Genomic DNA, 144,179 nt, shown 5'->3' on the forward strand with positions numbered 1-144,179 from the left:
AGTGGACAGGTGTAGCACTACAGCCCCTTTCTGAGCCATTCCTTGTCGCTCCCCCTCTTCGTGGAGGAACGACACTAGACCCTGCGCTATTCTTTTGTCTGCTCGGCCCTTCCCGGGTTTGCTGCTGGTCCTTCCCGGGTTGGCTGCCGATCCTTCCACCTCCGTGGAAGGGCGGCTCCCCCTGCCACTTTCCCCACTTCCGCGGGGGAGCGGCACACCGCCGGCCGGTCTCTCGGGGGCTGCTCAGATGTTATCCGGATGTTCCCCTTAGATGTTCCTGGTGCATGTTGTCTCTCTCCTCCTTTATAGTCCTCTTCCACCAATCCCAACTCTGCTACCCACACGCCGAGTACGCTGCTCTCCTCCAATCAGGAGCAGGATCAGCTCCTGCAGGTTATTGGTTGAACTGGAGGCAGCTGTGTAAAAGTTGTTTACTCCTCTCCCAGCGCCATATTGTGGGAGAGCAGATGCATAGAATAAGTCTTAATTCCAGTAACTTAGTCTAGTCCGAGTTGCTCCCCATATTCCTGAAGGACAGTGGTAAAAGTAGATCATTCTACTGATCATAGCCTTGAATAGTGTATCTGGTTGTTCATTTTACTTGTAAGGACAAAAGGCCACATACATAATTGTCTACAGATTAATGGGCTATGGCTACTGGTTTGGTTAGATTATCAGGGACAAGGGAAAACATGATTGGAAAACTGGTGACCAGGCAATCTGGGGAAGAGGTACGTGGAAAGACTTCTGAATGAGCCAAATTGTGAAGGTTTGTTTATTCCATTCTAATGCTTATTGAAGGGTGATCTCAGCAGAGGGGGATTTTAATAATCAAGTGGATTGGTTGATCTGTTCTGGGATACCTCCTCTGTCATTGCTCAATGGGCCCATGAATAAAGCAACCATTGGAGGGGATGGCAGGATGGAGGATGTACAGGGACTCAGCAATATGGACTTTGACTTACCAAGCCTGACCTGTCTACAACCACTACTTTAGTGCCCAACCTGCCAGAAGCAGAGGCCGAGAGTGAATCCACCATTTTCCAGGGTGATCAGCCAGTAACTTGGTGGCAGGTTGATTATCTTGGACTGTTCCTATCATGGAAGGGGCAATTACTTTTCTTAATGGAATTGACACTCTGGATACAGAGTTGTTTTCCCTCATGCAATTAACCATGCAGTTAACCAACACTACTATCCACGGACTTAAAGAATGTCTTATGCAGAGTTACAGTATTCAACACAGCATTGCTTCTGATCAAAGAACCCACTTCATAGCAAAAGAAGTGTGGCAATGGGCCCATGGTTATGGATTTTACTGGTCTTACTGTGTTCTTCACTCTCCTAAAGCAATGCTCCTTTGAATACTTATTTATAGCACCTATTAGGTGGCTATACCTTGCAGGGCTGGGGGAAGTTTCCTTAGAAGGCTATATTTGCTCTGAATCAGTGTAAGGCAAAATCAGTGAAAGGCAAAGAGACAAATAGAGACAGAGGGAGGAAATTTTTCAAATAAATAAATAAATATTTAAAAAAGATTATAATGGAGCTGAAGATTTCCTATTACCTAGTGATGTCATAGCCATTGTAATGTAATAGCACAACCCCTCCTCACACCTGTGACACAGGTGTAACAAACTGTGAACAAGTTACACAAACATATCACAAATGCAATTAGGTATTAATACATCATACTTGACGGTGATAATAAGTAACTAGGTCACTGATTTATGTGTCTATTATGAACGTACTTTTATATTCCTTCTACCCATAGTAGACTACACCATGTTAGATCTGCAGCAGCTTCCTACACATTATGTTTATCTTGTCTGTTGAATACACCCAGGGGCCATGTCAAATGATTGGCTAGTCTCATCCAAGTTTGTGTAAATACCTCTGGAACGTTCACACAACAAAGAAATCACCTAATGACCCACTTCTCAGATTGTATCTCCCGTCACTGCAGTGCATGACTGTATTTACAGGGATAAACAGCCATCACCACATCTAACTCTAGAATATTTTAGTCCTGCCTGAAAGAAACCCAGTACCCATTAGCAGCCACCCTCCATGTCTCATCCCCTTTCCCCATTCCTAAGCAACTAAATATCCACTTCCACCCTATACAGATTTTCTATTTTGTACATTTAATACCTATTAAATCACCCAACCTGTGACCTTTCAGATGGGCTTCTTTCATTTAGCATGTGTTCTAGATTCATCCATCTTGTAGCATATATCAGCGCTTCATTCTATTTTATTAATGAATAAATTGTATGGAAATACTGCAATTTCTTTTTTAAAGATTTATTTATTTATTTGAAAGTCAGAGTTACAGAGAGAAGGAGAAGCAGAGAGAGAGAGAGAGAGAGAGGTCTTCCACCCGCTGGCTCACTCCTCAATTGGCCAAAATGGCTGGAGCTGCAGCAGTCTGAAGCCAGGAGCCAGGAGCTTCTTCTGGGTCTCCCACATAGGTGCCCAAGGATTTGGGCCATCTTCTACTGCTTTCCCAGGACATAGCAGAGAGCTGTATGGGAAGTGGAACAGCCGGGACTAGAACTGGTGCCCACGTGGGATGCTGGCACTGCAGGCGGCAGCTTTACCTGCTACACCACAGAGCAGGCCCCTGAATTTTCTTTCCTGTCTATCAGTTGAGTAGTCTCCACTTTCTTGGCTATTGTGAGTAAACCTGCTATGACTATTGTGTATAATTTTTGTATTTTTGTTTATTGTCTGGTGTGTGAACTGTGTCTCAGTAAATAAATATTTGCATGTAGATATCCAGTTGTGGATATCAGGCACTATTTGTTGAAAGAAATTATTCTTTTCTCATTGTGCCTTGGCACATTTGTCAAAACTCAATTGATCGCAAATGTAAAGGGCTTATTTTTGAAATTGCAATTTATTCTACCATTCTATATGTTTATTCTTATGTCAGCGCGTTACAGAATTGATTACTATAACTTTGTAGTAAGTTTGAGATCAGGTATTACTTGAGCCATCACAGCTGACTCCCAGGGTATGCATTAGCAGGAAACTGGAGTCAGGAGCCAGAGCCAGGTATCAATCCCAGGCACTGTGATGTGGGACCTTAACCACTAGATGAAGATATGCATGTCTTAACCACGCGGCCAAATGCCTGCGCAGATCATGTGGTTTCTGTCCTTTTTTCTATTATATGGAGTGTTACATTGATGATATTTATATATCATCCATATGTTAAACTACCCTTTCAATTCTGAGATAAATCTCTTTTGGTCACAATTCAATACTCTTTTTATATGTTGCTGGATTTAGTAAGCTGATATCTTGTTGAGGAATTTTCCATCTACGTTCCTGAGGGATATTGGTCTGTAGTTTTGTTGTGTTTTGTTTTGTTGTAATATGTTTGGTTTTGGTGTCAGAGTAATTCTGACATCAAAAAATGGACTAGAGATTATTTTATCTTTTAAAAGAGTTTGTAAAAAATGATATTAATTCTCTTTTCAATGTTCAGCATACTATACCAGTAAAGCCATGTGGACATGGTCTTTTATTTGTGGGAAAATTTAAAACTACTAATTTGACCTCTTTACTTCTTATAGACCTACTCAGATACTTGTATTTTTTTAAAAAAAGATTTTATTTATTTATTTGAGAGGTAAAGTTATAGACAGTGAGAGGGAGAGACAGAGAGAAAGGTCTTCTGTCTGTTAGTTCACTCTCCAAATGGCCACAACAGCCGGAGCTGTGCTGATCCGAAGCCAGGAGCCAGAAGCTTCTTCTGGGTCTCCCACGTGGGTGCAGGGGCCCAAGGACTTGGGCCATCTTCTACTGCTTTCCCAGACCATAGCAGAGAGCTAGATTGGAAGAGGGGCATCCGGAACTAGAACCGGCACCCATATGGGATGCTAGCACCGCAGGCGGAGGATTAACCTACTGAGCCACTGCACCGGCCCCAGATGCTTGTATTTCTTCTTGAGTTAGGTTTGGCAGTTTGTGTCTTTCTAGGAATTTTCCCATTTCCCATGCAGTTTTCTTTATAACCCTTTTACTTTCTCTAAAGTTTGTAGTAATGCATTATATTTTATGATTTTTAACAATTTGTATTTTTTTTTGTCAGTCCTGCTAAAGGCTTGCCAACTTTGTTTATCTTTTCAAAGAATTAATTTTTGACTTCATTGTTTTTTACAGTCTATATTTAATTGTTTTGTGCTAGAACCTTTTTTGTCTTTTTTCTGCTAGCTTTGGGTTTGGTTTGTTCTTTTTTGTTTTTTTTTTTTGTTTCTTTGAGGACTATTTTTTGTTTGTTTCTTTGAAGTCTTCTTATTCTAATTCCTTAAGTTATAATGTAAGGTTTGATTTGAATTCTTTTAAAATATTGGCATTTGCAGCTGTAAACTTAGGAGGAATGGAGACTATTTTGACCCAAAGGTTTAATAGTTTGTTTGAAACCTATTAGTAAGTCTGAATTACATACAAGTCTACATGGGTGCTTTGCTGGGCCTCTGATTTTGTGGTAGGGTAGCACCAAACATGCAGAAGTTAAATACCAAAGCCCCAGGAGAACTTTTGTGTTAGCAGCCATGATTACTCAAAGTCATTTTTAATTTTGAAGAATGAACTATTTGGTGACAAATGTGGAGCACTCTCAGACTTGTCACGTGTAGCAGTTCCTAAGTCTGAGAAATCGTTTCTGGCATCCGCAAGCACGGCAGAAATTTCATAAACTGTCGCCAAACCACTTGCTTGTTTGAATGCCAAGGTTTCCTTCCCCGCATCACATGCAAAGTCCTGCTGCCAACAGTTATCAAAATACTCCCACAGTTGTCACAGAGAGAACTGTTTGGGGAGTTACTGTTTCTTTATTTTTGCTGTCCTTAGATTTCATGGCTTTATCACTTCTACTTGAAGATTTACTTGAATAACTCTAATGAAGTAGTTTACTATTAATTAACTGAAAATATAATACTTGAGCTATAACTATAGGCAGTGCAACAAGATTGAGAGGATGACTTTTGCTTTATTTTCTATGTATTCTAAGGTATGGAGTTTTATAGAATCACGATGTTGTTTGTCCAATGTAAAATAACAATAAAAATGCAAAAGCAGTGGAGAGGGAACCAAGAGGAAAAATATTAAGAACTGGCCTAGCTAGACCAACTCATTCTGATCAAAGGTATGCAGTTGTGTGATTTATAAGACAATAACAGGATTTAGAGATAAAATCCAGCCCTTTTAACAAGAGTTTGACAAGAAGCTGAAATTACTGGCTCTGAGTTTGTCTTCTTTAATGAACCCAATAGATAAGTTCCAGGTGAGATTTAAGAAGTTCATGTATGTGAAACAGGAAATGGATTAGTAGTGTGATCCTGGACCTCACTCTTCAATTCAAAGATGGATGGCAGTGTAGCCTTTTACCACTAGGATCTTAGCACAGCTATCATGTGAAATAAACATTTTCTTGCCTTGTATTGTAATGGCTTTGATGGATCTATCAACATTTCGAATGCATGTACTATTGAACCAGCAGTCCCACTACCAGGAACTTCTAAGGAAAAACACCAGGAGTGTGCGTTGTGCCACAGTGGGTTAAACCGAGGCTGGCACATCCCACGGCAGAGTGCCTGGCTTGATTTTGGACCACTTTGTACTTTTAATTGAGTTCCCTGCTAATGCACCTAGAGGGCAGAAGGATATGACCCAAATATTTGAGTTCCTGCCAACCGTATGGGAGACCCAGATGGAGATCTGTCTCTTGGCTTTGGCCTGACCTAGCCCTGGCTGTTATGGGCATTTGAGGAGTGAATCAGTGGATGGAAGATCTCTTATATATATTATCTATATTCTATATATAGATAATGTACATATATTCTTTTCATGTCTTGTGTAGCCTTGTGCAAAGTCTATTATATGTCTATCTATCTAGATATCTATCTATGAGAGGTACAGAGAGAGGAGGGAGAGAGAGAGAGAGAGAGAGAGAGAGAGAGAGAGAGAGAATCTTCTAACTACTGGTTTACTCCCTAAATAGCCACAACGGCCAGGGCTGGGCCAGATGGAAGCCAGGACCCAGGAGCTACATCCAGGTCTCCCATGTGGGTGCAGGAGCCCAAGCACTTCAGCCATCTTCAACTGCCCTCCCAGTTGCATTAGCAGGGAGCATGGAGCAGCCGGGTCTCAAACCAGCACCCATATGGGATGCTGGCATCATGGGCAGAGGCTTAACCTGCTATGCCACAATGTTGGCCCTTAGAAGTGATCTCTCTCTCTCTCCTCTCTCTCTCTCTTTTCCTTTTAAATCAGTCAATCTTTAAAATAAAAAATAAAAGAGAGAAACAAATTAGTGTATAGATATGGCAGACAGATGCTCACTCTAGCCAAATACTTCAAATACTGTAAGTGTACATCAGAGGGAGAGAGTTTGTCCCCCTTTCCCAAGGTCGTGGGGCTATGAAGTGGAGAGTTAGGCTTTAACCTAGGTTTTTCCCACTTCACGAGTTAGTAACTTTTGGCGGATCAGGACTCCTCTGTGTTCTCTTCCTAGGGTAGGCTAAGGTTGGAAAATGAGGGTGAGGGGCAGGTGTCATAGCCAAGGGATTAGGAGTAAGGCAGGGTAGGTCAGGAATTTACAACAACAATGAACACTGGGAAATAAGTTCTATATAATTAAGAGAAAGAGATTTTGGAAGAGAAGCAGTTTGTTTTTCCAAAAAAGTAACACCAGCCGGCGCCATGGCTCACTAGGCTAATCCTCCACCTTACGGCGCCGGCACACCGGGTTCTAGTCCCGGTCGGGGCGCCGGATTCTGTCCCAGTTGCCCCTCTTCCAGGCCAGCTCTCTGCTATGGCCAGGGAGTGCAGTGGAGGATGGCCCAGGTCCTTGGGCCCTGCACCCCATGGGAGACCAGGATAAGTACCTGGCTCCTGCCATTGGATTGGCACGGTGCGCCGGCCGCAGCGGCCATTGGAGGGTGAACCAACGGCAAAAGGAAGACCTTTCTCTCTGTCTCTCTCTCTCACTGTCCTCTCTGCCTGTCAAAAAAAAAAAAAAAAAAAGGCAAAAAAGTAACACCTGAACCAATTCTCACCTTGTCTCCCCAAGAGTTGTGAATTCCCACCCTGAAGAACCCTAAATGAGTTTAGAGTTAGTCTGACAGGCTCTCACTCTGAAATAGAATGGGGCGAGGGGAGTGGTCTGGAGGATGAGCTTACATTTGGGGAATGTATTTGTCCCTTTTCATCAAAGAAAATCCATATTAACATGTGCTGGAGGGATTAGCCCATCTTTGAAATGGGAGGAGGATTGTTGTGTTCACAGAACTGTGAAGTGCAGGGTTTGGTGCGGCTGCTGCCCGAGTGGGATGATTCCGTGCATTGTAAGGTGGCATGCCAGCTTCCGGAGACCTGGCATGGTCTGCATGCCCTGGTGTTCCCAGCGACCGCAGATGCCACACGACCATGACCTTGAGCCAAACACTAGTTCTTCTGTGACTCATCCTCTCTATCTACTAAAGAAGAGGCCAGGGCAGGGGGCAGGTAGAAGGAGTGATCTGCACTATCCCTCCAACTTGTGATTTTTGATGCTCGATATTCAGTAACAGAAAATAAGCATTATTTTGTATTTATTAATGGGGGTTAGAAACATAAAAATCACTTTCTTAGCACAATTCATGCACACACTTTTTTTTATAAAGTAAAATACAAAGTATCATCTACAAAATTTTTTTATCATTTGGTTATCTGTAAACTTAGTTCTCTATTATTAGGAAAGAACAGATCGGATTTTTGGGGGGTGTAAGAAAGAAAGGGATGATTTAAGGAGGAATGGTAGCTGAAGCAGTACAGTGTATGTACAACTTTATATCCTACTTCCTTTTGTTTGTCTAGACTCTCTTTATCTCTCTCTCTCTCTCTCTCTCTCTCTCTCTCTCTCTCTCTCCTGCCACCTTAGCCCACAAAGGAGTTGCTAAGGAATGCTGTTGAGGGAAGGGCACCATTCAGCTCTGGGGAATCACATACCGACAGCAAGGCAAGCCATGCATCACCCCTGCTTTTTCCTCTCTTGCTTTTTTTTTTTTTTTTTAGCAATGTGCACGTCCATCCTCACAGGTCAGGCCAGGGTTCTAAGTCCTGATACGAGATAATCGATAATTAGGTGTGTGTTTATTATGCAGGCATGTACACTATATATCAGGTGCTCCTTTAATGATTTGATTCTGGAAATACGGCTGATTCCATGTGCTGCAGACTTCCAGTTACAGGGAGTGTAATTGTCCAGCCCCTCCAGTCGTTGAGCTCTGCGATCCATTGCTTTTTGCTCTGTAGAACATTTTCTGCCTCCCCCAGCTTGCTCCCAGCCAGACTAAACACACTGAGGATACTTGAAGTGGGCTCTTTCCTGGGCAACTGGGAACCCTCTCATGGTGGACTTTGCTTCAAGATCCCATGCTGGCCTTGACCCCATGGGTGGTTGTTTGTCCACTCTTCCTTCCTTTTTCAGTTCATATGGGGTCAGCTGTAGGTGGCTGCCACTTCATAAGTTAGTAACTTTTGGGGGATCAGGACTCCTCTGTGTGCTCTTCCTCACAGTGTGGGTGAGGGGCAGGTGTCGTAGCCGAGGGATTAGGAGTAAGGCAGGGTAGGACTTTCTCCCTCACAGGCATTTCCCCTAATAAAATCCTGTGTGCTGAGCTCTGTGTGGGTACCTGTTCCTCAGGGGAGGGAGATTAACATAAACAGAATAAAAGCACAAAATTGTGTGTTTTGTATGTCGTATTGCGTCAAAAAGGGTGAAGTCAGAGTGCATATTTGGGTTAGCTGACAGGGACTGAAAACTTTCAAGGATAGTCAATAAATCGGAAACAGTGCTGTTGTGTGAGGTTTTGATAGGAACTTGTGAATGGGGAAAATAACTGGGGAAGAAACTTCACTGTACCTCTTTTACTACTTTTTGACTTTGCAAAACAAGCAAAATCTATCATACTTTGAAAGTATAAAATCAAGTATTTGGATTAAGAGATGTGAATTTGAAATAAAAGAAAAGTATAGGTGTTGGAGACAGACAGATCTGAGCTTGAATCCCAACTCATCTTTGTGGGCTCAGAAAGCATTCTGTGTTATTGGGTACTTGATTTTGATGATTTGCTTTCCTGCTTCAAGGACACTTCTATAGCCTCATCCACTGTTTTTTTTTTTTTTTTTTTTTTTTTCCCGACAGGCAGAGTGGACAGTGAGAGAGAGAGAGACAGAGAGAAAGGTCTTCTTTTGCCGTTGGTTCACCCCCGCAATGTCTGCTGCAGCCGGCGCACTGCGCTGATCCGAAGCCAGGAGCCAGGTGCTTCTCCTGGTCTCCCATGGGGTGCAGGGCCCAAGCACTTGGGCCATCTTCCACTGCACTCCCTGGCCACAGCAGAGAGCTGGCCTGGAAGAGGGGCAACTGGGACAGAATCCGGTGCCCCAACCGGGACTAGAACCCGGTGTGCCAGCACCACTAGGTGGAGGATTAGCCTATTGAGCCGAGGCGCCGGCCTCATCCACTGCCTTTCCCTCCCTCCCTCCCTCCCTCCCTCCCTCCCTCTCTCTTTCTTTGTTTCTTTCTTTCTGAGGCTGTTACAGAGAGAGGAAGAGACAGAGAGAAAGGTTTCCCACCTGCTGGTTTACTCCCCAAATGGCCACAATGGCCCAACTTGGGCTGATCTGATGCCAGGAGCCAGGAGCCAGGAGCCAGGAGCTTCTTCTGAGTCTCCCACATGGGAGCAGGGACCCAGACATTTGGGCCGTCTTCCACTGCTTTCCCAGGCCATCAGCAGAGAGCTGGATTGGAAGAGGGGGCAGCCGGGACATGAATCAGAGCCCACATGAGATGCTGGCGCCCCAGAGGCTTAACCCACTACATCATAGTGCCAGCCCCCATCCACTGGCTTTCTGCAGGTAGTACATACCCCTTGTTTGATTGGCTCTGGTCTTGGTCCCAGGACTTGCTGGGACAGGGGGCTGTAAGTGGTGAATATTTTTATTGTATCCAAGGTAATACAGCACTGATAGAATATTATTTATTATACAGCTCCTATTCAGATTTCCACGTCGATCATATCTTTTGAACTTTCTTCTTTGGTCTAAGATGCAAGGGAGGAACATGCGTGATCTCAGGTGTGTGTTTCTTTGGTCTCCTTTGATTTAGAACAGTTCTTTGAACTTTCTTGGTCCATCTTTCATGAAATTGATATTTTTTGAAGAATTCAGGATGTTCACTTTCTGATTTCTTTTCCTCATAATTCTGGTTAAATATTTTGGTAGGAATGCTGCATAGGTGACATTGTTTCTCTCACAGGACATTGTTTCTATCACTCCTGATTCCAGGCATTCGGATATGGGATGCAGGTGTCCAAGTGACAGCTTGCTTTGCCAAATGCCCACTCCTCATAGATTCTTAATGAATGAGATATGTTATAATACTCACCATTATTCCTTGTTGTATTAAAGCTGTTGCAGTGGGAACCCCTCAGGCTGGATCCTGTGTCCTCTGAACATGTTTCTGTCTGTCTGTCTGTCTGTCTGTCTGTCTGTCTTGGAGTGGCCCCTTACTTTCTGGGACAAGAATGTTTCAGGCTCAACTTCGATATTCATCAACAAGGCCTGGATTCTTTATATTTGGGAGAGAGGTTGACAAAGGGAAACATTTTTGGCAGAAGGTTGATTAAAAAAAAAAAAAAGCAAGAAAGGGGATCTACAATAAGGAAATACATTGGAAGATTCTTGGCTAAAGGTCTATGTCCAGTAAAGTCTCTCAAGCTCTCCAAACCTGAATTTCTCCTGCTGGATAAAGAGGATTATTATGTTTAGTGCTTTGGCTGGTTGGAGCCCTATGTTCAATATTTGGTGTCCATTATCATTAGTGATAGTCTCACAACTAGCACTTCTGTGCTGCTAGAGAGTTCCAGTTACCTGTCTCCAAGGTTTTTTTTTTTTTTATTTTTTTTTATTTTTATTTTTGAAAGTCAAAGTTTCAGAGAGAGAGAGAATCTTCCATCTGCTGGTTCACTCCCCACCAGCAACAGCCAGGGCTGGTCCAGGCCAAAGCCAGGAGCCAGGAGCTTCGTCTCATGAGCAGCAGGGGCACAAACACTTGGGCTGTCTTCTGCTGCTTTTCCCAGGCTGTTAGTAGGGAGCTGGATGGGAAGTGGAGCAGCAGGGATAGGTGCCAGCACCCAGATCCAGTGTCACAGGTGCAGGTTTACCGGCTAGGCCACAATGCTGGCCCCTCCAACGTATTGATGATCAAACTTGTTTCAGTTTGAGTTCAGAAGCTTAGTTTAAACGTTGCTCTAAACTGTTCCAAGGGCAACTCTGTTGTTTCTGGATGGGGTCAATGAACAGTCTCTATAATAGGCTAGTGAGACACAAAGCTTTCCAGGGAATCATTGAATGTAAATTCAAGGAGGAAGCAACACACCACACACACACACACACACCACCACACACACCACACCACACTTATTTGTACATAGGTACATTTTGTAGTTCCAATTGGGATCTCAAAATGAGAAGCCATCTGGGAAACTGAAGACTAGATTTAAACCAAGCTCGGCCATATCCTTACATTTCTCATTCTAAATAAAAAAATTAAAAAACAAAAGAATCTTCTGAAGGTGTCATGAATTGCAATATTTCAAATGAAGGACCTGGGAGATAGTAAGTGAAGATTCTCGCACTTGCGAGGGGCAGCGGGGCTCTAGCGTGGAGCGACCCAGGATCTGCCGCTGAGTCGGCACTTCCACCTGGCGGCGGTTTAATCCGATTGCAAGTCAAAGGGGGGAGGCTGCCGCAGGTTCAGTCAACTCCCAGCCTCCAGTAAAGCCCCAGCGTTAAACACAAAAACATTCCCGTATTCCCGTGTTTAACCACTGGGAAGCCTCCTACAACAATGGGACGAAGCCCTGTGTTGGAACTTTGCTTTTTTTTTTTTTTTTTTTTTGGTAAGGGCATTCATCCATTCAACATATAGGATTGTAACGAAATTAAAAGATACGTTTATTGGGGTGTTAAAAAAAAAAACCAGTCAATCCATGCGTAGTTTCTTCATAATAGGCATTTTACACGAAGCTTTTGAAGATTCCTCGTAGGCACGAATTTCAAAAATGTTTCGCACCCAGAGAAGCTTCCCTTTAATTTCTCCTACAGACCATTTTAAGTGCCTTGTATTTGAGTTTGGGGCTCTTGGGCGCCCACCTCATGGCCGAGAAAGTTCCGCCTCAGGGTGCCATTCCCTACGCTAACAAGATGGGACCCACGCTAACCTGGGAAACTTGCCCTGGGCGCCACGGATCACACAGCGGCCCCAGTATCCACACGACCCGTTTGCAGGCCCATGCTGACAGGGCAAATGGACGCGACAGCCCAGGCGCCAGCCCGGCCGAGCCGAGGAGCCCTCCCGGCACAACTGAGAGGGAAGCCAGAGCTGGAGGAGGCCATGGGCCGCCGGGAACCTGGGGACAGCGGAGGGTGCGGCGCGCGTGGCACCCAGCCCCTGCCAGGGAGACGCCCTGTTTCCCTCACAGCCCACGAAGTTCTGGGTCACCCGTCGCGCCCTTGGAACACGCAGGGACGCGGGGCTTGCGATAGCGAGGCGCAAAGGCGCCCTCTCATGGCCGCGCGCAGCCCGGAACGCCCGGAACGGAACTGTCGGGCGGAACCTCGGTGCGCGTTCAGAGTTTCTGGGGGGAGGAAGGCGGGAGAGGACCGGCGCGCGGCGGTTCCCACGGCCGCTGTGAAGGCCATGGCCGTGGGTGTCCGGATGCTGCGGCTCTGTCGGGTCGTCCCCGGCTGCGGGGCTGGCTGGAGTGAGTTTCAGCGGCCGTGGGGATGGGGAGCGAGGCCTGGAGAATGGTGGCAGCCGCGATGGAGCTTTAGGCGGGTCGTGGGAGAGCGGGAGGAGGAGGATTTTTCAGTCCCCTGCTTTGGCTGCCGCCTGCTTCCAACCTTGGGAGGACAAATCTGGGGTCGCGGGGGTCACCAGGGGGCGGGGCCGCGACGGGACTTGGGGCGCTTTTGGGAACAGCTCGCGTCTGGTATAAACCTATCGTTACCTCGCGTAGGAATGGAGTTTGCCTCGCGAAATCTCTTGATTGGGGGTTTCAGTATTAAGCTCGGCATTCCTCGCCCCTGGCCGTGGGCGCGTTGGCACGGGACGTCCAGTGTGCTAGGGGCCTGCTGCTCCCCGCCCAGGCCCCGTCTTCGCCCCCCCACCCCGCTGCCCAGTGGCTCTGGTCTCTGACCCGCGTCCTGGTTCCTCGTTGCCCCGGCCTGTGAGTGCAGGTGGGAACACGACCCTGGAAACTGGTGGGAAACAGACGTGAGCTCTTCCTTCCCTTGCATCTTTTGGGATCGATGTTAGGAAGTGGGTTAACGTGACCTCTGAGTGCGTTTTCGGCAAATGGCTGTTTAAAATTCTGTTGCCTCCTGTTGTTAGAACTGTTTAGTGGTTGTGGAGTGGGGTGTGCTGTCCGAAATATATTATTCCCTTTCCAGGCTTCTTGCTTATTGTAACTTCCCCACAGGATGGATAGCAACAGCAGCTGCTCAGCTGACTCCCCCCGAACTGACAGAAATGCGGAATGATCTCTTTAATAAAGAGAAAAAAAGGCAGTTGTCGCTAACTCCCCGAACAGAGAAGATCGAAGTTAAGCATGTTGGGAAAACCGACCCTGGCGCTGTCTTCGTGATGAATAAAAACGTTTCAACGCCTTATAGTTGTGCCATGCGTAAGTAGCCTGATCAGGATGCTACGTGAGCGGTGTGGAAGGACTGCAGAGGAGGCCTGATGCTGTATTTGCTCCCTTGAACTTGCCGATGGCCTGTTGGCTGTCTCCTTAGCTCCACAGGGTACCATGGGCATTTCAAGGTGTTGCACAGGTTATCCTGAGGCTTACTTGAAGCTGGCTGTATTTAGGCTACTAAACTTGTTTTCTGGCAGAAGAGGATCAGAGCTGAATATATGAACTATTTTCTTCATTTAGTCGGTACTCAGATGTATTAGAAGCAGTCACTGTGCAGGTCTCATTGAAGGATTTCGATGTAAAGAACTTGCTGTGGCCTCAGATGATCAACTTTCTGGGCCTTTTCCTTGGCAACTCTTTATAGCCGAACTTCTGTTGTTGCTTGCCACTTGCCTGCTGTGTGCTGTGTTTTTGTTTACGTGTCAGTACACGTGTGGTATGTGTGTGAGTGAAAATGTGTATGGGGTGCATGTGATTGTGGTAAACATACTTGTTTATATTTTAGGAGAAATAATTGTGCCCTGTGTGTGATTTGGTGTTGAAGGAAACAGAGCCTTTATATTATCATTATTTTAATTTTTACTTATTTGAGAAACAGAGAAAGAGAGCTCCCATCTGCTGGTTCTCTCCTAATATCCACAGTGGCTTGAGGCCAGTCCTTTGCTGGAGCCAGGAGCCGGGAACTCAGTTGCAATCTCCCACATGGGTGGTGGTAATCCAGTAACTCTAGCCATCCCTGCTGTCTCCCAGGATCTACACTGGCAGGAAGCTGGAGTCAGGGGCCAAAGCTGGGAATTGGACAAAGGCTCTCTGATGTGGAAAGTGGGCATCATAACTGCTAGGCTAAATGCCTGCTCCTATATGTTATTTTTGATCAAAATGTTTGGATAGCAACTTTGGTAGACTGGTAATATTTAAATTTAGAAAACAAAATAAAAATGTGACTAGCTGCATTGTTTAAACTTTTGGAAAACTCAGCAGTGATTCCATTGAAGTAATTAATAACTTTAGATAGCAACTCATGCTGGTTTAAAGAGTATACACTCAAAATCTTCCTTTACCCTGGCCCTTGAATTAATACTTAGATAATTATTTATTTTTCAAAAATTTAAAATTATTTTTATTTATTTGTGAGAGAGAGGAAGAGAGAGAGCAACTCCCAACCACTGGCCTGGCCCATTCGCAAATGTCTGTAACAGACAGCTGTGGGCCAGGCCAAAGACAAGAGCTGGGAACTCATTCCTGGTTTTCTACAGGGGTAGGAGGATCACTTGGGCCCTCAGTAGGTTCTCATTACAGCCTCCCAGGATCTGCACCAGCTGGAAGTGGAGCCAGGCATTGAACCAAGGCACTCTTAACAGGTGTCCCAACTGATATGTTATCTGTGGGGCCAATTGCCCACCCTTCAACTGTTTCTTAAAGCTTTGCTCTATGATAGATGCTGTGATTAAAACAAGGCTCAGGCACTTCCATAGCATTATATACATCACGTGTGGTGATGGAGATACTGATCTACACTCAGTATGACCACTAAGACTTATTGTCATTCATACCACCAGTCATTCAGTAAACTTTCATTGAGAATCTGCTGTGTCCCAGGCCTATTGTCAGATGCTGAACATCATTTTGAGTGAGCGAAAATAGACATCATCTTATCTTTGTGGTCATTGTAATTTAGTTGGATCATTTAATTTAGACCCTGTAGTTTGACTACTTTTATGATAGATGTGTACTTGCAAAGCATTTAATCAGGGTTAGAGTTGCATTCTGAATTAATTGGCTTATATGTGAATTTGTGTTAATCATTAAAAATTGGTAACAGCAGTATTTAACTTGTAGAGTCATTTCTTGGAAGTAAGAAGTGGTTTGGGGGTACGACAGAAAACCAATCTGGGTTGGGCATTCAGCAAAGGGGTTTAGTTGCCGCTTGGGACACTTGCATCCCATATTGAAATGCCTGGTTTGAGTTCTAATTCCATTAATGATTCCAGCATCCTGCTGATGGGTACCCTGGGGGCAGTAGGTAATGGTTAAGTAGTTAGGTTCCTCCCACCCATGTAGAACAGTCAAGTGGAATTCCAGGTTCCTGTGTTGGGCCTAGTACAGCCTTGGCTGCTGTGGGCAGTTGGGGAGTAAAGTCTCTCTGCCTTTCAAATAAAATAAAATTAATTAATGGAAAAAAACTAATCTGGAACAAATTTATGTTTGCATATATTACTGTATTTTCCATTTTCTTCTAAGTTGTGTGTATGTCTAAACTATATCCATTATGCTCCTCTATTTTTTTTTTTATAAAGATTTATTGATGAGGACTGGCTTTGTGGCAGTGCTGGAATCCCACATGGGTGCTGGCTCAAGTCCTGGCTGTTCCACTTCCAATCCAGTTCCCTGCATATGTGCCTGCAAAAGCAGAAAAGAAGATGGCCCAAATGCCTGGGCCCCTGTGTTGAAGTTGATTTCTTCTGAGAGGAGGAGTGTGGTGGGGGCAAGAGGCATGGAGTCACCACACAGACCCCGGGAATCTGGTGAAAGCAGGCCTGAGGCGAGCAGGCACATTAGGCACATCAGTTGCTACAGCTGCTTATATAGCCAAGGCAGCCAATCCGGTCAAGGGGCGGTCTCTGCCCTAACCAATCATAGTCTGTTGCCAGGCCATTTCCAAAGCCATCCAATCACAGCCTGTTGCCAGTCAGGCTCTGTTGCCAGGCAGTTTCTGGCCTGCTGTCAGTCAGGCTCTGTTGTCCTGTGGTTTCCGGAGCCATCCAATCATGGCCTGTTGCCAGGCAGTTTCTGTTGTCAGCGGCCATCTTGGCATGACCTTCTCACCTCAGCAGCCATCTTGGCATGACCTTTTCACCTCAGTGGCCATCTTGGCATGACCTTTTCACCTTCTCATTCCACCATACCCGTGAACCCATCTGGGAGATCTGGATGAAGCTCCTGGTTCCTGGCTTCGGATCTGCCCAGATCTGCCCAGCTCTAGCTGTTGTGGCCATTTGGGAAATGAAAGAGCTACAGAGGGAGGGAGAGACAGAGAGAAACATCTTCTATCCATTGGGTTATTCCCTAGCTAGCTGTTAATTGCCAGAGCTGGGCCAGTCTGTAGCCAGAAGCTAAGAGCTTCATCTGGGTCTCCCAAGTGGGTGGCAGGGGCCCAAATACTTGGGCCGTCTTTTGCTGGGAACTAGATGGAAAGTGGAGCATCCAGGACACAAACTGGTGCCCATATAGTGATGGCTTTACCTGCTACTTTACCCTCTGGCCTCCATGATGCTGCTGTATTTAAGTGTAACTCTTAGAAAATTGTGTAATTAATAATTGATAAATTAATGTAAAACTATTTAGCCTTAATGATTTTAGTAAATGGTTTCAGTAATTTTATTAGTAATCAATACTTTGATTTTTTGTTTTGAAGATTTGATTTATTTGTTTGAGAGGCAGAGCCACAGAGAGAGGGAAAGACAGAGAGAGAGGTCTTCCATCTGCTGGTTCATTCCCCAAATGGCCGCGATGGCCAGAACTGGCCTAATCCAAAGCCAGGAGCTTATTCAGGGTCTCCCACCTGGGTTCAGGGGCCCAAGTGCTTGGGACACCTTCCACTGCCTTCCCAGGCCACAGCAGAGAACTGAATTGGAAGAGGAGTAGCCAAGACTCAAACAGGCAGAGACTTAGCCTACTACGGCGGCCCCATTTTTTTTTTGTTATTGGTTGTAGATGTAATATGGAATACTCTTTTCTCTCAGAAGGTAATCTGTAGAATCTTGCCCTAACAGTTTTATTTCTTAAGATAGCACTTAAACATGTAGCTTTTCACTTAGAGTTTTGGTAGATTGAGATAATTAATCTATTTTAAATTCCTAGATTTGAGTGAGTGGTACTGCAGGAAGTCCATTCTGGCTCTTGTGGATGGACAGCCTTGGGACATGTATAAGCCTTTGACCAAGTCCTGTGAAATTGAATTTCTTACTTTCAAAGACCGTGACCCAGGAGAAGTGAATAAGGTATTTCTGCTTCTACATACTCATTGCACTCCGCCCCCCATTCTTTCCTTTTTCTTTTTATTAAAACCTATCTTCTCTGAAGTGAAAGGTAGCCCAAAGTAAAGTGTTATACCGTACCAGTCAATGTTTTACTTGTTAGATTAGGCATTTTCATAGTCTAAAAAAGTACCAGTGGCATCCGTTTTTCTGTGTTTTGAATTGAGAAAATTATTTAACATGTCTTTTACTTTCCTATCTTTGTTCAGCTTGCGTATGTTGATAATTTTCTGTATTGTACATGATTCAATTCCCAGTGCTGTTCAAATTCAGCTTTTGACCATCTTTTCTAGATGATTTCAATAATCTTTTCTTGAATTAAAACAATTATTTATGTATTTCACTTGAGAGGCAAGGAATGAGAGATAAGAGACCTCCTATCTGTTGCTTCACTTCCCAAATACTGAGAGCCCAAGTTCTCAGTCTAGCTCTCTGTCTTGGGTTACAGGGACCTGTGTGAGCCATCACCTACTGTTTCCCCTGGTGCTCATTAGCAGGAAACTAGAATCAGGAGTGGAGCTGAGACTCCAACTCAGGCTCTCTGATCCAGGATGCTGTTATCCCAAATGGCACCTTAATCGCTGCCTCAAGTGCCCGGAATCCTGTTTGTCTTTTGTGATTCAGTTGTAATGGCGTCTGCTCTGTGGAACCTTTTTGTCAGAATGAGTCCCTCTTTCAGGTCTTGCAACATGTGCCTAGTATCTTTAGACATTTGTAACAGAAACTGTTACAGATTTTCAGCTGTGTGAAATAAAGACCATGCCTTTTTTTTTGGGGTCTGGTCTTTGAATTATATACAGCAAGTGTTTGGCAAATATTTGTTGAAAGTGAAAAATAAGAAAATGATAGCCATGACAATAGTAATAGCTAACATTGAGTATTTGTTATGTATCAGGCATAGTTCTAGGCATTTTCTGGTGTTGACTCTGTTAGTCCTTATAAAACCCCCACAAGTTAAGTGCTGCTTTCCTCATTGCCGGAAGAATAAACTGAGGCAAGGGAAGGTTCAGTGCTTGACCAAGTTTATTGCCTTACGAAGTGGTGGGGCCCAGGTTTGAACCTCTGTGTTCAGCAGCCATTTAAGACCATTTAAGTAGGGTAGGTGCCGAAGTGCATTTTGCTATTTGCCTCCAAAACTTGCGTCTGCACTTATTTTTACTGTATGTTTTATGGTTGCATAGAATATATTCTGAATCAGTCTCCACCATACATGACCACATGTCCCAGTGTTGTAGTCTTAAGATGTGGAGAACATATGGAAGTCAAGAGTAATTTTTAAAAGTTGAGTTTCTGTCTGATTTTTAAATTATGTAAACAAGTATATTTTAATGTTTATTGCACTTCATCAGAAGTTTATTAGTGAGTTAACATTATCCTGGGTAAACAATAAAGTTACTATCAGATCTTAATACTGTCTCATTGGTAACCATTAAAGTGCTTGATGTCTCACACGGAAACATTGGTCACAGCTGAGGCTTCATTCTTCCCTGGGTTTTTGCTTGGTAAAGGTAACATCATGGCCTAATGGTAACTCTTGTCACGTCCTGAAGATGGACAGATATTTGACAGAGATTTCCAGGTCAAATGTTGAATGACATTTTAACACCCTAGAACCTTTTCTGTCTCTCAGTACGCATTGTGTTTGTGTGCTCATTTCCCTAGGCTTATTGGCGATCTTGTGCCATGATGATGGGCTGCGTAATAGAGAGGGCATTCAAAGATGAGTATGTGGTCAGCCTGGTGGGAGCTCCGGAAGTTCCTGGTAATGTTCACATCTGAATGTTAACGCTTTTGTGATCCTTGGATATTTGGTACCTGTTTTTGATGATGTACAGAGGTTCATCTAACAAAAACCACTGTCATTTATTGTGGGTAACAATCTGTTTTATTGTGATGAAGTACAAATTAGTCTTTGGAGGTCAGTAATTAATGTAATAGGATTTTTGGAAAGTTTCTCTTGAATACGGACTTCACAGAGTTACACTGTCTCAGTGTTTATTTCGTACTACTTTAAACCTTTATTCCCAAATTAAATGTGTGGAGGAGAAGGAAGTGGGAATATAAATAAGTTCACTGCTGGAGACAGCTGTGTGGAGGTGGTGGGATTTCGCCGGAAATGACCATGATTCTGGAAAGTGACACAGTTTTGGGTAGGTGGAAGGATGTCGATGATTTGTAAGTTTGTGGAAACTAGGATTTTGAAGCAAACACTATTTATAGCAGGATTGTGTATGATTTTCTTTCTTTTTTTTCTTTTACAAAAAGAAGTATATGCACCAAAAATAATTGAAAGAAGCTCAAGAGATGATTCTAAGAACAAAACACAAAAATGAAGATATTTAGGAGATACTATAAAAAAGTTCAACATTTCATGTCCTTTTAGTCATTCTTCTACTTAATAAATATCTTGTTTTAGAATTCTTATATCTAGTAACTATTTGAAATCTCTGTAGTGATAGTATTGCTAAAGAAAACTTGAATGTTTGTAAAATATTGGTGATTTCAAGTTAACAAAACATATGTTAGTTTTTTGAGTGGGAAACTTTGATAGAATTGGAACAGGCAGCTGGGATAGTGGCAGGAGTTTCATAATTTGTAGAGATGGGAGAGCTGGCTAACCCTCTGTTTGATGGTGTAAATATCTAATTGTTGAATATTAGTAACTTTCTGTCCCAATTGATTTGACTTTGCTTTTTACTGTGGTTGGATTTCAGTGATCGCGGGAGCCTTCTGCTATGATGTCGTCTTGGATAAGAAACTTGATGAGTGGATGCCAACAAAAGTGAGTATACTCTCTGGAGTAGTGATGTCAGTGTCTGTTGGTCTCTGTTGGAGTGATCCTTGCGTTAGTGCTGTGGAAGGGCATTGCACATTAAAATCATTTCCCAGAATCTCAGTCTCTCCTCCTCCCCCCGTTCTCCTCTCTCTCAACCTCTCTGGTTGTTTTTTCCGTATATTCAAGACATAGCCTTATGAATGAGGGTATTCACGGTAGAATGATTTGTTATCTTAAAGCTTTATGTCCTGCCTGAGTATGCTTGAAGTGCTATGTCTTCTTTATGATAGTGGTTTTCAAGAGTACAGAATTTAAAATGTAGAACCTTTAGTTATCTTTGTTGTGGGGAGGCAGAGTGCCATACTTGTTTGGATCTCCAGAGTACAATTTGAAAACCACCATCCTAAGCCATTTTAGATTGTTGCTTATTGTGAGATCCCTGTGTACACATGGTCACATTGCAAACAGGAGTGAATTAAAGAATCAGGCTTTGACAAACCTAGCCCAAGTAGCAGCAAACTGAACAGTAACAAACTAAGCTCTGTGTGACTCGTTGGCTTCATAATAAGGGAGGGACTTGGTTAGTAAGAGGGCCCAGCTAATAAGTGTGCTCTAGAACAGGTGCTCAGTCAGTGGGGGTCCTAGTATTTACTAAAGCTCAAGCCTGGAGACTTAGTTATGGGAACGGGCAAATGTCTAATTCTTAATTAAACAAAACTATATGTAATATAGTTTGAGAGTCTGGAGATTAGCCAAGGGAGGCATACCATTTTATCAGTTCCACTATGTACAATTTTTTATATCTTAGTAGCTCTGAAAATAGATGTAGCTTAGAATAGATGGCATCTAACAGTTGTAGTGTTTTTTACTTAGTGATTGAAATTGTTTTTTTGTGATCTGTGTGTTCTTGTCAGTGTAGCTACTTTTTTGGGAATGTGCCCAAGTTTAATCAGTCTTCATTGGAGAAAGTTAAATAAAAACTAATGGATCAAGATTTAAGTCTGTCATTGAAACTTGCTGCCTTTTGTTTTCATTTTTAAATGAAATTAATATTTCATTTAAATTTCTTAAAAAAAACAAATGTACTGGCTGATTACAGGCTCAGGGGTTTTGGTGGATAGTTTAGAGGAACTAGGGAAGAGTGAGGGGTTTAAGGAATGGTTATTTTTAACCATTAACATAAATTATTTTATATAATAAATCAGGCCTTTAAGAATGGAGAGAAGTCGTTTCATGAAAAACACCCTGATAGGAAGTCTATGGAAAGAATTTTATTGTAGAATTATTTTGTATAGTCATGCTTGATCTTTTCCATATTAGTAGTGATTCATGATATGAGAGTTCAAATACAGTTTTTATTAAAAAGCTTGTAAACTTAGTTAATGTGTTGTTAATCAGTCATTTTAATTGTGTAAAATTGACATTTTAATTAAAAATTTAAAATACTGGTCATATACCGTATTTCATACAGGGCCAGTGATGACATTTTTAGTGAAGTTTTCTGCAGTATGAAAACAGTATTTTTACCCATGCATGTAAGAAACAAATTTGATTCATAGCATTAACATTTTTATGTATTGCTATTTATTAGCATTTCTACTTACTGCATCAGAGCTTTAAAAAACATTTATTTGGCCATATTATCTAGATGAAATATTTGCTAAAATTTCTTTATATTAATACAGGCTAATCGCCTGTTTTATAATTTGTAGAGTTGGAAGAATGTTTATCGTCTAAATAATTATTGAAAATTGATAATTTCTGTAACATTTGGTTTTGCTTTTTGTTTCACTTGGGATTCATCATTCTAAGTGTACAGTTTTATCTACCGATGGAGAGATGCTTTTGAGTAAATTATTATTAAAGGTTAACATTTTAATTTTTAAGGAGAACCTACGTTCCTTCACAAAAGATGTTCATGCTTTAATTTATAAAGACCTTCCATTTGAAACTCTAGAAGTTGAAGCAAAAGTTGCATTAGAAATATTTCAACATAACAAGTAAGTATTGGATTTCTTCAGAGTAAAGATCCTCAAGTTGTTGTTAATGATAATTCAACTCATAGGAAAAGCAGATTATTTATGTTTTTGATTAGCATGTATTTTAACATATATATGGAGTGAACTGACCAAATCAGGGAATTAGCATTTCCATTTTCTTATCTTTTCTTTGGAGGCTACCAGCTCCTCCCTTCCTGTTCCTCATGTAATATGTTGTTCATTATTGTGAACTAGAGTCACAGTGAACTTACTACTTCTCTCTGTGTTCTGTTACCCATGATCCAGCCTTTCTCTGTGATCTGTCCCTCAACTTTTCCCAACCTCTGATAATTGCTATTCTAAATTCAGACATGTGTTTGTCTTTCTGTTTCTAGCTTGTTTCACTGAGCACAATGACCCCAGTTCCATCCATTTTGCCGAAAATATTGGGATTTCATTGTTTTTGTTGTTGAATTTTACTGTTCTTTAAAATATTTTTATTTATTTGAAAGGCAGAGTTATAGAGAGAGGAGGAGAGAGAGAGAGAGAATGAGAGGGAGAGAGCTATCTGAGAGTCATCTGCTGGTTCATTCCCCAAATAGCTGAAATTGCCAGAGCTGGGCCAGGCCGAAGCCGGGAGCCTGGCTTCCAATCTCCCACGTGGGTGCAGGGGCCCAAGCACTTGAGCCATCCTCTTCTGCTTTCCCAGGTGCATTAACAGGGAGCTGGATTGGAAGTGGAGCAATGGGGTCTTGAACTGATGCCCATTTGGGATGCTGACATTATAGGTAGAGGCTTAGCCTGCTGTGCCACGATGCTGGCCCCTGGATTTTGCTTTGAATGTACATGTGACAGCACTTCAATTTCTACTCTACGATCTCATTTTCTGCCCCCCATTGACTTTTGTTCCTCTCATTGTTAATTTCATGGAGGAAAGTGTTCCTTGCTCCCCTTGGTAATTTTCTCACTTTGGTTTCTTTCTTTCTTTAGCCAACCCTTTTCTTTCTGTCAGCGTAGTGATACATTTCCCTTTTCTTTCCACTGTGGAGTGATGACATTTGTTAAACAACTGAATTATTTTGTGTACTTGGCAGCCTTCCCCGGCCGTCCCTTCAGTCTTTACATGAAAAGGATAAGATTGAGAATGCTAGCTGAAAAGGATAAGATGAGAAAGTAAGCCATTTGGAAGGGTGCAGACAGCTGAACTATAATGTTTACACAGCAGGGCTTCATCTTCTGCGTGTGAATTAGCCATTTGATGGGTTTTCTTTGTCACATTTTAAATCCTGCCTGGCCTCTCAATTCCCTTGCTCTCTGAGAGATCTTCCAGTTTGCATTTTTCTACTACTTATGAGAAGATAAAGTCAGTGCTAATATTAATCCAATAGAAAATGGAATTAATTAGGAAAATCTGTGCTGCCAAAAAATAACATGGGTACTGTGGACGGATGTAAGAATCTGCACCTGCACGTTGTTAAGGATTTTTAGGTCTATAGGAATGGAATCACAAACTAATATGAGTGGTTTATCATAGATATATTCTTGGATTAGTTCATGAGTGTCTCCTCAACCCATGTTCTTGCTTGACATTTCTCAGAGTGATATCTCGTAATATTCTAGAAGACTAATTAATATGCTGACAAGCTGTGTTCAGTTGAGTTTGGAGAACAGTGGCATAGGACATTTACTAGTTATACTCTAGGATCTCTAAAGTGGATATAGAAAACAGTATTTTTCCAATGTGTTGATTCATGGAAACCTTTTCTTGACGCATTCTTATCATATCCTGGAATGAATGTACTTAGAAATGAGTAGTAATATCCAGTTTTAATTAGAGTACAAATGGTACTGTAGAACCAAGCTAGTGTTATAGCATTGATTCTATATGAAAATTCCTTAGATTATTTTTGCTGAACAACACCCCAAACTAGTTGGAGGTGTTGCTATAGAACCCCCAAACCTGGGTCCACTTGCCCGACATGCAGAAAGCCAATCACTGACACTGGAGTGGTGGAAGAAAATAGATATTTATTGCAAAGCACAGAGCAAGGAGCCAGGCAGCTGTAGCCGAATTCCCGGGCTCCCTGAGGAGTTAGGGGTGAAGGTTCTTTTTTTTTCTTTTAGGTTTATTTATTTATTTGAAAGAGTTAGAAAAAGTGAGTGCTTCCATCTGCTGGCCCACTCCCCAGGTGGCAGCAATGGCCAAGGCTGGGCCAGGAGCTAGGACCTTCATCCAAGTCTCCCATGTGGGTGGCAGGAGCCCAAGAGCTTGGGCCATCTCCCACTGCTCTTTTCAGGCCATTAACTGGGAGTTGGATTGCAAATGGACCGTCCAGGACTCAAGCTGGTGCCCATGTGGGATGCTGGTGTTGCAGGCAGCAGCTTTACCCACTGTGCCACAACACAGGTCCTGAGGTGAAGCTTCTTAGAGATTGGAATTGTGGCTGAGAGGGGCGAGTTCAGCTTGTGTCTGGATTTCTGGTTGATCAGTGGTACTTGTGATCTTCCTTTGGTTGGTTGATGATATTAGTTCTTTAAGGAATTTGCGATGACCAGATGGACTTCAGTTCATCTTGGGGATGGAGATGGGGATTACATATAGGTGGTAGTTACTTTCAGACCTGGAATTTCCCTGCCAGGACCTGGAATTCCTCTAAACAAACCCCTTCAGACAGTACTGGCCAGCAGGGTTTTACCTATTAGAGAAACTGCTTCATGAGTCTGGTGATTAGAACTTTTTGGGGGGCAGGGAGCATTGTGGCGTAGTGGGTAAGTCCACCACTGGCATCTTGCATGGACTACAGTCCAATTACTAGCTGTTCCACTACCAACCCAGCGCCCTGCTAATGTGTCTGGGAAAGTAGCTGAGAATGGTCCAAGTGCTTGGGCCCCTGCACCCACGTGAACACCCAGAAGAAGCTCCTGACTTGTGGCTTTGGCCTGTCCCAGCTCTGATCCTTGCGACCATTTGGGGAGTGAACCAATGGATGGAAGATTTCTTTTTCTTTTTGACTGTCTCTCTAACTCTCTAAGTGTTTCAAAAAAGAAAAAAAATACATGAAACCTTGGGCTAGCTATGTCTCTCCCTCAATTCAGTGAATTTGTTTTGATAAAGGACAGACAAGGACACCTTGGGCTAAGGGAGACAGACAAGAAGCTGGGTCCTGCTGTTATATTATAGGGGTTTGGACTCCTTATCAGAATATATCAGATCAACTCTGTGCCAAAGATCTGTTGCATCTGCTGTCCAATAAAAATGTAATAGGAACCATCTGTATAATGTTAAATTTTTTGGTAGCTGCATTAAAAAGTAACATTTCAGGGCTTGTGCCGTGGTGCACTAGGTTAATCTTCCGCCTGTGGCACCGGCATCCTATGTGGGCACTGGTTCGAGTCCTGGCTGGTCCTCTTCCAATCCAGCTCTCTGCTATGGCGTTGGAAAGCAGTGGAGGATGGCCCAAGTGCATGGGAGACTGGGAAGAAGCACCTGGCTCCTGGGTTTGGATTGGCACCATTGTGCCATTTGGGGAGTGAACCAATGGAAGGAAGACCTTTCTCTCTGTCTCTCCCTCTCACTGTCTGTAATTCTACCTCTCAAATAAATAAAATCTTTTTAAAAGTAACATTTCAAGTTAATTTTAATAATTTTTAAACAATATATCTAAAATGGGCCGGCGCCGTGGCTCACTAGGCTAATCGTCCGCCTTGCGGCGCCGGCACACCGGGTTCTAGTCCCGGTCGGGGCGCCGGATTCTGTCCCGGTTGCCCCTCTTCCAGGCCAGCTCTCTGCTGTGGCCAGGGAGTGCAGTGGAGGATGGCCCAAGTGCTTGGGCCCTGCATCCCATGGGAGACCAGGATAAGCACCTGGCTCCTGCCTTCGGATTAGCACGGTGCACTGGCTGCAGTGCGCCGGCCGCGGCGGCCATTGGAGGGTGAACCAACGGCAAAAGGAAGACCTTTCTCTCTGTCTCTCTCTCACTGTCCACTCTGCCTGTAAAAAATATATATATATATATATATATATATATATATAAAATGTTATTTCAACATAGGATGAATATTAGAATGTATAAATATAATATTTTATATTTTTCTTCATACTAAGCTTTCCAAATCTGGTATTTATTCATATGCTCCATAGCTATGTTACTGGGCAGTAATCTTCCATTCCATGTATTTTGAGATTTCCCTTTCCCCCACTTACCTGTCAAAGTCTGAGAAGGGCTTCAGGGACCTTGGTAACTTGGTTGAGTGTATGTGATGGGGAAGGAAAGATAGCCTGGGGGCAAGGTTGAGAAGAGTTGAGTCTTTGAAAGTGGTTTAGTGAGGCCTGCAATGTGGCATGGTGGGCTAAGCCTCTGCCTGTGGTGGTAGCATCCCATATGGGCACTGGTTCGAGTCCCAGCTGCTCTTCTCCCGACCCAGCTCTCTGCTGTGGCCTGAGAAAGCAGTGGAGGATGGCCCAAGTGCTTGGACCCCTGTACCCATGTTGGGGACCTGGAGGAAGCTCCTGGCTCTTGGCTTCAGATGGGCTCAGCTCTGGCTGTGGTGGCCATTTGGGGAGTGAGCCAGTGGATGGAGGACCTCCCTCTGTCTCTCCTTCTACCTCTCTATATAACTCTACCTCTCAAGTAAATAAATAAAATCTTAAAAGAAACAAAGTAGTTTAGTGATTGGGCTTTTCTGCAGATGGAATGTAGGAACTTTTAATGTCTTTGCCCATTGCAGGGACAGAAGTATCTCTTAGAGGTTAGGAGGTACAGGTATTCAAGGGAATTGACTCCCTCAGTATGGGTTAAGGGACACTGGCAGAAAGCATATGACGGTGGATGGTTTTGTATAAACCAGTGGTTCCCAACCTTGCTAAATCATTAATTGTGCACACTTAATATTTGCTTAGCACAAATCTGTTTAGACAAAGCTCTTAATAGTAAGTGCTAAAGTCCTGATTAGAAGCCAGGTGGTACAATTCCTTCTGTGCTTTTAGCTCTTCTGACAGACTTGGGTAGAAATGAGAGAGCTTTAGCTAGGAGACTTGACAATGAATTGGTTGTAAGGGATATGGTGGTAGGAGGAGGAATCAGGGAAATCTTCCAGGTTTCTCATTCAGATACATGGATGAATGGTGATCTCATACTAAGATAGGAAATTCAGGAGGAAGAACAAGTCTGGGTGGGAAAAAGAGTAACTTGTTCAGTTTGGAAAACTGGGGGTTTAACGTGCATGTGGAATATCTTGGTGGGTGTCCTAACGGGTCTTGGGTATATAGTTTTGGGGCTCAGAAGAGGTAGGTGGGTTAGAAGCAGAGATGTGGAAGATATAGTTGCGTACATGGTAACTAAGCTTGCAAATCAAGGAGCTAGTCTAGGTAGGGGGCTTAGAGTGACAAGAGAGTCTGAGACAGAATGCTTGAAGGGCAGAGAAAGGCAAGAATAGTTAGAGAGCAGTAGGGACTGCCACTGTAGCCATGGAAAGAGTACTTTAGAAGAGGAAGCGAAGGAGCACAGAAAAGTGTCCTTAGGTTGGCACCCAGCAGGTAGGAACCTGTGGCTTTGGAGAGACCAATTTGGTGGATTCATGGGGGCTGTGACCTGATTGAAAATGAGGCTGAAAGTATAAACCACACTCAATATATGGCTGATGAGGGAGAGAAAAAGTATCTTCAGACATCTTTATGCATATTTGGAATTTAAAATTTTTTCTTTGCTGCTTTTCAGGTACAAAATAGATTTCATAGAAGAGAAGGCATCTCAGAACCCTGAGAGAATAGTCAAGCTACACAGGTAAGTGAAAATATAAAAATTTGCTGCTATGCTGATTTTGAGTAAGCTTAGCTTTATCGTTACATGAAGTGTGCATGGTTGAAATAGATTAATGTATACCTCATTTTGTTATTCTTATTACCTTGTTTTTTATTGTTTATTATTTTGATATGGTGAATGGAAGCTTGTGTGGTTTCTCTCTCTCATTTTGTTTATTTTAAGAGTCAAACCATTTTTTAAAAAAGATTTACTTATGGGGCTGGCATAGTAAGTAAAGCCACTCCTGTGATGTGGGCATCCCATATGGGCACAGAATCGAGTCCCAGCTGTGTTACTTCTGATCTATCTCCCTGCTAATGACTTGAGAAAAGCAGCAGAAGATGGCCCAAGTGTTTGGGCCCCTGCCACCCACATAGGAGACATGGAACCTGCTATACCACAATGCTGGCCCCCAAAACAATTTTTTAAAAATGTAATATATAGGGCAGGAACTGTGGTGTAGCAGGTAAAGCTGCCATCTGCAGCACCAGCATCCAATATGGGCATTGGTTCAAGTCCCAGCTGCTTCATTTCCAATACAGGTGCCTGCTAATGCACCTCGGAAAGCAGCAAATGACCCTAGTCCTTGGGCCCCTGCACCTGCGTGGGAGACCCAGATGAAGCTCCTGGCTCCTGGCTTTGGTCTGGCCCAGCCCTGACCATTGCATTGAGGCCATTTGGGGAGTGACCAGCGGATAGAAAATTGATCTTTTCTCTCTTTTTCTTTTTCTCTTCCTCTCCTTCTCTGTAACTCTGCCTTTCAAATAAATAAATAAATCTTTTAAAAAACATAATATATACATATCTCTTAAAGATTTTTTAAATTTTATTTGAAAGGCAGAGTTAGAGAGAGAGAGAGAGACAGAGATCTTACATCTGCTAGTTTAATCCCCAGATGGCTGCAATGGCCAGGGCTGGGCTCCATGGGTGGCAGGGGCCCTAACTCTTGGGGCCACCTTCCATTGGTTTCCCAGGCACCTTAGCAGGGAGCTGGATCAGAAGTGGAGCAGCTGGGACTTGAACTGGTGATCATAAGGGATGCCAGCACAGATGTCAGTGGCTTTAACCACTGTGCCACAATGCTGGCCCCTAAAAATGCAGTTTTCAAGAGTTCATTTTGAAATTGAGTAAGATGACAGTTATATGGGTACAGAAACAGGGATGCTAACTAGTTACACCTTATCAACTGCAGTGTGCTTTATGGTATGTGAATGAGAAAGGTACACTGCTTGTGTTGACATTCTTCCCTGGAGAGTAGTCCCAAGAAAGTGCGTTGTGTAGAAGACACCACATTGGCCTGGGTTGCTTTTCTGACCCCCATTTCCTTGATTTGGAATTGACTTTTTTAGCAATTGTTCTGTTTCTGGACACAATGTTTAATTCTAAATTCTATTGCAATTGGTTATTGTAAAGTTGTAGGTTATCAGTTTCTGAATCTGCCTGATAACATGATGTGTTTTGTGACTCTTAAAATCCTTTCAATTTATATCAGTGCTAAATAAGAAAAAGATTCATTTTATTTCTTTTTGTGTGTGTGTGTAGCATCTTACTTGAGAATGCTCTGGCCAGGGTTATTTGAGCCTGAATTCAGCCATATAGAATGTTTTGGTTGGAGATGTGGCAGCAAAGAGAATGAATAGATTTTTTTCAAACTCTTTTAATCACTTGATGTTGAGGTTTCCTTTTTTATTTTTAAAACCATATCAGAATAGGTGACTTCATTGATGTGAGTGAGGGTCCTCTTATTCCACGAACTGGCATTTGTTTCCAGTATGAAGTGTCAGCGGTTCACAACCTTCACCCCACCCAGCCAAGTCTTGTGCGAAGATTCCAGGGTCTCTCTTTACCTGTTCACTTACGAGTAAGTAAAGTATAAAGTTCCAGGACTTTCAGTTTGGGTCTGACTGTGATTCTGGGCTTGATTTTATACCAGTTTGAAGGCCATCATGTTTATTTTCCTTATGTTGTTATGATACTAATAGTTTTAAAACTTTGAGTTTATGATTGAAAACAGATTTTCCTGGGGTGCTGAACAGATAATTTACAGAAGAAGCATTAGTTGAAATAATGCAATTGAATTGAGATGGTAGTTACAATTTTTTCAAAGTATCCTAAGTGAGGGTGCAGTGAGCAAGTATTGGAGAGCATGTTGGCAAACCCCTTCTGGAATGCTTTTTGGACTAGCACTTGGCAGGCTCTTCCCCCTCATTTTAATGATCTCTTTATGACATAGAACCCAAGTGCTCTCATCCGTTGCTAATCCTTTTTTCATTTAAACTTTGATTTTGAGATAATTACAGTTTTAAGAAGTATTACAGTCCCCCTGGACCTTTACCCAGTTTCCCCGATGGTAACATCTTGCAAAATTAAAACACAGTATTGCAGCCAGGGGTGGACGCTGACACAGTGAGACTGAGAACAATGCTTTCGCTGCAGGGATCCCTCATGTTAGCCTTTTGTAGCCACACTCACTTACTGCACTGCCCTCTGCTGCGCACTGCCCTCCCACCTCTTTACACGTGGCAAACACTCAGTTTCCCTCTATTTCTGTAATTTTGTCATTTTGAGAATGATAGATGAATGGGATCAAACAGTGTGTCGTTTTTGGGACTGGCGTTTTTTGCTCAGGATAGTTTTCTGGGGATTCAGGTTGTTGCATACATCAGTGTTTCATTCCTTTTTATTGCTGAGTCGTATTCCTTAATATGACTTTACCACAATTCATTTACCCATCACCGGATCAAGGACATCTGGGTTGTTTCAGTTCTTAGCTATTGAGAGTAAATTTGCTATGAATTTGAGTACAGGTTTTTGTGAATATACATTTTTTTTTTCATTTTTCTGGGTTAAATGCCCAGGATTGTGATTGCTGGGTTATAAGTTAAGTGTATGTTTAGGTTTTAAAGAGGCTTCCAAACTGGGTTCTAGATTGTACCATTATATAATTCTGTCAGTAATGCATGAGGAATCAGTTCTTCACATCTTCGTTAACATTAGATGCTGTCCTTACTTTACATTTTAGCCATTTGGACAGGATTGTCGTGATTTCTCATTGTAGCTTTAATTTGCATTTCCCTTGTGGCCAGTGGTGCTGAACATCTTTTCATATACCGAAATGTCTTTCAAGTCTTTTTGCTCGTGTTATAATTAGATTATTTACTTTTTTTGCATTTGTTCTTGTAGAGTTCTTACATGTTGCAAAAACCTTTGTTACATATGTGGTTTGCATATGTAGTTGTGGTTTCTCTGTAGCTTGTCTTTCCATCCTTTTAACGGCCCTTTGAGAGTAGAAGTTTTTAATTTTGTGAAGTCTAGTTTATGTTTTTCTTTAAAAAAATTTTTTTTAAGATTTATTTATTTGGGGCTGGTGTTTTGTAGCAGGTAAAGCTGCCACCTGCAATGCTGGCATCCCATATGGGTACTGCTTTGAGTTGTGGCTGCCCAACTTCCAATCCAACTCCTTGCTTATTGTCTGGGAAAGGCAGCATTAGATAGCCCAGGCTTTGGGCTACTGGTACCCACATGGGAGACCCAGTTGAAGCTGTTGGCTCCTGACTTCAGCCTTATTTATTTGAAAGGTAGTTACAGATGGGCTAGGGAGAGAGAGAGAGGGAAAGAGAAAGAGAGAGAGATATTTACTGGTTCACTTCCCAAATGGCCACAGTGGCTGGGGCTGGGCTTGGTCAAAGCTTGGAGCCTGGAGCTCCATCTGTGTCTCCCATGTGGGTGGCAGGGTCCAAGTACTTGGACCATCTTCTTAGCAGGGAACTGGATTGGAAGTGGAGTAGGCAAAGCTTGAAACAGTGCGCATATGGGATGCCAGCATCGTAGGCAGTAACTTAACCCTCTCTACCACAATGCTGGATCCCCAACTTTTATAGATCATATTGTTTGTGTCTAGTTAGAACTCTTTACCTAGTCCTAGAACCCAAAGTCTTTTCTTTCTTTCTTTTTTTTTTTAACATATAGTTTGGCATATAAATCTGTGGTCCACCTTGAGTTAATTTTTGTATAAAATGTGAGATTTATACATTTTTCTTTGTCTATAGATATAAAATTGCTCTAGCATCAGTTGTTGGAGATACCTACCACTTCATTCCAGTTTGAATGGTTATTAATTATTACAAAGACGAAACAGCAAATGCTTGCTGGGCTGTAGAGAAAGAGAAACTTTTATATACTGTTGGAGCAAATGTAAATTAGTACAGCCTTTATGGAAAATACTGTAGATACTCCTCAAAAAACTAAAATCAAACTACCTTATGATCCAACAATCCCACTACTGGGTATATATCCAAAGGAAATGAAATCAGTATGTCAAAGAGATAGCTGCATTCCTATATTTATTACAGCACTGTTCATAATAGTCAGGATATGACATCAACCTGTGTCCATCAACAGATGAATGAATAAAGAAAATGCAGTTATATATATATATAGTGGAAAACCTTTTAGCCATAAAAAGGCATGAAACCATGTCATTTTTAACAATATGAATGGATCTGGAGGACATCATTATAGTGAAATAAGTCATGCACAGAAAGACAAGTACTTTATGATCTCACTCATAAGTGAAGTCTAAGCAAATTGATCTCATTGAAGTTGAGGGTAGAATAGTGGTTACTAGACCCTGCAGAGAGTAGGAGGAAGGGGCTGGAAAGAGGTTGATCTGGAGGAATTAGTTCTGGTGTTCTAGGGCACAGCAGGGTGAATTTAATTAACAATTATCCATTATATATCTGAAAATACTTAGAAGAGAGAATTTGGTTTTTTTTTTTTTTTTTGGACAGGCAGAGTGGATAGTGAGAGAGAAAGGTCTTCCTTTGCCGTTGGTTCACCCTCCAATGGCCGCCGTGGCTGGCGCACTGTAGCTGGCGCACTGCAGCTGGCGCACTGCACTGATCCGATGGCAGGAGCCAGGTACTTATCCTGGTCTCCCATGGGGTGCAGGGCCCAAGCACTTGGGCCATCCTCCACTGCACTCCCTGGCCACAGCAGAGAGCTGTCCTGGAAGAGGGGCAACCGGGACAGAATCCGGCACCCCGACCGGGACTAGAACCCGGTGTGCCGGTGCCGCTAGGTGGAGGATTAGCCTATTGAGCCGTGGCGCCGGCCAGAAGAGAGAATTTTGAATGTACTCACCTTAAAGAAATGACGGAAGTTGAAGGAGATGGAGATACTAATTGCCCTAAATTGATCTTGAAGGTAGACATGAGTAAAAACATCACACTGGACCTCATAAATATGTATAAATATTATGTGTACATTAAAAAATTTTGAAAAACCTAATGCGATCATATGCATTTTGCACATTTTTCCATAATGCATTCTGATAATCCTCTGCTCTGTAAGATTATTAAGGAAATTAGTTCTATAAATTTATTGTTGTCTTGATTAGTTTCTACTTATTTTTTAGGGTAAGTGTGTTAATCCTCTGAGTCTGCCATTTTGTTGTGAAGATGTCACAGTTAGTTCCTGATGACTCTCTCCTTGTGGTTGCTTGTGATTTGAACAATCACCTCTAGGTCGTCGAAATTGGCTATTTTAGGAAATATCTAATCACAATCTATGGGAAAATGGGCAGAATTTTACTTACCATTAAAGAATGCTTTCTATAGCTGGTGCCACGGCTCACTAGGCTAATCCTCCGCCTTGCGGCGCCGGCACACCGGGTCCTAGTCCCGGTCGGGGCGCCGGATTCTGTCCCGGTTGCCCCTCTTCCAGGCCAGCTCTCTGCTGTGGCCAGGGAGTGCAGTGGAGGATGGCCCAAGTGCTTGGGCCCTGCACCCCATGGGAGACCAGGATAAGTACCTGGCTCCTGGCTTCGGATCAGCACGGTGCGCCGCCTGCAGCGCGCTGGCCGTGGCGGCAATTGGAGGGTGAACCAACGGCAAAGGAAGACCTTTCTCTCTGTCTCTCTCTCACTATCTACTCTGCCTGTCAAAAAAAAAAAAAAAATGCTTTCTATGATACAAATGATTAAGAGGAACAACAAGAAGGACTGCTTGACGTCTTTTTTTTCTTAAAAGCCAAACAGAAGAGCTGCTTTATAGACTGCCATTTTCCCCTGCTTTGTTCATTTTTGCAACTACTTAGACATATTGGTACTGTGAAGATTTTTATTAATTGGTTTTATTTTTATTTCCTAAAAATGATATATAAAGACCTAGTTCCTTTTATTTTGACTTTACCACTTGAATTCATAGCAAGTCTTTTTTTTTCAGGCACATTTTACAATATGGGATAAGTTATTGGAACGATCTCGGAAATTGGTAAGTGTTTTTGACAACTTATGAGTATTTTGTAAAGAAATTTTCTTTGAAATTAAGCAACAACAACCAAAGGAAAAAAAATAAGGAAACAAAGAAATAAAAGTAGTAAGTTGTCTTCATAGCCAAAGTAGTATTGCTATTGTTCACTCCAGTGGTATTTTGGCAAGAGTAAAGTTGTAATTTGGCAATTCTGTTTTGATTTTATTTGTTAATATAATGGAATATAGAACTTGAAGAATATTACTATAATATAATAGTTCCTAATAGTTGTAATTTGTTAGGTCTTAATGATCATTTTTTGTAAACTTAATGAATACTTAAAGGTCTAAGACCTGTCAAATCTATTTTTTAAGATATATTTATTTGAAAGATAGTGACAGAGGAAGGGAGGGAGGGAGGGAGGGAGGGAGAGAGAGATTGATTGATTGATTTTCCGATTGTTGATTCATTGTCCAAGTTAACCTGAGAGGGGCAGGCTGAAGCCAGGAGCCTGGGATTCCATTCAGCTTTCCCAGGCACATTAGTAGAGAACTGGATTGGAAACAGGCAGCCAAGATTTGAACTGGTGCTCTGATATGGGGTGCCAGAGTCCCAAGCAGCGGTTTAACCTATTGTGCCACAGCATCGGCCTGTCAGATATATTTTAAAGCTCTCTTACCTGTTAACATTAAATGTGCAAATGTCCTGAAAAATCAGATTGCAATATATATGTGTCTGTTTATTTTCTGTCATTAGGATTAAGAATTTACAAGTAGGAGTGATTATATTTCTCAGCTACAATTATCTGCACTTTTCTTTTTTTTTTTTTTTGAATTTATTTATTTGAAAGGTAGAGTTACAAAGAGAGAGAGGTCTAGAGACAGTACATCTTCCATCTGCTGGTTCATTCCCCAAATGGCCACAATGGCTAAGGCTGGACCAGGCCAAAGCCAAGAGCCAGGAGCTTCTTCCAGGTCTTCCATGTGAGTGTAGGGCGCCAGGGTCTTGGACCATCTTCCCAGGCACATTAGTAGAGAGAAGGATGGAAGTGGAGCCATCGGGACTTGAACTGGCGCCTAGATGGGATGCCAGCACTGCAGGCCTTGGCTTAACCTACTGTGCCACAGTGAAAGCCCCTTCCATCTGTTTTTTATAGATGAAGTGTTCCTCTTCTGTTATGTTATCTTGCAGCTGTTCTGTGCAGTCTGGCTTCATGAACCCTCCCTACTTACCCTGGTATCCCATTACACTATACTACACACACATTCTAGTTACACTTACAAGCTCTCTGAGCAGCACACTTCACCCTTATTTTCCAGTTTGCCTATTTTTTCATGATAGTTTTTTGTCTGTACGGTTTCCCATTCTTCCTGTCTATTTACCTCTTGCTCATTCTTCAGCACTTGTTCACTTTCTTTAGGAAACATTCCTAGAGTAACTCCCTAACAGTGATCTCCCAGTATAATTTCTTGCTTCGCTATATTCTCTCCACCCTGTTATGTGACTGTTTTCTTTGCTAGTACATTTACCTGCAATCTGCTAACCCATTCAGGGTTTGTTACATTTGTATAAGCCCACATTGTGGACACAACATTATCACTGGAGGAGAGGGGATTCTCAAGAAATATTTATTGATAATTTTTATAATTATATTTAAGGGAAGTTTTTATTAGTACATTTATAGGTTGAATATTGTTTAGGGATTTAACAATATGTTCTTATATAAAGGATATGCTATTTGCTTTTTCCCAGGAGAAGAAAGTGTATTTGAATGTGTGGAATAACTTTGTCTTTTTGGTTGGTCACAATGATCATTTTAGATTAAGAAACTCACCAAGAAACAACTAAGAAATGGCTTAGGAGCCTCAAAAGCAATAACTGAACTTTTGAAGGCAAATACACAAAAATGGTAGACACAGTAATCGAATATCTACTGCAGTCAATCAGTAGATGTTTTTGAAACATTTATCCTGGTTGAGTTGCTTTCGTATGTCTTTTTTGCTTATCCAAAAGGAATAAACACGATTCAATGATTAAACTATAGTTATTAGAGAATATTATGTGCCATGTGCTGTTATATTCTAGAGATACAAAAATGAACAAAACATACCTACTGCTTCAAGAAATTAATGGGGTAACTGTACTTCTAAGCAGACTGTCCAGGTATACATGTGGATCTCTGGCACACAGAAGAAAAAGACTCAAGTCAAGCTAGGAGAGTTGGTTAAGAAAGATATCCAGGGGATTGATATGGTGGCAAAATGAGTAAAAGCTACTACCTGTGACACCAGCATCCCATATAGGCATCAGTCTGAGCCCCGACTGCTCTGCTATAGATCCTACTAAGGGCCTGGGAAAAGCAGTGGAAGATGGCCTAAGTGTTTGGGATCCTGCCACTCACTTGGGTGACCTAGATGAAGTTCCTGGCTCCTGGCTTCGACCTGGCCCAGTGCTGACCAGTGTGGCCACCTGGGGAGTGAACCAGTAGATTGAAGATCGATCCCCCCCTCTCCCCAGTGCCTGCTCACACTCTGTAACTCTGGCATTTCAAATGCATAAATAAATCTTTAACGAAAAAGAAAACAAGGATATCCAGGAATTAAGAGTCTCTTACTCAGATTTTAAAGGATTGTTGAAATAGGGCTGGACTCTGACCTCAGAATCAGCCCTTAGGGTATTCTGGTCTGGCTGAAAAGCCTATGAGAGTATTTCAGGCATGGAAAGCCAAGGCACTGAAAAAGAAAAATGTCCTACTTGAAGGATCTCTGTGAGAGAGACCTCAATGGAAAGAAGTGGCCAACAAAGAAGGATGTACTTTTCTCTTAAGGGAGAAGAGAACTTCCACTTTGCTTATGGCTTTGTCTAAATACTGACAGAGATTGTGGATTCAAAAGGCTTCCATAGCCTTGTAAGCTCATGTCAAGAGCCTTGGATGATTACTGATGTTATACATAAGCGTGTTAATTGTTAAATTAACAACAGGAGTCACAGTGCATTTACTTCCCATGTAAGACTTCTGTCCTCAGTGAATTGTACTATGAGAATTAACTGTAAAACTAGTTCTCAAACAGTTTGTGTGTGTGTGTTCATGTGTGTGCAAATCGTTGAAATCTTTACTTAGTATAGAGTTGGTCTTCTGTGTACAAAGTTAATTGAAAATGAAGATGGAGAATGGGACTGGGAATGGGAGAGGGAGGAAGAGGTTGGGTGGGAGTATGGGTGGGAGGGTGGGTATAATGGGAAGAATCACTATATTCCTAAAGTTGTACTTATGAAGTTTGTATTCATTAAGTAAAATATTCCTTTGGTGAAAAAAAAAAAAGAAAGTTGGCTGGGCTAATGCTTTTCTGAAGGATGGGTTAGGGCTCATTTCGTAAGACATAGAGGCATAGAGAACATGGTGAATCTAAGATGAATTTGAACGTGTAGGTCACATGTAGTATGGCTGATGAGTCAGTCCAGAGAAGTTGGTTGGAAATAGAATATGAGGGGCTTGCTTTCCATGATGTGGAACTTGCTTTCTGGACTCCACCTCACCCACCTTTAAAGATGGTGGGGATAATGAGATTTCTGAGTAGGGAAGTGATCAGCTGGTTAAGCTCATTCTGGGCAGCATGGAAGAAAAACTGGAACTTGGGCCAAGAGTTATATTAGAGATAAGAAAGGATATGAACTCCTACTAAAATTAATCCACAGTAGGGAAAACTCAATGTGGGAATTCCGGAGGTTGAATTAATAGAACCGTGCCTAGATTATGTGGGGAAAAGGCATGTAGAATTGTTAGGTGCTGGGTTTAGGCAGCAAGGAAGGGCCTTTTGACAAGGTTGCTAATACGGGGGCCAGCACTGTGGCATAGCAGGTTAAGCTGCTGTCAGCAGCACCGGTATCCCATAAGGATGCCAGTTCTAGTCCTGGTTGCTCCACTTCTGATCCAGCTCTCTGCTCTCTCTGCTAATGGCCTGGGAAAAGACGTGGAGGATGGCCCAGGTGCTTGGGCCCCTGCACCCACATGGGAGACCTGGATGAAGCTCCTGGCTTTGGCCTGGCCCATCTCTGCTGTTGTGGCTACTTGGAGAATGAATCAGTGGATGGAAGAGCTCTGTCTCTCTCTCTCCCTCTCTTTCTGTAATTCTGACTTTCAAATAAAAGAAAAGATTGCTAATACAGGAGGCCAAGCATGTTTCAAAAGTATTGTAGAATTCAGGTAAAGCCCACTTTGTTGATGAGTCTGTGTGACAAAGAATACAAATGTGGACAAATAGACATATATATTTGAACTAAACTTCTAATATGCTTTAAGCAAAATAGAATTATACTTCACAATAAAATAAGTTGATTTAAAATACCACTTGTTGTAGCACTTCTAGTAATTTTTTCTGGTATGAATGATTTTGTTTTAGAGTTAACACTTGAGAAGTGTAGCTATAAGGCAGATTATTGTTTAGAGTGGAATTGCTGTACTTTACTTGATAAGTTATATTGGTAACTTGCCCTTTAAGTCTGTCGTCTTTTTCTACGTAAGTTTTTACAGTAGTTACTGGGAAAAGACAAAGTGTCATGCTAATAAGAACTGTGGAAGGATTTAAAATGGTGGGTGAAGGATGAAACTGAAAGTGTTTATTAGAAAAGTAAAACCGTTCATGTTTTTACAGGTAACTGCAAATCAGTCTAAACGGACAGAGGAAAATGTGACTACCCAGTAACTTCCTGAAGTTTAAATATGTACAGCAAGTGAAAATAAAAGTTTTTTAATATAATGTTTGTGTGTGCTTATAAGGATTAACACTTTTTCTCCTCAAACATTGATAATGATCTTTCCTTTTTCTTTGTCTAATGAATAAAACCACTTATGTTGCCCACAGTAAAAATTTCATAGAAAAACACCCCCCCCCCATCTGTCCACAGATGCTGCAGTACTGTGGCAGGTTTCCTCTGATCTTTCTTATGTATAAACATACATGTACGAATAAAAATTAAAATGTAATTTTTTAAAAAACATAAATAGGATCTTACTATACTTGTTTGCATTTTTTACCATTTTAAGCAGTGGTGCAGTAAACATTCCTTATGCAAAAGAGCAAGTGTTTGTAGATAGAATGATATTAACTGAGTATTTATTTGCTGTGTGCTGGACATTGTGCTAAGCCTTTTGTGTGGAATCTTATCTAAACCTTTCAACGGCCTATTGAGAAGGTGTTTTTATTTTATAAATGAGGAAACTGAAGAGAGCCTACGTGACTGAAATTTGAGCCCAGGCAATTTCACTAACATGCTCTAGTGTCCCTACTCTACCCTGTCTCATATGTAAATAATTTTGGAATAGATTTTTGACAATCGAATTATTGACTGGTGTTACTGAATCTGGCCTCCAAAATGTTTTGCCAAATGACGCTCGCTTCCAACCACAATGACTGAATGCTTGTTTCCCCGCATCTTGAACAAATTTTGATTATTGGTCTTTTAAAAGTTTTTGCTGGGGGCCAACATTAGGGCTTAGTGGGTGAAGCCACCACCCACGACACTGGCATCCCAAATGGGTGCTGGTTCATGTCTTGACTGCTCCACTTCCAATCCAGCTCCCTGCTAATGACCTGTGAAAGCAGCGAAAGATGGCCTAAGTGCTTTGCCTCCTGGGAGACTTGGAAGAACCTCCTGCTGGCTCCTGGTTTCAGGCCGGCTCAGGCCCTAGCCATTGCAGCCATCTGGAGAATGAACCAGCAGATGCAAAGTCGCTCTCATTATCTGTGTAGCTGACTTTCAAATAAGTAAGTAATTTTTTAAAAGTATTTTGCTGGGGCTGACATTGTGATACAGCGGGTTCACCAGCATCCCTTATTAGACTGCCAGTTCACGTCCCAGCTGCTCTGTTTTTGATCCAGCTCCTTGCTGATGTGCCTGGGAAGGTGGTATAAGATGGTTGGCCCAAAATAGAAACCCTGATAGGGTTTCTGGTTCCTGGCCCAGGTCTGGCTATTGTAACCACTTAGAGGAGTGAACCAGGAAATGGAAGATATCTCTCCTTCACTCTCTCCCTCTTTCTCTTCATCTCTGTAGCTCTGCCTTTTAAATAAATCTGAAAAAAAAAAAAAAAGTTTTCCTAAGAAATGTCTTGTTCCAGATGGACTAGGCTTTCTGGAACCAGGGGCACAAGCTTCCTGTGAAGGCCTTATTTATAGTTTTCCTGGATAGAATTATTTTTTTCTGTAGAGTCCGTATTTTCCTATATCTGGATTGACTTTCTCATTTTTCTAGAGTTCATCTTTAAGATCCTTCCTAAGGAAGAAAGAGAGTTGAGTACTTGTATGTCTATAATGTCTTTGTTTTGCAAATAGTTTAGATTAACTGAGGAGATAAATTCTGTATTGAAAGAATTTTCTATGAAAACTTTGAAAGCAAGTCAGTTTTATTCTAGCATCTGATAAGGCTAACAAAAGGTGTGGTCCAGTCTGCTGTGATCTGGGAAAACAATGGAAGATGGCCCACATATTTGGACCCCTGCACCTGTGTGGGAGACCTGGAAGAACCTCCTGACTCCTGACTTCAGATTGGCTTAGCTCCAGCTGTAGCGGCCATTTGGGGAGTGAACCAGCAGATGGAAGACCTTTCTCTCTGTCTCTATCTCTCTATCTGTAAACTCTTCTGTTGCCTTTTTTTTTTTTTTTTTTTTTTTTTTACAGGCAGAGTGGACAGTGAGAGAGAGAGAGACAGGGAGAAAGGCCTTCCTTTGCCGTTGGCTCACCCTCCAATGGCCGCCGCGGTCGGCGCACTGCGCTGATCCGAAGCCAGGAGCCAGGTGCCTCTCCTGGTCTCCCATGGGGTGCAGGGCCCAAGCACTTGGGCCATCCTCCACTGCACTCCCTGGCCACAGCAGAGAGCTGGCCCGGAAGAGGGGCAACTGGGACAGAACCCGGCGCCCCGAACGGGACTAGAACCCGGTGTGCCGGCGCCGCTAGGCGGAGGACCAGCCCATTGAGCCGCAGCGCCGGCCCCTTCTGTTGCTTTTCAAATGTGCTATACCTAGCTGAATCTCTTTGAAAATACATAGTTACTCATTCGGTCACTTATTTTCTGGACTCTGAATTAGCCTCTTCTATGGTGATAAATTTGTTTCTTAGTCTTTGCTTTTCATGTTGCAGATTTTTTCACATGTCTAGGATTTTGCTGTTACTTTATGGTTAAAAGTGTGGATGTTGGGAGGTTGAGTAGCAGCTCTGGGGTGGGCAAAGTTAGGCTTCTGGTAGGCATCACTACCGATGATTAGGTAAAATTTGCTATCATTATAGGAGTTTGCTAAATACTAGAATTGGCTACAAATTTCTATGACTATCCAAGTTCCCCTTAGACAGTTCTTTCACTTACTTTATAAAAGATCCAATGTTTTGCCAGGGGTCAATGAGAATTCATGCTCCCATGTATCTGGATATGGAGTAGAGGTCAACTGGTTTATATGCAGATCTCCAATTAATCTAATTCTTATAAGTCCCTCTGTTTTCCACCTCTGAACTTTTCTTGCCCAGCCTCTGATGGAACTCCACATGTGTTCTAGGGGGTGACATCATCCTCTACTGTTTCATTAGTAAGCTTCACTGTCCATCTTTTAGAAATTGATCAAAATTTCTTGCTTGGTGCTGATTTTCTTGCATTCTCTTGTGAATTTTAACATTTTTAAAAAAACTGTAAAGTAGTTTGAGCACACAGAAAAGTACAGAGAATGATTTAACAGCCCCCTAATTTAGTGGACATTTTTCTTTTAAAGATTTATTTATTTATTCAAAAGGCAGAGTTAGACAGAGAGGAGACAGAAAGACCTTCCATCTTCTCACTCACTCCACAAATGACTGCAACAGCCAGGGCTGGGCCAGGCTGGAGCCAGGAGCGTCATCCAGGTCTCCCAAGTGGGTGCAGGGGCCCAAGTACTCAGGTCATCCTCTGCTGCTTTCCCAGGCACATTAGCAGGGAGCTGGATTAGAAGTGGAGCAGCTGTGGGACTAGTGTGGTGTGGCAGGTTAAGCATCCACCTGCAATGCTGGCATCCCATATAGGTGCCTCTTCACCTGGAAGAAGATGAGCTGTAGGCTCCTGGCTTTGGCCTGGCCCAGCCTGGCCTTTGTGGCCTTTTGGGAAGTGAACCAGCAGATGGTTGATCTCTTTCTCTCTCTTTTTCTCTCCTCTCTTTGTAACTGTGCCTTTCAAATAAATAGAAAATCTTTAAAAAAAAAAAAAAAAAAAAAAAAAAGGTGGGGCAGCTGGAACTTGAACTGGTGCCTGTATGGGATGCTGGTGTTGCTGGCAGAGGCTTAACCTGCTATTCCATGTTGGCTGTGAGTGGACATTTTTCATGTTTCTTTTGGGTGCCTAACAGTGTTTGGTGATCTCCCACCTTACGTATTTTATCTCACTAGGTAGAAGAGTGAAACAATTTCCTACCCTTCCTTGAAGCTGGAGTTCAGATAACCTGATCTCACCAATAGACACCCCCATATCAAATTTGGAACGAGGCACAGTAGAGGCAGAGTGGTACATGATATCTGTTTTGTTGAGGGGAACAATGACCTGGTAGAGGTCCCACGTGGTGGTGCAGGGCACAGGGGCTGAGATCAGCAAATTTTCCTCTGTAGCTACTTGGGGTGTATTATGGGCATTTTTCAGAGCCCTATAACCTGACCTTCCAGCCTGAGAATTGGAACCATTGCTTTTTGCTAGAACTAGCTAGTGTAGATCCTGTTGTTTGCAGCCAGCAATGTTGACACATGACCATTGTTAACTTTTTTCCTTGTTGACCTCAGATTGTTTTTACACATCCTTGAAGGCCTTCCTCATGTCATTGCCACCTTCTCCAAAAGGACCATCCTGTTTGTACCCATCCTTACCCTTCATGAGTTTATGTTTTTACTACAAAGTATCTAATACCCTCTGTGTTTTAAAACTAAACATAATTGGTTTCATGATATAGTCTTTTTTCAATGTGCTTTTATTTTTCACATTGTTTTTATTTATGTATGGCATGTTGATAAATGTAAATAGAGCTAGTACATTCATTTTACCTGCTATATAGTATTCCATTGTATGATTAGGCTCATCATTAATCCACTCTCTTACTGATGAACATTGAGAGTGTTATTGCCAAAAATATCCTGTGCATGTCTCTTCATGTACACAGCAGGGTCTCTAGGATATGTACAGAAGTGGATCATTTATTATAAACATTACTGAATATTATTAGTTGGCCACCACAATGGTGGTAGCCTTCAAATAATTAAATCTTTTAAAAAATTGCCTTGTTGGCACTATGTATTTTGGTTTGGTATTTTTATAACTTGAGAGTAAACTGTTTCTTTGAATCTTTTTAAATAATGATCCTAAAAAAATAATCCTCTCAATCACCAGTGATCTTTCCCCTGATTCTAGTTTCCTTAATCTAAAGATTTTTTTATTTATTTGAAAGGCAGAGTTACAGAGAGAGAGAAAGAGAGAAAGATCTTCCATTCACTGGTTCACTCCCCAAATAGCCACCAGGTCTGGGCCAGACTGAAGCCAGGAGCTTCTTCTGGGTCTCCCATGTGGGTGCAGCCACCCAAGCAGTTGGGCCATCCTCTGCTGCTTTCCCAAGTACATTAGCAGGGAGCTGGATTGGACGTGTAGCAGCCGGGACTTGAACCTGTGCCCATATGGAATGCCAGTGTTGCAGGCAGAAGTTACACATTGTTTCTGTTTCTTCAATATATAATCTATTTATAGGTGTGCCATTATTTTATTCACTCTCTTGATGGCTGATTTAGTACATGTAGGATTCCACACATGTGTTAGATCTGTACAATAAATTCTTATAGATGACTTCAGGCCAAAGAGGATATGTATTGTAAATTTTGAGAAAATCAGATAACATCCTTTTAAAGATACATTTACCCAATAATTAGATATTTATATTTCATATGTGGTTAAATATATGGAAAGAAAGGGAAAATACTGTTTTAGGGAAGCTACTTTGCAATGTCATTTCCGAGGAATGTTAAAGTTAGGTGTTCTTATGTCATGATTGCCTACAGACTTGAAAAATACTGAGGAGAAATTTTCATACATATTTTTAAGTGATATTTTCCTAAAATGAACATGGAGACTACCTTCCTGATCTGGAGAATTTAGGGAGAAGCAAACTGATGATTGAGGTATCTGCCATGAATCTGTCAAGTCAGCCTGAAAACCAGTTCCTCGAATTGGGCCAAACAAATGCCAGGTACAGTCTCCAACATCAGGACAAATGGAATTTCCGATGTCAGTGGAGAGTTGGATAGTCCTGTGCAATTTAAGCAGCTGCCAGCAAGAGCCTGAGCCGGGAGGAATACAGCGAAGTTTAAAGCACCCCTTTCCTCCAAGAGCTCGCTCTTGAAGATAGGATAACATGCACAGAGGTAAACCAGAGGTGGGGCACAACATGAAGGCTTTTAGGGAAGCTACAGTGTGCTTTGGGGAGGGAGGAGAAAGATGTTCTGGGGGTGACCATTTTGAGTTCTTTTGTGTTTTCATGGGTTAAGGGATCAGGAATTCCTGAGCTGCCAGCAGTTGGAGAAGGCCAGGGTTTCCCTGCCTAGAGGCTGCTTATAATGACTGCCTGTCAGTGGCAGCACAGGTGACGCAGTGAGATGGGATGGCAGTTGACATTGGGACTGTCCCATCAATCAAACCACTCTGCAGTGCAGAAACTGGCACCCGATCCCTTGTTGAGCTTCCCAATCTGGCACTCTGAACAGCAACGGATAGCTCGGGGCTACATAGTACCAGGTCATTGGTTGTTTGCAGCTGGTGGTAGAACACAGGGCAGCTGGTTTCTGTGGGGGACTTTCAAGTCCAGTGGATTTTGCTGAAGTGAGACTTGGTACTTAATTGCTGCTTATCTCCAAAGAGCTTAACTACAAGACATCTCATCACTCAGCCCATGTTGCAGAATCTCTCATTACACAGAGTGAACAATGTGTAAACAGACATCAGAGCTATGAGTTGCAAATTTTCTGCTGGGCACCCTTCCTAGCTACCACATCAACAATAGCGCTGTGTCTGAGCCACCTACATCTGGGACGCCCAGTCAGCCTGGGAATGGAGTCCATTCCATTACAGATTCAGACTCTGGGGGTTTTGAGCCTTGGGAGCCTGCACCTTGACAAGCTTCCAAAGTGACAAACACTGCTCTAGCTCTTCAGTTATTCAGGGCAAGTTGTATATAGAACTTTTCAGTTAATTGCTTGCTATAATGAATGTTTATTTACCAAAAATCACCTCCTAGCAGTATAAAGTAAAATCTTCACTGTATTTAAATGCACATCTGTTTTTAGTATTGGATTTGGAGTAATAACAGTGTGACCACAGTCAGTACCCATTTGAGTGGCATATGAGTACGTGAGATGGTAGTTCAGCTCTCAATGGTATTGCTTCCTGTAAAATGGTCATTCACACCAAAGCAAATTTTGATACAGTGAGTTAAATGCTAGTGAACTGGATAATCCATGAACATTACAAAGAAGGGAAGGAGTGACTGAAGACTTTATTTTGATGACAGCTGAGGACTCCACCTTGAAAACCCAGTAGTTAGGTGGTTAGGAATACATGTGCCTGACCAAAGACTAAGATGGAAACACTTAAAATTGTTAAAAAACAACTAACACAAAAGAAAAAGAGAACCCCTAAATGAACATTATTTTCCTTACCCGAATTGCTGAGGGAGAAACTGAATCTGAAAATGGAAAGCTGAACTTTTTTTTTTTTTTTTTACATATTTACTTATTTATTTGAAAGGCAGAGTTACAGGGAGGCAGAGAGAGGAGAGGGAGAGGGAAGGAGGGAAGGAGGGGAGGAGGGAGGGAGAGGGAGATGGGGAGAGGCCTTCCATCCACTGGTTCACACCCCAAATAGCTACAACAACCAGAGCTGGGCTGATCCAAAGCCAGGAGCCAGGAGCTTCTTCCAGGTCTCTCACATGGGTGCAGGGGCCCAAGGACTTGGGCCATCTTCTGCTTTCCCAGGCCATAACAGAGAGCTGGATCGGAAATGGAGCAGCTGGACCTTGAACTGGCACCTATATGGGATGCTGGCACTGCAGGTGGTGGCTTTACCTGCTATACCACAGTGCTGGCCCCGAAAGCTAAATTCTTTCATGCAAGTTTGATCCATTGGTTTCATTGCTTTCCAGTCATTATCAATAGAGAACCACATATTGGGTCAGATTTTTTTTTTTTTTGGATGCTTCCATTTATGGACACTTTTTTCTTTTCAGGCTCCTTTTTTTAAGTTTCCCCATTTTGTTTGAAGTACTGGCCAACCATTTTCAGAGAATTACGAATATTTCAATTTTTGTTTAACATATTGTTGAATTGTCTGAATATACTTTTCTTCCCTCCTTATTTTTCAGTTAAAACAACTCATTTTGGGGGCCAAAATGTGGTGTAATGGGTTAAGCTGCCCCCTTGTATGTGCACCAGTTCAAGTCCTGGCTGTTCTACTTCTGATCCAGTTCACTGATAATGCACCTGGGAAAGCAGCAGAGGATGGCCCATTGGGCCCCTGCACCCACTTAGAAGACTCAGAAGAAGCTGTGGGCTCATGGTTCAGTCCCAGCTGAGCCAGTTTGGGAGTGAACCAGTAGATGGAAGATCTCTTTTTCTCCCTCTCTCTCTCTGACTCAGCCTTTCAAAAAAATAAGTTAAAAAAAATTCTAAGAGTCTAGCTAATGCCGACAGTGAATAGGAAAGGTATGGTCTCTGATTCAGCAAATTTCTGGCTAAGTGGTTCAGATCCTATACAATCTTCTTGATTTTCTGCAATTCGTGCTTCAATCAGCTCAATCTTCCGTGTACAAGTTTGGGTTGTTATTTATAACCTTCCTCTACCCCCAGAGAATCCCTTTCAGTTATGCTACACTGAGGTTGTCACTTTTAGACACACACACACACACTTGCTACTTACCCTTCCTCCAACCCAAAGACACTCAAGAGTTTTGGGGATGGCTGGGTATATTGTTCAGGAGAAATCCATCTAGGACCAGGGGGTCAGCAACCAGAAGCCGAGGAGAGCCGGGTGGCAGAGAAAACTCAGCGGGCCTGGTGGTATGCAGGTTATCTAGGGGATACTAGCGGATTAAGTGATTGGAGCTAGAGTGTCCTTGGGGAGAGCTGCTAAGGCAGATCATTCAATTTAGATGACTGAAATGTAGAAGTTCCACAGCTTGCAGTTATTTAACGCTTAATGCAGGATGGACAATGTGCCCTTTACATGCATTCAATTAAGCCTACAGTCCTCATGCAAACCATTCATGGCCGGCGCTGTGGCTCAGTAGGCTAATCCTCCGCCTTGCGGCGCCGGCACACCGGGTTCTAGTCCCGGTCGGGGCACCGGATTCTGTCCCGATTGCCCCTCTTCCAGGCCAGCTCTCTGCTGTGGCCAGGGAGTGCAGTGGAGGATGGCCCAAGTGCTTGGGCCCTGCACCCCATGGGAAACCAGGAGAAGCACCTGGCTCCTGGCTTCAGATCAGCGCGGTGTGCTGGCTGCAGCGCACCGGCTGCGGCGGCCATTGGAGGGTGAACCAACAGCAAAGGAAGACCTTTCTCTCTGTCTCTCTCTCACTGTCCACTCTGCCTGTCAAAAAAAAAAAAAAAAAAAGAAAAGAAAACCATTCATTATTTTATTGATGAGGAAACTGATGTAAAGATACATTAGTAACTTGCCTAAGCATCATGTCGTGCTCTTTAAATAAGGCATTTCCTCGCACAGCTTTCTTAAAGTGCATTTATTCCGTTCCTCTGTGCCTGTAGGCAGCAAGCAGGATTTTGATGAAGTGAGACTCAAAGCAAGGACTCCTCTTGAAGCTATGCAGTGGCAGATAACGGCAACTGTCCAAAGAAACACCTGTGAATGCAATGCACCTACAGGTGAAGCTCCAATAGTACACGTTGATTCCAAGGGCTAAGAGGAGTAATTTATCTTGGTAGCACACACAACTTCAACAGCAAGGGGGGCAAAGTACCCTTACACAAGAATACTGTGTCTTGGGGCTGGCACTGTGGCACACGCAGTAGGTTAAGCTGCCGTCTGCAATGCTGGCATCCCATACGGGTACCAGTTCCAGTACCAGCTGCTCTACTTCCAATCCAGCTCCCTGCTAATGTGCCTAGGAAAGCAGAGGATGATGGCCCAAGAGCTTAGGCCCCTGCACGTACGTGGGAGACCCAGATGAAGCTTCTGGCTCCTGGCTTTGGCCTGGCCCAGCCCTAGTCATTGCGGCCATTTGTGGAGTAAGCCAGCAGATGGAAAATCTCTTTTTCTCTCTATCACTGTAACTGTAACTTTCAAATACGTAAATAAGTATTTTTTTTCTCCAGATATATCAGACCATAGATACATCTCTTCAGAATGCAATCTGATGAACTATGCAACCATCATAGTATGTAAATAAGTCTTAAAAAAAGAAAAAAGACTACTGTGTCCCGACAGGACATTCCTCTTAGCATCCACACAGTTTCTTTTTTTTCCATTGTCTTTTTCTGTATAAATACCTGCTGAAATTACAATTTGTACTTTGCAGAAGAAAAAGGGCCACAGCAAATATAAAATTACTCTAAACCCACCAGAGATTCATGAGATTTATTTGGTTACAGTGAATAGTTGTTTGACACATGTTGGAAAGAGTTCTTCAATTTGGCTATATATTTTGTAAGTGGTATTGTTATGGAGAAAAGTTGCATGGAAATCCAAATCTTTACAGTTCTGCAGATCTAATCATCAGTTTTTCTCTAACAATGTAGGGGGCCTGTTCTTGGACTAATTTTGTTATAACATTTATGTAGCACCTTAGTATCTTACAAAATATTTCTCTACTGAATTTAAGCCTCACATCAACCTTATAGCATTTTATCCCTATTCTGTGGATGAAGAACTGTGCCTGGAAAGGAAAGTGGATTCTCTGACTCCACAATATGCCGTGGCTCAGCTGTTTAATCTGAACCTTAGATTTGGATTTCATTTCAGATATGAAGTTTTTAAGTTTTTAAGCTCTCCAATGTCATTTACCATGCTAATCATTAACAGTATTTCATTTTTAAAAATACAAATTCAGTATTACAGCCTTTTAGTATCCCCTTAAGATTCAACTAAGAGTATTAACTTAAAACTAAAGATGTTTAATTAGAAAACATTACATGGCGAGGAGGAAATACCAGTTCCCAAATGTCTTAAAAAATGTTAGACAATCTGTGATGTAACTAGAGTAGTTCCTATAACTTTAAACTCTGAAGTTAATATAGGAATTTGCTTTAGAATAGTTAGTCTAAATTTCTTCCCGTTGAATCGTTGAAAGTCCTTATGAACAAATCATAACTTTGAATTAAACGTGATACAAATGCATTTTTCTATTAAAGATAAAAACTTGAAGATCCACAAAAAAAGATTCAGGGTACTGCTGATAAATCTTTTAAATGAACTTATTGTTAAAACTTAACGTATACCATCTCAGTGACCAGTTTCTGATGAACAAATTAAAAAACGGTTAAGTTTATCCAGCAGAGTGACTCATGCTTCTGTGTCATCCTCCCACGGCGGCACTGTGTTCCACGTGAAAGCTAGTAAGAGGCGTCATACCCTGTTAATGCTAACATGTAGGAGTCAGTTGGAGGTAAAAACCCCTATCACGATTAGCATTAACAGCATACAGCCTACAGCAGACTTCCAGTGTTCAAAGGATGAGGCATGAAAGAATTTCAACGGTAGATTTCCCCGTCCTGGTCCGTGCCACCTGCAGGAGAGAAAGAAATGGCTGTGATGCACATGTACTTTAGGAGCTGGAGTAGAAGAACACAAATCTGAAAGCCAGTCTCATTTTCTTTAAAGGAAAGAGCTCATTCCATCCTAGGAAGTAATTTGTTCCAAGAGGCAGAGAAATTGGAAATTAAAAGATGATTCCTTTAAACATACTTGGAGACTATTAAAAAGTGTTTCAAGATTGATTCTATAGCTCTGCATATATGTATCATCTTTTTAGAAGAAAGAAACAAAACCACTCTTTAAAGTCCCCAAACACTCAAATCCAAAGTCTTCTCAGATTGGTATCTCATCTATGCGCTAGATCATTTAAGTAAAAACCCAACTATTCAAAATAGTATCTTATGACCTATTCAAATTAAAACTGAATTATCCTGTTTTACAAAGGTAGAATTTGGGTTAGATTTTCATTCGGCAACAGTCGGGGTTTTACGTCTATTCTTTCAGGAACTATGATACAGGCAGGGAGGTCTCGACCACAAATTAATCCATCTGAAAATGTCCCCATTGCTATTTAGAGATTCCTTTGGGGGAAAGCACTGCTCAGTGGCTTTTGCTTTGATCGACATAAAGGAAGTATGACTTAGAGTGCCCTGCATCTCAAAACTGCTTGTCTTCAGCAAAGAGTTGATGAAAAAAGAGAAAAAAGATGAATTTGCTACTTCCTGTTAGAGTCTGATTTTACTCTCTCAGATGAAGTGACATTTCTCCCACAAGTTTCTGGTTTCGGTGTTACTAGAGCAGAACCTAGAAGTTGTTGGAGTATCATTCTTCAAGTGTGTGGTCTTCACTACAAGAGGGGAATCACCTTTGCTTTTATTTAATAATGAAACCAGCTAGATGTACAAATGTGACTAAGTTCAAAAGAAATGCATCAAGCTAAAAATTCCCCCAAATGAATATATTTTGACAGGGCAGAATATCGTGGTTTGGAAATTCCCAAACCAAGGAAATATATCATTTTTACTGATAGTATTTTTTTAAACTCTGCTATTTTCTGATATGAATTAGTTTCATGATGAAAACTTGAATTACATGGTATCGATTCAGGATGTTAGTTTTTTACACAATTTCAATGAAGTAAAGATTTGTAAAAATATAAAATGAGGACTTTCCCATCCTGCGTAGTGCTTTGGACACAGTAAGTGGTCAATAAACACATATGAATACACTAGTGTCAGTTTGCCCCCATCCAATAATAATTCACCATTTTATTAGAGATACATGTGATTTGTATTTCAGGTAATACTATTCTAACCATAAATTTTACTCTTATTTACAAGGGATATCCAGAGCACAAGTATTAAAATAAATACATTTAGTGCAAAAAATTGAATTATCTCAGAAAATGATGTGTATTTTTGATGGTGTTTTAGAGTACATTGAAAATTCTACCAGGTTTTATGTTCTTATTAGTTAAAACTCTCAAGGCTGTTGACACAGAGTCACAGACATCTGCTTTTGTTTTTAATGCTCAAACATGAGCTTTGTGATACAGGCCTGATGAAATCCCAAAACTAAGAGAACTGAGCAGTTTGACTAAATATACAATATACTCTAAGTCTCATCTAAAGCACAATGATAGATGAAAACATGAACTCCAATACACAGAATAATGGGGCACATTTCCACAGTCGTCTCAGTACAATCCATTCAGTAGGCCTGCAGCCATTTGAATGACCAGGCCATTCATCCATCAATATGGAAGCTGTGCTCACTTTCAGTGCTCTTGCCTGGACTCATCAACAACAAAACTGCTACGTGCTAGTCTGGGAATCAGCCATCGCAGACAACAAAGGCCAGTACATTTGCAAGGCACTGGGCAGATGATGGTGTCATGAGGTGATAAGAAGTGAAGTGGCTCCTTCTGGAATCAGTATCGTACCCAGCTGCTAGAGTGGTAGAGGAAGAATTATACACAATTACAGACCTAGCAATCAATAGTGACAGTGCCAACCAAGTGATGAGACTCTAACCAGGGTAATTTGCACTCCATGGCAGTACGAGAGTAATTTATATAGATTCTACAATATAAATTAAGTTGGGCTCTTGCTTAGGTAGGTCTGCGGATTTTCTTCAAAAATCCCTCACTCCACGATACAGTTAAAGCCTGCTCATGAAATACTCAGCAAACATCCACTTTACTATCCCACAGTTCTTTTCGGAAGCTGAGGAAAGGTCCCATGTTAAAACTTGTTCTTGAAAGTAAAACTAGTCCTTGTCATTTGGACAGAAATCTTCCAGTAAGAAGCACTGTGCATGCAGGATTAATAATGACACCAAACGCCTTTCGTTAGGTAGCACGTTATTCCTCTGAAAGTCAGCTGGACTGAACACAGCACTCTGGGACATTTCTCCTCAAATGCTTTTCTGAGGGATGATTATTTTTTGAGAGAGGGAGGGAGGCACAGAATTTCAGAATATACTCTTATTCTTACCTTGTTAATTTAGGAAAAACTCTCAGAGAACGTATCCTAAACTGATCTTTTTTCCAAAAACTTTTATTGAGGTGAAATACATACAACATAAAATTCATCATCCAAGCATTTTTAAGTTTACCCAATATCTTCAAAATGTTCTGCAGCCATCACCACCATCCACCTCTATAAAGATTTTGTCTTATAAGGATCATTTTTATATATGAATCATGATAAATTATATCCTCCCACAATTTATGTCTATACTTTCTATTTTGATGCTTATTCTTAGAACCAACCATTTGATATCTGCATACCAAAGGAACTACATGCTACAAAGTGTTCTTTAAACAGAGCTTCAGGGGCCAGCACTGTGGCACAGGTTAAAGCCCCAGCCTGCAGCGCTGGCATCCCATATGTGCTCTGGTTTGATTCCCAGCTGCTCCGCTTCAGATCCAGCTCCCTGCTAATGCGCCTGGGAACAAAGTGGAGGACAGCTCAAGTCTTTGGGCCCCTGCACCCATGTGGGAGACCTGGAGGAAGCTCCTGGCTCCAGACAGGCCTAGTCCTGGCTATTGTGGCCATTTGGGGAGTCAACCAGCAGATGGAAGACCCCTCTCTCACTCTGTCTCTACCTCTCTCTGTAACTTTCAACTAAATAAAAAAATCTTAAAAAAAAAAAAAAGCTGCAATAGTTGAATTTCACAATTGAGGTCATTATGGGACAGCCCTAACTATCCACTCTGATAGACAAATATTTGGAAACTATTATTCTGTTGTTACAAAGTGAATGCACATCTAGTTCTACTGACAGGGATGATCCTATATTGATGTAGCAGTCCCAGTTACAGCTCCAAAGCCATCTGATAGCTGAAGGGGAATGTAATCCTGATTTTGAAAATTAAAATGATTTAGTTCAGATAATTTCTTTTAAATATTTGCAACATTAATCTTTTTGTGTACCAGTCAAAAACATAATCATTAAATGGAATTCAATGTTGATTCCTATTTGGAGCCAGTCGCTAAAGGCAATTAGCATATAATTGCATGTGTGGAAGCAGTATCTGATTTTCCACCAGAAATTATTCTGATTCTCCATAGTATGCAGCTGCTGTTTTGGCTTTGGTTATGGAAGGAATCAGTGAAGCTTAATGCAGGTATGTAAAAATCAAGTTTCTCAGAAATGTCGGGCTTGTCTTAGTTAATCTTTGGAGAAGTAGCAGCTGCTTTGCTTACCTTTGGGGCTAGGGTCAAAAGATGAAGGTGGCTGCAAACATGATGTCCCAAGGCCCTCCCCTCTAAAACTTCTGCCTCTGTCCCGGTGCTTCCCCTCCGGTCTACTGTGTCAGAATTTCTTACCATTGCAGCCATCTCCTGGGAGTGGGAGAATTAAAGTGGCAGGTAAGGTCTCAGGTAAGCTCTTCACGCAATGCAAGTAACTTATCTGAGGATGGAGCAGAAGGGTGGGGTGGCAGTTGACACATCAACTTAGACTGGCTTATTAGGCTGGTTAGCTGGTCATCTTTGAAAGAAGAAACCAAGGACAGAGAAGACCCAGTGCAGGCAGGTTTTAAGGGAATAGTGATTAAAAGGAAAGATTAGGGCATACCCAAAAGAGTTCAAGAGCTCCTACATTTCATATGTAGCATAAATAAGTGCATATTAAGTATTTAGACAGTATCATATGAGCTGTAGCTGTTTTCTGTTTCTACCTCTCTACAGAATAAAAAGCATCATATAAAAATGTTTAACTTCTCAGTAATTTTAAACAGAGACCGAAATGTTAGTTCACAAAAGAAAATTCAAATGACTGGCTTTTTAAAGTACATTTATTTGTGTAGAGTCTATCAAATTTTCTGTAGAATATGATTATTTTGTTAACATCTCAGTAACTGACTTTAAAGATAAATCTACTTTTCTGTGATCAGGAAATGGGGCAAAGAGTACTGTGTTTCCTCTTGAATTCACAGGAGGTCCACCATGAAACAGGAATTGAAGAGTGAGTGCTGCAGCAGTTAAGATGCCCCTTACGACACCCACATTACATACTGGGGTGTCTGGGTTCAAGTCCCTGCTCCACTTCTGATTCCAGCTTCCTTCTAATGTACTCTGGGAAGCAGGTGATGGTCCAACTATTTGGGTCCCTGTCACCCATGTGGGAGACCTATATTGGGTTCTGGGCTTCTGGCTCCAGCCTGACCCAATCCTGGCTATTGTGGGCATTTGGGGAGTGAACAAGAGGATAGAAGATATCTGTCTCCTCCTTTCAAATAAAATTAAAATAAATAAATAAATAGATAGATAGGATAAATGGCCTGAACTGCTACTGAGCTGGTTGCCAACTCATTATCTAAAACACATAAATGTGTTTTGCAGAGGTAAAATGATTGTTCTATAGGAGTAACCTATATCCTGAACTGCTTTTCATATCATTAACTTTACATTTCAGAAAAACTGTCTGTATATTTTATTTAATTTACTTCCATAAACTCTGATATTTTCTTTCATTGACTTCCATAAAGACTTAACATCCTTCCTCCCGACTTCTAATTAAGAACTCTTTATTGAAAAAAAGGAGTTTGCCCATGAAACAGCTTGCATACAACACACCTTTCTGTATCCTGAGAATTTAGAAAAATATGTTCCTAATGATTATGCTAATAACAATATTAAGACACAACCCCCGAAATCTGACCTCCTTTTGAGCTGTCTCATAAGAAAGGCTGAAGGATTACTGGAAACATTACATTGAATGGATGCTTAATGATGAATGTACTGCAGACAATGTTGGCCCTAGGGGATGATTCTACTTCCCCCAATTTTAAACCAAGAAGTTTGTACTGAAGTGACTTCTGGAACTTATTTTTGTGCTAAGTAGCCTTCCCAATACTTTTATGATACACAGTGGGTTAATCCCTTCACTTTTCAGATAAGGGTGTGGAACAAAAACAGGTTAGGAATTTTTTCCCTATAGAAAGTATTGAGAGAAAGCAGAAGTAGTACTTAGGCCAACCTGAGTCTGGCTCCACTTCCTGGACCAGTGTGTTCCAGGGAGGGACTTCTTCAACAGCCTGCCCTCACACTGGCTAAGTGGTTGTAAACAAGTGTGGCTAAACACAAGGGGTGGATAGAGGAGAGCTGAGGGGAGAGACGAGTGGTCTTGCTTTCAATGAGGGTCATTCTTTCTCAGGAATAAGTGTTTTCCATGTGCATAACAACTTACATACTTCCATAAAGGACTTTAACAATAATTTTCTTTTTTTATCTATAATTTACTTTAGTTATCCTTTCATTTTCCCCTGCTGGAGAAAGCAAATATGATGGTAGTTATCAGCTCCAAGTGTTTTATCACACTTTAAGAGTTGCCTTTTGTGAAGCTTCCCCTAAGCACTTCAGTTCAGTGATTATTTTCAACACTGAATTTGCATAAAATGCCCCCAGCCTCCAGAACTTATTATATGTTATATCCATCTGTCTGAGTCATAGGAAAAATTCACTTTTTTGGTTCTGCAAGTGACAGTTCATATTTCTCTACTTTCACACATCATTAAGGTTCCAAACAAGAAAGAATTTGTACACTAAGAACTCTGTTGGACAAACTGAGCAAGTTCTTGGAACAAAGGTTTGGTTTTGCCTTGTTAAAAATTAGTTGTGTGATGCTGCTGCTGCATGTAGGGGATACCCTGAGTTACAAGGCAGAGACCACAGCACTTGATTCTTATACTCATGGCATTTTGCCCACTGCCTTAACAAATCAAATGAAGGTAGTGTTTGGTGCTGCCTGAGATATCATCTCAAGACATTACACATTTACGCACTAGCTACAGCTACTTCTAACTGCTCCTCAAGTATGGACTTGCCCACTTGCCTTATTCCTCTTCCTGAGCTCTCTTCATCTCCTGGTGTGCCTCTCTTGTCACTCTTGAGGTGGCTGGTCCTCTCTCTGACTTCACATCATACCATCACACACACATCACACCACACAGTGATTACTTTGTGTCTCTTCTTTGTATTTGAGGGCAAAGACTCCAAAGGGCCTTTTATTTGCACACCAGGCTTAGATTTGACATTGGAGCATTTCAGTAGGATTTAACTAGTAACAGGTTCTTGGTGAATTAGTGTAGTAGAACCTTGTAGATACAAAAATATATTAGTAAGATATGTTGGTATTTCAGATTAGCAGTGAACCCTTTTAGAGGATTCCATGCTTGGACTGCAATCCACAAAGCATAATCATCATAAGGAAAAGCAGGAAAATACAAGTAGAAATAACGACCTGGGCTTATGGGCAAAAACTAGTTTTTATCCGTGCTTTTTCAAAACACATTTGGATGTCATAATCATGCATGTCCATTTTGTAGGACCATGTTATTATTCTATGCAGATATGTGCGGAAGCCATTTAGAGGTGAAATGCCAGGTCTGCACAAAGCTTTAGGTAAAGAGAGGCATGGATAAGGATAGGTAGAAATAAAGCAAGTGTGGCAAATGGTAAGAAGTGAATCTAACTGAAAGAAACAAGTAAATCTAGTGTTTACCATTTTGTTTTTGGTGGGGTTCTAAAATGGACTCCACCAATGTTACTAGCTATGTGGCATTTTGCAAATTAATTAACCTCGTTAAGTCTCAGCTACCTCTCTAAAAAAAGAACATCATATATAGAATCTATTCAAAGAGTTACTGGGTAAATCAGCATATGAAAGTTATCTGTACCCCCATGTTTCTTGCAACTCAATTCACAATAGCTAAGATATGGAATCAACCCAGATTTCCATTAGTAGATGACTAGATAAAGAAAATGTGGTATATACACATGGAATACTTCTCAGCCATAAAAAAGAATGAAATCCTGTCTTTTGCAACAAAATGGATACGATTGGAAAACATTATGCTCAGTGAAATACCACAGTCCCCAAAAGACAAATATCACATTATTTCACTGATCTGTGGTAACAGAGTATAAAAAATGTAATGTATATATGAATGAAATTGACATTTTGAGATTTGATTATTGCTTATAGCCCTTTTCTCTACTATTCAGGAACAGTGATTTTTTTAATTCTTAATTTTTTGAATTCTGTACTAACTGGAGGGTTAAGCTTATGATTATAAAGTAAATGGAAAGTATGTCATTGTTAAAAGAAAGAATAAGAAAGGTAGGAGGAGAGAGGGCAGGAGCACGGGCAGGAGGAAGGGTAGGGTGGGAGGCATCACTATGCTCCTAAATCTGGATATATGACATACGTGAAATCTGTTCACCTTATATAAATAAAAAAATTATTAAAAGAGAAAGAGTAGCACATTGGTGTAAATAATAAAAATAAAGTACTGCTTTCAAAAAAGTCATTGTGAAGATGAAATGACACAAAAGTAGAGCACTGAGTTGAGTGCCAGGCTCATAGGCAGAGCTTGATGGATGTTGGCCACACTGCTCACACATTAGTCATGAGCGCTTACTGTGTGCCGTGTCAGTGCCCACACATCTAGCACATGTGACACTTGCCATTTTAAAAGTACAAAATCCAGATAGACTTACCACTAAATGTCTAATCAGATCATTGCATAAATTAGAAGTTATCTAAAAGCAAGTACAAGCTAAATTTCTTCGGTTTGTTCTAATCTCCAACTCACAAAGTCACTGCTAAAAGGTCACATCAGAATGATTCTTTGGAAATAATTTTCTCAAGTGTTTTATTAGTTTTTCTTTTGATTAGGATGAAAAAAATGCATTCCATGGGTGGGCATTTGATTTAGCTATCAAGATACTGGTTAGGATGCGTACATCCTACATCAAAATGCCTGGGTTCAGTCATCAGCTCCAGTGCCTGATTCTAGCTTTCTGCTAATGTGAACCTTGGGAGGCACCAGTGATGGGTCCCTGAAGACCTGGATTCAGTTCCTGGCTCCTGGCATACACCTGGGCACTGGGGAGTGATTCAATGGATGGGAACACTCTCTCTCTGTATCTTTCTCACTCTGCCTCTCAAATAAATAAGAAAATACGTAATATTCATTCTGAAACTTAAAAACTGTTTACAACGAAATAAGTTTCTACCTTGTCAAGAACTTTGAGAGACCACTTTGTACATACACATGTTGCATCTCCCTTTCCAAACTGAAATTTCTTGAAATTGACAAGATCATCCATTTACTCAAAGTAACAGTGATCTCTTAGGCAGGACTCCACTGTGCCAGACATGACTCTCTGACTGCTTGACGTATACTGACATGCTAATTCCCATCACCACCTCAGGAATGAGAACTAGCACTCTCCTCCTTTATACATGGGTGCACTAAGGCACAAGAAGCAACTTGTCCAAAGGTACTGCTGGAATATACACTGGGATAATCTGGCACCAGTACTCACGCTCCCAACCACTAGGCTAGCTCGCCTGACAATGGATGGACATCTAACGGACTACAGCATTTCATTAAAACAGTCAGAACCTCTATATTTTATAGAATACTTTCATCTATAGAGAAATGGAAAAACTCACAATTCACCTTATCCAAACATCTGCTTCAGAATTTCATTAAATCAACTGTTTGATATTCTTCAGTAACTTGTCCTTCTGTCAGTCCCTAATCTTGTCTACCTACCTGTGGTTTTTGTCTATGAGAATTAGCACAGAAAGAGGCAGGCATTTGGCACTGGGCTTATGTTGCTGCTTGGCATGCCTGTAACCCATATGAAAGTGCCTGGGTACATGTCCCAGATCCACTGCCAATTCCAGCTTCCTCTTAATGTGCACCCTCAGAGACAGCCCCTGCCAGCCACATGCGAGACCCAGATTGAGTTCTGGGCTCTGGGCTCTAGCCTGGCCCAGCTCTGTCTGTTGCAGGCACTTGGGGAGGTGAACCAGTGCATGGGAGATCTCTTACCTGAGTCTCTCTGCCTTTCACATAAAATAAAAATAAATTAAAAAAATAAAAATGCAAAGATATTCACATTACATGTTAAATTATAGAAAGTAGATTGATATTAAGTTCACTTGCTGGTGAGTGAGTCATTGTAAGGGTGTTACTTAGGAATTCAGTGTTTTTCTACATTGCTAAGAGCCCTGGAGTTAAGAGTGAGGCTATGGAACTACTTAGACATAGCATGTGCCCTTTGAGGATAATGTACTTCTGCTCCAGGCTCTGGATGTTGCAAAAGCAAAATCACCGATTGATGGGCACAGCTTAATTCTTTAATGGCACGTGAGAACGACACAGCAGTGGATCAAATGAAAAGAACTTCTCTTTAAGAATCTGAGATAAAGAGAATTTATACATCTATGAGAAAGTTGGAGTCAATGAATAGGTGGAATACAAAAGAAGCCTTTGCAATTCTAATATTTTTCCTTAAAAAGTGTTTCACAAGTTTTCACTCTATTTCAGGAAAGGTGTGACAGTTTTGAATGCAGCAAGATCAGTGAAAGACAAAAACACACTCTGGTGGTATATTTCCTGCCTTTCTTTGGACATGAATCCACTAAGTCCAGCTGTGTCTCAAGAGCTATGTGAAAGTGAGCTGGTGTTCATACTAGAACTGCAGAATTTCATCTGTTTAAGGGATCTGAGAAATGCTTCAGTCCCAGCCACCCATGTTAGCGATGAGAAAAAGGAAGGATGGGAATGTGCACAGAGTCGGGGCTGGAAATGGGCCATGGCGCTCCGGCTGGCACTCCTGCACGGTGGGCTGGAGGCGAACATCAGAACAAGAAAGCAAGGGAAATCAGCAGCTTCAGCTAACCAAGAGCGAAGGACCCACAAAAACAGACAGACCCCAGTCAGCTAAGGACAGAGATGTTCAGTGCAGGTGAAGAAGCTACAGTCTCTGTACATTTCCCTCTGTTACAGCTATTTGGTATCGAGGTCTACAATAGGGATTATGAAACAGGCTGAGATCCAAGGCAGCCCTCCCCCCCCACCAGGTTGAGATCAAACACAAATGTGTACCAGGATGGACACTTTGCAGTTTTAAATTTCTGCAGGAAGAATGTGTATCTTTCATTAGAATCTCAAGGCAGTAAGAAGAAAAGGATTTAAGAACTATTACTCTAAAAACGAAAACAACAACCCTACTTAAATTGGTGGGTCTTGGTTATGACATAAAATAGCTGATGAGAAAACTTTTCAGAGGTTAAAACCTAGGACTTTTCTGGGTGGATTTTTGATTCTCAGAAGATGAATTTGATGAGAGATGAAGAAAGGGGAAGGTTATAAATTCTGTTTGCACATGCAAAGTAAAAAAAAAAAAAGGCAAAATCCTTACCACATTCTAAAGATTTCAAGTCCAAAGGATCTTCAAAAAGGCCATGAAAAAGGAATACTATAAAAACAAAACTATGCATGGATTTAATACTTTTTTGCACCAATATAAACATATCTTTTAATTCCATTTTTTCAATGAACTTTTTGAAGCACCCAAGCCTTGTATTTATGTCACCGCAATTGCAAAGCCATATCAAATTGCACTGCAAGTCCTGTTGGCTTTTCCTTGCACTCTTTAGGTCCATGGGGGTCCTGCTATGTCTGTCCCGCTCACCTCTGTCTCTCCAGCCTCTGGCACCATGCCTGGCACAGCAGAATGTGATGGTGGCCCTTCCAGAAAGAGAACACAGCACTTAGGGATGGTGGAGATCAGCAAGTTACACTTCCTACCCATGACCAGGTTAAAGCCAGCAGTCCTTTGTGCACACACCACTGCTCCTTCTGAAGTGGCTGCAGGCTTCCCTCAGGGCTATTGTTTCTCTTTCTTAAATGTGTGTGGTCACAAAGCCGGGTCCTGTGGCCAGGGTGAGCAGACCCACTGTGTGAGGGGACTCACTTAGTACAGCCTATGAAGGAGCAGTTTGTGCAGCCAAAGTAATTACTAAACACACTTTGGTCCTGTGTTCAGAGAGGCAGCAAGGTATCGCCCAACTGAGAACAAACTAAGAGTCAAAGGCTCCCGGACCAACCTCTCCCTGCACCCCCCAGCTGCCACCTGTAACCAACAGCAGGCTCTACACTAGGGACAAGTGACCTTGCTGGGGGGAGACAGCTCAAATTTTCTGAGACACAAGTCCTCATGGGCAAAAAGGGGCCAGTCCTGTCTACCCTGTCGATTTCCTATCGTTGTCACTATCAAATTTTATGACAGGCAGGAAATTACTTTGAAAACCTTATATCTTCTATTACTGTTCACACAGATAAGCAATTAACTACTTTACATGCATTTTTGAGAGATAAGTGCTATGATTTTTTAAAAGTTTGGCTGCTCTAGGTTCAATTAGATCATGGATGATGTTAGTCTTATACAAATGACCTTTTAGCCTCGCGGTTAAGATGCCTGGTTGCCAAATCTAAGCATCTGGGTTCAGATTCCTGGCTCCTCCTCCTCCCGGCTCCAGTTCTGGCCCTGACCAAGTCCTCAATGTTATGGGCATTTGGGGAGTGAACTGGCTACTGGGAGCTCCCTCTTTCTAGCTCTCTTTCAAAGGAATAAATAATTGGAATAAATAATTAATAAAAGGCACTTCTTCAACAGGACGGAGAGAATAAGTAGTCACTTTGGCTCTGAAATATCTACATGCCAACTTCACCTAACCTATTGGGACAAAATATCAATTAAATTAAGAGCATCAGTAGATACCGCTGGCACCCTCAAATCACACAAAGTCTTGGATCTGCTGTGTGAGGTCGCAGAAGAAACCTCACCTCTCTGAGCTCAAATTTCTCTGATTTTTAACATAGCTCAGATTCTCATTTCTGTCCGTCAAGGTTAAATTTTATTCATACAAACCCCAATATGTCTGCTTCAGACGTTTTAAAAAATCCACCCCCCGAGAGCTATAAGAAGCGACCGACACCCACAAGGGTTTGGTGGGAATCAAGACCACCAACAGGCTCGGCAACAAGCGCACCCTGGCGCAGTGGGAACACGGAACGCAAAAGCCCACGGAACGTCTACTGCGTCTTCTAGTTAATGAAGATGTTGGCGTCTAAAATAGGAGGACTGTAACTTTTAACCCCGGACGTATATTGTATTATTACCCAGTTACTTCTGAAAGTCATCAGGAACGACACCTGCTTCCAGGACAGTCTCTTTCGATCCACTCCACCCCGCACTCCCGTTCGGCACGCGCCCTCTCCGGTCTAGCCCGAGCTAAGCCGGACCACAGGTACCTCCCCCACCCCCGTCCAAGGAAACTTAGCCAAGACGCTCCACTCGGAGGTTTTCAACACCCTTCCACCCCGTCGCCTCTCCCTCCAGGAACCCAACCAGGCCAACCTCCGGGCCTGGGGGAGGCTGACCTCAGCCCGCCGCGGGCCCAGCCGGACGGCGCCCCGCGGCCACGTGCGCTGCGCCCCGCCCTTGCCCTTGCCCGCGGCGTCCCTGCCACGTTAGCGCAGCGGCGGCCGGGAGGCCACGGCAAAGCCGGCGTACCTGGCGGCCCGGGCGCGGTCTCCGTCCTGTCCCGCGCGGCCTCCGTGGGGGCTCGGCGCGGCGCGGTCTGGTCCCCGCCCGCGGGGGCCGGTGGCGCTGCGCCCCGGGCTCGGCCGCGCACAGGAAGCCCGCGCCTGCGAACGTGCGACCCTTTTATAACCCACTTGTGAGTCATAACCGACCAGGCGCCTTTTCTGTAAAACCCCCCGCTTCGCCCCCCTCCTGCCTGTTCTTGGAACCTACGGCTCGAAAAACTTTTTTTTTTTTCTTTTTAAAGGAAAAGTCAAAAAAAAAAAAAAAAAAAAAAAAAAAAAGCCCAGCGCCGGGCCGACTGGTGTTTTCCCCCCTTTCCCTTTCTCGCGGGTGCTGCGGGGCGCGCGCGTTTTCTCCTGCCCCGCGCGCTGTACTTTCCTGCCCCGCGCCGCAGGGCCCGGCTCCAGCCTTTGTGCTCAGCGAAAAGGAAACGCATTCAAATGACGGCCCCGACGGCGCCCCGGCTCCCGCCGGCCGGGGGTGGGGCTGAGGAGTCGCTGCTGCACGCCCCGGGAGGCAGGGGGCTCCGTCGGGTTCGCGGCCCTGGCAGAGAACGAAGGGGGAGCCCGGGGAAGCCAGCGGGTGTCCGTTGCTCCCCTGCCCCTGACCGACGACCCCCCCTGGCGCTTCACCCTCCCCGAGTCGGCCTTGGCTTTGGAATTTATGACTGGGGTTTGAACTATTGGTACCTTGCCCATTTCCCGCGTTTCTACTTGGAGAGGCTAGGGTCCGGGGCTTGGAGCTTCTTTAAGTTTGGCCTCGCCGAAGGACACATGCTTGGACCACAGAGACCTGTGGCTTTTAATTTTTGATTTCGTCACCCGTCTCTACCCTCCCACTCTACCCAAAGTGGGTCTTCCTCCTGGAGCAAGCAGGCCACTTGATACACTGAGTGGGGATGAACGAACAGATGCAGAGCCAGGCGAGTTTATACTGCAAGCCTCGGTTCAGTAAACTCCGCAAGAAGGGGGAGGGGGCCGGGCGTGTGCGGAGTAGACCTACCTCATCATCCCGTGACTCGTGTGGTTGTTCACACAGGCCCCTGCTGGAGTCCTGTGTGGTGTCCCGTACCTGGACTTTCCATCCCAAGGCCCAAGACCTTCTAGAATAATTTGTATGAAACCGAAGTATGAAAATTTGCCTCTGGAGCCCGTGAGTGCATACCAGAGCTGGAAAGCACGTGCTTCCTAACTTAAGGTGGCCCAGTTTGGTTCAAGAGGTTGATTGGGTGCATTTAAAACTTTTCCAGTACATTTTAAATTTTAGCTGTAGTTGTACATTTTTATGGGGTACAGTGTGACATTTCGGTACACACATGTAACATGTAATCTTCAGATTAGGGTAATTGTGGTAACTATCACTTAAGATATTTATCATTTTTTTGTGTTAGGTACATTCAGAGTCCTCTTACTAGCTATTTTGAATATTCAATTAATTGTTGTCAACCAGAGTTACATTACTGTGCTGTAGAACATTAGAAGTTATTACTGCTATCCAACTGCACCCTGTACCTATTAACCATCCTCTCCCCTCAACTTTTTTTTCTGAAGGTTATATTTTTTCCTCTTCCAAGTCATTCAAAAAAGAATGACCATGATGATAACAGATAATGTTGACAAAGTATTCACTTTGTGCCAGACCATATCCTGAGGCTCTTTACCCTTGTTGGTTCTTTGTGTTCTTATTGCCATCATATGAGGGAGGAATGTTGTTATCTGTATTTGCAGATAAGGAAACTGAGGCAAAGAGAGGTTAATTAAATACTTTAAGTCGCAGTAAGTAGTCAAGCGGAAATCTAAACCCAGCTGTGACCCCCATGGTCTGGCTCCATAGTCCAGGCTCCCTGGTTGCCACATCCACAAGACATTTAGGAATTGGGGAAGAGCAGTGTAGTGAGCAGTCGGCCTATGGCAAGGAAGCATGACCCATACCCAGGTGGGCCATTCGCCTCCACTGGTTACAGAAACCTTCCAGACATTTCCGTAAACACCTAATTTTAATCCCATTTTTATAAACTTTTTGAAGTACCTTCATATTTCTCTTTTCTCATTATGGGCTGAACAAGATGAAATTGCCCATGTTTGATCTTCTACCCCCAAATGACAACTTTGAATAACTCAGTGTGGTAGAAGCAGGATTTATATGATTCAACCGTTCCTTGTTCCAGTGAAGGGAGGAATTCCAGGTCATGTGCAAATCTACCTGCTGTAGATCCTACTTCGGGACACCCAGCAGAATGGACAGAAATGAGTGTTTGACCTTAGTTCAAGCTGCGAACCTGCGAGTAAACCTTTCTATGTTTTAGTTTCCTCATATGTGAAATGAGGATAAAAATGTCTTCCTTAGGGGTTGCTATGGACTGACTTACATCCTTTCATACAATTAATTTCTCTATTTTTTAAAAGTATTTATTTGAAAGGCAGAGAGAGAGAGAGAAGAAAGAAAGAGAGAGAGAGAGAGAGAGAGAAAGAAAGAAAGATCCATTCCTCAAATGGCCATAATGGTCAGGGCTGGGCTGGGCTGAAGCCAGGAATCAGGAGCTTCGACTCCCACGTGGGTGCAGGGGCCTAAGAACTTGAGCCATCTCTGCTGCTTTCCCAGGTGCATTAGCAGGGAGCTGGATCAGAAGTGCAGCAGCTGGGACTCAAATAGGTATGTCAGTGTTGCATGCAGTAGCTTAACCCACTACCCCACAGTGCTGGCCCCAAGTTATGTCCTCTTAAGAGTCATGTGTTGAAGCCTAAACCCTTCCAGTGGCTGTAGTTGGAGATTGAGCCTGTATGAAGAGACTCTGTGATAAAGGTTAAATGAGGTCATAAGGTGGGACCCTAATATGGATGGGGCTAGCACTCTTACAAGTAGAAAGCATCACCAGAATTCTCTCCTCTCCACCCAAGGAACTCATCTGAGTGTGCACACAGAAATGGTGGTTGCCTATAAGCCTGGAAGAGAGTCCTCATGAGAAACCAAACATGCTGGACCTTGATCTTGGACGTCCTAGCCTCTAGAATTGCGAGGGAATAAGCTTTCATTGTTTCAGTCACCCGGATATGGCTTTTTGTTATGACAACCCTACAGGACAGAGAGAAATAATCATTAAATAAGGGGGTGAATGTGAAGTGCTTGCTCCAAATAATAGCTTGAAAAAGTAAAGGCCACTTTCTGGCACAAGTGTTATCCCATAGATGAGGTAGTAGGCTGAATTGTGCCTCCCCTCTAAGCATATGTTAAAGTCCCAGCACCCAGTACTTCAGAATGATCCTGCTCGGAAATGGGGGCCTTGAGGATATTAAATTGAGATGAGGTCATATTGGAGTAGAGTGGGCATCTGAATCCAACATGAAAGGGCTTCTTCTAGAAGGAACATGATGAGAAAGGCACACATGCGGGGGGAGATGCTGTGAAGGTGCACAGGGAGAAGTTGGCCATCTACAAGCCCAAGAGAGAGACCTGGAATGGGGCCTTCCCTCATAGCTCTCGGAAGGAGCCAATTTGCTTTCACCTTGATCTTGGGTTTATAGCTCCCAGAACTGTAAGTTAGTAAATATTTGCTGTTTAAGCCACCCCCTTTGCTGTACTCTGTTTCAGAAGCATAGTGAATTAATAATAGAACATCAGAATACAAGTGGGTCTCTGAGGCTGAGTCCACTGGTGTTCTTAGGCCTTCTCAGGACAGCTCCTCCGCACCAGAGGCTGAGCACTTCACACCAATGACCTCCCCGATAAGAGTGGCGGTTGTTGCTATTCTTTATATTGACAGTGATGAATAGATTGTGGCAGCTAACACAGCTCCATGCCAAGAAGTCTTGCTAAGTACATCATAGGTTCTTGAAATTCTACAGAAACCACAATAATCACGGGGAATGAGAAGGAACTAACCTCTAATCTCTCTCCTAAAAAAATGGAAGTGCTGGAAGAGGATCAAAATAATTGCTGGAAGTTTTCTGAGTGCTAAAACTCAGGTTCGATGAACGCTAAGCTCATCTTGAAGCTCTGACCTTTGGAAGACTACGAGAGAGGCATTTCTCAGAGTGGATAATACTTTTTACATGGTGAGTGAAGAAACAGACCCACATTTCAGGCCTGACCAGCTTATTTAATGAAGCACAAGGTTTCAGTTCACTGTTTACTCTGTTGGACAATAAAATGGAGATCATTAATTATCCTGTGAACTGGAGGATGCTCTCTGTCCCTCAGGATGGAGCGGACTGAATCGGCTTCCTCTGGACCCCATCAGTGGCGCAACTGTAATTAATGCCCAAGGCTAAAAATGTGGCCTTCATAAGATGTTCAGACCTAATAAAGAGTTTCATTTTTATTTTTCATAAACAAAGCTTCAGAAGGTTTTTTTTCTGTAATAATTTAATTTTTATTCCTTTCACTGTTTATAACATTTTGGGAGCCAAAATTTGAAGTCTATGATTTTTTTTAAACCCACATTTCCTCTGTAAATGGGTTACTGGTTTAGATGTTATGTGCCTCTTAAATGCTGGAATGTCTTTCCCGTTGGAGAATAAAGGAGTAGTTGGTCTATCCCTCCCCCACCAACAAATAGGTAAAATTTTCAAATGATAAAGAATTAACTTCTTAACTTTGTTTTTCCCATTCAGTCCGTTGCACAGAATGGTGGAATGAAATCAAGGTCTGCGTGAGAGGCTAGTGTTTACTGGTCTAGTAGTTTAATCAGTTGTAGCCATCAAACATCTTCTAAGAATCTCTTTTTTGGCATATATGCTGCCTTCTGTAGGTAACTTCTTTCATAAACTTAATGTTTAACTTTCTGGTGATGCAGATTTTATGCTTTTGGCCCATTTCTTCTATTCTATGTTTTGGGAAGCTGCATCATCACAGAATGTTGGAAAAATTCATATACCTGAGGAAGAGTTAAGTTGTGGGGCCTGAACCAATATTCTGAAATCATTTTGATTCATGAACAGTGTTGGCAAGGGACCATTCTGCTTCCATGTCTATCAGCATCCCAAATAGAGAAAATTCTTCTGCTCCCAACCCCACCCATAGCATTCATTTCACTCAGTATCAGACCTCAGCTGTGTTCTTATCTTAACTGGTCTGGCCCAGTGTTTTCAGCTGCAGTTGGTGAATTGATGAGTCACTTGTAGTAAATCACTCTCCAGTGCCTTTCTTTCCTTCCTCCCTGAAATGACTAGGGAGATTTGTCTGAGCACCAGCACTGTCTATTCTTCTGTTCTATTTCTGCCTGAAGACCAATGAGTGTAAACTGGGTGCCTGGAACCACCCTGAGAGCTCAGTGCTATTCTGATGTTGCTCACTTTATTAGTTTCCTAGGGCTGTCATAACAAAACACCACAGACTGGGTCGCTTAAACAACAGAAATTTATTTCTCACAGTTCTGGAGGTTCTTCCTTTTCTTATGGGAACACAAATCCTGTTGGGTTATAAGGCCGCTCTTAAGCCTTCATTTAATTTAAAATACCTCTTAAAATTCTATCTCCAAATACAATCACATTGGGGGATAGGGCTTCAAAATAGGAATTTTGAGGGGGACACACTCACTGACTATGCCAATGGTGTTTGTTTCTTGTATTCATTTATATAAATAAAATAATTTCAGTTTCCTGTTTCCAGAGTTGTATTTTTAGATTATTTGAATGTCTACAGTGCTGTTTTGAACCTTCTTCTTTATCTGCAGGCCTGTTTTAAGAACAGCACTCCAGTGTTCATTCTGCTGAGTGTCATTTAAGATTGAAAACAGTGTTGGACTAAGAAGAGGGAAAAAGTGGATCCAAGGGAGTAGCAAGAATAGTGATAAAACTATGGAAATTGGAGCCAGCCTAGAGCTGCAAGGTTATCATTGGTGTAGACAAATGGGTTGTAAAAATAATATGGACATACCTAAGAGGTGACTTAGCATTACCATATTTAACAGAAAACATACACATCTAAATATGTTCCAGGCCCAGTTATCTCTGAAATAACAAAGTGCTTTCAGGCTTGTTCTAATATTAGATAAACACAAAATGAATTAATTTTCCCCACTTTTCCCATATTTTCACTCAAGCCTCCTAGGACTGTGTAAAATCCTTGCTTTTGTGGAAGTGATCAACATCTTTAAAAATTATTAGAGGACAGAGCTTTGGTCAAACTGATTTGTATTCTGCCTTTTTATTAGAATTCTATGCATTTATTCTTCCAAAAAGTTTTTCCTGATTTCACTAGTCTTTTTAGTCTAAACGTTTTCGTCCAAACTCTGATAGCATTGATGGTCAGTTTTCTTTATTAAAATTTTCCCTTAATATGACTTGATTTTATTTTTTTGGGTATTACCAGTGTTTTCATCTTGCTCACAAAAGTATAACATCTTAAAGAATTGGATTAATGTTTTAATTACTAAACTGCTATCCTTCTAATATGTAACATGGTAATTGATGTTAAGCACAAGGTAGTTAATCAGCAAATTCTGAATTAATTTTGCTTGGAGACAGGAGACTAACAGAAGGATAGCAAGTGTATGCATTCAAAAATCATCTAAACATATATACAATTTTGACTCAACAAATTGAGAGTCTATGAATGCTAACAAAAAATTTAGCGCATAGTATATTTTGGCATATGTTGATTAAAAAAATATTGTACTGACTCATGAATGCCCTTACTTGGAGAATAATGGAAATTGATTTTTAAGTTGGTAGTTGCCAGAGCTTTTGATTTATACAGTAAAATTCATTATTCTCTTATCTTGGCCATCTGAAGATGGTGCCACCATCTACTTTATTACTTAAGCGGCCCTTATTTCTTTCCCCACATAGCCAGTTCATTAAGAATTATAGACTCTACCTCTAAACCATGGCCTGGCTCTATCCTCTTCTGTTCATCTCTACTGCTACTACCCTAGTCCGAGCTTTATCCTCTTTTGTTTGATAACTATCTTGCATTCCTTCTTTTCACCATGTAATGCTCACATAGCTGTGGTGGTCTTTAAAGGCCTAATTCAGATGTCAGATCTTTACTTAAAACTTGGTAATAGCTTGCCATTACACTCAGAATAAATTTCAAACTTGTAATTTGGTCTGCAAGGTCTTCTAGTATCTGAGTTCCACTTACCTCTTAGACCTTGTCTCATAATTTCCCCTGTTTACTGTCTTACAACCACAATGGCCTTTTTATTCCTGAAAATTAAGAAGCCTGTTTCCATTTTCAGAATTTAGAGTATGATGGTCATTGTGTGCCTTCTGACTTTACGCCCTCTGGCCAGTAAGAGGGAATTTTTTGCAAAAGTAAGCAAACAGAACTGTGGGATGGGCACTTTTGCTAACTCTAAACCTTTACAGGAGCACTTCCCTGTTTCCAGTAAAATTGAACTGCTCCCAGTGGGAAGCTGGGCAAGAAACCCAAGTGACGTCTCTCAAATGGTGATGTCAGCGCATTAGCGTATCTGCACAAATAACTTGACTTCTTTGTGAGGACAGAGTGATAGGAGTCAAAGATGAGTAATGCGAAAGATCTGAGAAATATAGCCAGATAGAGAACAGGATCTTGACCTACCACATATTCCTTCTTCCTCAAAGCAGAGTGAGCAAATACCACTGGTGCTGTGTAGTCAGTTCTTAGGACCCAGATCATTGCTGTTCCCAACACTGGCATTCCATTCTAGAAATTATCATGTTTTACACAGTGGGAATATATTTGATATTTACAGATTTGATATATTTGATATTTACTGTGCTTCTGGTAGGATAATATGGCTTTCATGAAGTGACCATTTCCTCAAAGTTTGGTGCTCAAAGTGTTCAGTTCTCTAGTAGCAAAATAGTTCCTCATAGTAGCAAGATAGATCTAATGCTAGCCTTCTCTTAATGCTAGCTAACAGGGTTTGGATTCAGAAGACAGGCATTGCTTCTCTCTTCCCAATTCAAATGTGAGTTCCCAAGGTGGCAATGGGAGAACTACCTTGGTGGGTTTGTGCCCACATGTATGATTATGGATTATTCTCATAGGAGAAGTTTTTGGCATTCCTACAACAAACACCAACAATAATTTTTTTACTGCTTCTTTTTTGACAGACAGAGTTAGACAGAGAGAGAGAGAGAGAGAGAGAAAGGTCTTCCTTTTTCCATTGGTTCACCCCCCAAGTGGCCCCTACAGCTGGTGTGTTGCAGCCGGCGCGCTGCTCTGATCCGAAGCCAGGAGCCAGGTGCTTCCTCCTGGTCTCCCATATGGGTGCAGGGCCCAAGCACTTGGGCCATCCTCCACTGCCTTCCCGGGCCACAGCAGAGAGCTGGACTGGAAGGGGAGCAACCGGGACAGAATGTGGTGCCCCAACCGGGACTAGAACCCGGAGTGCTGGCACCACAGGCAGAGGATTAGCCTAGTGAGCTGCGGCGCTGGCTGGCCTAAATATTTTTTCTTAAAAGGATTTATTTATTTGAAACTCAGAGTTAGAGTTAGAGTTAGAGTTAGAGTTAGAGTTAGAGTTAGAGTTAGAGTCAGAGAGAGAGAGAGGAAGAGAGAGAGAGACAGATCTTCCATCCACTGGTTCACTTCCTAGATGGCTGCAACGGCCTGGGCTGGGCTGAACTGAAGCCAGGAGCCAGGAGCTTCATTTGGGTCTCCCATGTGAGTGGCAGGGGCCTAAATACTTGGACCATTTTCTGCTGCTTTTCTCAGGCCTTTAGCAGGGACCTGGAGCAACTGGGCCAAGAACCTACTCCCATATGGGATGCTGGTGTATCAGATGCTTGGTTTATTTGCTATGCCACAGTGCTGGCTCCAAGGCCAGAATATCTTGATATGGCAATGAAACAGCCTCCATGAGATAAATCCACAGTAGGATAGCTCACTGGGGAAGGTGCAGCCCTTCACAAACTCATTTTTGGGAGTCGGTATGATGTGGTGATGTCATATTGGAGTGCTAGTTTTACAGCAGGGCTCCTGCTACACACATACATATTTAAGTGTATCCACAGCCTACTTTTTTCCCTAAAGAAACCTTTTATTTAAGGAATACAAACTTCATACATTTTATAAATACAACTTTAGGAACATAGTGATTCTTCTCACTGTACTTCCTTCCCTCCCATATTCCCACCCCTCTTCCTCATCTCTCTCCTATTCCCAGTCTTATTTTTTTCTAAGATCTATTTTCAATTAACTTTATACACAGAAGATTAACTGTATACTAAGAGTTCAACAAATTGTATGAAAAAAAAAAAAAAACTGTTCCTCAACAGTCAAGATAAGAGCTGTTCAAAGTCATCACATCTTGAAGTTGATTTAACTTTTTTTTAGCATTCTTTTTTTTTGAGAAACTTAATTAACTTTAAAGAACAACCCAAGAATGATACATTTTTTGCAAGCACTTAGACATAACTATAACTTATGAGACATAAGAATATCTTCCACTTAATATGTTAAAACAAAGCAAATACTTGAGAACAAGTTTTACTATTAACTCTCATAATACAACTCTTTGAGGACAGAGGTCCTGCATGGGAAGTTAGGGCACAATGATCCCTGTTGTTGATTTAACAATTAACATTCTTATTTATGACGTCAGTGATCACCTGAGGCTCTTGACATGAGGTGCCTAGGCTATGGAAGCATTTTGAATCCTCAGACTCCTTCAGTATTTAGAAAGGGCCATAAGCAAAGTGGAAATTCTCTCCTTCTTTCATACAAAAGTACATCCTTCTTTGATGACCACTTTTTTCCACTGGGGTCTCACCCACCAAGGTCCTTCATGTAGGACACTTTTTGCCACAGTGTTTTGGCTTTCCATGCCTGAAATGCTATCATGGGCTTTTCAGCCAGACCAGAATTCCATAAGGGCTGATTCTGAGGTCAGAGTGCTACTTAAAGTGATTTTCATTCTATGAGTCTGCTGAAATATGACAAACACCATAATTCTTATTACCAGGCACTTAATCCTATTTATATGATCATTTTAACACTTAATCCTATCCATGTGATCACTTTAGCACTTAAAATGCTATTTTTACCACCCAGATTAAGGGGACTTGAGGTCCCATGGCAAATTTTTAAACTGTACCCCTTGCAAACTGTTGAAATCTTTACTTAGTACAGAGTTGGTATTCTGTATAGAAAGATAATTAAAAATGACTCTTAATGAAGAATGGGATGGGAGAAGGAGTAGGAGGTGGGATGGGAGTGGGGGTGGGAGGGTGGGTATGTGGGGAAGAACTATATTCCTAAGGCTGTACCTATGAAATTTATATTTATTAAATAAAAGATTTCTAAAAAATAAATAAAAAATAAACTGTACCCTTAGGAATAAGTCCTTAGAAATGTATGCAGGCCAGCGCTGCGGCTCACTAGGCTAATCCTCCACCTTGCGGCGCTTGCACACTGGGTTCTAGTCCCGGTCGGGGCGCCGGATTCTTTCCCGGTTGCCCCTCTTCCAGGCCAGCTCTCTGCTATGGCCCGGGAGTGCAGTGGAGGATGGCCCAAGTGCTTGGGCCCTGCACCCCGTGGGAGACCAGGAGAAGCACCTGGCTCCTGCCATCGGATCAGTGTGGTGCGCGGGCTGCAGCGCGCCGGCTGTGGCGGCCATTGGAGGGTGAACCAACGGCAAAGGAAGACATTTCTCTCTGTCTCTCTCTCTTACTGTCCACTCTGCCTGCCAAAAAAAAAAAATGTATGCAGAAATATATAGCTTTACAATTACAACCTTCATAGATTTCATAATTACAGCTTTAGGAACATCATAGCTTACTTTTTAAAAGCCCACACAAGCACACAAGTAAATGGCATTATCTTTGGACAAATATTTCTCAGGTCACAGTTAAGTGAAAAGGAGGGCCTAGCCTGGATACCACCTAGTTTTCTTTTCTCCAAGAAGTAGTTCTGAGTGTGAAGGCCTGGCCTTGATGCAAATGGCTAGGGTGTTTGTCTTTTCCGTTATAGGTCACCAGAAAGCTACAAGGGCTAAAACATGATGTCTACAGTTATATCAAGAAACTCCAAGGTCTTATAACCATACTCAGGAGGATGAAACTTTTTCTTGGAGAAAGCTGCTGCTTGGGGTCTTGGGCCTGGGGAGAGGTGACGGCAGGGTTACTAGGATGAGCCCGGATTGTCAGGGGCAATCTTCCCTTTCCCTAACATGCAGTTGCATATTTTAAATCAAAAGTTTATTTCTTTGAAAATTGTCATGTAATATTATATTGTATCTCTGTGTATGTGTGTATACATACATACATATATATATACTGATAATAAACAAAATAAGCTTCAAAATCATAGAAAAGACTAATAACTATAAAGTGATCTTAGATAGCCTGTTATCTACATGAAAAAATATAGACTTTATCTTTTGTATATTCTACTCGGATAGCAAAGATAATCTACAACCGGTCTAGGCTACCACAGTATAGGTTTGGCTGAAGCCAGGAGCCAGGAACTCCTTCCTGGTCTCCAACATGGGTGGCAGGGGTGCAAGCACTTGGGTCACTTTCTGCTGCCTTCCCAGGGACAGTCATAGGAAATTGAATAAGAAGCAGAGCAAGCAGGTACTTGGATTGGCACTTAAATATGGGATGCGGATGTTGCTCATGGTGGCTTAGCCCCCTGCCCCACAACACCAGCCCTTGTATCATCTTCTATTGGTTCTACTTCTCTAAGAAGCTCATGTACAATAGGAGTTGCATGACGATTTTTTTTTTTTTTTTGGTCTCATCCCAGTGAGAGAAGTTACATGTCCGCTTCTTCGATGCAGGTGATCACACACTCAGCTTTACTAGTCCTGTCTCTCTGTGTTGTTTGAGTATGGGTTTTGGATGTAGTGTGGGTTTTTATATTGTTTTGTTGTTCCTCTGCCATTACTGCCTTACTGTCTGCTGTAATAAAACTAGTTGTTAAATTTGTCAGAATATTAAGTTCCTCGATTTGCTTGCCTCCAAATAATGGAACAAAGTCCAAGAATTGTGGTTGACCATGATTGATCACTTTTAGCACTGGGCTATATTGGTTTCCATGGAGCAAATAATAGACCAAATTTTCTGGATTAGTGTGCAGTGAGAGGAGTTCATGGACACAAGAATAGTAGCAGATGTAAACTCTGAGGCAGGTCACAGCAATCTGATAAGGAAAGATGTTAGATTCTGGAACAGTGAACTGAGCCCTGGGCTGTGAGCCTTTTACGCATCACGATTAGGGAAGTGACCAGAGGCCAGGGTCTCAGATTTATGGTTGCCGTTCTATGGTATGACAAGGTAGTTACAGAACTCACCATATTAACCTTTACAGGTTGGGAGACATAAACCTCTTTTCTGGCATGTTCTGAGTAGGGTGGTTTAGTTGGTGAAATAATGGACTCAAACATATCAATGTCCTAATCCCTTGAGCCTGTGCATATGTTATTATATGAAACATCAGAATTAAAGATGCAGATAGGGCCCAACTTTGTGGGGTAGTGAGTTAAGCTGTTGCCTGCAGTGCCAGCATCCTATTTGTGCACAGTCCATTTCCCAGCCACTCCACTTCCCATCCAACTCCCTGCTAATGTGCCTGGGAAAGCAGCAGAAGATAGTCCAATTATTTGGGCCCCTACTTCTATGTGGGAGACCTGGATGGAGTTCCTGGTGCCTGGCTTTGGCCTAGCCCAGCCCCAAATATTGCAACCATTTAGGGAGTGAACCAGTGAATGGAAGATCTCTCTTTCTCTATCTCTCTCCCTGTCTCTGTAGCTCTGCCTTTCAAAGAATTAAAAAAAAAAACCACCTTTTTTTTTTTTATAAAAGGATATACATGAATTAAGTTTTCTAATTGGATAATATTTCTTTTTTTTTTTTGACAGGCAGAGTGGACAGTGAGAGAGAGAGACAGAGAGAAAGGTCTTCTTCTGCCATTGGTTCACCCTCCAATGGCCGCCGTGGCCGGTGCGCTGTGGCCGGAGCACCGCGCTGATCCGACGGCAGGAGCCAGGTACTTCTCCTGGTCTCCCATGGGGTGCAGGGCTCAAGCACTTGGGCTATCCTCCACTGCACTCCTGGCCACAGCAGAGAGCTGGCCTGGAAGGGGGGCAACCGGGACAGAATCCGGCGCCCCGACCGGGACTAGAACCCGGTGTGCCGGCGCCACAAGGCAGAGGATTAGCCTAGTGAGCTGCGGCGCCGGCCGGATAATATTTCTTGAAAAAAGAAATTTATTAATTTGAAAGGCAGAGTGACAGAGAGAGAAAAAGAAAGAGGGAGAGAGAGAGAGGGAGAAAGACAGAGATATCTTCTCCCTAGCTCATTCCCCAAATGGCTGCAGTGGCGGGGCTGTGCCACACTGAAGCCAGGAGCTTGGAGATTCTGGATCCTCCGCATGGGTGCCGGGGTCCAAGGACCTGGGCCATCCTCTGCTGCTTTTCTAGACGCATTAGCAGGGAGCAGGATCAGAAGTGGAGCAGCAGGAACTGGAACTAGTACCCATAGGGATGCCGGCACTGCAGGCTATAGCTTAACCCGCTACACCACAGCATCAGCTCCTAATTGGATGACCTTAAATAGAATATTATCTTGGACTATTTGAGTGAGCCTAATGTGATCACAGATGTTATGAAAATGTGGAAGAGGAAAAATGTTAATTTCAGAGGAAAATGATGTGAGAAAGACTCTACAGGCCCTTGTTGACTTTTAACATACAAGAATACTATGACCTAAGGAATGTGGGTAGCCTACAGCAGTTGGAAGTGACAGGAAGATAGATTCTTCACTAGAGCTTCTAGAACACAGTTGTTAATGACGTGAGCAGAACTGGCTCTCCAACCTTTTGCAGATGTTTAAGCTCTGAAGTTTTAATGCTAAGGGTTGCTGGACTTAATGTGGATACTTCATCTAACTATAGCATCTGAGAGATGGGTCTGCTGGGAGGTCTTTAGTTCATTGGCGGTGTGTCCTCTGGGGGTCATTCTCTTGAGAGGTGGTTATTTAAGCCAAGTTTGGCCAATCATCTCCCTCTGTTCCCTGTATGTGATTAATCTGTACAGCTCAGCCTAATGGGGCCACATGATCTTAAACTGCAAACCTCCAAATGATAAGCTGAGATAAAGCTTTCCTTCCCCCAAAAAGCTCTTTTTGGGTATTTTAATTAAAATAATGAAAAACTGTGCAGTGCAGTAGCTTTGCTGGCTCTATTGGAATTCTGACTTCCAGAACTTTAAGTAGGTTCTTTTGTTTTAAGCCAGTATGTGTGATAATTTGATATCATAGCAATAGGAAATTGGTACAGATGGATTAGCGGATGTACAAACCTTATGCTTGACCATGATTTTCTTTTTTGAAAATATTTATTGGAAAGGCAGAGTTACAGAGAGAGAGAGAGAGAGAGAGAGAGGTTTTCCATCTGCTTGTTCACTTCCCAAGTGGCTGCGATGGCTGAAGCTGTGCTGATCCACAGCAAGGAGCCAGGAGTTTCTTCCCAGTCTCCCTTGTGGGTGCAGGGGCCCAAGGACTTGAACCACCTTCCACTGCTTTCTCAAGCCATAGCAGAGAGCTGGATCAGAAGTGGAGCAGCTGGGACTTGAACTGGCACCCATATGGGATACTAGCAGTGCAGGCTGCAGCTTTACCTGCTATGCCACAATGCCAGCCTCCACTGATTGTCTTATTTTAGTATGTGATACTTTACATTTTTATGAGGTACAGAGCAGTACTTCAACACATAGACACAATGTAAACCAACCAAAGCAGGCAACCAGCCTTTCCATTTCCTTATCTTTGTGTTTAGAACTTACCAGCTTCTCTTTTCTAGATTTAAAAAAAGAGATTTATTTATTTATTTGAAAGCCAGAGTTATACATAGAGAGGAAGAGACAGGAAGAGAGAGATTTTCCATCTGCTGGTTCACTCCCCAGATAGCTGCAATGGCCAGGGCTGGGTCAGACTGAAGCCAGGAACCAGAAGCTTCTTCTAGGTTTCCCATGTGGGTAGCAGGGACCCAAGCACTTGGGCCATCTTCTGCAGCTTTTCCTAGGCCAATAGCAGGGACCTGGATCAGATGTGGAGCAGCTGGGACTTGAACTGGTTGCCTATATTGGATATAGGCATGCAAGCAGCGACTTTACCTGATATGCCACTAGGCCAGCCCCTCTTCTCCAGTTTGTTATACGGTATATAGTACATTGTTGTGGACTTTAGTCACCCCAGTGTACTGTGGAACACTACAACTTGTTACCTCTATCTGATTGTGTTTGGTATCTGTTCTCTATCTCCCCTCCCCCAATACTCTCACCCTCTAATTACCACTTTTCTAAGTTCAGACAAACTTTTTAAAACTTCCTCACATGAAAGAGAATATGTATTATTTCTCTTTCTGTATCTGGGTTATTTCACTCAACTCAAAAAATGCAGATGTTTTTGAGGAACCTTCAACTATTTTCCATAATGACTGCACTAACTGAAATTCTCACCAGCAGCATAAGAGATCCTCTTTTCTCCACATGCTTAGCAGCTTTGTATTTTTTTAAATTTTTTTTAAGTTATATAAGTTTCATGTATTTCATATATACAGATTCAGGAACATAGTGATACTCCCTCTCCCACCCTCCCTCCCACCCAAGCTCCAAACCTACTGCCTCCTCCCTTTCACATTCCCACTCTTAATTTTTACAAAGATCTACTTTCAGTTTACTTAGTGATCGTAGGTTAACTCTACAGTAAGTAAAAGTGTTCAACAAATAGTATGAAGAAAAAAAGCAAAAAACAAAACACTGTTCCTCAACAGAAGAGAAGGGGCTGTAAACAATCATCAGATCTCAAAATGTCCATTTCACTCCTAAACATTACATTTTAGGTACTCTATAGTTACCAGGGAAGCATATGATATCTGTGTTTTTTGGACTGGCTTATTTCACTAAGTATAATGGTTTCTAGTTATCTTATTGCAAAAAACAGGATTTCATTTTTTAAACAGCTGGATAGTACTCCATTCTGTATGTATGCCATAATTTCCTTATCCAGGCAATAGTTGATGGACATCTGGGTTGATTCCATATCTTAGCTATTGGGAATTGGACTGCAATGAACATGGGTGTACAGTAACTCTTTCAGATGCTGATTTCTTTTGGTTTGGGTAAATTCCCAGGAGTTGGATGGCTGGGTCAAATTGTATATTCAGATTTCTGAGATATCTCCATACTGTTGTCCATATACTGTCATCCACAGTAAACTGGCTGCACCAGTTTACATTCCTATTTACAGTGGATTAGGGGACCCTTTCCCCCACATCTTTTCCAGCATTTGTTGTTTGAGGATATCTGCGTGACAGCCATTCTAACTGGAGTGAGGTGAAACCTCATTGTGGTTGTGATTTGCATTCCTGATGGCTAGTGATCCTGAGCATTTTTCCAAAGCATTTGGCCATTTGAATTTAATCTCTTGAAAAATGCCTGTTCAAGTCCTTTGTCCATTTTTAAAAAGATTTATTTTATTTATTTTGAAAGACAGAGTTACAGAGAGAGGTAGAGACACAGAGAGAGGTCTTCCATCTGCCGGTTCACTCCCCAGATGGCCGCAACGGCCAGAGCTGTGCCAATCCAAAGCCAGGAGCCAGGAGCTTCTTCTAGGTCCCCAACGCGGGTGCAGGGGCCCAAGGACTTGGGCCATCTTCTACTGCTTTCCCAGGCCATAGCAGAGAACTGGATTGGAAGAGGAGCAGCTGGGACTAGAACCACTACCCACAAGGGATGCTGGTACTTCAGGCAAGGGCTTTAACCTGCTGTGCCACAGTGCTGGCCCCCTTTTGTACATTTCTTCACTGTTCTGTTGTTGAATTTCTTGAACTCCTTTTAGATTCTGGGTGTTATTTTATCTGTTGTGTCATTTGCAAATAATTTCTCCCATTTTGTCATTTGCCTCTTCCCTTTGCTGAGTGTCTCTTTTGCAGCACAGAAGCTTCTCAGCTTGATGTAACCCCATTGGCTAATTTTGTCTTTGATTGTCTGCTTCTGTGGTCTTTTCAAGAAGTCTTTGCCTATGTCTTGCAGAATTTCCCCCATGTTCTCTAACAATTTGACGGTATCAAGCTGTAGATTTAGGTCTTTGATCCATTTTGAGTGGATTTTTGTATAAGGTGTAAGGTGTGGGTCTAGTCTCATACTTCTGAGTGCAGGGATCCAGTTTTCCTTGCACCATTTATTGAAGAGACTGTCCTTGCTCCAGGGATTGATTTTAGCTCCTTTGTCAAAGATAAGTTGATTGCAGATGTGTGCATTGATTTCTGGAGTTTTTATTCTGTTACTTGGTCCACACCTCTGTTTTTGTGCCAGTACCAGGCTGTTTTGATTATAACTGCCCTGTAGTACGTCTTGAAATCAGGTATCGTGATACCCCCGGCTTTGTTTTTGTTGTATAAGATTGCTTTAACTATTCAGGGATCTCTTGTGTTTCCATATGATTTTAGGAGCAGCTGTTCAGGACTTGTGAAGAATGTCCTTGGTATTTTGATAGGATCACACTGAATCTGTAAATTGCTTTTGGTAGTATGGATATTTTGGTGATGCTGATTTTCTTCCAATCCATGAACATGGAAGATTTTTTTCCCTTTTTAAATGTCTTCTTCTATTTCTTTCTTTAGTGCTTTGTAATTTTCATCGTAGAGATCTTTGACATCCTTGGTTAAATTTATTCCAAGGCATTTAATTCTTCTCAGTACTATTGTGAATAGGACTGATCTTAAAATTTCTTTCTCAGGCATGGCATTATTTGTGTATACAAAGGCTATTGATTTTTCTGCATTGATTTTGAATCCTCCTATTTTACTAAACTGTTCCATGAGTTATAATAGTATCTCAGTAGAGTCCTTTGGATCCCATATATATAGGATCATGTCATCTGCAAATAGGGATAGTTTTATTTCCTCCTTTCCAACTTGTATCCCTTTGATTTCTTTTTCTTGCCCAATGGCTCTGGCTAGAACTTCCAGGACTATATTAAATAGCAATGGTGAAAGTGGGCATCTGTGTCTTGTTCTGAATCTTAGGGGGGATGCTTTCAGCTTTTCCCCGTTCAACAGGTTGCTGGCTGTGAGTTTGTCCTAAATTGCCTTGATTATTTTGAGGAATATTCCTTCTATACCCAATTTGCTTAAGGTTTTCATCATGAAAGGATGTTGTATTTTATCAAATGCTTTCTCTGCATCTATTGAGATGACCATATGGTTTTTATCTTCAGTTTGTTAATGTGATGGATCACACTGATTGATTTGCAAATGTTGAAACATCCCTGCAAACCATAGATAAATCCCACTTGATCTGGGTGAATTATCATTCTGATGTGTTGTTGGATTAGATTAGCTGATACTTTGTTGAGAATTTTTGCATCTGTGTTCATCAGGGATATTGGTCTATACTTCTCTTTCCTTGTATCTTTTTCTGGTTTAGGAATTGAAGTGATACAGACTTCATAGAAGGAGTTTGGGAGGATTCCCTCCCTTTCAAGTGTTTTGAATATCTTGAGAAGAATTGGAATTAGTTCTTTAAATGTCTGATAGATTTTGGCAGTGAAGTCATCTGGTCCTGGACTTTTATTTGTTGGGCAGGTTTTTATTACTGATTCATTTTCCATCTTGGTTATTAGTCTGTTTAGGTGTTCTATGTCTCTATGGTTCAATTTAGGTAGGTTGTTTGTGTCCAGAAATGTATACATTTCTTCTAGGTTTCCTGATTTGTTAGCATACAGCTCTTTGTAGTAATTTCTGATGAATCATTTTAATTCTGTGGTATCTGTTGTTACATTTCCTTTTTCATTTCTGATTTTATTGATTTGGGTCTTCTCCCTCTATGTACATGTATTATAGTCACATCTTCATGTTGAACTGATCCGTTAATCATTACAAAGTGCCCTTCTTTGTATCTTTTAATAGTTTTTCTGTTAAAGTATATTTTGTCTGATATTAGGATGGCAACACCTGTCCTTTCTTAGTTTCTGTTAGCATGGATATCTTTCTTTCTATCCTTTCACTTTCAGTCTCCAGGTATCTTTGTTGATGTGATTTGTTTCTTGTAGGCAGCAAATAGATGGGTTTTGTTTGCTGATCCATTCAACAAGTCTGTTTCTTTTAACTGGAGAATTGAGGCATTTACATTAAAAGTGACTATTGATAAGTAATGACTAGTGTCTGCCATTTTCCATAAATATTCCTAATGTTCACTTTGGATGCCTTTTGTACTTTTATTGGGGGATTTTCTGCCTTCACATTCTTTTGAATGACCGCTATCTTCCTGTGTTTCTGTGTGTAGCGCATCCTTAAGCATATTTTGTAGGGCTGGGTGGGTAGTGACAAATTCTTTCAATTTCTGTTTGTTATGGAAGGTCTTTATTTTACCTTCATTCATAAATGAGAGCTTTGCAGGGTACAATATTCTGGATTGACAGTTTTTTTTTTCTCTTAAGACTTGGACTATATCTCACCATTCTCCTCTAGACTTAGGGTTTCTGACGAGAAGTCATCTATGATTCTAATTAGAGATACTGTGAAAATAATTTGGCATTTCTCTCATACACATTTTAGAATTTATTATTTATGTTTTATTGTGGAGAGTTTGACTACAGTGTGTCATGAAGATCTTTTCTGGTCATGTTTATTAGGAGTTCCATCTGCTTCCTGCACTTGGGCATCCCTTTCTTTCTCCAAAGTAAGCAAATTTTCTTTAATTATTTCACTAAATATGCCTTCTAATCCCTTCTCTCTTTCCATGTCTTCAGGAACTACTAAGACCCATATGTTGGGTTGCTTGATAATATCCCATAAATCTCCAATACTGTTTTCAAGTTTTTTTATTCTTTTTTTTTTTTTTGTCTGACTATAAAATTTTCAGAGATTTGTCTTCTAGCTCAGATATTCTTTCTTCTGCCTCACTAAGTGTACTGTTATGGTTTTCCACTTCATTTTTAAAAATTTTTATTTGACAGGTAGAGTTATAGACAGTGAGAGAGAGAGAGAGAGAGAGAGAGAGAGAGAGAGATGTCTTCCTTCCATTGCTTCACTCCCCTAATGGCTGCTAATGCTGGTGCAGTGCTGATCCGAAGCCAGGAGCCGGGTACTTCCTCCCAGTCTCCCATGCGGGTGCAGGGACCCAAGCACTTGGGCCATCCTCCGCTGCCCTCCCGGGGCCACAGCAGAGAACTGGACTGGAAGAGGAGCAACCGGGACTAGTACCCGGTGCCCCAACTGGGACTAGAACCTGGGGTGCCAGTGCCACAGGCGGAGGATTAGCCAAGTGAGCCACAGCGCCAGCCCCTCCACTGCATTTTTTTATTTGCTTTATCAAATTCTTCATTTCTGGTATTTTATTTTGATTTCTCTTTAAAATTTCAATTTCAGTTAAAAAATTTCATTCATTTCATATATGGTTTTCTTTAGTTTGTGGATTTCCTTCTGATTGCTTTTGTATAAACCTATAGTTACTTTTTTGAATTCGATTTCTGGCATTTCCTCAATGTCTTCATTTTCACATCTAATATTGAAATTTTGTTTTGTTTCTTTGGGGGAGTGTCATGGTGTTTTCTTTATTCTTGTTTCTTGAACTCCTGCATTTATTTTTAGGCAGTTGTGGAATTGATTTTTTTTTTACCTTTGATGACTTTTATCTTTGAGTTATGCCTCTATGGCTTAGTGGAATGTCTGCATTTTCAGTGAATACCAAGAGGTGTGTTGTGGGTGTGGCCAGGGAGCTCTGGTCAGTGCCTCACTGTGGGGCCAAGTATCCAAGGTAACACCCATGTTAGGCATGGCAGATCTTCTCTTGTTTATGGAAGGTAGTGAATACCCACCTCTGTTGGTGAGATTACTCCCTCACTTCCTCTACTCCAAGCTGAGCAATGCCCAGATGTTAGCATCCAGTGTGTTTGACATTCATCAGCCCCACTGTATGAACTGCACAAATGATCTGTGCAGTCCTCACTGTGAGTAAAATTCCCACTGCAATTACATGCCCCGGACAATCAAGGAGCTCTGAACGTGATTGCCCAGAGACTCAGCTACACCCTGTAACTTCTCATGCAACCACCAAATCCCCATGATCTCAGCACACAAGACTCCCATAGTCACCGGATGCAGAGGTTTGGCTCTACCCTGTCAGTGTGTCCAGGCAACAAAGAGGCAGATGTTTTCCGAGCCAGTTCCACCTAGGTTTCTTTATCCTGGGAGGCTGAGGATGCCTTACATTCCTATGTGGGTACTCAGCAATCCCATCCAGGCTCAAAGTCAGTGGGGACTGAGGATTTTTCCTCTGCTACAGTCTCTGGATCACATGCATACACAAGTGCCATTGGCCAAATATTGCTCTCTCCTCACCACTGCCACCAGTACTTCTGAGAAGGTGTCCTGTCTCAGCCAGTTGCTATGCATGTGCACAGTCTTCTGCAGCTGCTGCCAAAACCCAAAATGGCACCTGCCCTTTCTCAGCCAGTGAGTGGGCACTCTTGTGGGGAAGTTGGAGCAACATAAATGTGATCCCACTATTTCCACTGGTTTCAAGGACAATTATTAGCAACTGCTAGTCCCCAGGGCTTCAGTCCGGACTCATGCTATGCTCTCCCTCTTGCTATATCCATGGTTTGCTGCAATCTGGTCTCACCTCCTGCCTGAGTGGGTGTGGTTTGTAGGCACTGTGAGTTCACTCTAGGCTGTAGATCAGCTGATTCACCATCACACAGAGAAGGGCTGGGATTGTGAATACACTAGCCAGCTTCAACATCCCCTCTCCCTAATGACTGTAGCCATAGGTGCTATGCCACATCTGACATGTGTGTCACTCTGGGAATCTTGCCCCAGACACATATGGAGGCCAGAGATCCCTGGTCCCACCCAGAACATACCTCTGGAACTGCATTGCAAACCTCAGGCTCTCCAACAACCAAGAAGGACACTTTCCGGGAATAAAGTTGTTAATAATAATAATTTAAAAAAGTCAATCCTCCAGAGGGGATAAGAACAAATGATCTACCAGATGCATAAAAACCAATGTGAAAACACAAGGAATATGAACAAGGAAGGCAATACAACTCCCCAAAAGGAACACAATAATACAGTGGTATTGGACTCTGAAAAAGGGGAGATTAATGAAATGCCTAAAAAGGGATTCAAAAGAATGAGTTTACTCAAGAACACAGAGAAACAGTTCCATGAAATAAGGAAACCTCTACATGATATAGCTGAAAAATTCTCCAAAGAGAGACATTGCAGAAAAATCAGACAGAAATATTAGAAATGAAATATTCTCATTATTGGGGACTCTGTAGTAAGGTAAATATATGCATATAATTGTAACATCTTCCTGATATATTAACCCTTTTATGATTATAAAGTGTCCCACTTAATCTCTAAGAATTATTTTTGCTTCAAAAGTCTATTTTTTTATATTAATGCAGACTCTTCAGTTGTTTTGTGGTTGCTGTTTGCATGGCATATATATTTCCATATTTTTACATTCAACTTATTTGTATTTTTGAATCTAAAGAATGCTTCCTATAAATAACATGTAGTTGAATCATTGGTTTGTTTTGTTTTTATCAGGGCTTAAAATTTCTGTCTTTTGATTGGAATGCTTAATCCACTCACAATCAATGGTATTTTGCTATGATTGGTTTTATTTTTTGGTATTTTACTAGATGTTTACTTTGTGTCTTTTTTAATTCCTTTATTCTTCTTGTACTATCTTCTTTTGCATTAGTTTGGCTAATCATGTAATATTTTCATTCTTTTAGTAATTTATTAAATTATATACCTCTTGGGTATATAGAGGAATCTTGGTGATTCCTCTAGTTTTCCAATGTACACTTAACTTTCAGAATTTTCTTCATATTTATACAAATTTATTCCAGTGTGATATAAACTTTACTCCTTTATAGCTCCTTTCTTTTTATTATTGTACATTTTACAGTAATGTATATTGTAAATACAATAAACATTAGTATAGCTATTACTTTTTTTGTCTACTAAAAGGTAGAGAGAATAAAGGACAGCAAGAATATGCTTACAGGGCCAGCGCCGCGGCTCACTAGGCTAATCCTCCACCTAGTGGCGCCGGCACACGGGGTTCTAGTCCCAGTCGGGGCGCCAGATTCTGTCCCGGTTGCCTCTCTTCCAGGCCAGCTCTCTGCTGTGGCCCGGGATTGCGGTGGAGGATGCCGCCCTGCACCCCATGGGAGACCAGGAGAAGCACCTGGCTCCTGCCTTCGGATCAGCGTGGTGCACTGGCTGCAGCGTGCTGGCCGTGGCGGCCATTGGAGGGTGAACCAACGGCAAAGGAAGCCCTTTCTCTCTGTCTCTCTCTCTCTCTCTCTCACTGTCCATTCTGCCTGTCAAAAAATCAAAAAAAAAAAAAAAAGAATATGCTTACAGGGTTTGTTCTCATCATTTGTTCCTATGCATTCAAGTTACAACCTGCTAGCATTTTCTTTTTTAAATATTTATTTATTTAAAATTCAGAGTTACAGAGATAGGGGGAGAGACAGAGAATGAGATCTTTTATCTATTGATTCATTCCCTAGAAAACTGCAGTGGTTGGAGCTGGGTCAGGGCATAGCTGGGAGCAAAGAGCAGGGACCCAAGCACTTCACCCAAATATCTTCTGCTGCTTTCCCAGGCCATTAGAAGGGAGCTGTACCAGAAGTAGAGCAGCAGGGACATGAACAGGTGCCTGTATGGAATGCCAGCATTGCAGGCAGCAGTTTTACCTGTTATGCCACAATGCTGGCTCCTGTTAGTGTTTTTGTATTTCAATACAGCTTTCCTTCTGCTTTTATGATTTTATAAAATGCTTAAAATTTTTTATTTATATAAAGGGAACACATTTCATGTATTTTATATGTACAGTTCTTTTTAAAAAGATTTATTTATTTATCTGAAAGGCAGAGTTACAGAGAGGCAGAGAGAGAGAGAGAGAGAGAGAGAGAGAGATAGAGAGATAAGGAGGGAAAGACAGAAAGAGAGAAAGAGAGAGAGAGAGAGAGAGGGAGAGGGAGAGGCTTCCATCCATTGGTTCACTCCCTAAATGGCTGCAATGGCTGGAACTGGGCTGATCTGAATCCAGGAGCCAGGAGCTTCTTCCGGGCCTTCCACATGGGTGCAGGAGTCCAAGGACTCGGGACAGCTTCCACTGTTTTCTCAGGCCATAGCAGAGAGCTGGACTGGAAGTATGGCAGCTGAGTCTTGAACAGGTGCCCATATAGGACGCTGCCACTGCAGGCAGTGGCTTTACCTGCTATGCCACAGTGCCGGCTCCTCATATGTACAGTTTTAACAACATAATAATACTTCCTACCCAACCCTCCCACTCCTCCTCCCAAATGATAGACAGCGAAGACTGACAGAACTGAGAAGAAAAATATATAATTCAATATTGATTTAAAGACATCAATATACTACCTTCAATAACAGATAGAAAAAGTAGATAGGAGATCAAGGAGAACATAAAGACTTGAAAAACAGTATAAACCAACAGGAAAATACACATTCTTTACAAGCACACATGGGACATTCTCCAGAATTGGTGACATGTTGGGCCACAAAACAAACCTTAATAAATTAGAAAGTATTGAAATAATAAAAAGCATGTTCTCAGAACACAATGGAATTAAATTAGAAATAAACAACACAAGAAAACTGGAAATTTCACAAACATGTGAAAAACAAATGATGTGCTTCTAGGTCACCAATGGGTGAAAGAAGAACTCATAAGGGAACTTAGAAAACACTTGAGATGAATGGAATGGTGTATGGCCTTACCACTCTGAATGTGCCTGTTCTTGTCTGATCTCAGAAGCTAAAGCAGGGTCGGTTAGTACTTGGTTAGTACTTAGATTGGAGATGAATGAAATGAAAACAATTAATACCAAAGCTTATAGGATGTAGCTAAAACAATGCTTATAAAAATTAAAATTGTAGATACCTATATTAAGTAGAAAGATCTCAAATAAAGAAATCTTACCTTCTACCTCAAATTAGATAGTGGTGATGTTTGCACCACTCTGTGAATATTAAAAAAATTGCCTTGTACATTAGAAAAAAAGGAATTGAAGTATTCAATAAGTCAAATAAAACCAAAGTGGAAAGTCTATTTTTTAATGTAGGTATCTATCACTGCAAAATTCGCTTGTAGTATTGCTTTTACTGTGTCCCATAAGTTTTGCTATGTTTTTATTTTTTGCAAATTCATTGGTTTCAAGAAATTTAAAATTTTCCTCCCTTGATTTCTTCATTGGCTCTTTTTCATTCAGACCGTGTTTTTCAGTCTCTGTGAATTTGTATAATTTCTACAGTTTCTTTGTTGATTTCTAGTTTCATTCTATTGTTGTCAGAACACAGATGCATTATATAATTTCAATTTTTTGGAGTTTGTTAATATTTGTTTTGTGGTCTAAATCGAGGCTGTTCCATGTGCTGATGAAATGATGTGTAGTCTACAGTTGTATGGAATATTCTGTAAATGTATGTCAGATCTATTTGATCAATAGTGTAGTTTAACTCTGGTGTTTCATAGTTGATTATTTTTGTCTGGATGACCTGCCCATTGATGAAGGGTGTGTTTAAGTTCTCCACTATCGCTGTATTGGAACTATCTTTCCTTAGAGCCAATAAAAATGGATTTTTTGGCATTAAGGTCATACACATTGACATTGACATCTTATTTTCTTGTTGAATCTATGCTTTGTCTCTTTTGAGAGTTTTTTTTTTTTTTTTTTAAGTTCAACCAATGATACTAAGTAGAACAAAAAAATACTAAAAGGATTAAAAGAGTAAGTTGTTCCTTGACAGTCAGGACAAGGGCTGATCAAGACATTGTTTCTCATGGTGTCCATTTCACTTCAACAGGTTTACTTTTAGGTGCTCAGTTAGTTGTCACTAATCAGGGAGAACATATGATATTTGTCCCTTTGGGACTGGCTTATTTCACTCAGCCTGATTTTTTTTTTACTGCTGTATAGTATTCTATAGAGTACATGCCCCATAATTTCTTTATCCAGTCTTCTGTTGATGGGCATTTAGGTTGATTCCATGTCTTAGCTATTGTGAATTGAGCTGCAATAAACATTGAGGTGCAGACAGCTCTTTTATTTGCCAATTTAATTTCCATGAGTAAATTCCAAGGAGCGGGATGGTTGGGATGTATGGTAGGGCTATATTCAGGTTTCTGAGGAATCTCCAAACTGACTTCCATAGTGGCTTGACCAGTTTGCATTCCCACCAACAGTGGATTAGTGTCCCTTTTCCCCCACATCCTCGTCAGCATCTATTGTTAGTTGATTTCTGAATGTGAGCCATTCTAACCGAGGTGAGGTGAAACCTCATTGTGGTTTTGATTTGCATTTCCCTGATTGCTAGTGATCCTGAACATTTTTTCATGTTTCTGTTGGCTGTTTGGATTTCCTCTTTTGAAAAATGTCTATTGAGGTCCTTGGCCCATCTCTAAATGGGTTGTTTTTTTTTGTTGTTGTTGTTGTGGAGTTTCTTGATCTCTTTGTAGATTTTGGTTATTGATCCTTTATCAGTTGTATAGTTTTCAAATATTTTTTCCCATTCTGTCAGTTGCCTCTTCACTTTCATTACTGTTTGTTTTGCAGTACAGAAACTTCTCAATTTGATACAATCCCAACTGTTAATTTTGGCTTTGACTGCCTGTGCCTCTGGGGTCTTTTCCAAGAAGTCTTTGCCTGTGCCTATATCTTGCAGGGTTTCTCTAATGTTCTCTAATAATTTTAAAGTGTCAGGTCGTAGATTTAGATCTTTAATCCATGTAGAGTGGATTTTTGTGTAAGGTGTAAGGCAGGGGTCTTGCTTCATGCTTCTGCACGTGGAAATCCAGTTTTCCCAGCACCATTTATTGAATAGACTGTCATTGCTCCAGGAATTGGTTTTAGATCCTTGATCAAATATGAGTTGGCTGTAGATGTTTGGATTGATTTCTGGTGTTTCTATTCTGTTCCATTAGTGTATCCATCTGTTTCTGTACCAGTACCATGTTGTTTTGATTATAACTACCCTGTAGCATGTCTTTAGTATGTCACTTGGACTAGTGAGATGGCATTGGTACATACCACCTTGATGGGATTGAATTGGAATCCCCTGGCACGTTTCTAACTCTACCACATGAGGCAAGTCAGCTTGAGCATGTCCAAAATTGTATAGTTCCTCCTCCTCTTATTCCCACTCTTATATTTAACAGAAATCATTCTTTCAGTTAAGTATCAACACTTAAGAATAATTGTGTATTAATTACAGAGTTCAACCAATAGTATCAAGTAGAACAAAAAAAAATCCTAAAAGCGATAAAGTATTAAGTTGTTCATCAATGGTCAGGGCAAGGGCTGATCAAGGCACTGTTTCTCATAGTGTTCATTTCACTTCAACAGGTTTCCTTTTTGGTGCTCGGTTAGTTGTCACCAATCAGGGAGAACATATGGTATTTGTCTCTTTGGGACTGGCTTATTTCACTCAGCATGATGTATTCCAGATTCCTCCATTTTGTTGCAAATGACTGGATTTCGTTGTTTCTTACTGCGGTATAGTATTCTAAAGAGTACATATCCCATAATTTCTTTTTCCAGTCTACCATTGATGGGCATTTAGGTTGGTTCCAGGTCTTAGCTATTGTGAATTGAGCTGCAATAAACATTAGGGTGCAGACCGCTTTTTTGTTTGCCAATTTAAATTCCTTTGGATAAATTCCAAGGAGTGGGATGGCTGGGTAGAATGGTAGGGTTATCTTCAAGTTTCTGAGGAATCTCCAGACTGACTTCCATAGTGGCTTGACCAGTTTGCATTCCCACCAACAGTGGGTTAGTGTCCCTTTTTCCCCACATCCTCGCCAGCATCTGTTGTTGGTAGATTTCTGTATGTGAGCCATTCTAACCATGGTGAGGTGAAACCTCATTAGATTTGTTCATTTGTTTTCTTTCAGTTTTTTTTTTTGATTTATTTATTTATTTGAAAGTGTTACACAGAGAGAGAAGAGTCAGAGAGAGAGAGAGAGAGAGAGAGGTCTTCCATCCAGGTTCACTCCCCAATTAGCTGCAATGGCTGGAGCTGTGCTGATCCAAAGCTAGGAGCCAGGAGCTTCTTCCCGGTCTCCCATGTGGGTGCAGGGGCCCAAGGACTTGGGCCATCTTCTACAGCCGGGTCTCAAACCTGTGCCCATATGGGATGCCAGCGCTTCAGGCCAGGGCATTAACCTGCTGTGCCGCAGCACTGGCTGCTCCTTTCAGTTTTTAAGTATTTATTTTTTGAGTTATGTTTGTTCTGTTCATAACTCATTCCTAAGGTTTCAGGGTGAAATTTATAGAGCAAGGTATATTAGAGAACATCTTTTCTCCTTTTCTGGTTTCTTCTTTCCTTCCCTTAAAATGTTTTTTAATAATTTATCCTTCAGTTTTTGACATATGAATATAAAATACATTTATCCATCTTCCTTTTTTTTAAGAAGTGAAACTGTTTTATTCATAGATCACATAATCATGTGTAGAGAGATAATACAGAAAAAAGCTACCAAACATTAGCAAACTTGCAGGATACATTATCAACACAGAAATCAATTGTTATTTAAGATTGTTTGAAGGTCAGAGCAACAGAGAGAGAGGGAGAGAAATCCATTGGTTCACTCTCCAAATGCCTGCAACAGCCAAGGCTGGGCGGATTGAAGCCCACAGCCAGGAAATTTTTTTTTTTTTTTTGAGAGGCAGAGTTAGACAATGAGAGAGAGAGACAGAGAGAAAGGTCTTCCTTCCGTTGGTTCACCCCCCAAATGGCTGCCATGGCCAGCACTGCGCTGATTCGAAGCCAGGAGCCAGGTGCTTCTTCCTGGTCTCCCGTGTGGGTGCAGGGCCCAAGCTCTTGGGCCATCCTCCACTGCCTTCCTGGGCCACAGCACAGAGCTGGGCTGGAAGAGGGGCAACCGGGACAGAATCTGGTGCCCCAACCGGGACTAGAACCCGGAGTGCCGGCGCTGCAGATAGAGGATTAGCCTAGTGAGCTACAGGCCAGCTAGCCAGGAATTCTATCCATGTCTCCCACATTGTGTGTCAGGGACCTGAGTATTTGATCCATCATCTGTTGCCTTCCCAGACACATTAACAGGAAGCTCGATCAGAAGTGGAGAAGCTAAGACTCAAACCTGCATTCTAATCTTCCTTTTCTTTAATGTCAGTATAATATCTACATTTTTCCGTGTTGCATTTACTTTATGTCACATATCACACCATAGCAGAAGATAGAGATATGCCTCATGAATTACTATAGATGCATCGTCCATATTCTGGTTGTCATACTGATAGAAATTTGGGTAGCTTTCAATTTTTGAATAATACAGATAGTGCTTTAATGAATACTCTTGTGGATGTCTTTTGTATTTTTGGTGCTTTTATCAGTTAGGGTAGCACCAGAGAAGCAGAACTAGTTTGATACTTATTGTTAGGAATTGGTCTGTGTAATTTTTGGGGACAGCTGCATAGAACTGAAGTCTGCAGAACAGGGAGGCCTCAGTCTCCTAAGACCTTTCAGTGCAATGATCTGGCTTGTGAGATTATCTAGGACAACATACACTGATGGCAGACTTGAATTGCATCTACAGAATATCTTCAAAGCAGCACCTACATCAGTGACTGGCTGACTGAGGATGATAGTCTAGTTGGCACTAAGAACTGTCACACCCATTGTACCTTTTGGATACATTGCTAGAAGTGGAATTGCTGGTCAAAAAATAAGGATACATACAGTGGATCTAGAGGTTGCCAAATTCTTTCCCAGAAGCATTGTATCATTTTGCTTGCCAAATATCAGTATTTGAGAATTCCTGTTTCCTGATAGCTTCACCAAGAAGATACATTGAGGTTTTTTTAATTGGATAGGTAAGAAATGTTACCACAATGGTGTCCTGTTTTACGTATTTTATGTGTGAAGTTGGGCTTTGTTGTGGGTTCAGTTATTCTTGATTCATTACTACTTCCTGCTGGAATTTTATCATGGAGTCAATTAGTATGGTGTATCTGTCCCAGTGTTTTCTTTTGGGCAATGGTGTGTTAATGCATGAGGCATTTACTAGCCTTAAATATGCTAGCTTAATTTGGCTTGACTGCTTGTGATTCTGTGATCTGCTATGAGAACAGCATGCATTGAATTGTCTGTGGTCTAAAGTGAAGACAGGATTACATGGAATACACCTGAATCACTACGTTAGCCTGGAGCTTGCAGCTTATAGTCTGAAGCCTAGAAGCTGGACCTCAAAACAGTCCAGCAGATTTTCACTTAATATGCAGACCTACATGTATGAAATACATAGTTATTATTTTAAGCATTGGTTTATTTGTCACATGGTATTATTGTTGTTATAAATGATTAATATATGTGCATTTCCATGTGTTTAAATCTGCCTTTTAGTCTTTGGGTGATGCATTGCTTTGTAATATTTATAGTATTATCATATAACATCAAAAAAAGTCTTTTGTGGAGCTTACAATCTAGTGCTGTTTTCTTTCATTAGACCACCTGAAATATGTCTTTTCCAAAAGAACTATTTCTTAGATTAATCTCCTAAGATTCATCTTTTCCATATTTCATTACTTTATTTATTCTTTTAGCTTTATTCTTTGCTTGTTTTTATTTTCATATTTTATATTTCCATAAATTTTCTTCTCTTTCTCATAAACATAAAGTTAAAAATACCTATTTGAGTATTGCATTCGTAATATTTTTTATATGAGTTATCTGAGTTTTCTTATTTCTAATTAGTTCATAATTAAAGTTTAGATTTCTTTATTCAGGTACTTTATGAAATATTTTTATAAGGATACTCTATATTACTTAAAGATAACTTTTTATGTGTGAATCGTTTTATAATTCTGTTCTTTTACTTTTTTTTTTTTTTTTTTTTGACAGGCAGAGTGGACAGTGAGAGAGAGAGACAGAGAGAAAGGTCTTCCTTCCGTTGGTTCACCCTCCAACACCTCTGCGGCCGGCGCGCTGTGGCCGGCGCACCACACTGATCCGAAGCCAGAAGCCAGGTGCTTCTCCTGGTCTCCCATGGGGTGCAGGGACCAAGCACTTGGGCCATCCTCCACTGCACTCCCTGGCCACAGCAGAGAGCTGGCCTGGAAGAGGGGCAACCAGGACAGAATCCGGCGCCCTGACCGGGACTAGAACCTGGTGTGCTGGTGCTGCAGGCAGAGGATTAGCCTATTGAGCCGTGGCGCCGGCCTCTTTTACTTTTATATTATAATTTTTTCTCAACTTTCTTTGAGAAGGAAAACTTCAAGTTTATTTGAAGAATGTGTGCACTGGAAGTCTGCCAAATGCGAATAAGAATTTGAGAAATATTTCTTCTTGAAAACGGGCTAGAAACTTAGTAAGAACAGAAGAAGCATGGCTTTATTTTGACTGAACTGTGCCCATCCTCTCCCTTCCTAGTTGTTTGGTAAGAATGATAGATTTTTCTGCATGAGGATGATCACAAACACCAATAGCTTTTCTGCCAGAGGGGATAAGCTCAATTTAGATATGGGGTGAAAATATTTAGCCTTATTGTTTAGAAAAGGAGGACACAGTTGAGAATAAATGTGGAAAAGCTGTATCTTGGTTAGCCTGACAATGTGGTCCTGGTAATGGTGAGTAGTGGACCAACCAAAAATTTAATGGAGAGGTCCTGGAAATGAGAGATTCATAGAAAGACTTAGAAAATCTCTCTCTACATTCTTGGTGAACTGGAAAAGCATGCAATCACAAGGGAATTTTGAGAGAGCATGCCCAGATCATTAGATCACCACCAAGTTATGCACATAAGGGAGGGATCCTTTAGGAAAATAGCCTAAGGAATAAAATAAGAATTAATAAACTGAGCAGAGACATCAGTGATTCTTTGATTTAATCTCAGGTAATTTATTAATAAATTAAATAAATTATAAATAAATAAATAAACTAATTGTTGAAAAATACAACCTTTGGGCAGGTATTTGGCCAAGCACTTAAGACACTGGTTAAGATGCCTGATTCTGATAGAAGAGTATCTGGATTTCATTTCCAGCTCTGGTTCCCAATTTCAGTATCCTGTCAATGCAGACCTTTGGAGGTTGCAGGTTATGGCTTAAATGGTTGGGTCCCTGCCACTCACATGGAAGACCCAGATTAAGCTCCATCTCCTTGTTTTGGTGCAACCCAGTCTTGGCCTTTGCAGGCATTTGGGTAGTGAACCCACATATAGGCTATCTGTCTGTATCTCTGTCTCACCTCTTGATTAAATTGAAAAAACCCACAAGTCTAAGAAAAACAAAACAAAATCTGAAAATACTAGCGTATATTTATCAAAAAATGTTCATTTTAAAATAAAACCTACCAGAGTGCAAATAAGTAGGAAAATACAATCTGTGCTAAGCAAAAGAAGACAATCAGGTAAACTACCCTGATTGAATTCAGATGAATTCAATCCCATATATGGATGTAGGGGCTCAAGAATGACTTCAAAGAGGCCGTTATAAATATTTCCTGAGAGTTAAAGGAAACTGTAGTGTCAAAAACTGAAAGGAAAATATGATGATAATTACTTACCACAGTTAGAATATAATAGCCAGGGCTGGTGCTATGGTGGAGCAGGTAAAGCCACTGCCTGCAGTGTCAGCATCCCATATGGGCACTGGTTTGAAGCCACCTGGCTGCTCTACTTCTAATTCAGCTCTCTGCTATGGCCTTGGAAAGCAGAAGATGGTCCAAGTCCTCAGACCCACGTGGGAGACCCAGAAGAAGCTCCTGGCTTCGGATCGGCACAGCTCTGGCTTTTGCGGCCATCTGGGGAGTGAACCAGAGTGTGGAAGACCTCTCTCTCTCTCTGCCTCTACCTCTCTGTAACTCTTCCTTTCAAATAAATAAATAAATCTTAAAAAATATATATAATAGCCAAAGATAGAGAAAAATCTTGAAAGTGGGGGGAAAACCTCCAACTCATTATACACAGAAATATCAACAGTGAAGTAGAAGGTATAAAAAAGAACCAAATGTAAATTCTAAAGTTGAAAATTATAATAACTGAAATTAAAAATTTGCTATACAGGTTCAATAGCATATTTAAGATGGTAGAGGAAAAACAAAGAGAGCTTAAAGAAACATTGACAGAGATAATTGAATCTGAAGAATGCAAAGAATAAAGATTAATAAAAGGAAAGCTCAGAACAATATAAAGTATACAGGTGGTCCCCAACTTATGATGGTTACACTTAGGATTTTTTTTATTTTCCAATGTCATGAAAGCAATACTCATCCAATGGAAACTGTTCTTTGAATTTTTGATCTTTTCCTGGACTGTCAATTTTTAGTCTGATACTGAGCAGTGAAGTGAGCCACAGCTCCCACTCAGCTATGATCACAAGGGTAAACAGCATATTTCACAGTATAGCGTGTTGCTGACATATGATGTTTGGTAGGTTAAGTGTGTTAAATGTATTTTATACTTAACTATATTTTCAATTCTGATGGGCTTAGTGGGATGTAATGCATCATGTGTTAAAAAACATCTATAGCAACATGTGTGCAATGAGAATTGTAGAAGAGCAAAGAAAGATAAAAAAATTTAAAAATGTGAAGAAATAATGACAAAAACTTAGCCAATTTAATGAAAAACTTTTACTTAAACATCTAAGAATCTCAGTTTGGGATTTCTTCAAGCAACTTGTGGGAAAATGGAATTAAAAGATAAACTTATTGGGTGCTATGAAATTTGAGATCCGTGAAGAGTGTTTCCGTCAGGTGTATTTTCCATGAAGGTTTTGAAGACCTCCTGTAAATCCTAAGCAGTTGCTGTGGTTTGAATGCTTCACTTCTGAAATTCTGTGTTGACACTTAACGGCTAACAGTCTTAACAGACAGCGATTTCAGTTTCCTCTCATGCGCATCCTGGGAGGCAGCAGGTGATGGCTCATGTCCTGTATCCCTGCTTCCCACGGGAGAAACCTGGATGGAGTTCCAAGCTTCAGGCTTCAGCCTGGCCCCTCCCTGGCTGCTGTGGGGTTTGGGGAGTGAATCAGTGGTTGGGATTTTTCTTTCCCTCTGTGTGTCTTTCTAAATAAATAAATAAGGCCTTTAAGAGAGAGTGAAGCCTCAAGGACTTCCTCCTTGTGAATGACAGAAAGGCCTTTATAGGAAAGGTTTCATGCAACATTTGAACCTTTTCCTCTTCTTTTTTCTGCCTTGTGTGGACACAGCGTTCCTCTCCTTCCTGGGATTCACCAGTAAGGTACCATTTTTGAAGTAGAGAGGACTTAGCAGAAAACTGACACCTGCACCTTGGACTTTCCAGCCTTCAGAGCCATGAGGAAATAAATTTCTGTTTTTTATAAAGTCTCAGGAATTTGTTATAGTAGAACAAATGGATTAAGACAGTGGTATAAACATAATCACAGGCATATCTTAGACAAAGATAGAGAGAATTCTTGAAAATAGTTAGAAAAAAGAACTGAACTCATTACACACAGAACATTTATGATATTGTGTAAGTTTTAATCCAGCTCCCTGATAATGGCCTGGGAAAAGTAGAGGAGGATAGCCCAAGTTCTTGGGCCCCTGTGTCCATATATGGGAGACTCAGATGAAATTCCAGGCTCCTGACTTTGGCCTGGCCCAACCCTGGCTATTGTAAACATCTGGGGAGTAAACCAGCAGATGGAAGATTCTCCCTCTCTCTCTCTTCCCCTTTATTTCCCCCTTTCTGTAACTCTACCCTTCAAATGAACAAAATAAACCTTCAAAAAGAAATGTTAAAGGAAGCAAAGAAATGCTCCAGAAAGAGAGGCAATGATAACAGATGGTAACTCACAGGAAAGATGAAGATCGTAGGAAATGTTAAATACATAGGCACATATAAAAGCTGCATGTATATCTTCCCTTCTTAATTTTGTTTAAACACTTTTACCTGTTTTTACAAGTGATTTCAACCATATTTATAAAAGATATGTTTATATCACTGTCACTTTATCAGATTTATACATTTTAGTTCACACCACATTCTACATCTTCTTTTGCCTCAGTATAGTTTAAGTATCATATTTGATTTCCATATTGACTATCATTATACCCCTCTATTACATGATAGCAAAGTTGGACCTCATTTTGTTAGGTGAAGCTAATACAAAGATTCCTGAAGTGACACCACAAGTCATGTGCTGGAAAATTCCACACCTGATCTCGTGTGAGGAGTTGCAGTCAAAACATTGTTTAGTATATACAAACCTTATTTCCTTTTTTTTCACTTTTATTTAATAAATATAAATTTCCAAAGCACAGCTTATGGATTACAATGCCCCCCCCCCCCATAACTTCCCTCCCACCCTCAACCCTCCCATCTCCCGCTGCCTTTCCCATTCCTTTCACATCAAGATTCATTTTCAGCTGGTGCTGCGGCTCAATAGGCTAATCCTCCACCTGCGGCACCAGCACACTGGGTTCTAGTCCCGGTTGGGACACCGGATTCTGTCCCGGTTGCCCCTCTTCCAAGCCAGCTCTCTGCTGTGGCCCGGGAGTGCAGTGGAGGATGGCCCAAGTGCTTGGGCCCTGCACCCCATGGGAGACCAGGAGAAGCACCTGGCTCCTGGCTTCGGATCAGCACGGTGTGCCAGCTGCAGTGCGCCAGCCTCGGCGGCCATTGGAGGGTGAACCAACAGCAAAGGAAAACCTTTTCTCTCTGTCTCTCTCATTGTCCACTCTGCCTGTCTAAAAAAAAAAAAAAACGATTAATTTTCAATGATCTTTATATACAGGAGATTAATTTAGTATATATTACGTAGAGATTTCAACAGTTTGCACCCACGCAGAAACACAAAGTGAAAAATACTGTTTGAGTACTAGTTATAGCATTAATTCACATTGAACAACACATTAAGGACAGAGATTCTAAATGAGGGGTAAGTGCACAGAGACTCCTGTTGTTGACTTAACAAATTGACACTCTTGTTTATGGCGTCAGTAATCTCCCTAGGCTCCTTTCATGAGTTGCCAAGGCTATGGAAGCCTTTTGAGTTCGCCGACTTCAATCTTATTCTGACAGGGTCATAGTCAAAGTGGAAGTTCTCTCCTCCCTTCAGAGAAACGTACCTCCTTCTTTGATGGCCCCGTTCTTTCCACTGGGATCTCACTCACAGAGATCTTTCATTTAGGTTTTTTTTTTTTTTTTTTTTTTTTCCCCCAGAGTGTCTTGGCTTTCCATGCCTGAAATACTCTCATGGGCTCTTCAACCATATCCAAATGCCTTAAGGGCTGATTCTGAGGCCAGAGTGCTGTTTAGAACATCTGCCATTCTATGGGTCTGCTGTGTATCCCACTTCCCATGTTGGATCGTTCTCTCCCTTTTTAATTCTATCAGTTAGTATTAGCAGACACTATTCTTGTTTATGTGATCCCTTTGACTCTTAATCCTATCATTATGATCAGTTGTGAACTGAAATTGATCACTTGAACTAGTGAGGATGGCATTGGTACATGCCACCTTGATGGGATTGAATTGGAATACCCTGGCACTTTTCTAATTCTACTGTTTGGGGCAAGTCCGATTGAGTAAGTCCCAAACTGTACATCTTCTCCCTCTCTTATTCCCAGAGATCACTTTTCAGTTAAATTTAAACACCTAGAGGCTTCCATAGCCTTGGCAGCTCATGACAAGAGCCTCGGGTGATTACTGATGCCATAAACAAGATTGTCAATTGTTAAGTCAACAACAAGAGTCATTGTGCACTTACTCTCCATGTAGGATCTCTGTCCTTAATGTGTTGTACTATGTGAAGTACGGTATAACTAGTACTCAAACAGTACTTTATACTTTGTGTTTCTGTGTGGGTGCAAACTGTTGAAATGTTTACTTAATATATACTAAATTGATCTTCTGTTTATAAAGATAATTGAAAATGAAAAAAAAAATTAGAGATAAAAATCAACAAAATAGAAACAAAAAACAATATAAAAGATCAGCAAAATGAAGAGCTGTTTTTTTTTAACAAATAAGCAAAATTGACCTAAATTGGCCCAACTAACCAAAAAAAAGGTATGAGAAGACCCAAATTAATAAAATTAGAGATGAAAAAGGCAATGTAACAGCAGACAGCATAGAAAAAAATGACAATCAGAAATTACTACAAAGGCTGTATGCCAACAACTAGGAAACCTAGAAGAAATGGATAGATTCCTGAACCTATAGAACCTACCTAAATTTATCCATAAAGATATAGAAAACCTAAACAGGCCCATAACCAAGACAGAAATTGAATCAGTAATAAAGACCCTCCCAACAACAACAACAAAAAAGCCCAGGAATGGATGACCTCACTGCTGAATTCTACCAGACATTTCAAGAAGAATTAATTCCATTGCTTCTCAAGCTATTCAAAACAATTGAAAGGTAGAGTATCCTCCCAAATTCTTTCTGTGAAGCCAGCATCACCTTAATTCATAAACTTGAAAAAGATGCAACTGAGAAAGATAACTAGCTGGCGCCGCGGCTCACTAGGCTAATCCTCCACCTTGCGGCGCCGGCACACCGGGTTCTAGTCCTGGTCGGGGCGCCGGATTCTGTCCCAGTGGCTCCTCTTCCACTCCAGCTCTCTGCTGTGGCCAGGGAGTGCAGTGGAGGATGGCCCAAGTACTTGAGCCCTGCACCCCATGGGAGACCAGGAGAAGTACCTGGCTCCTCTCATCGGATCAGTGCGGTGCTCCGGCTGCAGTGTGCTGGCTGCGGCGGCCATTGGAGAGTGAACCAACGGCAAAGGAAGACCTTTCTCTCTGTTTCTCTCTCACTGTCCATTCCACCTGTCAAAAAAAGAAAAAAAAAAAAAGATAACTACAGACCATTTTTCCTGATGAACATAGCCACAAAACTCTTCAACAAAATTCTAGCCAATTGAATCCAACACACATCAGAAAGATCATTCACCTGGACCAAATTGGATTTATCCCTGGTATGCAGGGATGGTTTAACATTCCTAAATCAATGAATGTGATAGATCATATTACAAACTGAAGAGCCAAAACCACATGATTATCTCAATAGATGCAGAGAAAGCAGTTGATAAAATGCAACTCTTTCATGATGAAAACTCTAAATGAACTGGTGTAGAAGAAACATTTCTCAAAACAATCAAAGCAGTTTATGACAAACCCACAGCCAGCATCCTATTGAATGCAGAAAAGTAGGAAACATTCACACTGAGATCTGGAAGCAGACAGGGATGCCCACTCTCACCATTGCTATTCAATAAAATCCTGGATATTTTAGCCAGAGCCATTAGGCAAGAAAAAGAAATCAAAGGGATATAAATTGGAAAGGAAAAAGTCAAATTATCCCTATTTGCAGGTGATGTGATTCTATGTATATAGGGGAACTGAAAGATTCCACTAAGAGGCTACTGGAAATAGAAGAGTTTGGTAAAGTTGCAGAATATAAAATCAACACACAAAAATCAACACCCTTGAATACACAGACAATCTCACACAGGCTGAGGAAGAACTTTTTTTTAAAAAGTATTTAGGTTGGAAACCTCCTGCCAGAATGCCAAAGAGGGGGTTCCACGAGAGGAAGACCCAATAGGACTAGTGACAGTAGGCTTTAAGTGCAATTTTGAAGAAAGAAGGAAAAAAACCCTGACAATCAGATTGGCATTCAGTTACCAGGCAGGGAAAAAAACCATTAAAAGACCTCATTTACAATTCTCCATCCTGTTTGGCCTGCTAAGGGTGGGATAGATAAGTTGTTTTCCCAATAAGCTGTGAGCTCAGGAAGAGCTCCCTTGCTATTCTCATAGTAAATTTGGAGATTCCAAAGGAAGGAGGGTGGCTTGTTTGTGAGACAGACCTGCTAAGATCAATCCCATTCATTATAGCTACAAAAATAAAATACCATGGATAATTTTAACAAAGAATGTCAAAGATCTCTACGATGAGAATTACAAAGCATTAAATAAAGAAATAGAAGAAGATACAAAGAAATGGAAAAATCTTCCATGTTCATGGATTGGAAGACTCAATATCATCAAAATGTCCATACTTCCAAAAGCACCTTACAGATTCAATGCAATACCAACCAAAACCAAGAACATTTTTCTCAGATATAGAAAAATGATGTTGAAATTCCTATGGAAACCCAGAAGACCCCGAATAGCTAAAGCAATATTATAAAACAAAAACAAAGAAAACAAAGCCAGAGGCATCACAATACCAGATTTCAAGACATACTACAGGGCAGTTGTTATCAAAACAGCCTGGTACTGGTACAAAAACAGATGGATAGACCAATGGTTCAGAATAGAAATGCCAGAAATCAATCCAAACATCTACAATCAACTTGTATTTGACCAAGGAGCTAAAAGCAATACCTAGAGCAAGGACAGTCTCTTAACAGATGGTGCTGAAAAAAACTGAATTTCCATGTACAGAAGTGTGAGGCAAGACCCCTACCTTACACTTTACACAAAAATCCACTCAAGATAGAGTAAATACCTACCTCTATGACCTGATACCATGAAATTATTAGAGAACATTGGGGAAACCCTCCAAGACACTGGTATAGGCAAAGACTTCTTGGAAAAGACCCCAGAGGCACAAGAAATCAAAGCCAAAATTCACAAATGGGATTACATCAAATTGAGAAGTTTCTGTACTGCAAAAGAAATAGGAAAGTGAAGAGGTAATCGACAGAATTGGAGAAGGAAGAAATTGTTTTCAAACTATGTAACTGATAAAGGATTAATAACCTGAATCTACAAAGAGATCAAGAAACTCCACAACAACAAAACAAACAACCCATTTAAGAGATGGGCCAAGGACCTCAATAGACATTTTTCAAAAGAGGAAATCCAATGGCTAACAGAGACATGAAAAAATTTTCAGGATCACTAGCCGTCAGGGAAATGCTAATTAAAACAACAATGAAGATTTACCTCATCCTAGTTTGAATATCTTACATAAGACATCAACAAACAACAAATGCTGGAGAGGATGTGGGGAAATGGTACCTAATCCACTGTTGGTGGGAATGTAAACTGGGGAAGTCACTATGGAAGACAGTATGGAGACACCTCAGAAATCTCAATATAGACTTACCATATGACCCAGCCATCCCACTCCTGGGAATTTATCCAAGAGAAATGAAATCAGCATATGAAAGAGTTATTGCACCCCCATGTTTATTGCAGCTCAATTCACAATAGCTAAGACATGGAATCAACCCAAATGCCCATAAACTGAAGACTGGATAAAGAAATTATGGGATTTGTACACTATGGAATTCTACACAGTGGAAAAAAAATGAAACCTGGTCATTTGAAACAAAACAGATGAATCTGGAAAACATCATACCGTTTGTCCAAAGGGACAAATACCACGTTCTCCTTGACCTTGATTACTAATAGAGTGCCTAAAAGACAATCTGTAGAAGTGAAATTGACACTTTGAGAAGCAATGACTTGAACAGCTCTTGTCTTGACTGTTGAGGAACAATTTTTTAAATACTATTTGTTTAAGTCTTTGCTTAATATAGAATTAAACATATGTGTATGAAGTCAATTGAAAATAGGTTTCAGGGGGCCGGTGCTGTGGCGCAGTGGGTTAAAGCCCTGGCCTGAGGCACCAGCATCCCATATAGGTGCCGATTCTAGTCCTGGCTGCTCCTCTTCTGATCCAGCTCTCTGTTGTGGCCTGGGAAAGCAGTGGAGGATGGCCCAAGTGCTTGAGCCCCTACACCCGCATGGGGTACCTGGAGAAGCTCTTTGCTCTTGGCTTCAGATTGGTGCAGCTCTGGCTTTTGTGGCCATCTGGGGAGTGAACCAGCAGATGGAAGACCTCTTTCTCTATCTCTACCTCTCTCTGTAACTCTGTCTTTCAAATAAATACATAAAAAAGAAAATAGATTTCAGTAAAAAAAAAAAGTGTGAATGAGAGGCAGGAGGAATAGGGGTTGGGAGTATGGGAGGGAAGGTGGGCACGATGGGAAGAATCACTGTGTTCCTACAGTTGTAATTTGAAGTGTATGATGTTTGTAACTGTAAAGCTATATAGTTCTGCATACATTCCTATGGACTTACTTCTAAGGGTACAGTTTAAAACCTTGCTATGTGACCCAAAATCCCTTTAAGCTGTAAGGTAAAAATACCATCTTAAGTGTTAAATTAGTAATATGTATAGGATTAAGGGTCTGGTAATAATAATAGATACAATTAAAAAAGAATGAATACTCCAACCTGGGAAGCAGTCCACACAGCAAACTCATAGAATGACAAATGCTTTAAATGGCACTCTGACCTCAGAATTAGCCCTTAAGACATTCTGGTTTGGCTGAAAAGCCCATGAGAGCTTTTCAGGCATGGAAAGCTAAGAAACTTTGGCAAAAATGTCCTACATGAGGGACCTTGGTGGGTGAGATCCCAGTGGAAAGAAGGGTCTTCAAAGAAGGAGGTACTTTTCTCTGAAGGTTGGAAAGAACTTCCACTTTGCTTATGGCCTTTTCTAAATACTGATGGAGTTTGTGGATTACAAAGGCTTCCACAGCCTAGGCAGCTCATTCAAGAGTCTTGGATGATCACTGATGTCATACATTAAGAGTGTTAATTGTTAAATTAACAGCAGGAGTCACTGTATACTAACTTCCCATGAGGACCTCTGTCCTCAAAGAGTTGTATTATAATTATGTCTAAGTACTTGTTAAAGATATATCACTCTTGGGTGCTTCCTTAACAATAATTACGTTTCTAAAAAAAAGAAGTGAAATAACTTCAAGATGCAATGACTTGGGCTGGCGCCGTGGCTCACTGGGTTAATCCTCCACCTGCGGCACCGGCATCCCATATGGGTGCTGGGTTCTAGTCCCGGTTGCTCCTCTTCCAGTCCAGCTCTCTGCTGTGGCCTGGGAAAAGCAATGGAGGATGGCCCAAGTGCTTCGGCGCCTGCACCCGTGTGGGAGACCAGGAAGAAGCACCTGGCTCCTGGCTTCCAATCGGCATAGCTCTGTCCATTGCAGCCATTTGGGGGGTGAACCAATGGAAGGAAAACCTTTCTCTCTGTCTCTCTCTTTCTCATTGTCTAACTCTGTCAAAAAAAAAAAAAGATGCAATGACTTTGAACAGCTCTTGTCTCGACTGTTGATGAACAGTTTTTTTTTTTCCCGTGCAAATTGTTGGACTATTTACTTAGTATAGAGTTGGTCTTTTGTTTATAAAGTTAATCGAAAATGTATACTTTTTAAAATTTATTTTTATTTATTTATTTAATTTTTTGACAGGCAGAGTGAGAAAGAGAGAGAGACAGAGAGAAAGGTCTTCCTTTACCTTTGGTTCACCCTCCAATGGCCGCTGCAGCCGGCGCACCGTGCTGATCTGAAGCCAGGAGCCAGGTGCTTCTCCTGGTCTCCCATACGGGTGCAGGACCCAGAGACTTGGGCCCTCCTCCACTGCACTCCCGGGCCACAGCAGAGAGCTGGCCTGGAAGAGGAGCAACAGGGACAGAATCCGGTGCCCCGACTGGGACTAGAACCTGGTGTGCCGGTGCCACAAGTCAGAGGATTAGCCTATTGAGCCGCGGCGCCAGCCCCATTATGTATACTTAATACATTGTCTTTATCCAGTCATCAGTTGATGGACATTTGGGTTGATTTGATATCTTAGCTTTTGTGAATTGAGCTGCTATAAACATGGGAGTACAGGTAACTCTTTCATATGCTGATTTCATTGCCTTTGGGTAAATTCTCAGGAGTTTCAGTTTAACTTTTGAGAAGTATAAAAACTGTATCCCCAAGTATTCACTTGAAGACAGAGGTAAAAACTGGAATAAGAAATAAATGTCTTTAAAAAGTCCACATTTTATTGTTTTGAACTTTCAATTTTTTTCATTCTACAGAAATCTTCTGGGCACTCATCTTGTGTCAGACATAGTGCTAAATGTTGAGGAGTTAAAGGGAAGCAAGGTAGACTTTATCCTTGCCTTTTTGGTGCATTTGTGACAGGAGAGCAGGTTTGGTCCAGTTAAATCAGCAAGGGTGGATTTGTATTGACACAAACAAGATTGGATCAGTGCATTTGTATACTGTTGGGTTGTACCAATGTCCTAGTTTTAGGGTATGTTGGCAAAATACGAAGTGCTAAAGAAATATTATGAATTGGACATACACGAAGGTCTATGGGAATGTGAAACAAGAAACTGAATCTAACCAATAGTCAAAAGCATATTTCTTTGAAGAAATGTGTGAGATAAATGGTAAGCAGGACCTGACTAGGGGAGCAGTGGGGGCCTGGAGAAGCTGCCAGGTGGAGGTAGCAGGCTTGAAGAGCTAGGAGAGAGAGATACAGTGCATATTACGGTGCTGTGACTGGTAGGTGATCATGTATGATTGGAGAAGGAGAGGAAGGTGAGACTGGACTGATTGATGGACAAAAGATCAGCAGCTGTCAGGTAAAACCATTTTGTATGGAGATTCCTCAGAAAACTAAAAATAAACCTGCCGTATGAACCAACTATATCACTCTTGGGAATTTATCCAAAGGAAATGAAATCAGCAGGTGAGTGAGTTATCTGCACTCTTATGTTTGTAGCAGTTCAGTTCACAAGAGTGAAGATATGGAATTGACGTATAGGTTTATCAACTGATAACTAGATAAAGAAAATGTAGTATATGTATATATACAACAGACTATTATTCAGCCATAAAAAGAATGGAATTCTGACATTTTCAACAAAATGGCTACAACTGGAGATCATTATACTAAGGGAAATAATATCACATTTCCTTTGATTTGTGGAAGTTAGTATATAGGATATAAAATTGTGTGGATGTCATATCATTTAGTATTTAGTTATGAATATTGATTGCTTCATTAAATCATATCAAATAAATGACAACACTCCTTTCCTTCCCATGTTAAAAAAATGGAGAGAGGAAAAATAGTGAGAACTTTTGGAGCACTAGTAATGCATTATTCCTAATCTGGGTGTTGGTTATGAGTGTGAACAGATGAAAAAGAACCTCATTTACCTGTACAATTATGTGCATTTCTTGGTATGCATACTGTATTAAAAAAAGTTAAAAAAGGTAAAACTATTCTGTCAGTCTTCATCAACTGCCACAATAACTTGGAGAATTGTGAGATAAGTCTGATATTTTTGTCATTATTTAAAGCCCTATTTTTAAAACTCATATGCCTCCCTGGATACAGGTTGTCCATGTCCATAGAATGAGAAAATTCAGGGCAGATGGCTACTAAGGTGAATCTCTGGGCCACTTGTCATCATGTTGTGTGACTGGTGCAGACTCTCCTATCTTTGGTGGATCCAAGAATGTGGTTGCTGAGTGACTTGTATTCTTTTGTTCATTCATTTCTCCCTTTCAACAAACATGTATTTATTCATTTGTTTGAAAGGCAGAGTGATGCGGGGGTGGGGGAGGGGAGAGAAAGCAAAAGAGAGAGTAGAGAGAGAGAGAGAAAGGAGAGAAGAGAGGAGAGAATCTTCCATCTGCTTGTTCACTCCCCAAATGCCTGCAACAGCTGAGGCCAGGCCAAAGCCAAGAGCCAGGAGCTCCATGTGGGTCTCCCAGGTGGGGTTCAAGAACCCACGTACATTGACTATTTATCATCTATCTGCTGCCTGCCAGGTGCAGTAGCGGGATCAGAAGTGGAGCAGCTGGCTGAGACTTGAATTGGCACTCTGAGGTGGGATGCAAGCGTCCCAAGTGGCAGCTTCACCAGCTATGCCACAGTACTCACTCCCACAAACATTCATCCAATACCCAGTTTGTTTGCCTCAGGTTGTTCTCAGTTCTTGGGCACTGATCTGTGTTAGTTTTCTATCACTGCTGACACAAATATCCACAAGCTTGGTGGCTTAAAACAACACAGACATTTTCTCTTACAGTCCCGTAGGCCGGAATGCTGACACAGGGCTCGCTGGGCTTACGTCCAGGCATTAGCAGTGCTGCATTCTGTCCCTGAGGTTTTGGGGAGAATGTTTTCTTGCCTTTTCCGGTTTCCAGAGGCTGCCCACATTCCTGGGCGTAGGGGGCTCCTTCTCCATCTTCAAAGCCAACAAGGTAGCATCTCACTGATCCTGGTTCTATGTCATTTTTCTTTCTCTGACTCCCTTCTTCTATTTCCTTCTTCCACTTTTAAGGATCCTTGTGATGACATTTGGCACCCAGGTAATCCAGGAAATATCCATATTTTAAAGTCATTGAGTCCCCTTTGTCTTGTCATATACCATGGTCTAGGACACTGACTTGTTCCAGGGATTAGAACATGAACACCATTTAAGGGGCATTATTCTGGCCACCACACAAGCCCTTGAACCTGCTTCATTTCTTGCCATTGGGCAACATAAAACTCTACGTCTGCTTTTTAACTTCCCCTAAATAATTGTGTCCCTGGAGGAGATGATCCTTTGCTTGTCTATTCTGCATCTCATACCCTCCCATACTGGTCAGCCTAGATGGCTCCCCAGGGCTAACATATTCTGATCTGCCTTCTCTGTAGTCAATTAACAACTGCAGTTTTGAATTCTAGGTACCTCTTATCTTTTGTCTCTGGGTGAGCCAATCCATTGAGTTCTTCCTGATGTTGAGAACTGCCTGGTTAAGATGGAGAGAATTAGTCATAGCAAGTGATTGGAGTGAATCTGGCTATGGTTCTCAGCAATGAGAAAGGGCAGTCCTTGCCTTTTGCTTGGTGATACTGTCTTAGTCTCTGTTCTTACAGTTTCAGCACGAGCTCATTTATTGCATCATTATTCAAATAGCTTTCCCAGGTGAGAACAGTGTTAGCGGCATAACAACCAAGACGTTATAGTCCAGAGAGGGTGAGGAACTATGCTCATTATCACTTTATATTTTTACAAGGTATGTAGCATACTTACAGTCAAGGAGGCTATTCCTATATGCAGTCAAAGGAAAATTAGTAGAAGAAAAATATTTTTATTTTTTTAAGAAAAAAATGCCAGTAAAGTCATTAATCATGTAAACACAATAAAGAAACTTTTAGCTTGCATAACTACCTGCCTGAAAAACTAGGTGAAAATTTTCTCAAGACATTTAAAAACCTTGTTGAGTTTATGGCTAAAGAAGCTTCAGTGGTATGGGTATTTAAAAATATACAATTTGAATATTTTATAATTCTATTAGAAATTTCAGATTGTAATAAATGGGAAAAATAGCCCAAGGGCACACTAATGATGCTGGATTTCTATTTTTGCTAATGGACAGCTATTCAGAAAAGATTAAATAACATGAAAATTAAAATAAATGTCTAAATAAGACCTTTCAGAAGCCCACTCCCATCTCCTGACCCCCAAATTCGTAGATTCTGTTTAGTGTTGGTGGGAGGTATTTGGTATCAGTGAAAGTTTGAACTCCTGAGAGTCTAAGGAATATCTGGAGAAACTATACTAATTTTATTTAATTTGGGGGATAAAAATGTCCAAGTTTATTATGAACTCTTTAGGTGAATTTGTTTCCACTTGGCTGGTTCTGTTTAGTGCAAGGAATTGTAATGTGGCAATGCCACATAGTTCAAGAGCACTTAAGTTAGTCATTTTCACAGCTCTCCATGTTTCTAATGTTCCAAACCAGCCATTTATAAACTCATTTGTTTGTAATATTGACAAGAATTTAAAAAACGTATTTTTTTATCATTTGAAAGGCAAAAAACAGAGACAGACAGATCGATCTTCTATTCACTGATTCACTCACTGAATGCTAGTGACAACGAGGGCAGAGCCAGGCTAAAGTCAGGATTCCAGCACTCGATCTGGCTATCCCATGTGAGTGGCAGGGACTCAAGTACTTAAGTCACCTGCTGCTCCCAGGTGTGCGCAACAGCAGGGGGCTGGAATTCAAGCTGAGCTAGGACCTGAACACAGGTTCTCTGATAGGGGATGCCGTACCATCTTAACTGATCCACCAATTGCCCACCCCAACAACTAATTTGGTTAGTAAATGTACACTTATCTGATAGATATAATATTATATACTAAGAAAGGTAAAGGTTTTTATTCAGTATCTCTCTATCCAGTTTGAAAAGTACTCAAAAGATGAGAGCCAATGTTACATTCAGTGCTGCAAATACTTAAGAGTAGCTACTAATGTAGTATCTGGATTCATCTCACATATCCTAGAGACATCAAAAATCTAGGCACTTAAACAACTAAGACACAATGTGAAGTATAAGGAAATGCGAATAGAAATAGCAGTTCATTACTTATTAAAATATTGACAAGATCCACTCAGAGGGCTGACATTTAAGAAGGAGCACAAGCAGTGTAGAGAGGGGATTTTTTCCTGATATATTGCAGTAATGAGAAGAATCTAAACCATGTTTCCTGTAATGTCCCAAGATTGAATGCTATATATTTGACTTTAAAGATAGCACATGTTGAGAAAAAGAAACCAACATGTATTCTTTGCTAAGGAATGGAAGGGTAGGTTGGGACTTTGAGACATGCTTCAGAGAACTATGTGGGTGGGGACTTTTTGAAAAAGTGAATTATCCACTTGCAAAGTGTTCAGAAAATTTTTATCAAGACAGTCCCTTGATTTTGGTAACACATGGGATTTCACATTCTCTCTGAGCAATTCAAGTTTCCTTCTCAGAATCCTTTAACTGCTTAGCCTGAATTGTATCATGTAATACACTGAAAGTTTATGGACTTGAATACAAATTGATTCTCAAAAATACAGTAGAAAAATTATTTTAGTAATAAAAATTTTTGGTAAGATTTGAAAATTCTTATTTAGCGTAGTACTCAATAGAAGAAAGAGACTTCCTCAGTAGATGAAATAAATCCCTGCACAGAATGTGTCACACATCTCTCCATACTTGGTAGAATGTACTAAAGCACTTTCATGGTAGAAGATAGATAATCTGAGATGGAATTTTGAAACTTATTAATTGAAATGATTTATTTTTATGTAATTAAAAATTCAAGTATAGGAAGTTGTATTCCCTTTAGTAAGTGGAGGATGAAGAACACAAAAGTAATGATGAAAAAAATCAGTTAATGTCTATTGAAAAATCAAAATAGTAGAATATAGTGGATTTTGTTCTGGGAAACCTATCACAGCTTATATAGTTATTGGTTATTTTCTAGTTAATACTTTGAAATGCATTTACTGTCAACTGGAGCTTTGTTGGATAAAAATCTAGGTAAGTTTAAGAATCTTACAGTTTAACTGAGATAATTGAACATTTGAGATAATTTTGTTTCTGCATACCTCATTCTTCCTGGGATTCCACTGAAAGGATAATATTTTTGAGTAGTAGATAATTGTATTCTTAATTTTAATATCTGATTTAAGAAAGATAATTTAAATTTTACTCAAATGGGATTTTTAAAATGCATTATCTTACAATGATGAGGCATGAGTCAATAAATATATCTGACAAAAAAAGTCGCTTTAAATTAATTGACTTTTTAAAAACTGAAGTACTCGTGGTCATAGATGTACCTCCTTTAAAACACTGGAAAAAATAAAACACCTCGGTCAGACACAGTTGTTTGCATAGTTACTCTTCAATTTTATAATTCCTGGAATATAATAATAACATCCACTATTTGATGAGCAACTACTTTATGCCAGACAGTTTTCCAGGAGCTTCCCCTGACTTCCCATTCAACTTATAAAAGACATGAAGAGAAAAAAAGACAGGAGATAATTATCCTCATAGTCCTGATCGAGGAGAGGGGGTATCTGAGGGGCTCAGTGACGGGGCCTGGATCGTGCTGTCAGCACAGAGGCAGAAGTGGGATCTAAGTCTGTCTTTTCTTGAGGGCTGCAATCTTGCTTCAGCTCCGGTACTTCATAGCTAAGGCAGCTTTGCCCTGGAGTCGCACGTGTTTTGGTTTTCCCAGGAGAAAGGAGCTCCTGGAATGTGGGAATTTCAGTGTTAACCGTGGGCAAATGCAGCAAATGAGTTGGTCACTTTATCTGAGACTGGAGAGACAGCAAGGCTACCGCTTTTTCGGAAGCTCCCTATTGTGTTGCATGACCTGCACTGGCGAAGGTTGCTGTTCTTACCAGTCAGGTCCAACTCAGAGAGCTACATCCTGGAATAACTGGATTGCTAGGCACTAAATTCTATTATAATGATTTTTGAATTGATATTAACTGATTTTTTCAAGATTACTTTGGTGTCTACTTGGTCCTCCATTTACTAGAGGGAATGCAATTTCCTGTACTTGAACTTTTAATTACATAATTTAAATACATTTAGTTACATATCTTGACACAGGGAAAATTGAGCCTGTTGTTTATCAGTCAATCCCAATTATTAGCATAACTTCAAAACTTTTGATAAAACGTTCACAGTAGTTTATCACAATCTAGGACTCCTATCATGGTAAACAAAATATTAATGAAATATGCATTTGTATTTGCACATATTGTCTCTAATGTAAGCAGAACTGGGGGTTCTCTGGTTTAAGTGCTTTTCTTATTAATGTAGTGTGTTATTAGCAGTCATTTTCTCTTCTACCTAATTCATTATTTTGAGTTATTCACATATTTTCATTCACAAATTTTTTCACTGAATTACATTAAGAATGTAAATTCTTAATGGTGGAAGGTAAGCTTTAAGGCCTGTGTGCTAGTGAGCTCACAGGGTCTGGTAATAGGACTGCTCATTTCTAGCTTTTGAGCTTAAGTAAAGCTACTTAACTGCCTTTAGCACACTGTAATGATTAGTAATAAGTAATATTTGACAGTATATGCATTTGTATCTCTTTCCCAGAACTGGAAGGGGCCTCCTCTGTTCAGTATAGTAAAATACCAATTAATTTTTGTATAACCACTTAAGAACACATGCTTAGTGCACAGTAAAACATCTTAAAAATCCTCTTCGCCCTTGTTTTGGTTATCTACTGCTGGGTAACTGGAACTTGGATGTGAAGCTTCAGGGATGACACAGCCATTATGTGACCATAATGATGTTAGAAATCTGAAAGAAAAAAATATGTATATCTAAGTATGCATTTTTCCTTTTTTACGATTAGAATTTTGACGTTGTGCAAGCATGAATTATACTACGAAACTACAGATGGTGTCACTAGCTCTAAGACCAGTCAGTGGATAATTGCTTGCAACTGAAAGTTTTCAGTAGCTCAAATTCTGAATCCAAATATGACTGATTACAAATTATTAACTTATGAGACGGCATTGTGGTGCAGCGGGTTAAGCCACTGCCTGCAATACTGTCATCCCATAAAAGCGCTGGTGTGAGTCCCAGATGCTCTGCTTCCAATCTAGCTCCCTAATAATGTGCTTTAAAAGTAGTATATGATAGCCCAAGTGCTTGGGCTTCTGCCACCCATGTGGGAGACCCAGTTAGAGTTTTTGGCTCCTGGTTTCAACTTAGCCCAGCCCTGGCCATTGTAGCCATTGAGGTGTGACCCAGCTGATGGAAGCTCTCTCTCTCTCTCTCTCTCTCTCTCTCTCTCTCTCTCTGCGTGTGTCTCTCTGCCTTTCAAATAAATAAATCAATCTTAAATTATTAATGTCTCAGACTCTCATTTCCCTCTACCTGCTAAGAGGATTCTGGTTTCTCTGGTCCATATGTTTCTTTTGTACCTATTGTGGGGATTGCCTTGACAGAAGGATGCTTTTTGGCTTTTGTGATGCAGATTCAGAATGCAAGGATGATGACAGAAAGTACAATTGTCCTGCAGTGTGGTCAGGAAGAAAGGCACTTCACCCTTCTTTTATAAGGGAACATATATAGAAGACTTATGAGAGTATCTATGGCAGGTGAGGAAAGTAGACATGACATTGAAGAATTGCCAAGTGTGGCTGTTACTGAGTGTTCGCTGAGGTTGGCACCCTGTCTAACCCCGTCATGTCTTGCCTTTTCCTAGCACTGACAGTGGAGAACAAAGCACCTTGTGTCTCTAGCTCCCTTGCAGGTAGGAGTGACCCTGAGCTTGATTCTGCCCAGTTAGAAATGGGTTAAAGTACACAGGGATATGAAAATTACATTTCTGAAAAAAAATCTTGCTAGGAGAAAGCCCTTTATCGCCCTCTAGAACATGGAGTATTTTGGAACATGATGATGAAAGTCACTTGCCAAGGACGGCATAAAGGGAGACAGAAGGAGCAACACTGTGAACTTTTGCTCTGAGCCTGAATTTCCTACCTCTGGACAATGTAAACTAGAAACGAAAGAAAAAAGCAAAAATTTTTTTTTTTTTAAATTTTTTGACAGGCAGAGTGGACAGTGAGAGAGAGACAGAGAGAAAGGTCTTCCTTTTGCCGTTGGTTCACCCTCCAATGGCCGCCGCGGCCGGCGCGCTGCAGCCGGCGCACCACGCTGATCCGATGGCAGGAGCCAGGTGCTTATCCTGGTCTCCCATGGGGTGCAGGGCCCAAGCACTTGGGCCATCCTCCACTGCACTCCCTGGCCACAGCAGAGAGCTGGCCTGGAAGAGGAGCAACCGGGACAGAATCCGGCGCCCCGACTGGGACTAGAACCTGGTGTGCCGGCGCCGCAAGGTGGAGGATTAGCCTAGTGAGCCGCGGTGCCAGCCAAAAGCAAAAATTTTATATGTTGTGTAGGATCCTGGCAGACACAGGTGGTAGACCAAATGCTTTTCAAAATAATTTCATGGGCCGGTGCCGCGACTCACTAGGATAATCCTCTGCCTGGGGCGCCGGCACACCGGGTTCTAGTCCTGGTTGGGGCACTGGATTCTGCCCGGTTGCTCCTCTTCCAGCTCAGCTCTCTGCTGTGGCCTGGGAAGGCAGTGGAGGATGGCTCAAGTGCTTGGGCCCTGCACCCGCATGGGAGACCAGGAGGAAGCACCTGGCTCTTGGCTTTGGATTGGCTCAGCGCGCTGGCTGCAGCACGTTGGCCGTAGGGGCCATTTGAGGGGTGAACCAACGGAAAAGGAAGACCTTTCTCTCTGTCTAACTCTGCCTGTCAAAAAAAATAATTTCATGAAGAAACTACAGAATTGTGAGCAAAGACAAGGAAACTAATATTCAGGGTTCTGCAGAAAAATAGAACCAATGGGAGATTAAAAAAAAACCAGATTGGTTATAAGGAATTGGCCCACATAATGATGGAAGCTGGCAAGTCCCTAGTCCACAAAGCAAATGTACTTTTTCTAGTCTGAAGGTGAGTAGGTTGCTGGAGAGCCAGAAATAGCTTCTGTTTTGGTTTCCATCAGGCAGGAGAATTTTCTCTTGCTTGAGGAGGGTCAGCCTTCTGTTCTGTTTAGGACTGCGATTGATAGGAGGGGGTGCACCCACAGTAGGTCAGAGAATATGCTTTCCACAATCTACTGCTTTAACAGCTACTACCATCCAGAAACATCATCATGGAAACACCCAGAATCGTTTCTGGGCGCCCTGTGACCCAGTCAAGTTGACACACAAGATTAGCCCTCATAGGAGCTCATAAGAGATGATGCAGTTCTCAGGGACTAGAAATTGTGGGGAGTCTGAAGGCTTAAGGAAGGGACGTGTGTTCACTGAAGACAGAAATCACCTGAATCAGAGTGGAGGGCTGCCTCAGAAGACCTGTGGGTTTAAAGGGCTGTTGCTGCCAGCAATACAGCTATGAAAGCAGGAGTGGGAGGTGGGAGTGGTGCGTGTGGGGATTATGGAAAATAAACGTGATGCTTTCTCTTCCCGCCTAAGCCAGAGAGCAGAAGGGCTTGGGCAATGCCGTCCATTAAAGAGAACTTCAGGGACACACAGTGTGGCAAAGATTCATACAGGTAAGCAGGGACATTGAAAGTGACCAGTGCAGCTCAGTAATTTCAACCATCCTGTAAGTAGTAGCTCCCTCAGTGTATTTTTACAGGTTTAGCTGGTGCTTGGGCTGCCTGCATCTCATAGTGGAGTGCCTGGTTTGAGTCCTGGCACCTCTACTTCTGATTCAACTCCCTGCCAATGCATCCTGGTGAGCGGCAAATGATGGTCCAAGTTCTTGGGCCCCTGCCACCCACATAGGAGATCTGGATGGAGTTTCTACCTCTTGGCTTCATCCTGGGCCAGTCCTGGCTATTGTAGGCATTCATTTGGGGAATGAACCAGCAGATAGAAGATTTCTGTGTTTCTCTTTCTCTGTCACTCTGCCTTTAAAGTAGATTAAAATAAATAAAAGTACTTTTTTTTTTGGGGGGGGGGAGCTAGTATCATTAAGCCACTTAGTCAAATGCAATCCTAATTGAGAAAAAAGGTGACAAACTTGAGTTATTTTAGTTGCTATGGATATTAACTCTTGATTGAAACACTACTCAGGACGATAGCTTTATTTGCATTGGTCAACTAAAGCACACTCTGATGTGATTTTCCAAGAATATGTGGTTTACTTTATTATTTACATTTCAAATTATTTTGTATATTTTTCAGTATTTTTAATTGGGATTATACAAATAGCATATATATATATGTATAATATATATAATATATATATTATACAAATAGCATATATATATGTTGTATATGGTTTTTGAACATGGAAAATGAGTATTCCACAATCCTGATAAAGGAATGTTGAACCAAAATAATTAATACTGATTTGAAGAAGAGCAAAATTACTAGATTTATTCTGATGCTGGGCCTAAGTTTCTAACTAAAGCTTGCTTTATGCTTTACAGATTGAGGTGTTTCTAACATTTGAACAAATAGTTTGGCTTGTGGTTGGATGACCTATGATCCAGCTGTTGAGGGTGCTTTCCTGATCTGACCGAGGCAGGGATTTGGTTCATTTTTGTGGGAATGAGCTCATGGGGCAGTATCTAGTTCTTTCAGGATTCTAGCTGATTGCTATGGGTGATGGAGTTTGGCTCGGGAAGCGGGGGTGGGGGGGCAGCTCTGGTTTACATAAGTCAGAAGTAATGGAGTTTGGGATGCTGGCCTTTCTGCTCATGCAGAAGAGAGACTATGTTTTCCATGATGCCATCAATTGGTTTATCTGATGTTAGACAAATACATTGAATCAACCATTAACTCACAATTCCCACTTCGAAGCAGACATGGCTAAGTGCTTTTCTGACTCTGGTATGACTAACATTAAGTGTTCTTTAAACGTGTGGGCAGAACATTCAAGCTTGCAGATAAGTCATAGTTTTGAATTGCACAGAGAAAATAACTCCATTGATCCAAACTTGGCAGCATTGAAGATTATTTTTAAAAGGAACTGACTTAGAGATGCTGTGGTCCTTTCTAAGAGGCCAAAAGGACTGGACAGAGGGGCAGGAATCCTACAGTATTTTATGGTTACCAAAATTGGAATGAAATGGCTTTTTAAGTGCTCAAGCAAACTTCTCTCAATAGACCCTGGTTTTCTTAACAGACTATGATCCTGGGAGGGGTTTAGATGCTGAAGTCTGGGTGTTAAAAATTGTGTATTATTTGGGGATCCATACTTTCTTTTTTTTATTTAGTAAATATAAATTTCCAAAGTACAGCTTATGGAATACAATGGCTCCCCGCCCCCATAATTTTCCTCCCACTGGCACTCCTCCCATCTCCCACTCCCTCTCCCATTCCATTCACATCAAGATTCATTTTCAATTCTCTTTATATACAGAAGATCGATTTAGTAGATATGAAGTAAAATTTCATCAGTTTGCACCCACACAGAAACACAAAGTGTAAAATACTGTTTCAGTACTAGTTATAACATTACTTCACATTGGACAACACATTAAGGACAGATCCCACATGAGAAGTAAGTACACAGTGACTCCTGTTGTTGACTTAACAATTTGACACTCTTGTTTATGGCGTCAGTAATCACCCTAGGCTCTAGTTATGAGTTGCCAAGGCTATGGAAGCCTTTTGAGTTCGCCAACTTCGATCTTATTCTGACAGGGTCATAGTCAAAGTGGGAGTTCTCTCTTCCCTTCAGAGAAAGGTACCTCCTTCTTTGATGGCCCCGTTCTTTCTACTGGGATCTCACTCGCAGATACCTTTCATTTAGGTCTTTTTTTATTTTTTCCAGAGTGTCTTGGCTTTCCATGCCTAAAATATTCTCATGGGCTCTTCAGCCATATCCGAATGCCTTAAGGGCTGATTCTGAGGCCAGAGTGCTATTTAGGACATCTGCTATTCTATGAGTCTGCTGTGTATCCCACTTCCCACGATGAATCATTCTCTCCTTTTTTGATTCTATCAGTTAGTATTAGCAGACACTAGTCTTGTTTGTGTGATCCCTTTTGACTCTTAGACCTATCAGTGTGATCAATTGTGAACTGAAATTGATCACTTGGACTAGTGAGATGGCATTGGTACATGCCACCTTGATGGGATTGTATTGGAATACCCTGGCACGATTCTAACTCCACCATTTGGGGCAAGTCTGATTGAGCATGTCCCAAATTATACAACTCCTCCCTCACTTATTTTCACTGTTATATTTAACAGGGATCACTTTTTAGTTAAAATTTAAACACCTAAGAATAATTGTGTGTTAATTACAGAGTTCAACCAATAGTGCTAGAACAAAACAAAGAAAAAATACTAAAATGGATAAAGTATTACATTGTACATCAACAGTCAGGACAAGAGCTGATCAAGTCACTGTTTCTCATAATGTCCATTTCACTTCAACAGGTTTCCCCTTTGGTGCTCAGTTAGTTGTCAAAGATCAGGGAGAACATATGATATTTGTCCCTTTGTGACTGGCTTAATTCACTCAGAATAATGTTTTCCAGATTCCTCCATCTTGTTGCAAATGACCGGGTTTCATTGTTTTTGACTGCTGTATAGTATTCTAAAGAGTACATGTCCCATAATTTCTTTATCCAGTCTACTGTTTATGGGCATTTGGGTTGGTTCCAGGTCTTAACTATTGTGAATTGAGCTGCAATAAACATTAATATGCAGACATATTTTTTGTTTGCCAATTTCATTTCCTTTGGGTAAATTCCAAGGAGTGGGATGGCTGGGTTGAATGGTAGGGTTATATTCAGGTTTCTGAGGAATCTCCAGACTGACTTCCATAGTGGCTTAACCAGTTTACTTTCCCACCAACAGTGGGTTAGTGTCCCCTTTTCCCCACATCCTCTCCAGCATCTATTGTTGGTAGATTTCTGAATGTGAGCCATTCTAACCGGGGTGAGGTGAAACCTCATTGTGGTTTTGATTTGCATTTCCCTGATTGCTAGTGATCCTAAACATTTTTTCATGTGTCTGTTGGCTATTTGGATTTCCTCTTTTGAAAAATGTCTATTGAGGTCCTTGGCCCATCTCTTAAGTTGGTTGTTTGGTTTGATGTTGTGGAGTTTCTTGATTTCTTTGTAGATTCTGGTTATCAACCCTTTATCTGTTGCGTAGTTTGCAAATATTTTTTCCCATTCTGTCGGTTGTCTCTTCACTCTCCTGACTGTTTCTTTTGCAGTACAGAAACTTCTCAATTTGATGCAATCCCAATTGTTAATTTTGGCTTTGACTGCCTGTGCCTCCAGGGTGTTTTCTAGGAAGTCTTTGCCGGTACCTATATCTTGCAGGGTTTCTCCAATGCTCTCTAATAATTTGATGGTGTCAGGTCGTAGATTTAAGTCTTTAATCCATGCTGAGTGAATTTTTGTGTAAGGTGAAAGGTAGGGGTCTTGCTTCATGATTCTGCATGTGGAAATCCAGTTTTCCCAGCATTATTTATTGAATAGACTGTCCTTACTCCAGGGATTGGTTTTGGATCCTTGATCAAATCTAAGTTGGCTGTAGAAGTTTGGATTGATTTCTGGTGTTTCAATTCTGTTCCATTGGTCTATCCATCTGTTTCTGTACCAGTACCATGCTGTTTTGATTACAACTGCCCTGTAGTATGTCCTGAAATCTGGTATTGTGATGCCTCCGGCTTTGTTTTTGTTTTACAAGATTGTTGTAGCTATTCGCGGTCTCCTGTGTCTCCATATGAATTTCAGCATCATTTTTTCCAGCTCTGAGAAGAATGTCTTCAGTATTTTGATTGGTATAGCATTGAATCTGTAAATTGCTTTTGGGAGAATGGACATTTTGATGATATTGATTCTTCCAATCCATGAGCATGGAAGATTTTTCCATATTTTGGTATCCTCTTCTATTTCTTTCTTAAAGGTTTTGTAATTTTCATTATAGAGATTTTTAATGTCCTTGGTTAAGTTTATTCCAAGGTATTTGATTGTTTTTGTAGCTATTGTGAATGGGATTGATGTTAGAAGTTCTTCCTCAGCCGTGGCATTGCCTGTGTATACAAAGGCTATTGATTTTTGTGCATTGATTTTATATCCTGCTACTTTGCTAACTCTTCTATGAGTTCCAATAGTCTCTTAGTAGAGTTCTTTAGATGGGGATCCATACTTTCCACATGCTTGGTGCATAGTGTACTTTGGAGATGAATACGGAACTAACCATGGACTTTTGTCTATTTTTTAATTGTTACACATTTTATGGATCATTGGAGACTTTTTCTCCAAGTTTTGTTTCCTTTTTGAATTTTTCATTTTTGATGTTGTTAGGAAAAAAAAATCTAGAATTTTTTGCATGAGTCTGAAAAGTATTATTTCTATGCTTATTATTGAGAACTTGTTTGGTATCTCATATACAATGTGTGTAAACCTATGTATCTCACTGCTCTGTCTCAAAACTAAGGTGGCGGGCAGAAATAATTGAGCAAATTAATTTTTGAATAATCACTTAAGAGCACATGGCAGAGAGAATATATGCTTAGTGCACAGTAATATGTCATAAAAATCCTCTTTTCCACTGTTTTGGTTATTTACTGCTGTGTAGTAATTCATCCCCAAATTAGTATGGCTGGAAACATCAATAACTGGCTATTATCTGTTGTAATTCTGCTAGTTGAGGGGGGTCAGCTGAATGGTTGTGTTCTTGTGCTGTTGGCTTAGACTGCTGTCATTTGGAGGCTCATTTGGGCTAGAACACTGAAGATGGCTCATTCACATGGCTGGTGGTTGGTGCTGGGTATTGGCTGAGAGCTCAACCAAGGTCATCTACCAGAATGCCTGTTTTCCTTACTGTGGCCACTCACTGGGGCTTGGGATTCTCAGAGTATAGTAGCTGTATTCCAAGATAGAATGTTCTAAGTATGTGAAAGAGGCAGCTTAAGATTTCTCTAGGCAGTACTGAGGCTACTGCCACCCATGTGAGAGATGCAGATCGAGTTCCCAGCTCCTGGCTTTGACCTGTTCTAGCTTTGGCTGTTGTAGCCACTTGGAGAGTGAACCAGTAGATGGAAAATCTCTTTATCACTTGTCTCACTCTCAATTCAGGCACTACACATTTCAAATAAATAAAATAAATATTAAAAAAATTCCTGTGGGCCCAGACTTGGAAGATACATACTATCATTTCCAGCACATTCTGTTGGCCAAAGCAAGTCACAGAGTTGACTCAGATTCAAAAGAGTTGAAGAAAACTCTGCTGTGATCTGAATGGAGCCTTTCAGAATTTGTACTGGCACTTAAGACAATGTGATAGTATTAAGAGGTGAAATATTTTGAGAACTGACTAAACCATGAGAGGGGAGCCTCATTGGATTGAAGGAAGTTGAGGACATGTGAGGTTACAGCGAGGACTTGGCAAAAATACATTGTCTATGAAGAAACACCAAATCTGCTGGCATCTTAATCTTGGAATTACCAGCTTCAGAATGTGTGAATAAATAGTCCCCAAATGCCCACAATAGCCATGGCTAGGTCAGGATGAAGCTGGAAGCTGAGAACTCAATCCAGGTATCCCACAAGGGTGGTAGGGACCCAACCACCTGAGCTGTCACTGCTACCTCCCAGGATATGCATTAGCAGGAAGCTGTAATTGGGAACAGAACTGGGACTTGAACCCAGGCACTCCAATATGGAATGTGGATTCTGAAATGACATCTTATCTGATGCTCCAAACATCTGCTTCAGTTGATTCTTAGAAAGTGACATAGCAGAGGGTTAGAAGAGAAGCTGTCTGATTTAGGACTGAGTTCTGAGGATTGCCTGGGGCTCATCATACATCAGGATTGATAGGAAGGGCACCACGTTATTTTGAAGAGCAATGTTGCTGGTCCTAGGGAAATCCTAAGGAGTTAAATTGTGAATTTGAGGGTAGATCCCTTGCAGAACTGAGGTTATGAAAATAATGAGCTTTTTTTTTCCCTTTTAAGATTTATTTATTTATTTGAAAGGCAGCGTTGCAAAGAGGCAGAGGCAGAGAGAGAGAGGTCTTTTATCCACTAGTTCACCCCCCCAAATGACTTCAACGGCTGGTGCTGAGCTGATCTGAAGCCAAAAGCCTGGAGCTTCTTCCAGGTCTCCTACATGGGTGCAGGGGCCCAAGAATTTGGGCTATCTTCTACTGCTTTCCTAGGCACATTAGCAGAGATCTTGATCAGAAGTAGAGCAACTGGGACTTGAACTGGCGCCGATATGGGGTGCCTGCACTGCAGGTGGCAGCTTTACCTGCTATGTCTTTCCACTGGCCCCGATAATGAGGTTTAAGCAAACATATCTTTTGGCAAGTTTGTCCCTAATATTGTTCTTGTGACAAAAGTAAAAATTGAGGACCACAATTCATACGTCTAAATATCAAAATATTAAAACTTCAACTAGTGATGTGTTAACTGCAATTTTTCTGTTCTTCTTACCATGCTAAATTCTTATATGTATTTTTATTAACCTGGGAGGCTCTGAGAAGACTTATGACTCTCAGACTTCTCAAAGTTCTAAGTTAAAATTTGACAGTGGGGCCTGCGCTATGGTGCAGTGGGTTAACACCCTGGCCTGCAGCACCGGCATCCCATATAGGCACCAGTTTGAGACCCGGCTGCTCTGCTACTGACCCAGCTCTCTGCTGTGGCCTGGGAAAGCAGTGGGGGATGGCCCAAGTCCTTGGGCCCCTGCACCCATGTGGGAGATCCAGAGGAGGCTCCTGGCTCCTGGCTTTGGATCGGCGCAGCTCCGGCTGTTGTGGCCAATTGGGGAGTGAACCATCAGATGGAAGACCTCTCTCTCTCTCTCTCTGCCTCTCCTCTCTCTGTGTAAATCTGACTTTCAAATAAATAAATAAATCTTTAAAAAACACACACAATAAAATTTGGCAGTGTGGAGAAAGGTGGGTCTGGCCCGCTACCTGCTTTCTCTTCTTCCCCATCACCCTCTCCTGCTGAAAGGGGTCTCACTATTCCTGTGTGACTGCCCCAGGTCATACTTCAGAGCTGTGATCATAGTCCCTAAACATAGCAGCCCTTAGCTCCTCCTCTGGCCTGGGATGAGCAAATTACCAGTGCTAATTTCTTTCAGGAGGCACACCAAGTGACGCGTTCCATGTTGGCCTTGGATGAAGGCTCAAGGATGTCTGAGTTGAGAATCAGAGTCCCAGGTACCTGGAGCTGCGTCTACAAGGGGAGAAAGTTTTCCCATAAGTCTTCTAGTTTGTGGAGAGGTACATGGTAGGAGGATGGCTGGAGAAGCCCTCTAGAGAACAGAGTGCATGACAGGGGTCTTTTTTCCAGGTCAAGGGCAATGTTACTATTGGTAATAGGTGTGCAAAACTCAACGTAGTTTTTTTTTTTTTTTTTTTTTTTTGCTATAAGTTTAGCATCCAGAGTTCTGTCTTGCACATTTCTTCCAATTTCAGAGATTCATAAAACAGTGAGACCATTGAGGGTTGGATCAGAGTGCAAGTGGACGAAAAGTACTGAGGTTTGGGTGAGATTGTAGAGTAGGGTCAACGCTGGCTGTGGAGGAAGTGGAAGTTGGGAAGTTGAGCCAGACAAGTCCCTTGGTTAGTGTGGAGGCACTGGAGTGTACTTCATGAGCTTGATGGCACTAGGTTCTTGCCAAAGTGCCTGCTTTAGGGCAACTAGCCACACTGAGGCTTTAAGGATTCAGAATTTTGGAATACCCTCATAATTACAGAATACCTGTGTTTAAATGATTCTTAAGGAATCCCAACTATTGAAGATGTTTCAAACAGTTCTTTTTGCCCAGAGATAAAGGAGAATGTATTATATTTCCTAAGCCATCCTTCAGTCTTGATTTTATTTGGCTCACTGGAAAATGCTTTTTGTGTGTGTGTAATCATTTATATCTGATACTTTCTGAGTTATTGATTAGTATAGGTTTGCATAATCAGATACAACTTTTTAATCATTCTTCAGAATGTTTTCTAGAAACTTTGGTGATTACATTATGGTGAGAATTTGTCTTTTTTCCTTGCCCTGTGATTGAAATGAGTGCTCTAGGAAAAGTTGGCATTGACTCTAAATTGATATATTGTTGCCTTTGGAGGAACAGAAGACCAGGAGTTTGTGCCTCTGGTGTTAATCATCACTCAGAAATTTTATTAAGTCAGACAATCACTTCTGCCTACTGATAACTCACCGTCAATCATTTTGGACTGAAGTGCACGCGTACATTAAGTGAACCATTCTGATGGTTACAATAACGTATACTAGGTAGGCTGTTGTTCTTCCAGAGCGCTGGATATCACTTTACCTAATTTTATGATACTTGTACATTGTGTAGTCAGTAAAACCCTATCTTCTGCAGCTGAGACTCTTCTCTGTTTTAAATTAAATTCCTTGCATGTTGGGCCTTCAGTTTTTTTTTTTTTTTTTCATTTAGGGAAGCACTGTAGGGCTGCAATGGAGATGTCAATGCAGTTCATGTGAATGTTCTTATGTGTATGTCCATAGGCACATGTTCAAGGTGGTTGCTCCTGAAATCAATCAGGGAAATTCATGATGGGCAAGAGAGAAGGGCCTATCTCCTAAACTTACAGATTATTGGGAAACAGAGAATTTTTCCAACACAGAAAAGGGTTGGTTGCACATAGTAGTAGTAGTAGTAGCTTCCTGGCTATTCCAAAAGGAAATTAAAACCCAACAGAAGAATTGCAGCATATTCTTTTTCTTAGTTCTTAAACTTTTTCTCCGTATTTGGATAAGAAAGAGTAGAAAAGAGAGAACTACTTTTTTCATTTTTCAGTATATGGTTTGTAAATAATCAGGACACATAGGCAGTCATGTACATGATGTAATATTTTTCTGATAGATCATATGTACCAATTGGAAATAGATGTTGCTAGAAGTTTCTATAATTTGCATCAAAGATTTCATAAAGCCCCATTAAAGTCACAAATGTTATCTGAGAAAAATTCATCTACTATTATCTAGTAGAGAGGATTTCACTAATTCATCTTAAGTGAAGTGAAATGTAGTGCAAGTCAATTTTGTAAATATCCCAAAGAGAGGATCTGGGGTAGGGAGAAGGCTGATCCTGATGGAATGCCTTTTAGGGAATGTTTTGAATTACTAGGAATGAGGTAAAGTGATATGGAAGCACTTTGAAGAAAATTGAGGAATAAAAGAACAAAATCCTGATTTTATAATTTCCAGAGTAAACCTTGAATATTTAATTTACTCATTGTATTTCACAGATAACTATTAATGTTTTATACGTGCTAATCTGGCCCATCTCTGGCTGTTGTGGGCATTTGGAGAATTAACCATCAATGATGGGAGTTCTCTTTATCTCAAATAAGCAAACATTTCAAATACATTACTCATCCCAAGTTCCTTATACACACTAACTGTGTTATGGAGCAGGCATTTAGCCTAGCAGCTGAGATGCTTGCATCCCAGGTTGAAATATCTGGGTTTGATTCCTGGTTCATACCCTTGATTCAAGCTTTCCACTAATGCAGACCCTGGAGGGCAGCAGTGTTTGCTCAGGTAGTTGGGTCTCCACTACCCACATAAGAGACTTAGATGGAGTTTCCAGGTCTCAGCTTTAACCTTGGCCTATCTCTGGCTGTTGTGGGCATTTGGAGAGAGAACCATTTGGGAAGGGAGCTCATTTTCTCTCAAATAAATAAATAAATAAATATTAACTACTCTAAACCTTTACCTGTGAGATGGGTACTATTAATATTATCCTTATCACAGATTTAGGAAAACTGAGGGAGGAAAAAGTTGCTTATCCAGGTATGGTGAAGTCCCCCAAAATTCATGTGTTGGAAACTTAATCATGAAATTCATATTTAATGGTATTTGGAGGCAGGATCTTTGAGAGGTCATTAGAATTAGGTGAGGTCATGATGGTGGATCCCCCATGATAGCATTTGTGTCTTCATAAGAAGAGGAAGACAGACTTGAGCTATGGTGCTTGCTCTGTCTCATCATGGGATGTCCTTCACCATGATGATGCACCAAGAAGACCCTCACCAGGTGTTGAGCATAATGCTCTTTGGACTTCCCAACCTCCAGACCTATAAGTCAAATAAACTTCTATTCTTTATAAATTACCTGGCTTCAGGTATTTTATTGCAGCAATAGAGGAATGGACTAATATAGGAGTGTGACTGAGTCCAGGTCAACAGATGTACCATTATGCATACTGCCTGCAATGCAAGTACTATACAAAATTATAATGCATGTCATTAAAGAGAAGCACAGTTATTCTCACTGCTTTACATTAATTACTTCCAGAAAATCTGATGATAATGACCTAGATGTGTACCTTGGGTATTTTAAATGTATATGTTGGGGAGACACCAAGGTGGCGGAATAGGGAGGGAGCTCATTGTGCTAGTCTAAGGGAAGATAGTTAGAAAATGTGGAGAGATTTTTTCAAAAAAAAAAAAAAAAGAAAGAAAGAAAAAAAAAGAAAATGTGGAGAGAGCCCAATCTCAGAGAAGAGTTGGCAAGAAAACGACAGAGGAAATTCCACACAAATTAAAGGGACGCTGTGGGCCTACATGCAGGCTTCGGATGCCCACAGCTCAGGACCCCAGCAATCAAGAGCCCCAGCACCAGCTTTGGAGAGTGAGGTGAGACCAGACTGCAGCAGCCCAAGCCACTGACAATAAAGCTGTAGGAAGAGCCTGGCATGAATGTGGCTTGGAACCCTGTGTACCTTCCAACCTAGAGGAAAAAAAGGGGGCATGTTTCTCTCTCCCGACCACCCAAAACCAGTGCTCTATAACTAGCTGAAATGGGAAGGTGCCAGTTTGGACATATGTAACCGTTGCACCAGCTCATGTCTGCACACCCAGCATCCAGCTGAGAGGAGACACCTGAGCCTGCCTGGGAGCATTGACAGGGGGCTGGGTGCTCATGACTGTGGGAGCCTTGTGTGCTGGGACTGTGAAAACACTGGGGCTGCATGGGAGGGTGCATGGTGTGGGGGGTCTTTGGGTAGTCACTCTGGGTGGCTCTATATGCTTGGGGTTCCTTGGTCCCTGGTGAGGGACATGGCTGTGGGATCTGTATTCACACTGAGGGCTCATGAATCCTTTGTGTGGTTCTTGTGACAGTATAGACAAATATTATACCTTCTGGGGCCAGCGACCAGGCATTGGTCTTCTTGGAGGAAAGGAGGTGAGTGTGACACTATGCCAACAGAGAAGATCAACCTTCCCCTCTGATTAAAAATTAACAAAAAAGAAGAAGAGATTTACCATGTCTGGTTTGGGTATCACCTTGGACACTGCCCTTACCCTGGAGCATGGAACAAAGCTCCCTCGCCATATCCAGTGCATGCCACAGGGTATTGATGGAATGAGCAGACACTCTACAATCTACAGAGTCATAATCCAAAGATAAAAGCCATCACAGGGGAAAATAAAAGCCAACAGGTATCTCCACAATTTCCCAAAAATAAACACAGCCACTCAAGAAACAAGAATAGGGAAGACAACATGATGCCTCCAAAGGAACACAACAACACTTCAATACTAGAATGTGAAAATGAAGAGCTTGGGGGCTGGTGCTGTGGTGCAGCAGGTTAACACCCTGGCCTGACACACTGACACCTCATATGGGCGCCGGTTCTAGTCCTGGCTGCTCCTCTTCTTGTCCAGCTCTCTGCTATTGCCCAGGATAGCAGTAGAAGATGGCCCGAGTTCTTGGGCCCCTGCACCCACGTGGGAGACCCAGAAGAAGCTCCTGGCTTTGGATCGGCACAGCTCTGGCCATTGCAGCCATCTGGTGAGTAAACCAATGGATGGAAGACCTCTCTCTCTCTCTCTCTCTCTGCCTCTCCTCTTTCTGTGTAACTCTGCCTTTCAAATAAATAAATCTTTAAAAAAATGAAGAGATTGAAAAAATGCTGGAAACAGAATTCAAAAAAATTGATTGTTGGATTACTTAGAAGTAATCAGAAGTATATCTATGAATTAAAGAAATCTGTATATGACATGAATGAACATTTTTCTCATGAAATTGAGATTTTAAAGAGAAATCAAAATGAAATATTGATAGTGAATAATTCAAGAGACTAAATAAAAAATGTGGTGGAAAGCCAAAACAACAGACTCAGTGAGGCAGGAGAAAGAATACCTGAGCTACAAGACAAATCTCTGGAAATTTTACAGTCAGACCAAAAAAAAAAAAAAAAAAAAAAAAAAAAAGAAGAAGAAGAAGAAGAAATTGGAAAACTAAAAAAACAGTGTTGGAAATTTATGGGTACTATCAAATGATCCAACATTTGAGTTTTAGGAGTGCCTGAAGGCATAGAAAGAGAGAATAGATTAGGAGACCTTTTTAGTGAAATAATTACAGAAAACTTCCCTAATTTGGAGAAAGAAAGGGACGTCCAAATACAGGAAACACATAGAACTCCTAACAGACATGACAGAAAAGATCGGCACCATGACACATTGTAGTCAAACTCTCCACAGTAAAATAGAAAGAAAATATTCTAAAATGTGCAAGAGAAAAATGCAAGATTACTTTCAGAGGCTCTCCAATTAGACTCGCAGCTGACTTCTCATCAGAAATCATACAGGCTAGGAGAGAATAGTGAGATATATTCAAAATATTAAGAGAAAAAAACTGTCAACCCCAGAATACTATACTGTGCAAAGCTTTCATTTATGAATGAAGTTGAAATAAAGATGTTCCATAACAAACAGAGATTGAAAGAATTTGTCACCATTCATCCAACCTTACAAAGGCTGCTTAAGGATATGCTACACACATAAACATGGTCATCACTGTGAAAGAAGGTGAAGGCAGAGAATCTCCCAGTAAAAGTACAAAGGAAATACAAAGGAAATAATAGGAATATTTATGGAAAAACAGCAGGGAAATTGAACTTATCTGGCTTTTCTTCTGTAGTTCTTTAGATTTCAGAATATTCTGTTACTGGGAATCTAGCCACATATTAAGTAAATCTGTTTTTGAATCTTTTTACAACTAATGACATTGATTATATTGGATCATCTTATTTTTTCCCCCTCTTACTACATATCATTTGTGTGATTTCAGTGTTAAGTCTTAGTTCTTGCATCTTTAGGCAGAAGACTATCAGTTTTTTAAAGATTTATGTATTTATTTGAAAGCTAGTGTTAAAGAGAGAGAGGGAGAGACAAAGAGTGAAAGAGAGAGAGAGAAAGAGAGAGAGAGAGGGAGAGAGAGAGAGAGATCTTCCATCTACTGGTTCAGTCCCCAAATGACTGCAATGGCCAGGGCAGGACCAGGAACTTCATCTGGGTCTCCCACTTGGGTGCAGGGCCATCTTCCTCTGCTTTCCCAGGCCATTAGCAGAGAGCCTGGGACTCGAACTAGCATCCGTTTGGGATGTCAGCACTGTAGGTGGCTGCTTTACCTGCTACACCACAGTGCCGGCCCCTGTATCAATTATTTTAAATGAGTTTTTCCTGTCATTGAAGTTCAGTCTGTAAGTGTGTTTTTGCCACAAAAGAAAATACTTGGGTTTTCATTGCTTGAATACTTGAAAACTTAAATTGATAAGGTACATTATATAATGAATTAGGTTTTTATTTCTTGATAAAATTTGAAATGAAATGAAAATTTGAAATATTTAAAGAATGAAATTAATGATAGTGCTTATAAGCACTGTGGGCTCTTTTGTGTTTGAGGCATCCAAAGTTCAAGTGTTTGCTAGATTTTTCTCCTGAAATCCTGCTCTTTTTTTTCTGTGCTTCATGCATTTACTCTTATTATTGGTGTTGTAAAACAGCAGGGTTAAAGTTCATTTTATCTGTGTTCATTATGAATCCCATAGCATTTCTAGTTAGGCAAAAATTTGTCTCAAAAATATTCTTAGTGCCATTTTTTGTTAATATTTTGCCCACTATTGATATTTTATATACCTTTCACCATTTTGATAACGTGTCTATAAAAATTTACAACCTTACATATTGTATTTGAACTAGTTAATGAAGAGTAAGAAAAAAAAAAACTAGTGTATTGAGACTGTAGATATTCCATTAGTTAAATTTCAAAATTTTTAATAAAGGAACTTTCAGAGACAGAGATAGGTTGAGACCCAACGGTATCCATTAAAGTAGCTCCTGTGACATCCAAAGGAACCCCCGAAGCAGTGGAGGACATGTGGGCTGTTTGCTTGCCATGGTGGTGCTTGTGGGGTGCTCGTACTTAAGTACAAGTAGTGATACACTGATTTTTGGTTGCTCAATAGTCTGGAGTAGTGTCCTGCATTTGTCTGTACTAAAATAACTATAAATTAATGGAATCTACAAAGAAGACCCTTTATGACTGTACTGTATTTGGGAGCCTTTGTACAGCTAGGTAAATTTTCCATGATACAAAATATTTGGATTTTAAAATTTACTAATATAAGGAAGAAAACCTGGTGCTTATTCCAGGTGTTTAAATGATAACTTCCTTATTGAGTTTCAGAAAAAAAATATGAAATGAGTAATTTTCACTGCGTTAGCTGTAATGATAAATTGGCAAATTGTAGCATAAACCTTAAATCTGTGTTTCTCAAAGGTGAACCATAGTAGTCTAATGGTGCTTTGTATATACCATAAGTGCTACAAATAGTCGCAGCAATGAGCATGTATTGATACCTCTAAAATGAATGCAACTTCTGACATAGGTGTTTTGCTATGCCTCAGAAAGTATGCGAGTATCTGCGAATTTGTTAATCTGTTTGGTAATGAAGATACTTCTTGTTCTTTTTGTTGTTGTTCCATATTTTCATGTTTAAATTTGAATTTTTACATTTTTACTACTGTTAATTTAAATACAATTTGTTCAATGGTTAAAGTGGGGTCGTCAATAAAGAAACTTAAAAACAGCTTCATTCAGGTAACTGCTTAATAAAACTACATTTTATGTTCCATGTTCATACACTTTTAATAACCTATATTCCTGTTTAAATATAAGTGACAGTGTTTAAGAAGTAGTTGGGAATGGTGCATGTGTGTGCACACGTGATTATATGTACATGCAAATGCATGTGTATATGCACGTGTGTGTAATGCGTGTGCAAACTCTTTAAGTTTCTCCTGGCCCCCTTCTCTTTAATTACATTCCTTTGACCTATGCCAAAGACTCTCAGGGGATGGGAGAGCCCAGAAGGTGGCCCGGTGAGAAAAAAAATATGTGTCTATATCCCTACTCTTACTATTATCTAATACTTATATTCACTTGCTAGGATGACATCTTCAATAGTGTAAGATTCTTTTGTTCAGCCCTGTACAGAGTACACATACTGTAGTCTTATTAGTTTCTAATATACAAAGATGAGAAGACTTATAGATTATCTTGCAATACTTCAGCTTATAAAAGAAATACGTTTCAAGGGAGATAAGCCAGAAAATATTATTTAGTAAATATTAATTGAGCACTTACTATGTGTTAGGTATTAAATCAAGCACTTGAAAGGATTTGATCATTTAATCTTTACCACAAACCTCTGAGGTAGCTACTATTATTGTCTTCATTTTATAAATTAGAAAGCTGAGGATTAAAACGGTGAAAATCAAAGATGGAAAAAATGGGAAAATAAAACAAAACACCTAGAAATGAATAAGTTTGAACCAATATTTTGTCTTCAGAATACAGAGTAACACTTCTGTGTGTGAATCCTAGATTTAACTCCATTATTGTAGATGACATGAATTAGCACATAAAAGTGACATAAATATCACTTGTCACAAACTCAAGTCCTTAATAAAGATTAACTGTTAGTTTTATTCAGTGTATTTTCCATTTTTATGTCTTATTATATTTTTAGTTTATTCATCTTTTTAAAAATTAAAGTTCAAAACATACAAAAAAAATGCATATATGCCCAAAGTTGAAATTAGATTTTCACAGACCTACCACTCTCATGGAATTGGTATTCAGATCAAGAATGGAATATAGCCAGTACCCAACCCCTGGGTGTAATCATTATCCTAACTTCCAACAACATGGATTTAGTTTCACTTGTCTTATACTTTACAGAAATGAAAGTGTGGAGTTTTATTCTTTTGTGAGAGTCATTGATGTTTTTGCATGCACTTAAGCATGATCAATCTTATTGTATTATGTTGTGTAAATGCACCACAATCTATTTATCTGTTCTGCTGTTGACAAGCTTTGGGTAGTTTCCAGTTTGGGGCACTTACAAATAGTGCTGTCTTAACTGTTCCAGTAAACATGTTTGGTGAGCATGTATTACTTATTTTTATTAGCCACTATACACACTAGAGACAATACAGCATAAGGGTTTCATCAGAAGGATGTCAAGAAGAAGATTGTGAGTAATTTGTGTGCTCTATAAACTAATGCTAAAAGTGAGAAAATATGGCAAAACAAATAAAAGCAAACACAATCAGAACTCAACAGAAATAGCCATCAGTTCTCTGGTTCTTACTATGCTGTATGACTTGGGACCTCCAAACAATAAGATGCACTCTCTAGCACATAAACAAAAAGCAGAAACAATGGGTATGAGATTATAGGCGGATTATGCTACAGTTGCCAGGAGGATAATTGTGATAGCAGTTCTGAAGTGAAGGCCATACATGGCCCACAGCAAACCCAAGGTGGACAGTCAGAGCTGTGCTGATATCTGAGTTGGGATTAAGAATCTGCTAAGACTCATCAACCTTCTTCACCATATAACAAAAGTTGGGTGAATAATAGACAAAAACAATTTGTAAGGAGTGTGTGACTATGGTTCCAAATAATTACAATTGGACACAGTCAGCATAGATCTCATGTGGATGCAAACTATGTAATAGGAAGGCAAGTCCAACATGCTTTGCATGATTTTGAAGTCTGGAATGGAAGACAGGCATTTATCCTAGTGGTTAAAACACTGGTTAAGGTGCCAATATACCATATCAGAGTGCCTGGGTTTGATAACTGACTCTGGTTCTTGCCTCCAGCTTTCTCCTAATTTGGACTCTAGACAACAGAGTTGAAGGTCAAATGACTGGGTTTCTGATACTCATGTGGGAAACTTTTTCTTATAGAAAGCTTTAATTTAATAAATATAAATTTCATAAGTACAACTTTTGCATTATAGCAGTTCTTCCCCCATCCACCCTCCTACCTGCAAACCATCCCAACTCCTACTCCCTCTCCCATCCCATTCTTCATTAAGATTCATTTTTAGTTACCTTTATATACAGAAGATCAACTCTATATTAAGTAAAGATTTCAACAGTTTATATCCATATAGACACATGAAGTATAACATACTGTTTGAAGACTAGTTTTACCATTAATCTCATAGTACAACACATTAAGGACAGAGGTCCTACATGGGGAACAAGTGCACAGTGACTCCTGTTGTTGATTTAACAATTGACACTCTTATTTATTTATTTATTTATTTATTTTTATCTTTTATTTAATGAATATAAATTTCCAAAGTACGACTCATGTGTTACAATGGCTTCCCCCCCCATACCGTCCCTCCCACCCACAACCCTCCCCTTTCCCACTCCCTCTCCCCTTCCATTCACATCAAGATTCATTTTCGATTATCTTAATATACAGAAGATCAGCTTAGTATACCTTAAGTAAGTATTTCAACAGTTTGCTCCCACACAGAAACATAAAGTGAAAAATAATAGATGATTTTTTTTAAATGATGATGAAATCAGATCTGACCTATTGTCATGTTTAATCCCAGTGAGAGTCAAGTTGGGAATTGATAATTTCTTTCTTTCTTTCTTTTTTTTTTTTTTTTTTTTTACAGAAGATCAGTTTAGTGTACATTAAGTAAAGATTTCAGTCGTTTGCACCCCCATAGAAACACAAAGAGAAATATACTGTTTGAGTACTCGTTATAGCATTAAGCCTCAGTGTACAGCACGTTAAGGACAGAGATCCTACATGAGGAGTAAGTGCACAGTGACTCCTGTTGTTGACTTTACCAATTGACACTCCTGTTTATGGCATCAGTAATCTCCCTATGCACCAGTTATGAGTTTCCAAGGCTATGGAAGCCCCTTGAGTTCTCCGACTCTTATCTTGTTTAGACACGGTCATAGTCAAAGTGGAGGTTCTCTCCTCCCTTCAGAGAAAGGCACCTCCCTCTTTGAAGACCTGTTCTTTCCACTGGGATCTCACTCACAGAGATCTTTTTGCCAGAGTGTCTTGGCTTTCCATGCCTGAAATACTCTCATGGGCTTTTCAGCCAGATCCGAGACACTCTTATTTATGATGTCAGTAATCATCCGAGGCTCTTGCCATGAGCTTCCAAGGCTATGGAAGCCTCTTGAGTTCACAAACTCTGACCTTATTTAGACAAGGCCATAATCAAAGTGGAAGTTCTCTCCTCCCTTTAGAGAAAGGTACCTCCTTCTTTGATGGCTCCTTCTTTCTGCTGGGATCTCATAGAGATCTTTCATTTAGGTCATTTTTTGCCACAGTGTCTTGGCTTTCCATGCCTGAAATACTCTCATGGGCTTTTTGGTCAGCTTGGAATGCCTCATTGGCGGATTCTGAGGCCAGAGTGCTGTTTAGGGCATTCGTCATTCTATAAGTCTGCTCTGTGTCCATGTGGGAGACTTGGGTTGAGTTTTTGGCTCTTGGTTTTGGCCTGCTTCACCACTGGTCATTGTAGTCATTTGGGCTTGTGAACAATCATATGAGAGTTCTCTTTATCTCTTTCTCTGACTCTCTCTTTCTCTATCTGAACCTGTGCCTCTCAAATACATACATACATATACACTTAAAATCAAAATCTTTGGTGAAAAGCTAGATAGAGTCTTCCAGTTGAAGGTTACACTTAGAGAAGTAAATGTGGAGAATAGTGGAGATACAGATTTTGCCAAAATGTTGGTTTTAAGTTTTGGGCTCCTTGGTTTCTGTTGAGAGACAGATATTCAGTAATGAATATTTAGGAAACTGTTATAGATCAGACTAGTTGATGAGATCACATTAATTTTATTTTCTTTTTAAGGGAGAAGGCAACCATCCAGCTAAATAGTGTGCCATCATGAATGACTCAGAAAAATAAATACCAGTGTGGAAGAGGTGCTTCAAAATTCCATAGAGGAATGACAGAGACAAGGGGATAACTTTGTAAGAATCAGAGCACTGAAGATGGACATTTCGTCTTTGGGAAGGCAAATGAAGGAATGGGAGTGTCAGAAGTATTTAAGAAACCTTTGAGGTTGTCTGGTCTGACCTGTTCATTTTATACGGGAGTAGAAGGGAAACTTGCATAGGCTGAGTCAGATTTTTGGGTCAGGGTATCTGTATTTAAATCTAACTGCTCAGACTTACTCTCTGTGCCCAGTATTTCATTGTAAAAAGTGGTAATAGTTGTTGATATCTTAGAATTTTTTTAAAAATGATTAAACCGGCCGGCGCCGCGGCTCAGTAGGCTAATCCTCCACCTAGCAGCGCCAGCACACCGGGTTCTAGTCCCGGTCGGGGTGCTGGATTCTGTCCCGGTTGCCCCTCTTCCAGGCCAGCTCTCTGCTGTGGCCTGGGACTGCAGTGGAGGATGGCCCAAGTGCTTGGGCCCTGCACCCCATGGGAGACCAGGAGAAGCACCTGGCTCCTGCCATTGGATCAGCATGGTGCACCGGCCACGGCGGTCATTGGAGGGTGAACCAACGGCAAAGGAAGACCTTTCTCTCTGTCTCTCTCTCTCACTATCCAATCTGCCTGTCAAAAAAAAAAAAAAAAAAAAAAAAAAAGATTAAACCACATACTTTATATCATAATACACAGGTGCCTGATATAGTAGAATTAGTTGACAGTTTTTGGTTTGAGTGGCAAGCTGAAGTTTAACAGCTAATTATCAGTAGAGTTGCAATAAGATTCCCAAGACCAGGACCTCAAACTTTCAACTAGTATCTTCCAACCTCAACATACACCATTTTGCTGGGATTTTGGAAATCCCTTTTCTTTTTACTTTGAATTCAGAACCAATTTTGGCATAGACATGAGGCTCAGGCAGATTGGGCCAAAATGTAACTTTTTTAAACTCATGAAAGCTGGATTGGAGAATATGACCTAGATAAAGCACAGGACAACAATGGGATTCCAGTGCCTGCTTCACCTCCATAATCCATTAATCTAATTAAACCTTGGGAGAACTCACCCCAGGAGTTTATCAGCATCTAAGTCGGCTGTATTGCTCTGGTGGTAAGGATAGGTATATGAGAGATTGAGAGAAAGGCAGAAAGATCCAAAATTCCTGTTGTGTAGAAGTTTTGAAATATTAACCATACTCAGTAAGAATGGACCAATGGCTATGATTCACCACTTAGATGATCTATTCTGTTTTCAGAGGTAGATTTCTTAGCTGGTCGCTTTGGGGAATGATGAAGAATTGGTCAGGAAAACAGAAAGAGAAGGGCCATTTTGAGAAGAGGGAACAATACACAAACAGACTATAATAGGAGACCAAAATAATGAGGTGAGTGCTGACTGTGGGAGGGGGGGATACCTGCAAATCAGTAATGAATCAACTTTCTCTTCCAAATTCTCCTGACAGTGAAATAGAAGCTCCAGATTTTAAATTTAGCAAAAAGACTTGATGATGTAGAAATGAAGGGAACGTCATTTATGCATTCATTCAACAAATACAGAACAATTCCATTTTTAAATGCAAGTTAATTATAATTACTGTTTGTAAAGCCCTCCAGCAACTTACAATTGGACTAGAATAAAATCCAAACTCTGATACACTCCAAGGCCATTCCTCTGCTAACTCTCTCTTTATTTCATGCCACGATCCACTCACATAAGCTTCTTTTGGTTTTTTGGACATGTGAAGCTTATTTCAAGTACCATAGAATTTGTGTCAAGGTTTTAATGCTGGTTTTCCACGTTATTTAGATTACAGTTCAAATATTACCACCCAAAGAGGTTTTGTCTCACCTCCCTATCTACAATATTTTTCCCATCAATCACACTCATACACAACCTGTTTTATGTATTTTATTGATAACATCTAACATCTGAAATTGTCCACTTATTTGCCTACTTGCTGATTGTCAGCCTTCATCCTACTAAAATTAAAGCTTCCACAAGAGGAGGGGTCTTGCTTGTGTTATTCACTGGTGATTTCGGGAGCCCAAAAGAGTGCTGGCACATACCTATAGTACGCTCTTGGAAAGTATTGCCAAGTGCATGTTTCAATAAGTAGGTAAATGGATGAATGAATATATATTAAGGCACTGGGAACTTCAAGGTCAATAGGATTTCCTTCACGAACTCACTGTGTAGGAAATCTTAGTGAACTATGTTAAGTCCTGTAATAAAGGCACTGGCAGAACAGAGTTGGAGGACTGGAAGGCTTCAGAGAAAAAGTGGTTATACAGTAGGTCTCTTTGGGTGATGGTGGAGAGTTGGCCCAAATAAGAAGAGAAGGAAAGACATTCTGGACAGAGAACAACTTGGACATCTAAACAATTAAGGGGGTGCAGACTGTAGACACTCAGAACTGTCTTTCTAGCCTTCATGAAAATTCAAAAGCAAAATGCAAAAGCAACTGTGATAAAATAGTTTTACTGCATATCAGGAATCTTAGTGCTTAAATGGCATGGTTTCGGGAGGGATTTGAGAAATCTTTGAAACAATAGCTACAAATTCCCAGGAAGAAAAGAGGAGGCTCTAAGAGACTTTCAGATATATTTAGATTTTAATAGAAAAACGAGCAGAATGTAGACAGAAGGGGAATGGGGAAATGAACTTTTGGAGTCACAGGAGAACAGAAGGAGCTGTGGCTTAGAAAAAATATAACAACCAGAAAGTCTGTCTTTCAGAATATAAGTTGAGAAAAGAAATACAAGCCAATGAGAAAGAGGCACTGCTCCACTTATGGAAGCTGAAGAAGGTAAATGTATTCTCTATCACTTTATTTTACTAAAAATTTATTTAGTTATTTATTTTATTTATTTGAAAGGAAGAGAGAGAAGGAGAGAGAGAGAGAGAGAGGGAAAATATATTACTATAATGCGTGTAATAGCCAGGGCTGGAGCAGGCTGAAGCCAGTAGTCAGGAACTGCATCTTTGTCTCCCACGTGCGTGTCAGGGACCCAAGTACTTGAGGCATTACTGGCTGCCTCCTAGGGTGCATGCTATCAGGAAACCAGAATCAGAAGTAGAGGTGGGACACAAACTCAGAGACCTACCCACTCTATAATTTTCTTTTCTTTTCTTTTATTTATTTATTTTGACAGGCAGAGTTAGACAGTGAGAGAGAGAGAGAGACAGAGAGAAAGGTCTTCCTTCCATTGGTTCAACCCCCAGATGGCCGCCACAGCCAGTGTGCTGCGCCGATCCGAAGCCAGGAGCCAGGTGCTTCCTCCTGGTCTCCCATGCGGGTGCAGGGCCCAAGCACTTGGGCCATCCTCCACTGCCTTCCCGGGCCACAGCAGAGAGCTGGACTGGAAGAGGAGCAACCGGGACAGAACAGGCACCACGACCGGGACTAGAACCCAGAGTGCCGGCGCCCCAGGCAGAGGATTAGCCTAGTGAGCCGCAGTGCCGGCCCCTCTCTATAATTTTAAACACCCACTACTCTATGATTTTATTTCTAGTTTTCTCTTCAGTGAAATAACTTTCAGACTGGAAAGGTTATATGTAGCAGCAAGTTAAAATAGATTAGTGTCATTTTATATTAGTTTATGTTTCTAGACTAAAAATATGTTTAAATTAATAAATATGAAGATTTGATGGTGGAAAGAATTGTTTGATTCTTTGAAATATGGGGACTGAGCAAATCAAGTACGAAAAAAAGGGCAGTTATAGAAGAGAAAGGCCATTCCATCCAGGGGCGGCCCATAGGATGCTGGAAGTTACTTCAGGTAAGAACATGCTGAAGTTGTTTACTCTCCAATAAATATCCCTTTAGATTATAGTGTCTGTGTCTAAATCCAGATACTTCTGGCTGTGGTTTATTTGTAAAGACTTCAGCTTATTTTATTTAAAAAATTGTTTTTTCCATTAAATTTTTCTAGATTTCAGCTATTGCTAATTGCCCTTTGGCTGAACCATGCAATGGAGAGAATCGCTCAGAACCATAACATTTTGGTTTGAGACATTGATCCCTTCATGAATATTATTATGAAATATTGAGTTTTAATTGAATTTTTTTTCTCAACTGTTTGGGAGAGCTATCATTCAACTCACAAAAACCTGCTCCTCCACTCCCAATTATTTAGCAAGAAATGTACGTTCTGAATGTACCTAGCACATATGTACATTGTGACACATAACTGAAAAGTTTGAGGTCTTTACAGGGTAAAAGGGAGAAATGATGAAAGCATCCCTGGGGAAATATGACAAACTCTTTGAGTCACAAAATTACCCTCAAATAGAGCAGGTTCAAAGGGACTTTTTGTCTGCATAGTGAATAAAATTATTTTTTATGCAAACTACATACACTTTTGCAACTTAGAATTTAGCAATTCATCCAAACCACTGAACGTTAGGAAGTATTCCTGCCCGGTTTCTCAGAACTTTCACTGTTCCCTTTTCTTCTGAATGCTATTGTTGTGAGCATATGTATCACGAAGATTTATGTGCTTCAGGATAAGTCTTGGTCCATGTTGCTATTCAAAATCTTACTGTGTCAATTCAGGACTGCACTGAAAACAAATTTACGAGTTGACATGGTCAAGGTGTAGAAAAATGACTTAAGCTTTTGTATTGTTTCACCTAAATTGCCACACTGAGTTCCAAACTTCTTTCTGTTCAAAATGTTTTGAATTTTAATTGTATGTTGCATGAAGGCTATTCCTTTAAAGGCATTTATCTTTGGTACTTGCTAAATTTAAAATTATGAACAAAGAGGAAGCATTTCATTTTTGCCCTCAACACAATACGTAAGAATAAGTTAGCAACTCTAATTATATTTCAAATGATTGATGTCACTTTTGTGTCTCCAAAAAGAATCTTTCCAATCAGCAGCCTTTTAAGTTGTGTATTCCAAATACACAGATTCCTAAGCTGTAGCAGCATACATTTAAAAGATGCTGAAAACTAAGATTCTCTGTCAAGTCTCAGCACCTCTAAAGAGTCAATACACCTTGGAAGAGTTTGTGAACATTCTTTAGGTATTTTCCCCTAACTTTATAGTGAGAAGGGAAGAAGTGTTTCAAAAATTATATATTCATTTGAAAGGGAGGGAGTAAGGGAGACAGAAAGAATGACTGAGGAGAACTTGATAAAGGTGAACAGAGAAGCAAGATTTATTCAAAGCAAGAGAAAAGTACACACTTAAGGAATAAATGTGGGCAAGCTCAAGAGAGAGAATGAGCTATAATCAACAAGATTCAGGGCATCCTATTATAGTCTCTGGATACATAGGAAGTGGTGTATAGGGCTGGGCTTAGTTTAATATTCAAAAGGGGCAGAGTTTGGAGTGGGGCTTGAGGACTGCCCATTTTCATGCTGTTTTTTTGAAATCTAGGAAGTGTCTCGGTGACAGGTACATGGTAGGAGTGGGCATATTGGCCATGGTAATTTTATTATAATAACCTAAGTGTCATTGTTGGGGCACAGGTTGCAGCCATATTGGATATTTCCATTTGACACTGGTTCTAAGTTTACAATATTATGGAACATGGAGTTCTGTTACATGGAAGGTGTGGGGGCTGGTTGGTACATGGAAGTGGGAGGGTGTGGGCAGTGCACAGAAAAGAGAGTTTGGGGGCTGGTGTTGTGGTGTAGCAGTTTAAGTGTCAGGCTGCAACAATGGCATCCCAGATGGGTTTCAAGCCCTAGCTGCTCCACTTCTAGTCCAGCTCCCTGCTAATGTGCCTTGGAAAGCAGCAGAAGACTGCCTGAGATCTCATTGTAGAGATCTTTGACATCCTTGGTTAAGTTTATTCCAGGGTATTTGATTGTTTTTGTAGCTATTGTGAATGGGATTGATCTTAGAAGTTCTTTCTCAGCTGTGGCATTGCCTGTATATACAAAGGCTGTTGATTTTTGTGCATTGATTTTATATCCTGCTACTTTGCCAAACTCTTCTATGAGTTTCAATAATCTCTTAGTAGAGTTCTTTGGGTCCCCTAAATAAAGAATCATATCATCTGCAAAGAGGGATAGTTTGACTTCTTCTTCCCCAGTTTGTATCCCTTTAATTTCTTTTTCTTGCCTAATAGCTCTGGCTAAAACTTCCAGAACTATATTGAATAGCAGTGGTGAGAGTGGGCATCCCTGTCTGGTACCAGATCTCAGTGGAAATGCTCCCAACTTTTCCCCATTCAGTAGGATGCTTTGCCAGTTATACTTCCATTGTTCACCATAAAAACATCAACCTACATTCATCTGAACAAATATTCTCTGACTTCTAGCTTATTACAATCAAAAAAGTATCAGTTCTATCAAATACCAACCCTCTCACTTGTGTTTTGGATTCCAACCTCTTTTGCTGACTCAGTCTTTTAAATTTTATACAGTTAAATACTTTTAGATGTTTTCTGTGGATCTATAGGATTGTCTCATATGGCTTTATTTTATTTTCCCTTGATGAATAATGATAACAATAATGATGATGATGATGATAATGGATGATAATATTTGAAAGAATAGAGACAGAAGGAGAGAGATCTTCCATTTATTACTTCACTCCCCAAATGCTCACAATAACTGGGGCTGCACCAGGCAAAGCCAGAAGCCTGGCATTCAATCCAGGTCTTCCATATGAATAGCAGAGACCCAAGTACTTGAACCATTACTTGCTGCCTTCCAGGATGTGCATTAGTAGGGAACTGGATTGGAAGTGGAATACCAGGAACTTCAACTAGGCACTCTGATATGGTATATGGGTATCTCAAGTTATGACTTAACTACTTTATGTTATGCCTGCTCCTCATTTGAATTTTTATTGTTCAATTTGATTCCTTCTTTTTTGTGATATATCTGTTCAAATATTTTGTCTATTTAAATAATCATGTTGTCTGTCTTTTATTATAGATTTGTAGGTATTCCCATTATGTTCTGTGTAAAAACCTATTGTAGAACATATAACTGTGTATAGTAAATATCTTCTTCCAGTCTGTCTTGCATTTTCAATCTCTAATGGTCTTTCCTTGAACAGATGTTCTCAATTTCTGTAAAGTCATATGCATTTGTTTTCAATGGCTATTTAAACCAATTATGACAAAAGTAGCAGCCAAGAAGACCCACAAATTTCTAAATAGTCTGTGCATCAGAAGTCTGAAATAGATCTCACTGGTATAAAGCCCTGGTGTCAGCAGGGCAGTGTCCTTTCTGGGGACCCTGGAGGGAACTGATTTCCTTGTGTTTTTTAACTTCTTGACTACATTCCTTTGCTTATGTTACCTTCCTTTATCTTCAAAGCCTTAATTCCTTTTTGCATTGTGACCTAACGTATTCATAAGTTCTGGAGGAATTAAAGCATAGCCATCTTTGAGGGGTTCATTGTTATGCTTATCATATATTTATAAATATTTTCTTTTTATGGTTAGTGTTTCTGTATCCCATTTAAAGATCTATGCTTATCTCAAGTTTCTGGAGATATGTCATCAGAAGATTTTTAAATTTTTACATATAGATCTATGATCCATATCAAATTAATTTTGTATATAAGATGAGTACATACTCACCTTATGAATATTCAGTTGACTCCAAATCATTCATTAAGAACGGTTGACTGAGTGAAAGAAGAGGGAGGATGGGAAGTATGGTTTTCATCTTAGAGTTGTATCTATGAAATACATGAAATCTGTTCTCTTTATATTAATGAAAATTAAAAAAAGAAATGCCTATTTTTGGAATCTTTTTTCTTGAATAGTTTGTCATACCTTAAAGATGGATCTATATTTTGGTCATTGTGTGAACATCATAGAGTTTATTTACATAAACTAAGGTGATTATGATGTCATTAGATAAAATACTCTTCTAGGAACACATCATATGTAGTTTGTTGTTGACCAAAACATCATTTTACAGTGTTATGTGGTACATGATTGTATTAGTTTCTGAGAGCAGCCATAACAAATATCTGCAGACTGTGAGGTTTTAGACAAAAGAAATGTATGCTCTCACAGTTGCAGAGACCAGAAGTCTGAAATCAAGGTGTCAACAGGACCAAGCACTTTCTGAAAGATTAGGTGAAAAATCTTTCCCATATTTTCCGATCTTGCTGGCTCCAGACATTCTTTGGTGTGGGGTTGCATGATTCCAATGTCTGTCTTCACCCCTGTGTGTCTCTATCTCAAATCTCCCTCTGCCATTCTGCCATGATGATGACTGTCACCGGAGTTAGTGCCCACCTTAAATTGATTACATCTATAATGATCCTTTTACCCAAATAAATATATTCATAGGTTCTGAAGACTAAAACACTGACATATCTTTTTGGGGCCACCACTACCCACTGGACTTCCATTTCATATATCTACTTGTCCATTCTCAAACTAATGCATAATATATAATGTCAATTATCATAGCTTTATATAAAACCTGACATTGTATTATATTAAGTAGAATAAATTCTACTTAATTCTTCCTCAGAATTTTTTAGCTAAGCTGTGTTCTTTGAATATCTATATAAAATCTTATAATCATCTATTTCTATTATAAAATCCACTGGAATTTTGATTGGGTTCACATTGAATATTCAAGTCAATTTGTAACCAATTTACATTTTAATAATAGTGAGTCTTTTAATCCATACAAATGAGGTATCTCCCCACTTACTTTAGTCTTTATAAAAACAATCTGAGACTCCAAATCAGAAATCCCTATTCCCACAGGACATATTGTTACTAATGCACAGAAACACAAACTAACATGAG

At 40.9% G+C, this 144,179-nt stretch overlaps 1 protein-coding gene and 2 non-coding genes across 13 annotated transcripts; 1 reads left to right on the top strand and 2 right to left on the bottom strand.

Moving 5' to 3' along the window:
* Window positions 1–11,940: 11,940 nt before the first annotated feature.
* Window positions 11,941–50,224, top strand: MRPL39 (mitochondrial ribosomal protein L39). Of its 11 annotated transcripts, XR_011387756.1 has the most exons (11): window positions 11,941–12,821; window positions 13,539–13,742; window positions 17,619–17,758; window positions 19,457–19,556; window positions 20,509–20,576; window positions 22,458–22,570; window positions 28,267–28,332; window positions 30,058–30,211; window positions 34,575–34,622; window positions 38,571–38,805; window positions 39,254–39,358. XR_011387756.1 is itself a non-coding variant. In XM_070071903.1 (10 exons), the coding sequence occupies exons 1-10, from the start codon at window positions 12,350–12,352 to the stop codon at window positions 48,425–48,427; spliced, it is 1,392 nt and encodes a 463-aa protein (XP_069928004.1). In that variant the 5' UTR covers window positions 11,941–12,349; the 3' UTR covers window positions 48,428–50,224. The 11 variants fall into 11 exon arrangements, 10 of the variants coding, with proteins under 10 accessions (XP_069928004.1, XP_008265369.2, XP_069928007.1 ...); XM_070071903.1 differs by lacking the exons at window positions 38,571–38,805; window positions 39,254–39,358 and adding an exon at window positions 48,401–50,224; XM_008267147.4 differs by lacking the exons at window positions 38,571–38,805; window positions 39,254–39,358 and adding an exon at window positions 48,968–50,224.
* Window positions 48,966–49,033, bottom strand: LOC127483093 (small nucleolar RNA SNORD77). The gene has a single exon (XR_007909057.1). It is a non-coding gene; the product is annotated as a small nucleolar RNA SNORD77 (small nucleolar RNA).
* On the bottom strand, window positions 50,225–50,285 carry MIR155 (microRNA mir-155). The gene has a single exon (NR_162550.1). It is a non-coding gene; the product is annotated as a microRNA mir-155 (primary transcript).
* Window positions 50,286–144,179: the final 93,894 nt, after the last annotated feature.

Source organism: Oryctolagus cuniculus, chromosome 4 (genome assembly GCF_964237555.1).
Source record: "Oryctolagus cuniculus chromosome 4, mOryCun1.1, whole genome shotgun sequence".
NCBI lineage: Eukaryota > Metazoa > Chordata > Mammalia > Lagomorpha > Leporidae > Oryctolagus > Oryctolagus cuniculus.

What these genes read in the sequence shown, in the direction of transcription:
- MRPL39 (XM_008267146.4), top strand. Translation starts at nt 12,350, where the DNA reads ATGCTGACAGGGCAAATGGACGCGACAGCCCAGGCGCCAGCCCGGCCG. An exon ending in GCCTTATAGTTGTGCCATGC is followed by an intron (nt 13,743 to 17,618) that starts GTAAGTAGCCTG and finishes TTAAATTCCTAG; the next exon opens with ATTTGAGTGAGTGGTACTGC. An exon ending in GAAATATTTCAACATAACAA is followed by an intron (nt 22,571 to 28,266) that starts GTAAGTATTGGA and finishes GCTGCTTTTCAG; the next exon opens with GTACAAAATAGATTTCATAG.